At 44.0% G+C, this 144,179-nt stretch overlaps 3 protein-coding genes across 4 annotated transcripts; 1 reads left to right on the forward strand and 2 right to left on the reverse strand.

The window, feature by feature from the left end:
- Positions 1–8,248: 8,248 nt before the first annotated feature.
- LOC148517862 (mitochondrial inner membrane protease ATP23 homolog) lies at positions 8,249–24,261 on the reverse strand. Of its 2 annotated transcripts, none has more exons than XM_088478129.1 (6): positions 24,132–24,261; positions 23,524–23,569; positions 22,322–22,403; positions 15,980–16,117; positions 10,845–10,928; positions 8,249–9,076 (listed from the first exon to the last, which is right to left on the reverse strand). In XM_088478129.1, the coding sequence occupies exons 2-6, from the start codon at positions 23,538–23,540 to the stop codon at positions 8,873–8,875; spliced, it is 525 nt and encodes a 174-aa protein (XP_088334255.1). In that variant the 5' UTR covers positions 23,541–23,569; positions 24,132–24,261; the 3' UTR covers positions 8,249–8,872. The 2 variants fall into 2 exon arrangements, with proteins under 2 accessions (XP_088334255.1, XP_088334254.1); XM_088478128.1 differs by lacking the exon at positions 24,132–24,261 and adding an exon at positions 23,799–24,084.
- Positions 24,262–24,263: 2 nt separating this feature from the next.
- On the forward strand, positions 24,264–113,022 carry RPAP3 (RNA polymerase II associated protein 3). Its single transcript, XM_088478127.1, has 17 exons — positions 24,264–24,379; positions 38,132–38,316; positions 43,517–43,648; positions 44,934–45,059; positions 46,487–46,614; positions 46,717–46,838; positions 55,011–55,081; positions 56,387–56,518; positions 62,872–62,999; positions 70,409–70,530; positions 73,044–73,114; positions 77,613–77,729; positions 96,710–96,927; positions 100,512–100,692; positions 103,393–103,490; positions 107,477–107,577; positions 112,795–113,022. Exons 2-17 carry the CDS (start codon positions 38,164–38,166, stop codon positions 112,878–112,880), a joined length of 1,986 nt encoding a protein of 661 aa, XP_088334253.1. The 5' UTR covers positions 24,264–24,379; positions 38,132–38,163; the 3' UTR covers positions 112,881–113,022.
- Positions 113,023–140,655: 27,633 nt separating this feature from the next.
- Positions 140,656–142,633, reverse strand: LOC148517864 (G protein-coupled receptor 61-like). Its single transcript, XM_088478134.1, has one exon. The coding sequence runs from the start codon at positions 142,540–142,542 to the stop codon at positions 141,103–141,105; it is 1,440 nt and encodes a 479-aa protein (XP_088334260.1). The 5' UTR covers positions 142,543–142,633; the 3' UTR covers positions 140,656–141,102.
- Between the last annotated feature and the right edge of the window lie 1,546 nt (positions 142,634–144,179).

Genomic DNA, 144,179 nt, shown 5'->3' on the forward strand with positions numbered 1-144,179 from the left:
ACTCGGGTGTGGTATAAGAGATAGACAGTAATTAGTTAGACAATGTCTAGATAGACAGTCAATAGTTAGACAGGGAAAAAAGTTAGACACCAACAAGTCACACATTAAAGTTAGACATGTAAAAAGTTCAACAGGTACAAAAGGTTGACAGGGTCAAAGTTCGACATGAAAATGGTCGACTATTATTTTTTTTTTTTTTTTTTTTTTTAGCCCTAATCTTCACCCTAACCCTCCCCCTGGTGCCTAACCCTAAAAAACAAAAAGTGTCAACCATTTTTGTATCAATCTTTTTCATGTCTAACTTTTGACCGTGTCTAACTATTAACTGTCTTAACATCTGGTGTCTATCAATTACTGTCTGTCTATAGTCCGGAACACTGTTCACTCTAGGTCTGGCTCCGGGCAGGTGTGTTTAAAAAGGGGGTGGAAAACGAGGAAAATGGGCATGTCTTTAAGACTCTCCCCCGTTTCATCACCCTTGGTGGTGTGCCCAGCACTTAGACATGCTGGGTTCCCCCCAAGCTCTCTTCTCTTTGTTTTAGCGGGGTGCCGCCAAAAGGGCAGGGTGCATTCTGCCCTTTGAAATCAGGCAGAGCATGGCGCCCTGCTAAAACAGCCTAGCGGGAACGCTACATGAGGCACATGCACAGTGGGAGAGAGGAGTAACCATGCCCAGTAGGTGGAGGTGGTTGTCTGCTTGGCACACAAATGGAGGTGAGGAATGTTTTCCTGGTATACAAATGCACAATTGTGGTTGGTAAGTGTGCCCACTACACATATGCACAATGGGAGTGGAGGTTAACCATTCCCAGTACAGTAATGAGAACATACTGAGTAGGCACATATGTGGAGTGGTAAGTGTGCCTGGTACATTCATGCACGGTTATGAGTGGCTAAGTGTCGGGGCCGCCTTCAGGGGGGGACTACCAGGTCTGGAGTCCCGGGCCCGAACAGAGAAGGGGCCCGTCCAGGGCCAGACTTACCGACAATCAGGTGCAGGCTGGGCTTGGGGGGTGGCAGGGTTCCATTAATGATTTGGAGCCGCCTGTTTGAGATCTGGCAGGCTGAGGCTGCCCCCATAGCAGTCTATGCAGAGATGGCTGCTATCAACCAATGGGGAGCCAGGATTTCTTTCCCGGGAACCCAAGGGGCTGAAGAGAGCAAAAGGGGCGGAGCTTATAGGGGGAAAGGAGAAAATGAATAGGTGAGTAAGGGTACTATATTATACTGCCTGTTAGATTTATGCCACACACAGTACAATATACTATAGCACTGTGTGTAGCGTAAATCTGACAGGCAGAGGGGTGTGTGTGTGTCCCTTAAAGGCAGAGGGGAATGTGTGTGAGGATCACAGAGAGATGGGAATGTGTGTGGGGCAGGGTCACTGACATACAAAAAGTGGGGGAGATCACTTAAGGGGCCTATCCATTAGCAGATCTTACTGTAAGACAAAAGATTTCTCTTTTGATAATTCCTGGGGCTGCTGTGACATATCTCATGACAGATTTTTGCGAACGACGAACTATATTGCATGACATCATTCTGGGAGTGGATTTTTTTATGTTTTATATTAATTTTCATTAAAAATCTATTGTGGTTTACCCCGACAGATATTTCTAATATCTGTCAGTGATAAACGATAATTGACCAACATGTTGGAGAGACAAAAGACCCAGTGCACATTTTTATCGTTCAGAGCCTATCCATTAGCAGATAAATTGAACGATAAATCGTTCATCATTCAAATTTATCTGCTGATAGGGCCCTTTATTTACACACTGAGTGGAATGTGAGGGGGAATCACTGAGGGGCAGATGTACTAAGCTCTGGAAAGTGATAAATTGGAGAGTGATAAACAACCAACCAACCAATCAGCTCCTGTAATTCTTCAAATACAGCCTGTAACATGACAGGAGCTGAGTGGCTGGTAGTTTATCTCCAATTTATCACTTTCCAGAGCTTAGCACATCTCCCCCTGAGAGAGAGAGGGGAATGTGGAGGGGATCGCTGAGAGAGAGAGAGAGAGGAATGTGGAGGGGATCGCTGAGAGAGAGGGGAATGTGGAGGGGATCGCTGAGAGAGAGGGGAATGTGGAGGGGATCGCTGAGAGAGAGAGAGGGGAATGTGGAGGGGATCGCTGAGAGAGAGAGAGGGGAATGTGGAGGGGATCGCTGAGAGAGAGAGGAGAATGTGGAGGGGATCGCTGAGAGAGAGAGAGGGGAATGTGGAGGGGATCGCTGAGAGAGAGAGAGGGGAATGTGGAGGGGATCGCTGAGAGAGGGGAATGTGGAGGGGATCGCTGAGAGAGAGGGGAATGTGGAGGGGATCGCTGAGAGAGAGGGGAATGTGGAGGGGATCGCTGAGAGAGGGGAATGTGGAGGGGATCGCAGAGAGAGAGGGGAATGTGGAGGGGATCGCAGAGAGAGAGAGGGGAATGTGGAGGGGATCGCAGAGAGAGAGAGGGGAATGTGGAGGGGATCGCAGAGAGAGAGGGGAATGTGGAGGGGATCGCTGAGAGAGAAAATGTAGGGGGGGATCACAGAAATGTGTGTGTGGTGTGTGTGTGTGGGGGGGAGGTTGTGGCTGCCTAGTACAATAGTTATGTTTTCTTTCTTGAGACAAGTACACGCACCATCTACCGGAACCAACCGTGGCAGGAAGAGGAGCAGCCTGAAGACAAGGGAGAAGATAAGTGTCTGTGGTAAATGTAACCAGAATATGGTCCCAGGAGGTACATAAATGGGAGGGGGGGTAGATATGCATGGCACACCACTCAAATTACAGTGGTTCAGTGGGGACTGATCACTTGCAGTAATCAGCCAAATACTGCTTGGAGGGGGAACAAGTTCCCATCCTAGCACTTTTGTCCCCTGGGAAGGCACTCCAGAATGCAGTTTGCACAGCATTCTGGGCGTAATTCTGGCAGTGATGTTGGCGGTCACTGCTGGGGGGGGGACAGACCAGCAGGAAGAAATCTGTTCTTCACGTGTGCAGAGTGGATTTCCTCCTTAAATACCGGGGGATGCAGCGGGATGGTCGCATGGAATGCAACCTTGTCAGGTGAAACACAGCTGGCTGCAGTCGCAATCCATTTGATGGAGCCAGTTAAGTGGTTAAACACATTCCGATTTACTGTATGCGTCCTCATTTTACCAACTACCCTATATCTTTCACACAGGATAAAAAAGATGACCACTTTGCTGTGTTTTCAAGCTAAAGCAGGAGATGTCATTCGCCATCATACAGGAGAAGTGTTTAACCTCTACAGCACTTACATTTTTTGTGGAAGCGGGGGTTGGGGGTACGCTTGAGTTGAAGTAGTTGATCTGAATTTCAAAATTGTAAGTTTTCTCGTTCCTATCAGCATCAGAGAGTAAAGGATTTTCAGCACAGCATTTGGCCGCTACTAACTATAGTAGCGATGCTTCCTTGGGTCTTCAAGAAGGTAAATGTCATGGGTGCCTCTGGTAGCATCATCCTTGTCTTTACCTTTGTTAAGGGCCCAGATTGGAATTTGCCTCAAATAATTGATCTCTTAAGTCAGTACTACTTTGATATCCAGAGGTTACCTCGGCAGGCTTTAACTTGTTTGTTGAAGCAGCTTTCCTTTTATTGGCAGAGTTTGGCAAAACCTGCAAGGTGCAGTATATGCACTGGGAGTGCCTGTAGCATACAGTAGTGCCAGCGAGATGCTTGCTATGCGGTGGTGGCACAGTGGAGTTTGGTAGTCTTGTGTCGTTCCACGGTTTGGAGTATTCAGGGGCACGTCTGCCCATGCAGGATGCTACAGGAGAAAGACGTGTAGCCGCATATGCGCAGTAGCACATGTCAGAGGTCAGACCTCTGGGGAGAGCCAGGCTGGGTCCTAGTTCTCGTCTGCATTCCCTAAAAACAAAACTGCAGCAGGGCATGCTGGGACTTGTAGTTTTACAACAGCTGAAAAGCCACAGGTTGGCCAGACCCGAGCTAGGGTTTTTCTGATAGTGTAGTTGAAACCATGCTTAGGACTTCAAAACCCGTTTCATACAAAATTAACCACAGTATTACCTATTGTGAAAGCGGTTCCCCCTTTTTTTTTTTCTTGTTTGGAGCGGTTGCTACTCTTCTGAAAGAGGTTATGGAAGGGGGAAGTAAAGCTCAGCTCCACCTCTCAGCCCTTTATTTCTTTCACAGAATACTGACTTTCAGGGGTATTCAATATGGAAGCGAAAACACAGTTTTTCCGTTAATATCGCACTTATGACGTCATTATCGCAGGTTTTAGTTTTACACCGTATTCAAATTCAAAGACCTTTCGCAGGTTCGAAAAGTCTTTGATAAAAAACGGGGATAACTTTTCAGCATTGAATAGGTGTCGAAAAAAAGTGCAGAATTGGGGTTTAGGGGTGCAGGCTTAAAAAAATAGCCTGCACCCCTGGGAATGACATTTTAAAAAGAACTGTCAAAAAAAGTTTAAAAAAAAAATAGGGACACCCCAAAAAAATATTTAAAAAATTGGGGTGAAAAAAAAATGGGAAAAAATTGTTTAACAATCGGAAAATAGGTTCAGGGCTATTCTGCAAGTATGCGGCAGGTGCACAATTGCAGAATTTTTAAAAAGTTACCCCAAATTTGATGGGACCACTTAAAAATAAAATAACCTAAGTGCTCTGCTGCAACAGTTCTTCAATGTCGGGAAAAAACACCTGCTGCGGCTATTTAAATCCCCGACTTTCATTTAAAGGCTAAAATGGGGGTACCCATAGTGATCCCCCATGTTTTTACAACTTTAGGGGGGGGTCCTACAATTTTTTTAAGGAAAAATTCGTAACTTTACGCAAATCCAACTCCGCAGGTTCCTGTTTTAGTTAATTTCATATTGAATACGGGGAAAAGCGGGCGCGCGCCCGATACGTTAACGCAGGTAAAAGCTCAGATATGAAACGTAAACTTCGACAGCAAAGTTTACATTTCATATTGAATACCCCTCTTTGTCTGAAGTGCAGGCCTTCTTACAGGAACAGATGCATGTTCAGCTCCCATACATCGCCTATAGAGATCTCAGCCTGGTGCTGATGGCTCTGCAGCACCCTCCGCTCCAACTGTTGGATACCAAGGAGTCTGCACTTGTTTCTTAGGTTGCTTCACTGTTATGTCTTAAACTGGGAAAGGTTTGGAGTTAAGGGCTCTGGACCTGATTCAGAGATGTGCGCAGACCCGATGGTGTACCTTTTCATAGTCAACCTAATATACTGAACCAGTCATCTGGACTGTGTTGAGCTACAGAGAAATTATAAATGCATTACAACAAAGGAGAGCACTTTATCTTCTACATATACAGGAGCTGCTCTGGGAATAATCAATGACCATATAGTCTGTACTGTTAAATGTGTGACAAAGTAAAATACCTTAATAAATTCATAATAAATGAACATTTTTTTTTAATTCATTTTCTTGTAAATATGACTTTAAAATGTTGGATGTAATGATGTTTTTAACATCCAAAATATTGTGTTATGGGAAGAACTTACCCATGTTAACTCTATTTCTTCGAAGTCCATAGGGGAAACTAAGTTTTTTCTTCAGGCTCCACAGGGATAACCATGGGGACGTCCTAAAGCAGGGTCCCCTAAGGGTGGGGACGCTTCTGAGCAGAAAGGAGAATCCTGCGCGGCAAAAGTCTCAAAAGCAAAAAACCTAAGGAAGGTGTGGACGGAACCACACACTTTTTATTCAAATGAAAAACCCTGGATACCACTTATGGAAGGGAACCAATCTGGGTACATAGGACAGCTCTGTCCGAGAAAATAAAAAGCAAGCACCCGCAAAACCATAGGGTCATAACCTATGGATAAGCACCCTTAAAAATAAGAGTGCTAAACTCAGACAGATGTGGGTTGAGGAAGGCTTCCTCGCCCCGAGCATTGTCCTGACCACAGAGCTAGAGAAACTTTTGGCTCTTAAGAGGGATAACTGGAGCCACGCCGTCAGACGAGGTAGGTCCAAGTGCAGGCAAGGGCCCTGCATCAACAGGACCTGCCAGAGAGGAAGTGGAAAGGGAAAGTCTATGGAGAGACTCTGTAGATTGGGGAACCAGTGGTGCTTGGGCCAGGCTGGAGCTAACGGTATCATCGTCCCACCTTCCTGTTTGAATTTCCGGGGAACCCTTGGGAGGAGGAAAAAAGGTATGAGTGAATGACATTCCATCGCACTGCCAGAGCATCCACAAAAGCTGCTGAGGGGTCTCTGGTCCTGGGCCCATACCTATGACATGAGGTCTACGTCTGGTAGGCCCCATTTGTTCATCAGGAATCTAAAGACATCTGGGTGAAGAGCCCATTCTCCTGTGTGTATATTCTGACTGCTTAGGAAGTCCACTTCCAAGTTGAGGACTCCGGGGATGAATACTGCAGCGATTATGTTTGGCCCAGATAAGGATGTGAGCTACATCCCGCATGGCTGCCAGACTTTGCGTGCCTCCCTGATGATTGAGGTAGGCAACTGTGGTCGCATTGTCGGACTGGATTTGGACTGACCTGGAGAAGATGTTGCACCAAAGTGAGCACTTTGTACACAGCTCGAAGCTCCAGGATGTTTATAGCAGGTGACTTTCCAGAGTTGTCCATCTTCCCTGAAAGGTATGATGACCTGTTACCGTGCCCCATCCGCGAAGGCTGGCATCCGTCGTGAGGAGCTCCCACTCTTTGATCCATTAGGGGCACAGAAAGGTCACTAGTGCAGTGATTCATGGCTGGGACCTCACACATTGTGCCAGAGTAGCAGTCACTCACACCCAGGTACTCACCAATGTGTTAATCTGCCCGACTGCCCCACACTTCCTTCTGTCTATGCCCCAAGTTCTCTAACTGCTTTTCTGGGGAAAAGAAGCCAACTCACCTTGTGATGGGTCCCATCAGCAGTTGGTGTCCCCCCTGCCACCCGTGAAAGGCTGCGAATAGCAGGAGGATTGCATTAGAGCTTGCTCTGACCTGCCCACCAGTCCCCTGGTCATGGAATATGTTAAGGACTTTGATCTGATGAAGTGAAGGAGCCGTTGAAAACCAACCACATAATCTCCCAGTGCAGGCACCGGATCGCTCATGTGTCCAAAAGAGCCTCCTGTGAAGACTGCTACTGGATGACCAGCAACCCTCAGCGGATCAATCTGGAGGTGCTGGGCTTCAGTCTGGAGGCAGTGATGGGGTCACACACACTCTCAATCTAAACAGCATCTAGCAACAAACTGCCATCATACAAAGTTCCCATCACAAAAACCAACAGGGCATTCATAATACAACTCGGAAAAGTTTGTTTGAAACCAGATGTTTATCGGTGATGAGCAAGTGTTATGTATAAGATAAACATAACTGCATTTATATAGGATGTTATTAATAAAGTTTACCTACACTATGGAGCACCTCCTCTCTTCCTTACAGATTTGCTAAACACAATGGAGGACTGGAATGATAAAAAGGAGAAGCCACAGACAACTGCTTAAAGTGCCATATCGAAGATAATTTTTCAGCTGTTTGAATCAAAATTAATTTTACTTACAAGAGATACTCCACTATAATATAGCTAGCAAAAATTAGCAACACTTCTGATCGGAATAGCCAGTAATGTAAAAAGAAACATAAATACAAGGCCATTATGGAGTCTCTTGGCTAATTAGCCCCTAAGAGGACTGCTCTAGACACACATTATTTATTATCAGTTATTTATATGGCGCACACAGAGAATATTTGCCCATTCACATTAGTCCCTACCCCAGTGGAGTTTATATTCCCTACCACACTAGGGTTATTTTTTGTCAAAAGCCAGCTAACCTACCAGTATATTTTTGGAGTGTGGGAGGAAGCTAGAGTACCCAGAGGAAACCCACATAAGCACGGGGAGAATACACAAACGCCACAGTTATATACAACTGTCTATTCCATTCACCAGGGCATGAGTGGGAGGACCAATGCATAGTTAGAAGAATTTATTAGTAGTGGGCATATTGTGTTCCTCCCACTTCTTAAAGCCATAAGGGGATTTTTTATTTATTTGGTACTTCCACTAAGGGAGTAACACCCAATATAGGTCATAATTTGTATAAAAAAACTTAAACTTAGCTTTATGGACTCAAACTATCAAGGGCCATGTTTGCAGTCCTATTGTATTTATTAATTTTTTATATATATATATGTATATATATATTTTTTTTCCTTTTTCTCAACTTGCAACAATGAGAATTAGAATGTGAGAAGAAAAGTTAAAAAAGTTTCACATATGTGCAGTTTATTGAAGAAAATCAATTTTTCTGATCAAAGTATTGCTTAAATATATAAAAATGTTTAGATCACAGGAAATACATTCAGAAACAGAGAAATATCCCATAGGTCAAAGTTTGTGTGTCCAATATAAATATAGGCTTTGCTGTATTGCAAATAAACATGAATAGCTGTAGCATTTCCGCTAAAGCGGGGCGCCGCGCCCTGCCCTATTTCTGAAGGGCAGAAAGCACCCTGCACTCCAGCGTGGCGCCCCACAACCAGCCTGCGGGTTCTATCCTCCACCTGTGGGCCGCAGGTTCCGCCGGTGGGGTAAATGGCAGAGCAGCGGTCACCGCCAATGAATGGATGCCTGGTGCATGCGCCCGGCATCCATTTACAGAGATCGCGGTGCTTGGGGGCTGTCTGGCATATCCGTAAGTGCCAGGCATGCCCCCAAGAGTGACGACAAGGGGATGCATCATATAGACACGCCCCCTTTTCATTGGCCACGCAGAGGTGCCCTTACTCTAGGACCTAGAGTGAACACTATAGCTGTATAAAATATGCATCACTAATTAACAATTGTGGCAATGATTAAAAAAAAAAATCCAGTTGAAGGCTAACCAATATTTAGTTTTTCAAACATTGGCATAATATCGTCCCCGGTTTTTAAAATCCTTATATGCCATTTCTGCATCACTTTTACAGTGAGGAATTCGACCAAATGGTTCATGATCATTAAAACATGAATCAAAAACATCTTCCACGGCCTGTACTGCGGTCTCCCGGCTGATCTGTCTGACAGCCAATATAGAGCGAAGGGCTCTGTCTCTCACACATTCCTGTTTTAATTATAAAGAAACATTAGGTTAGTCATATAAAGCTTTGTACATATGTATTTTACATGCTATATTTTTAGGGTTTTACCATGTAATATAAAAATAAAATGGATATAAATAATAATCAACATGAAAACCTAGTAAATAGCATTCAGGAGATAAAACAAACAGAACGTTAAAAACCCTAAAAAATTCTTAGACTTAACAAAGAGCATGGTGCTATTGGGAAATCACGGTCACACAGAGGGGTTTATCTACTAAATTGTGCTTTTACAAGGTGATTATTTCCATCAGTTGTGCTGCAGGATTTAAAGTGTCAATAGGCATTGGCATTTATGATTTAGTAAACTGTAAAAGATTAAAGACAATCTGATTGCTAACACACTACTACATCACATATCTTGCATGATACACCCTCCTTTTCAACTCAAGTGATTGTGAGTACCACCCAAACCCTTCTGTCTAGGATATATCAAGAGACTATTATCTCTTGTACTACTGTGCAGCTCCTTCGCTTCTACACATCACAATTACAGTGAGCAGGTGCAAAACCCCCTCCAAAATTATTATATAAACTACTGCATTTGATATACTATTAATATATAAATACTAGCTGAAGTACCCGGTGTTGCCCAGGTTTAAATTTAAAGTTATTACATTTTATTATGTGATGTCCAAATCCATCCAGTGGAAGGCCCAGAACGGGCTCCCTGGGTCAAAGTTCTGCCCAGCGTATACCAACAGGAGATCCGACCGAGACCTCAACCCCTTAATATAGGTCTTCTGGGATCCACTGTTAGCCCTCTGAAGTTTTCGTCCAAATCTATCCAGTGGAAGACTTGGAAAAGGCTCCCTGGTTCAAAGCTCTGCCCCATGAACACCAACAAGAGGTCCAACCGGGACCCTAAAACCTTGCGTTGGTTTCATCCCAATTGGTGCAGGGGTGTCCAAATGCATAACCAGACAAACAGACCAATGAATTTTATATATAAGATAATATTGTATAAACAAAATCCTAAACCTCCTGAGAAAGCACACCTTAACAATGCACTTGTCCATTTTCAGGACTAATGCCACATTTATACCTTACATTTAGAACTAAGGGGCCTATGTATCAATATATATATTTTTTTTAAATAAATTATGTAGAAGCTGCAGTTTGTGCATTCTGTTACGAATTATTGCTATGTACCAATAGCACAATGCAGGAGATTTCACAGCACTTCAAAATGCAGTCCCAATTATTGTCAATGGAGTCTACGATCTGACCCCTATGTACCAAACTCCAAAAAGCTAAGCTTTTCGGAGTCTTGCCCCGGTGGTTTACACCATCTGCAGATGGTGTGAACTGCTTTAAGCTGAGGCTTAGGGGCAGGAGAGAGATCTTCTCGCACCCGCAGTTTCCAGTTGGCTCCGGAAACTGACACTGTGCGCATGCATAGTGTCAGCTTCCACAGGAGAAGTACTTTACAAAAGTGAAAGACTTCTACAATTTGCCTGGGATATATCTTGCAGGGAGTGATTGCGGTAACCGCTGTCACTGCGAGTTCCCCTTCGTACATAGCAGGGATATTTTTTATTAAAAATGAAAATATCCCCTGCGACATGGATACTTAATAATCGCAGCAGTTCCGCAATTATAGTACATAGACCCCCAGATTTGTGACAATCAAAAGCAGGCCACTTTATCAAAGTAATTGCTTAAAGCTCAGGATTTCAAGAATAAGCAAATGGTTTATAGATGAAGAAATTTATACCTTTATTTACAAACCTGATGATGCTGTTTAAAGCCAAAGTTAAACCGACTAATTTCATTACTGACTGAGCAGTCACCACTAAGATTGGCAGCTCTGATCTGTAATAAAAGATAAATCTAAATTGAATAATATTATACACAAGCTGCATTCATTTAGTTAACTTAGTTAAAGAAGACCTACATATATTATACTTGGTGAGATAAAAAAGGCCCAATTAAGAGTCGCAGACACAAAGCGGAGGTATCTTTTACGCACGGCACTCTGATTACAGGAGGAAATGCACAGATATTTTCAAGCACACAATGGGGTATATCCATTTGCGGGTGTGACAAAGAAAAAGAAGCTCTGCGGTGCGGGGTTTTTACATCAGCCGCGGGGTTGTGCTATTTACCAAGGTGACTGAAAATGGTACGCAGTGATTTCTATAGAAATCACTGCATCTTAATCGTTAATTTTAGGAAAAATCAGCGAGACTTGCTCTTCTGCATCCAGCATCGGGAGCCAGGTCTTCTGCTGCAGGGTGAGTATGTGAGTGCGTGAGTGTATGTAAGTGTATGAGTGAGTGTGTGAGTGACCCTCCCATGTGAGTGTATACCCCCACCATAACGGGCGCTGGGAGAACTACATCTCCCAGCAGCCCCCCTCCCCCAGTGACAAAATAGAGGGGAGGCAACCGGGAGCCGCGGAGACCACCGGACAGCAGCGGTGAGTGTGTCTGAGTGTGTGCACCTCCCTGTAACGGGCACTGGGAGAACTACATCTCCCAGCAGCTCCCTCCCCAGTGACAAGATGGAGAGGGAGCCGCGGAGATCCCCGGACATGCAAGTATAATATTTCAGCTCTGAAAACCACGCAACCACTTTTTTTTTTCTGCTATTGTAAACCAAGGGTATCGCGAGCGTGCATACCCACAGTAATCCAAAATTGGGCACAAGGTTTTTACCTCACCTCCAATTGAATATGCCCCAATATGGCCGCTTTGTATGTGAGAATCAGCCCCAATATCTTCAACATTGATGAATACTTTCATAATTAACATCATTCACACTTTGGGAACCTCTGGTTTAAGGGATTAACCTGGGAACATTAACATTTAGCCTTGCTACTTCCAGTCACTAAGCATTATCTTAAGGGTCGAATGGATAGTGTGGGGCGCATAGTAGTTTGAGCAATGCTACTTACAGGATAGTTTCTTGCTGGACAGTAGTGTCAGTTGGAAGATTAATAGAGATAATGTTATTTGGCATGACTTACTGCTCATATATTACAAAGCATTATTACGACTACCTTTGACATTAATTGCCATTATTGTTAAAAGTATATTACACTAATTGGACCCTTCAAATACATAGAAGTATTTTGGGACTGAGTTTTGGTTCCTGATTGAGTGGATTCTGATACTACAGTAAAAGAGGAATGATACACAGAACTGTTTAATACAGCATTACACTGCAAGTATTATTGTTAAAGATGATCTATTTTAAATCCTCTGAGCTAATGCAGAATGTTTCATGACAACTAATACTAATTGGGATATAATGGATGGGTACATTTGAAATTGGGACAATTGTTCCTCAATACTAGACTTGCTATAGTTATATTATATGCAGTGTTTCTATCCCGTTTAAAAATAGTAACATGACAAAAAAAATAAAAAAAAAATAAGATTGCTACACATTATAAAAGCTAACTTTGGGCCTGATTCAGAGCCGGTTGCAATTAGCGCTCGCTCGTTCAAACAAATGGGGTGGCTATTCAAATGAACCGTTCGCTCTTTGCGGTCTGGTGCCGCCTCCATGTCTGAACGAGCGAACAAAACATGCGGACGTTTATTTGAAAAATACGCCCCCTGGCCGCTCGCATCATACGTCATGTCCGCTATTTATTAGATTAATCGAGTACATCGATCAGCGTATGAACTGCTCGCTATTCTTGTGGTTGGTTTTTGCTACCAGTTTTGCGAGCAGTTCTGGCTATAAAATAACCCAGTGACGTGGTCAATGACGCTGCTGTTTTAATTATGCACACCCATAAAACGCCCGCTTTGACCTGTAAGCACGCCTGCGTTCTGATCTCCACTCCCCATTTTCAAGCACCTTCCCCTGTTACCACCCACATACGCCTCATTCTGTCACTCAAAATAGCAGGCCTTCGCTATATAGCGAACAAACGATTTTCGACCGCACTGACTGGTTCGCGCATGCGTATAACGTTCCGTACGCATGCGCATTTGGGCAAACATCGCTCGGAGCGAACGAGCGGCTGCTTACGAGCGGCTCTGAATCAGGCCCTTTGTTCATTTTGTTTTTAAAATTGTTTTTATTTTATTATTACCAATTAAGTTTTTTTTATTTGCAATATGGTAAAGCTTTATTCCATATTGTTTTTGTCTTTTTCACCATCTAGGATTCAGCTGCAAGATTCTAGTGTTTTTGAGCACCATATAACGCTTATTTTTGTCTTTAGTTGTTCAAGATTACGTGGCATATTTCTAGTATTGAAGTAGGTGTATTTTATTAGTTGCTATGACAAATAGCTGCCTACACACTGGTGGCGAGTGATGCTGGCCTGCAGTGTTAGATATTGGGTCAGTGCCCTGCTTCTCTTGTGAAGCTAGCAACAGCTCCTTGTTTTGGGTACTATCACGCTGCATTTATAGTCATGGTCACATCATGGCAATTTTTAATGCTGTCTGACAGTTATTATCATGTGCACTGCTGATACTTCCAATTTACAAAGGTCTCATTGAAAATCCTCAGTATTATTATTGGATACAAGTCCCACTGCACAAAATGGAGATCAGCAATGCAGGTTAAATATTAATAACATTCTCTCTGTTCACGAGATTATAAATACTCATACAAGCAGGACCCACCCTATCCTTTCTTTTCACAGTTGTATTTTGTCTACTGTGAGATCTTGTTTTATGCATATTCTGATTTCCCGTTGCTAAAATGCACTCTGGCAACATACAAATCAGTAACATTAATAAAATATTTTCCTTTTCAGATTCTTACTAAACAAACATTCAAAAAGCAATTTGTGATAATTAAAAAAAAAAATATATATATATCTAGCTGGTTAGTCACAACCTATTTAGGCTATACATGCAGAAAACTATGCTTTTGTATGTATGTATGTATTCCCAATATGGAAAAGTGCATGACAGAATTTCTGCAAATAATAGAAAACTATTTATACACTGAAGTGCCATAAGTCATGGGACAGCAGTATGTAAAGGTAATGGTAGGTGGCATTACCGTACTGTGCCGTCTTGGAAATGCCCAGACCTGCATCAGTTGTAATCTGAAATCTCATGAGTCAGTTTGAACACTAGCTAGACTGCTCATGGCAAGGGGACGTGATTATAAGAGGGCCTGATTCATTACCGATCGCAACTGCGATTACGCAAGCAGTCGGCCGATTGTTGCGTACTGCGCATGCATCGTAGTGCGAGTAGGTCTCACTGCGATCGGACTGCACTAACCACGCAGATCTATCGCAGAATGATTATACAGGAAGTGAGCGTTTGGGTGGTGTCATACGCAGCTTGAGTACTCACTGCGTGCAATGAAGTTAGCAATTGCGAAGTAAGGTCAGGACTGCTGTAATTCTACGTGAGAGACCGGTGGTACTCGATGTTACTGATGGTTTCGCTATTTTGCTAAGTATACAGATGTGTGTAAGAGGATGTGGGCGTCCTTATATTAGGCTGCGATGACATTGCGATTGCAAATATTAGCATATTTTCGCAGTGGATATGCGTGCGATTACGGAGCGGTGATCGCAATAGCGATCTTTGCTGAATCAGACCCAGAGTTCGAATGGGGCATGATAATGGGTGCCCGACGCATGGGACATTCCATTTCCAAAGTTGTGCAGACATTCAACATTCCTCGATCTACTGTGTCATGTGTGGACCAGGAATACCTCATGGAAGGCATTACCACCCACCGTGGACAGCGCAGTGGCTGACCATGGGTGCTTAATGATCACGATTGTTCATGGTAAACAGACAAGCAACACTGGCTCAAATCACATCCAATGCAGGAGGTACCAGATGCATAACCTGAAGGTCAGTGCAGCGTTCTTTAGCTTCCTTGTGATATGGGAGCAGAAGATCCACCAGAGTGCTCCTGTTAATACTACAACAATGGACACAGCTGCTCTCCTGGGCTTGTGACGTTGCTAATTGAACCCTGGAGGACTGGCAACATGGCGTGGTGCGGAAAGTCACGGTTCCAGTTGTTTTGGACTGATGGTAGGGTATAGGTGCAGTGCAGATCACATGAGGCCATGAACCCCAGTTGTCAGCAAGGCATCGTGCAGGCTGGTGATTCCATAATGGTGTGGGGTGTGTTCACATGGAATTGGTTGGGTCCGTTGGTCCCTTTGAACACGTCATTGACTGTTAACAGTTACATTGCATTGCTTGATGACCATTTGCAGAACTTCATGTACTCCCACAACGATGGAACATTCCAGCAGGATAATGCACAGATGTCCAGAATTGGTTAGAGGAGCATTCCGGCAAATGGTGTGGCCACAAAGTTTGCCTGATATGAACCCAATTGAGCATTTATGGACGTGGTGGAGGGCCTCATTCCCATCCAAGATCCTGCACCTACAAATATCTGGAAGCTGTTGGCAGCTATCCAGACGGCATGCATTAACATCTCTCCAGAGGTCTTCTGTCCACTTGTGGAATGGATGCCACTTCAAGTTACTGCACTTCACCGGGCTGGAGGTCCTACATAGTACGAGGCATCTATCCCACTTCAGTGGTTAATTTTATCTGTCTTCCATTGCTTATATTGCAACATAACATTGTTTTTCATTTAATGTTAGGGGTAACAATGTATTTCTAAACTCAAAGATATATTAAACCAGTTACAGTAACTTAAAACAGCAGCCACTTTGTTTCTTACTTATTTCATGTCTATCGTTTTTCAGTATTACAAGTAGAGTTCGTTGCAGGAAGAAACATTTGAAAAAAACGCTAAACAAAAAAAAAAGTATTTCAAATGTTAGACAGACGATTTAATGGCTAATAAAATGGATAAAGGATACAGTAAATATTTGAGACCATAATATGTTACTTAAGCAGACTGATTTTGTAATTCAGTAATTAAACGGAAGACATACGTACCTCAGAGCAAGCTAAATGACGAACATTGGTAAACCAATCAACATGTGCACGGCAGTGATCAAAAGCATGAATCAGCTCATGTGTAACCACTCGGTTCATATGTGATTGACTGTGAATATTGTTTTGACACAATACAATCTGGAGGGAGGGGAAAAAAAAAATAATTTATTAGTATGTTTTAATGGGTATGACCTTACGAATAAGTATGGGCAATTATTTGTTTCTGCCTCTGGCAATGTCCAGGCTCCTCTTCACCATTTAGAGCCTACCATGATTGAAGTAATGTTTGTAAATAAATAGTTTTATGGGTAAGTGCCCAATTAAACCAAGAGTGCCACCAGTACAACCTGTGAATGAAGTAAAACATCCAAAATTACTCCAAGAATATTACATACAAAATAAATCTACCAATACACAGTGCTCTCTACATAATATGTATACACAAAAAATATATAGTATGCAATATATTTTATATAGTAAAAAAAAGTGAATGTTCACCCCTATGTTCACACAAATGAAGAAAAAAAACGGGGTAATCACCGTAAATGGGTAAAGATCCTTTAAAATATTAAGAATATCCCAATAGGAATGTCTCCCCTCTCGTTGGTATCAGAAGATAACAATACAGATCCAAAACTTCTTCACTCCTCCATTTTATATTGGAATGATGTAGACCTTTTCCTTATACAAATCTTTACAATGGTATAAAAGAGTGTATAGACAACTCCACAGTGGCACACAGTATCAGACAGGGTATTGCTCGATGTCCCAAGATGTAATTAGGGATGACTGGCTCCGGCTACCAAGTCCTACACCGCTGGCAGAAGTCCACTTCCTGGGAGGTCATATGATTGAAGCCACAGCTTAACAAGTTTCTGACCTATTGGTCCTTCCTCAGAAGCATGTATACTGGCTTCAATAAGTCCATAAATACCCTAACACATTAAACATACACCTGTTACTAGTCGGCACCCTCCACTCAACTGCGCATGGCGCATGGGAGGAAGCAGGAAACGCTGGGTAATATGATTTTCAAGTGTGTTCCAGATGCCGGAAGTTCTGCAAGCACCCGAGACACACCACCGCTAATCGGCATCCTCCGCTCACTGCGCACACGCCCCGGGGTGCAGAGGTGGGATGACCATCTGCGTTCCAAGTATATCCAAATACCGGAAGTCCTCTTGTTTGCATTTCATATTCATTCCAAAGTTCAGGAAATACATAAAAACCTGGAGAAATGTAGTTAACGCCATAGAATTGTGTAGATGTCCATATTCAAGTCCCCACGGTACATAGAATTTAAGATAAAGAATAAAAAAGTAGTAATATTATTCTCACATATAAAAAGTGCAAAAAAGAATATTATATAAAGTGCAGAAAATAGTGCCATCAAAGTGCATCATCCAGACAAAGAGATAGCAGCAGAATACCATATAAAAAAATAAATAAATCATGGATTCCTCTCTAAATCTCTAGGTTAAAAAATGTTTTACCTCAAACTCTGCATTAAGCCCCTTGGGTACAAGGGTCCCTAATTGGTAAATCCACTTCATTTCTGATTGTGATAACCGCTTTTCAATATCTCTAGTGTGCCATCTAGGCTGGATTTGTTGAGCACCCCAAAAATGTTTAATATAGCACTCCTTTGCATTGTGGTATTTTTTAAAATGGGATGAGACAGTATGCATTTCCAGTCCTTTGCGAATATTATATATATGTTCAGCGTGCCTAACCTTTAAACACCTACTCGTCTTACCTACATATAAGAGACCACATGCACACTCTAGAACATAGATCACATTTCTAAAGTGGCTGATGAATTAACTAGTAGGATAGATTTTTCCATTGACAGTGAATTCGGTTAATTTACAGAGTATTAGATTTTAAATTTCTGCACATCAGACATCCACAACAGTGGAAACCTTTAGTTCTCTCGCTGTGTCCGGTTTCCATCTCTATACTACTATTAACTAATTTATCTTTGAAAGCCAGAGCCTTTCTGTATATAAACACCAGTTTATTTGGTATCTCATTCCCTATAATTGTGTCCTGTTTTAATAAATACCAATTATTTTTAAAAACACTCAATATCTTTAAAAGGACCATTATAACAACTGATAAAAGCCCATTTTAACTTATTGTCCACATCTGGTTTATTGCACTTAGGTCAGTTCTTTCTACCTGGTTGACCTTCTTCCTTGCATTCTGTAAAATATTCTCTGAATAACCCTTAACTTGAAAACGTACTGTTAAATCATCCATTTGTTGTTCACATACAATAGTTTCAGTACAATTCCTGTTAATTCTAGTGTACTGTAATGGAATACCGTCTAACCAACTGGAGTGGTGTTGACTTGTCCTGTCGAACAAAAACTATTGAGTCAGTAGTTTTCCGAAAAGTTTTGTAATGGACCAAATTTTGTTTGATATAAATATTCAGGTCCAAAAAGGATACCTCATCAACACTGTTTGAAAATGTGAAACTCTGAGAAAAAGTATTAAAATTTAAGTTAGTACAAAAAGTGGACAAGGACTCTTTATCCCCTCTGCAGATAAAAAGCACGTCATCAATAAATTGTTGCCAGGACACCAGGTTCGCTACCAGACCGCCATCTATCCATATATGGTGGTCCTCCCAGTACGCCATAAACAAATTTGCGTAACTGGGAACGAACCTGGTGCCCATGGCTGTGCCAATCTGTAAGTAAAACATCAAAATCAAAATAATTAGATAAAATAAAATAGATACTATCCAAGATAAAAAGCTTTAGTTTTTTCATCATACTCACTAAATTTAAAAAAAATATCCAACTGCAATTAAGCCCTTTTCCTTTTCAATTATTGTCTAAAAAGGTTACTTACATCAGCCGTACATAATTAATCACCTTCTTGCCATTTATACTCAGTGATTTTCCTTAATACATCGCTTGTAACCTTAAGGTATGCCTTAGTTTTTTGTACAAGTGGTTGCAGGTAATAATTGATCAATGCAGAGAGATTTCTTGTCAAGCTATTACATCCCGAGATTATTGGACGACCAGGGGGGTGAAGTGGATCCTTATGTATTTTTGGGAGTATATAGAGATTGTGGGGATGGAGGGATCTTTAATATTCAAATCTAATTCACTCTTTTGTTGTCAAATATAACAATGCCTTTTAATTTCTTAAGTAGATCCTTCAATCAATTGTCTATAGATTTCCTCCATATATTTATCTTGTCATAAGGACCACTCCACCCCCTTATCTGCAAGTTTTATAATAAGATCAGTATCCTCCCTTAAGGATTTTATTGCTTCAAATTCCTTTTTAGTTAGATTTTTCCTTTTCTGGATCTCCTCGCATACTACTTTACTAAAGCAATCTATACAACGGCCTTTTAAATGTGTAGGATAAAACATGGAGGGTGGTTTAAAGCTGGACCCTTCTGACATCTCTATATTAGAGTTTGGACCTTCCTCTTTCTCTTTGTTTAGAAAAAAATGTTTGATTGTTAACTTACGCACATACTTTCGAACGTCTAGGAATACTTCAAAAGAATTTGGTTGATTTGATGGTGCGAAGTTTAGTCCCTTTTGTAGAACCCTTTGTTCACTATCCGAGAGGATCTTATCTGTTAAATTATTTTACCTGCAGCCTGTACATTTTCATCGAAGATATATTTTTTTACCCAATTTCACTTTTGCTTAACTAAGTTAAAAAGTTAAGAAAAAGCAAAATAAGGTAAAAAAAACTTCCATCGTATGACCTCCCAGGAAGTGGACTTCTGCTAGCGGTGTGGACTTTGATGTGGACTTGGTATCCGGAGCCAGTCATCCCTAATTACATCTTGGGACATCGAGGAGTACCCTGTCTGATGCTGTGTGCCACTGTGGAGCTGACTATACACACTTTTATACCTTCATAAAGATTTGTATAAGGAAAAGGTATACATCATTCCATTATATTATGGAGGAGTGAAGAAGTTTTGGATCTGTATTGTGATCTCCTGATACCAACGAGATGGGACACATTCCTATTGGGATAGTCTTAAAATTTTAGAGGATCTTTACCCATTTATGGTGATTACCTTATTTTTTCTTCATTTGTGTGCACATTCACTTTTTTACTACATAATTTTTGTGTATACATATTATCTAGAGAGCGCTGTGTATTGGTGGATTTATTTTGTCCCTACCATGATTGAGACATCCGGATTGATAAGCAGTAGTGCCTGCACAGTAACCTGAAATTTACAGCATGTACATGTCTGCATTTTTTTCTCTAGCAGGTGAGACAAAAGTCAGGACAGGGTACATCAGTATGTACTTTTTTTGAAATAGTTGGCACCTTACATTAATTAGTAAAAAAAAAAACCTAACATGAAGATATCTCTGAACACACTAAGCGATATATCAGACGATATATAGTTCCAAAGCAGATCAGAACGTGATCCGTTGAAAATACCGACAGAATCCCAGTGCCGGCATCAAAGGTAAGTAGTGGGGTTAGGCACTAAAGCAGCGGTGGGGAACCTATTTTCTGCCAAGGGCCATTTTGATAGATATATATATAAATAAACTTTATTCGTGGGCCTGGTGCAGGCCAAGCCACCTCCGTGTGATGTCACACAGTGGCAGGGCCACAATCGACGATAATTATCTGCTGCATAAATTCTGGATGCAGGGGACAACTCTAGGCACCCTGCTAGCCGGATGAGGCTAACAGAAAAAAGCTCAAAGGGCCAGACCAAATGATTCCGGGGGCCTTAAATGGCCCCCGGGCCTGAGGCTCCCCATCCCTGCACTAGAGGGAGGGTTAGATTAGGTTTAGGCACATGGAGAGGGGGAGGATTAGGATACTGCTAGAAAAGTGTTTGTGTTCTAACCCTGTCAGGATGCCGGAGTTGGGATTCTGACTGCCGGGATCCTGAGCAGCGGCATTTCGGTACCCAAACCATCGGAACGATATAACAGCCACATCGCGTGGTATGTAGGAGTGATTGTGCGCTCCCATACGTCGTATCTTCTGATCTGCTGTCCGGCAGGAGACACCATGCTTCTGAATGCGGCGGTGGAAAGATATATCGGGCAATTGTACACCAGATCGTGCAGAGTGTACGGACCGCTCAATATATCACGCCATCGCTATGTACACACATCATCTAGTGTGTATCCAGCTTAGGCAGAGATACCCCTTTAAGCACGTACAGTATTTAGAAGATATTTCTAAAGAGAGCATCAGCACTGGATAAAAACATAACAATGGTTACACAGGCAATGAACGAACAAAAACTTTTTAAACATATGTAATTGGTTTTCAGCTTTTCGGCAATTTCCATTTATGCTGCCATGGCGTTTAGAGAAATAATACCATACATAGCATAACAGACAAGACACAATGGTGCCATATAAATGTCTGCTCTTCCTTCTGTTTCCTCAGATCACAGTGATGCAAACACACTAAGGTATCATTTGATACAATAATGTCTTTAGCTGGTCACTTAGCCATATGTTTGAAAATATATGTAAACTGAGATCTCTGCATTACTACTATTATATAGGATGTAAATTTCATTTACTGGTCCATTATAGCGTGCTGGGGGAATTGGGTGTTTTGTTTTTTTTTGTCTAGATTAGCCCCTACCTTTCAAGCACCTGTACTGGACCAATAAATTGATTTGGACAACATGCCATTTTTGTGTATCACTGTACTAAGAGGCATTTTTGGGATCAGTGGCTGGAGGGTATGCTTGTCTTTGCAGTGTTATTTGGGGGATATTGGATGCCTCCAGGGGAGTTAACTCTTAATTTAGAAATCTAAAAATGTGTGCTATTTTCATGTAGCATAAAAAATACACAAACATGACCCAAGTGGGTGCTATTATCATGTAGTGTTAGGACCACCACATCAGAGACACCTTGAAGTTGCTGGTGAGTTAGCCAGATGTTTGCAAATATATGTAAACTGAGATGTCTGCATCCTATCATCTAGGATGTAAATCTAATTTACTGACTCATTATAGTGAGCTGGGTGAATTCTGTGTTTTTTTTTCTTTACAATATTCTGATTAAAAGAGGGGAGAGAAAGTACTCTATTGTAGGGGGGCAAACTTTTACAGTATAACTTTTATTGTATTACATTACAAATTTCATACATCCAACTTACAAAACTAAAATTATATTACAATCTAAGATATTTTTTTCAGGCATTGCTTTTTTTTTGCTGGGATAAATATTTACTGTCTCAGAACTGGTTGTCTTTATTGCAGAGTCTAAAAATATTTAATACGATCCCCCTGAGGCACTTTAGTTTATATTTCTCTTTAATCATACTACTCTGTTATTATTTTAGCTTTTCACTTACTTCACATGTATCGGCATCAAATCCTCCACTCACTGATCCATCACAATCTTCACAGGAAAAATGTCTGTCTTTGGAAACTGTGCTGGGGAGAAAAAAAAAAAAACCTTCAGTTTTACATCTTTACCCTCTATCTAATCATACTTAAATAGAGGTTTGTTTTCCAGAACAAAGCTCCTTACTCATGCCACCATATTTTACAGTGAAAGGTCTGTAGTTCTCCAGCACAAACCCTCAGAGTCTGAGTGAAGGCTCATATACACCAGATAAAAGAATGTTACCTATTATGCATCAAGCTATACCCACCACAGAGTGGATGCACCTAGAATGCTTTTAATTGTAGAAATAATGGGTCTCTGGGGGTCATTCAGACCCGCTCACGAGCGCAGGACGCTCGCAAGCGAGTCGATGTTCCCTCACTGCGCATGACGGAGGGAGCTCCGCCGTGCACATGCGCGAGACCCGGCGAGTGACGGGCTCTCCATCGCTCCGGGTCTCGCACCAAAGGGGGCGTGCTGTCGATGTTGATTGACAGCACGCCCCCTTTGGTGGGCGTGCCTGCCAGACGGAGGCGTTCCCATGGGAACGCCTACCGTCTGAAGCCAGCCCCACTGACATCAGTAGTGATGTCAGTGGGAGTGATTTTGGCTCTGATAGAGCCAAAATCACTCCAGGGCTTGCAGCAGCGAGACCCTACCGCAGGGTGTCCGTCGCAAGCCCGATGGTCAAGACCATCGCGACCATCATCATGGACGCTCGCATATGCTGTGGGTGGTCACCCACAGCTATGCGAGCAGCCAGGAGGCCGCTCCATTTTCATGGAGGAGGGCACTGATTCAGAGCGAGCGCTCTGGTCAGAGCGTTCGGCTCTGAATCAGGCCCTCTGTTCTAACTGGGTGCAACATGTTCTATATCTGATGAAGGCTGTGCTTCAGCAAGTTGTAACTTTACAAAGCATTTGACACAGCTTAAGGCACTGCATTAATACTTAGTGCATGAGCACTTACATATAGAAAAAAAAAAAACATAGAGCAGCAGGGCTCCCAGTTAAACTCCCCATAGAGTGCCAAGAAATGATGCACACATTACAAGTAATAATCTAGTTCTGCAAAGAACGTTGAATGATTTATACTGTAACACAATAGTATTGGTGTAAGATAAAAGAGCATGTAGTATGATTGATATATTTGCTTAATGAGTCTTACCAACCAGACTGTTTCATGGCATCTAAAAGTAACTTGGCATATGGACCTAAATAATCAAACAAATAAAGAACACATTTAAAAGTCTGAATTAATTTATAATATTCAGCTACTATGTAGGTTACATGGCGGTGTAAATACGAAGGCAAATGTATGCATTGCATGAGGTTGTAAAGGAGAACAAAATGCATTCAAAATATAAGCTTACATTAGAGACAGAGGCAATGTTGCACTGACAGCATGACATAGGATGTTACAGAGAAGCACATCACACCTACTTATTTCCATGGTGCTCTGCAGCATCATCTGGCAGATAGAGTTGGACCCATCAGTGTCAGACGCCAGTGGCTCCGTGTTACCTTCACCCCTCTCTCCCCCCGGGACAGGAGGGCAGTCATGGTCAGAATGTGCCGGCTTGTGTCCCTCCATAAGTTTCCCAGTCACCTTTACATTTACTCCAATCACAGAAATCCATCTAACCCCGCACAGTAGAGCGCCATCTTGTAACGTCACTGCCGGCAGCCCTGGCGCGGGGTAACTACGTCAGCGCAGTAGCCGCAGCCATAATTTTATTTGAAAAACAAATTTAAATGACTTTTTTTTTTACTTACTGATTTATGTTCACATGTTACATCCCGCCTGCTGCAGGTATAAGCTATCACGGTGTCGGTGCACAGGCTGTGTGGGCGGTGTAATAGCACACAGCATGGGCTGCAGTACCACAGCTAGTCGCTGCGGTGTGCTGTCCTGCTTCTGTCGTTTTAGGTCGCGGGTACCGGCGTCACTGGTATCTATGGCTACTGAGATGACGTGGGGCATGCTGGGATACCATGCGTGAGGAGTGCGAGTTGGGGAGCGGGTGAGTACGGATTGTGTGCGGGGTGAGTGACAGCGGGAGCCAAGTATGGGTCTCGCCAGGAGGCAGCAGCTGACCCTGCTCTGTCATTTGTGTACTGTCCCAGGGACTAGGTTATCTGTATGGGTTTGTCTCCGTGTCTACAGGGGCATAGCTTTGTATGTCCTCCTGCCCTGGCTGAGACAAGGCTGCCCACCCACTACTCTGGGGTCTCGTATATTATTAATTCCTAGGAAACTAGCAGATGTAAACAAGCTTTGAATCTGAAAAAAGGTTGTGGTACTACAAATCTCAGCATGCCTTTCCAGCCTCCTGCATACCTCCCAACATGACCCATTCAAGGAGGGACAAAATGCTTTGTTCATTGACTTCCCTCTTAATTTCTGATTGTTATATCCTGTGCTGAGACACCTTTCTTATTACCTACTCGGTTCTACTCGGTTCCGTTCGTTTTTTTTTTACCGAATCTTATTGGGTATCAGCTGTCACGAGTTTTGGATAGCCAATAAGATTCAGTAAAAAAAAACGAACGGAACCGAGTAGAACCGAGCCTGCACATCCCTAAGTTTAACACAAGTGATGGCAATCATAAGTAGTCCTGGAACAGAGCATTTTGTCAATCCTGGAATGGTTGCAGATAGATTCCCTTCAGAAGATGTACCCTGACGTCATCTGTTACCATTCAATGTCATCAGTTACTATCCACGTGGATATAGAGTGTAAATAACCTGTGGCGAGCGTACAAATTTCTTCTTTTGGAGGCCTTTAAGGATATGGAACTGCACTTCTGCCCTCAGTCAACGTCACTTCCAGGTATATCTACTGAAGGGGAACTAAACACAACCCTCCTGGAATGGGTCCTGTTGGGAGGGAGTCCTGTGCAATATCAGGGGGTAAGCCCATTGTGCATAAGCTAGCCACAGATGGAGTACACTAGGTCTCAGAAGCATGAGAGCCAACGTTCTTTAAAATCAGTCAAGGTTCTCACATTAAATCTACCAGTTTACTTAAAACGCTATGCCCAGATATGGTATGCAGTCACCAAGTTGACATTCACTTTGTCAACAGTTATGATGTTCAGAGGTGAGCCTGGATTGGCATTGGAAAGATGACCAGGGATATGTCTAGGAGGATATTTTACATTGTCTGGGATTTATGCTGATAAAGAATATGCCATATAATGCCAATGCATTTTAGACTAAAAATGGTTACACACCTTTTCAGTCAGCTACTGATCGGAATAAACTCTCCCAATCAGCAGTGCAATGTGTCCCCAGCGCGACCCCGTTGGCTGCCTGTGAGAACCGTACACACTGCAGATATATCTCAGTGAGTATGGGGTTCTGTGGGATCGTGCTGATAAATATTAAACGGCCCATAAAATGCGACCCCCCCCCCCCCACACACACACCTGACCGTTGCAGAAGTGTTATAAGCTGTTAATCAGCTAAAGCTCCTGAAATAGTACAGCATATACACCAATGCGATCGGGCCGAGGATTGTATTGGTGTGTACCCAGCTTAACACTTGATAATGTGTAGATGTTTAAAACAAGTCTACTGTTTGATAATTGTAATTATATTATTATCATCATTAATGTTATGTAGAATACCATGTATTACTAGCAGAATGTCACATTCATACAGTGCTTTATTTTTAGCCTTTTTTAAGTATAAGTTTTGCATGTTTTTAATGTGTTAGCATATTTTGTAAACCTTACTCATTTACTTAGTATTTGTGTTATGCACAACTTAGTACCAATAGGTTACTTTAGGGGTTAGTTATCTAGGAGCTGTCCAGCAAAGGGGATGGAGGTTATGGGTTTGAATAACAGTGTGCATTATGTATAGCTTATTTTTCTATAGGGTCCACAGAATCTACCTTGTATTTGGAGAGATCCATTGCACCAAACAGCTACAGCTTTAAAGATCCCAGCATGCATGGGTCGGTCCTCCTCCCTATATACCCCGCCTCCAGCCACAGGCATTCGATTTTTTTGTTTGGTGCGCGGCAAGTATCCAGACGCACCTGTTTAGTAGCGGGACTGCCTAGGCAGTCCCAGGCTTTTTCTTTTATAATTTACCTTATTTTTTTTAACTGCTGAGTTGAGCTTTACTAAGCACCGAATAGGATGCAGGTACTGCGACTCCATCTACCTCCGCCGATGCTGAAATGCCAGTACCGCTATGTGCCCTGGGGATTTCGGCAGGACTCACCGAGGCTTAGCTAGCGGCGTTGCTGGGGTACCGACTGCGACTGGATTCATGGAGATGGCAGGTAAGCGATTTCTCGTGAGGGGAATCGTGCGCGATGCATTCCAGGCCTCTGTGTAGGAGACGCACCAGAGGTGGCTGCGGGTGATGGCCTTGTGTAGCGTGTACTCACTAAGGCGGCCGGGGCCATATCGTCTGTCGCTGGGGATGGGTAGTAGACGTACTAGAGCGCACTAGTTAGCATCTACTGCTGTGAGGCCAGCGTACCCGTGCCGTCAAAATCACAGCTTAGGGGAGACAGGCACTACTACGGCCGCTCCTCCCCCGACCCAGACGCAACTTCCGGTTATGGATTCCCTCCTCTGGGTTGCTACTTGATGTTCGCAGTTGTGCGTACTGCTGCAGGCTGGTTATCTCAGAGGCTGGTCTGTCTCACTGTATACCTCTCCTCTGGTCTGGTGTATATAGCGCTCTATATCCTGCCAATACTGACCGGCAGGGCTGGTCAGTTGATTCAGAGTCAAATTGCAAAAGCAATGTTTGTATTTATGCATTGTATGTGACTTTCGTACTAGCTGCTGTATATACACTGTCTTTTGTTATCAAACTGTCAGTTAAATCTATCCCTCTGTTTCTCCTCATCCCTCTGAAAAGGTGTGTGGGGTTTTTTATATGTGAAGTGGGTCATAGAAACCTAGAATTTGACGGCAGATAAGAACCACTTGGCCCCCATCTAGTCTGCCCTTTTTTACCTTTTGGTAACCTCAACCCTATGTGATCCTCAGTTTTTTGTAAGGATATTTCAAGCATGTTTTAAATTGTTCTACTGTCTTAGCCTCTACCACCTCTGATGGGAGGCTATTCCTCTACCACCTCTGATGGGAGGCTATTCCACTTATCTACTACCCTTTCTGTGAAGTAATTTTTCCTCAAATTTCCTATGACTCTACCTCCCTCCAGTTTCAGTGCATATCCTTGTGTTTTAGTATTTCTCTTATTTTGAAGAATGTCTTCCCACATTGTTAAAACCCATGATATATTTGAAAGTTTCTATCATGTCCTCCCTTTCCCTTCTCTGTTCTAGACTATACATATTGAGATCTTTTAGTCTTTCCTGATAACGTTTGTGATGTAGGCCATGCACCATTTTAGTTGCCCTTCTTTGTACAGTCTCTAATGTATTTATATCTTTCTGGAGATGTGAACTGAACACAGTATTCTAGATGAGGCCGTACCAATGATGTAGCGTTCCCTTCTTGAGGGCAAAAAGCGCCCTGCCCTCACAGCCTGCTTGTGCCGTCTTCACCCACGGTTCATAGTGTCCAGCGGGTGGGGAATTGTGCAGTGACCTGGTCACCGTCGGTGAATATGCTCCCTGTCTGCAGCGCTTGGGGTGCTACCCAGCGTGTCCGTAAGTGCCGGGCATGCCCCCAAGAGTGACGAAAAGGGTGACGTGTCTTATACACACGCCCCCTTTTCAGTGGCCTCACCCCCTTTTCGCGTGCGCTTTCGCGCACATTCGGCGTGCGAAAAAGTGCCTTCTCTAGCTCCGGCGCCCTGCCTGCCGCCGGAGCTAGAGTGAACACTAATGATCTATACAGTGGCATTATTACTTCCTTCTTCCTGCTACTGATTCCTCTCCCTATGCAACCAAGCATCTGACTTTCCTTTCTCATTGCTTTGTTAAAATGCTTACCTGCCTTTAAATCACCTGAAATAGTGACTCCTGGATCCCTTTCCTCCACTGAAGGCAGGCGTGTCTGTGCGTTGGAACGGCGTACACGTCACATGGCTGAATTATACACAGCAGAACCCGCAGTGCTTGCGGTAGGATATGGTCTGCTAGTGTTCACTCTAGGTCCGGCGGCAGGCAGGGCACTAGAGCTAGGGCGCATCTGGGTACGACCAATGAAAAGTGGGCGTGCCTTTATGATGCGTCCCCTTTTCGTCACTCTTGGTGGCGTGCCCGGCACTTCCGGACTTGCCGGGCAGCCCCTAAGTGCCACGGTCACGATGAATGGATGCCAAGTGTCCATTCACTGGCGTTGACTGCTGCTCTGCCGGTTTCCTCAACCGCGGGTGGAGGACAGAACCCGCAGGCTGTTTCAGTGGGGCGCCGTGCTGGAGGGCAGGATGCTTTCTTCCCTTCAGAAATAAGGCAGGGCGTTTCACCACGCTGACACACCCTAGCGGGAACGCTAGTCAGCCACAATTGTTGCATATGGGTGCGATGTTACCGATTGTTTAAGACACTTCCTGGAGATGACGTATGTTACTAAGGGAAAGTGGGCGTCTTGTGTCAGGCTGGTGGGCGTCTAAGTACATACCGCGATTGCACGGCAAAACACAGTGGGCGCGCTAATGTCTTGCTAGTGATTGTGGATTTTCATACTTTTGGCCTCTGACGTCTCCGTGCGAACGCAGCCAGCGAATAGGTCTGAATCAGGCCCCCAGTTCCAAGTTTTCAAGTTTATTTATCAGTCTGTCATGTGGGGCCGTGTCAAAAGCATTACTAAAGTTTAGATAAGCTACATCTACGGCCCCCCCCTGATCTATTACTTTAGTCATCCAGTCAAAAAAATCAATAAAATTTGTTTGGCATGATCTCCCCCTAGTAAACCCATGCTGTTTGGCATCCTGAATATTGTTGGATTTGAGATGTTCCACAAGTCTTTCTTTTAATAGTGATACTATTACTTTCCCTACTACTGATGTAATGCTCACTGGTTGATAGTTACTTGCCTTTTCCTTGCTTCCACTTTTGTGCAGTGGGATTACATTTGCTCTTTTCCAGTTCTCTGGAATTACTGCTGTAGCTAGAGACTGGTTGAATAATTCAGTTAATGGTGTTGCCAGAACCCCTTTAAGCTCTTTTTTCTACTTCAGGGTCCATAGGGGGTCCACAGGGTTGACCTTGGGGTATAGGTTGGGAACCAAATCCGGGCACCACGCAGTTAAAGCTTTTAGCTCCCAGGATGCACTTGGGTCCACTCTCCCTATAACCCCACCCCCCAGCCAGAGGCACCTCAGTTTAAGTTGGTGCCCGGCCGGAGTTGGGTCACCGTTACTGCAGGGGGGCTGCTTAGCAGCCCCTAAGCTTAAAAGAGTTTTATTTTATTATTTTTTTACTACTCTTCAGAGCGGCAGCATCAGACTGTCCAATGGACGTCTGAGCTGCCGCTCCTACACCCCGCCGGCGCTGCGACGCCAGTACAGATCTGGGGATCGCAGCGGGACCCCAGAGTCTGTACTAGCCGGGCTCTGGAGGAATCCCTGGGCTGCTGCCGTATCGACGGGGACAGGTAAGTCGCGTGGTCACCGCTTGCGGTGATCCATATGTGAATATGCAGCCTTATGCCTCCGGTCTCTGGGGACAGACCGGAGGCGCTAGCGGTGGCGGCGGGCTCCCCCTCCATGGAGGCATACCCCGCGTGTCCACAGCCCACCAGGGATTATAGCGGCAGCGGGAGCCGGCATCCCGGGGGGTTAATTGCTAGCCAGGGGAGGAAGCCTTCCCTGTCTAGCGGCTCCTCCCCTCAGCTCAGCGCGCCTTTCAATAATACAGTCTGGCGTCGCTGAGCTGCTTCCTCCGCGGGCCACGCTTCTTCTGAGGTCTCCAGTGGCCATTTTCTCTCTGTGGTGCTGCAGAACTCTTAGGATGTCAGTGAGCCCAGTACCCCTGCGTACCTGGCCATTTTGGGTGAGTGTACACAGCGCTATAGCCTTCCCAGGCACTGAATCTGGGCAGTTGAATGTAGCGACATTGTGCAGTATATTATATGTCATGCTTATGTATGTATATATATTTTTCTGCATTGTATGTGACTTATGCTAGTGCTGACTGTCTGCTTTTTCTCTCACCTGTCAGTGTATATCTATCCCTTTTCTTTATCTGCCCTAATACAGGTGTACCTGGGGTGGTTCTGAGACCTCACATATATATATTTGTTAATATCTGTGAGGTTTGTCACATACTGTTGCGTGCTGCACGTTGCCATATTTTAGATGGAACTGTGAGTTGCATACGCTGATAATGGGTCCCTGCAGCTAATCTTAGCGTCAGTCAGGACCGGTATGGCACTGCTTAATATTTCCGTCAAGATAATCAGATATATCTGACCAGGAGATTGCACACGATACTGCACCCATTATTGCTATCCTGCAAGTCATAGCCTGCAGGAATTAGTGCGGAGGATTTTAACTCAGAAAGGTTTATGTATGCGGTACCATCTGGTGCGGGGCCCCTTGCATGACCCCCTTAAAGGGCGGTTTATTTCTCAGGATCCTCTCCTTTGAGGATCGCCGGGCGAGCCCCATTGTCGTCACTCGCTTGGAGTTGCTTCACCATACTGCCCTTTTGAACTCGGGGTATCTCGCAATTTCTTGCAATTTACCCCTGTGCAACAGACTGTCGCTCCCCGCCGGGGTTTTTCACAGTACATGAATTACCTCCGATACCACATCGGTCTGTCATTCCCCTTGCAGGGATTACCACAACGGCCACCCTGGTGGATGTCGTTTTATACGAAATACTAATTGGCGTGATATACGCCCTGTGGTTACTGACCAGTGGCTCTGCCGTGAACTGGATGGTATATTCGGCTCTTTCCCTCTCACATGGGGGGAGCCGATTTCAAGTATTATTATCCCTGCTTTGGGGCTGGTAGCCAGGTTCATTCTGGATATAGAGAATGTCGATCCTGCACCTGTATCATACATCTCCCGTTTTCTGCCCAGCGGGTGGATCTCATAGCGGGAGTCTGGCTGTTGCCAGATACGAGGAGTCACAAAGGCCTCCTATGTCCCATTCCCTGAGGGTCCTCACAAGTAATGGAAATCCCCCTTCTGGGATGGATTTGTATGTTAATCATCGGGTTACAGGCATTAATACGCCTCCCATCCCGGCCTGGAAGGATCCGTAGGTGGTAACTTTGCCTGAAATCAATGTACTCGTTTTCAGGGCCTGTTGCCCGTCCTACCATGGCCATCGCATGGTGATGCTTTTGTGACGTTTTTCCCCTCCAACACGTCTGAGGTTCAAATATCTTTTGCCGCTCACATAAAATATGCAGTGGTCATATGTGGGATTACCTCATGGGATGCCGGTCTTCTAACTTTTAGGGTTTCGGCGGCGTCTGTATCCGCCGCAGTACCCTATGGCTGCGTTATGGGAAAGCAGAGGTGCACACTCCTTCCATGGGGAAGATCTTGTTTGGTCCTGACCTTGACAAGATCGTTGCATCATTGGCAGTATCACTAATGGGGAGATACCGTCTTTAGCTACTCCCACTACATTCGGACTAACTCTGTTAAGTCTTTTTGTCCTCAGGGTCAGCCTAAAGGCCTGTTTTTTCCTAGGCTGTCGGCCTCCATGGGGGCCACCATATCCAGTACCGAGCAGTCCTGGACTTCCGGACGACCCTGTTTCTACACCTGAGGATATACCCTCAGCCTGACGGGACAGGTCTACATCTGGGGAATTTCCAGAGTGAGGTACTGATTCTCAACGGCCTCTCATTGCTCAGGCAGCCTCCTCACAGGCATTGTTACACGGGCCCTTCTTCAGACCTGATCAGGGCCTTACAATCCCAGAAAGCTATACAGTCTTTGTGGTAAGCAGAGCTATTTCGGCCAACCTCACTATCTCAGTGAGGGACTGGTTGTTCTACTTTCTTTCTGGGGCGGTGACCGACTGGTCCTCATTTGCCTATACTCTGTCTCAAATCCCTGAATCAGATTCCAACGGTGCCTGGACTCAGGTGGAATCGTCCATGCTCCATCATCCGACGTTTGGAACCTGGGGATTTTAGGGTATATCTGAGTATTCAGGATACGTACCTACGGGTACGTACAGAGCCCTCTCATCAGCATGGGTTCAGGTTTGCTGTGCCACAGCAACACTTGTAAGTTTCGGGCTCTGCCTTTTGGGACTGTCCTCAACTCCACCGGGGTTTACCAGCCTTATGGATTTTCTGACAGTTCACCTGTTCAGGGTATCCGAATGCTCCTTTCTCTGGACGGTCTCCTGCTTTTAGCAGGATCACCAAGGTACTTTACCGCCAGGTCAGGATAACCGTGGCTTCTTCTCGGCACAGATAATTAGTCAACGGAGAAAAAGTCCTCCCTACATCCCTCACAGGGTTTTCTTCATCTGGGAGCACTGCTGGATTCTCAGACTCTGAGAATTTTTCTGGCGTAAGACAAGATCTCCACTCTTCAACTTGGAGTGTGCGGATATCTACGCATTCGACATATGTCATTACTCTTTGTGATGCGCGGTCTACCAGAGTGTCTACCTTTTGGTAGGGTGGAATGTGCTCAGTTCCATTCCAGGCCTTGCCATAATTGACTCCCCTCCAGATGGATCGAGTTTTTCCCATCTGATCGCTGTTCGAACGATGATACTTTCTCCGGAGGCGAGTTGGTCTCTGTCCGGGTGGCTATGGCCATCTCGTCCAGGGTGTTCTTTGCTACAGACAGTGTCTGGTCCGCATTCGTTTCGGGGCAGTTGGACGTCTGTCGTTTCTGCCCTGCCACTTAACTTGTTGATACTTTAGGCTGTCTTGGACCTTCACTCTGGCCTAACCCATATGTCACGGTAAACCTGAATAGGTTCAGTCCGACAGTGTCACAACAGTGACTTCCATCTAGGCAACACTGGTAGTTGGGTGGCAATGTCAGGTATGTCATCCATTCTGACATAGTCCAAGGGTCTTCTCCTGGCCAACTCTGCAGTGTTTATTCCCGGAGCTCTCCATTGGGAAGCGGGCTTCCTCAGCCGTCGCGACGTGCATCCCGGGGACTAGTCTCTTCTCCAAGAGAGGTTTCAACTCCTGGTGAGCAGAGGGGGCCTCCCTGAGGGGATTGATCCTCATGGCCTTCTGACTTGATCACACATTACCGGTGTTACAGTCCAGCTCCAGGAGTACTGAAGCTACCTTCAGTGACTCTTTGTCAGTGAAGTGGTCCTTCCACTTTGTGTACCTGTGTCCTCCGGTCTCCCTTCTTCCTCGAAGTCGTCGGAAGTTTAATTCGAGACGGAGGGGCTTTCCTTCTGGGGGCTCCAGTTCGTCCCAGACATCACTGGTACTAAGATTTTCGGAGTCTCCTCATCGATACTCCGTTCCTACTGCTTCACTATCTGGACCTGTTGTCTCAGGGTCCTTGTTTTTCCCTGGACCTGGATCGTTTGTCTTTGACTGCGCCCCTACTGTGGTCCTAGGGCTTCCCTGGCTCTGTCTTCATTGAGATGTTTAGAGCAGATAGGCCAGACTTTGCTGGGATCTGCCACGGACTGTGGCATACATAATTCTTATGGTATCGTACCTGTCGATACGATCCTCCGCTGTCCAGGATTTTCAGATATTCTGGCATTCCTTCCGGCTGGCTTGGGTTTCACCCTTGGCCTGGCCTTCCTGACAGTGCGGATCTCTACACTGTCGGTATGGTTAAGATATGGAATTGCTCCGCTCTGGTATCCAGTTCATCCTTTGGAGTGTTTTCTGGATTATGCCTCCACTTGTCCTCCCTAGGGACTCCTGGGGAGTTAGTAGTGGTTCTTTGTTCCCTCCGGGGACAGTCAATGGAACCGCTGGTTGTGATAGCCATTACATGGTCTATTGTTTAAGCTCTCTCTCTCTCAGGGTGTTTAAATCAACCAGGAGAGTGTCTGAATTGGGAGCGTTCTCATGTGGCTCCCTCTTCTGGAGGGCATCATGTCAGGGTGTGAGTTGCTCTCGCCCTGTATTTCTTCTTAGAGTGGTTTTTAGGTTCCATATTATTCTGGAACTTATGGTACGGCAATTCAGTCCCCAGTCTTCTCGGCTGGTGTGGCCTCATTGACTGTGGTCCGGCCTCTTTGGCTTTATATGATCCGTTCAAGTTCCTTATGGTAATCGGACTCCTTATTGGTGGTCTGCGGTTTCTGGTTTTCACAGGAAACGATGGCCGGCCTATAATGAAATGTTGGCTGGATGGCCTCGTATGTCTTCCTCAGGGGCCTACCCATGGGTAGGCATTTCTGTCGTTGAGGCTTGTTTTTTCTCGGGCCATGTAACCCTCGTGGGCGGCTCGTTGTGGCGCCTCGGCTGTTTTGCCTTACTAGGTGTCCACGTGGTCTTCTGTCCATACCTTTTTAAGGTTCTAGGCATTGGTTTCCTTTGCCTCTCAGGATGCTTCCTTTTTGGCGACTGATTCTCCTCTCAGCACAGGAGCGTCCCCACCCTTGGTTGAACTGCTTTGGGACATCCCCAAGGTCAACCCTGTGGACCCCCTATGGACCCTGAAGTAGAAAACAAGAGATATGTTAAGAACTTACCTTTGTTATCTCTGTTTCTACGAAGTCCATAGGGTCCACAGGGCGCCCACCCTGACGCACCTGGCTTCATATGGGCTGTGTTACTGGTCACCGGTTTCCCGTCTCCTTTTCTGTGAGTATGGTTCTAGAGTGTTCCAGTTTTCTCTCTCTTTTTCTCTCCTCCTCCGGCCTTTGGCTACTTACAAACTGAGGTGCCTCTGGCTGGGGGTGGGGTTATAGGGAGAGTGGACCCAAGTGCATCCTGGGGGCTAAAAGCTTTAACTACGTGGTGCCCGGATTTGGTTCCCAACCTATACCCCAAGGTCAACCCTGTGGACCCTATGGACTTCGTAGAAACAGAGATAACAAAGGTAAGTTCTTACCATATCTCTTGTTTTTTTAGTATCCTTGGATCTATCCCATTTGGTCACATTTATTTGTCCACTTTCAGATTTGTCAGTTCTGTTAGGACCTTTTCCTCTGTAAATATACTTTTTATCTACCTCATGTATATCCTTGCAACTTAACTGGGTCACATTGCAGTTATACTGTATACCTTATACCGATCACACATTTGTCATGTCTGAGGGTAAAGGTAAGAAGGGTGAGCCTCCGGTGCTCAAGTCATGTAAATCCTGTTTGGCAGGCCTGTCTGAACAGGCTTTTGTGCAAGATGGATTGTGTAGTGCCTGTTGTAAACAGCCACCTTTCCTATCTGGTACACCTGCACCTACAGAAGAGCCATCGTGGGTGGTTTCTTGGTGGCAGGTTTTGTCACATATGGTGGATAAAGTCGCAGCGTCGCGTGCTCCTACCATGGTATTGCCTCCTACTGTGGGATACCCAGAGCAGTTGCATCGTTCTAGGTACCTGTCCCCTATGAATCACTGCTGGTTTGGTTCTTCTGCTCATTGTAGTCAGAGTATGCTGCTGTCTATAGCCCCTCAGCAGGTGGTACAGGCGAATAGACCAGGGGCATAAGAGAGGTTCTCTTCAGACATTGCCTCAGAATTCTGACCCACCTTCCTCATCAAACTCTGATTCTCAGAGTTCTGGGTATTACTCAGTGGAAGAAGACCATCAATCCTCTGTGGATGTCCCCTCACTGGTGAGAGTGGTTAGATCTGTCCTCGGTATAGAGGAAGAGGAGGTGCCGCTGAAAGCTAAGACTCCGGTCTTTAGGCGTCAAAGGTGGCTAGAGATTATTTTCTTCAGTCTGAGCAACTGTCTCAGATGATCCGCATCTCGCCAGAGGTTCGGCTCTCCCTCGCTTGTGGCTGGAGACGACTCATTTAGACAAGGGTTGTCCGCTATGCGTCCCAGATTGGGTACTCCTCACCACGGATGCAAGTCTGCGAGGGTGGGGATCGGTGATAGGGCGTCACATATTTCAGGGAAGGTGGACGACTTAGGAAAGTCACCTACCGATAAATGTCTTGAAGCTTCGTGCAGTGCACAGAGCGCTCAGTCTGGAGCAGGACCTTCTTCATGGCAGGCCTGTCCAGATTCAGTCTGACAATGTAACCACAGTGGCCTACATCAACCATCAGGGAGGCACACGAAGTCCGGCAGCCTTGAGAGAAGTGCCGAACATTCTGATGTGGGCAGAATGCCACCTTCCAGCAATCTGTAATATTCATCCCAGGAGTCCTCAACTGGGAAGCGCACTTCCTAAATCGTCAGGACATACACGCCGGAGAATGGGCTCTTCATCTGGGCGTCTTTCAACTCCTGGTCGACAGGTGAGGACTACCAGACGTAGACCTCATGGCGTCACTCGACAACCACAAGGTCCCCAGGTACGGCTCCAGAACGAGGGACACCTCACCTCAGCCGCCTTCGTGGACGCTCTGGCAGTGAGGTGGAACTTCAGGTTGGCATACCTGTTTCCTCCGATATCCCTCCTCCCAATAGTCGTCAGAAAGTTCATGCAGGAAGACGGCAGGTTAATACTAATAGCTGCGGCCTGGCCCAGGAGACATTGGTTCACCGATCTGACATGTCTATCCATAGACAGGCCACTTCCACTGCCTCTACAGCCCGGATTTGCTAGTGCAGGGTCTCTGCCTATATCCGGTTTTACCGCGGCTGGCTTTGACGGCTTGGCTATTGAGGCTTCCGCCTTAAATGCCAAAGGTTTCTCTGCTTCTGTGATCCAGACGATGATGAGAGCAAGGAAGCCTGCTTCAGCCTGCATCTATCACAGGATTTGACATTCATATTTTCGTTGGTGGTCCCAAACAAAATATGACCCGAAGGTTTTCAAGAGTACTTGCTTTTCTGCAGGCTGGGTTAGACTTAGGTCTATGCCTGGCTACCTCAGCTCGTAGAGTTTCTGACTTGGCAGCACTGTCATGTCGCTCTCCATATTTGATTTTTTATCAAAATAGAGCTGTCCTTCGTACTAAGTCGGGTTACCTTCCGAAATTGTAGTCCCGGCTTTTCAGTCTTCAAACCTGTCTACAGGTGAAGCTTGCCTGGATGTGGTTCGAACCCTTCGTATCTACGTGGATCGTACCAGCTCCTTCAGAAAATCAGTTTCTTTGTGTTATATGGGTTTCACAAATGAGGATGGCCAGCTAACAAACAGACTATTGCTCAAGTCTATATACAGGCTGATCTCCCTGTTCCTAACAAGGTGACAGCATATTCTACTCTGTCTGTTGGACCGTCGTGGGTGGTTAGACGTGGAGCCTCGGCTGAACAGCTGTGCAAGGCAGCCACTTGGTCTTCCGTCCATACCTTTTATCAAATGCTATGCATTTGATACTTTTGCCTCCCAGGATGCTGACGTCCCCAAGGTAGATTCTGTGGACCCTATGGACCCTGAAGAAGAAAATCAGAGTTATGGTATAACATACCTTAGATAACTCTTTTTCTTTGAGGTCCACAGAGCACCCTTCCTGACGCACCTGGCCTCAGTTGGGATCTGTTCTTTGCTTTTTTGTGTCACTGATTCCCTCTTTGTATTTTGAGTGTTTTTTGGGTATATTGTACTTTCTTCTCCACTTTGCGTCTCTTGCCATTAGGCTTGTTTACAAACTGAATGACTGTGGCTGGAGGTGGGGTATATAGGGAGGAGGACCAGTACATGCTGGGAGCTTTAAAGCTGTAGCTGTTTGGTGCAATGGATCTCTCCAACTACATAGCCCAGGGTAGATTCTGTGGACCCTATGGACCTCGAAGAAAGAGTTATCTAAGGTATGTTATACCATAACTCTGATTTCTTTCCATTATATTGTCAAGGCAACCAATAGCTGTGTCTGTTGCAACCCACCATGTCTTCCCCTAACAAAGCTGTTGAGCTGCAATTGCAAATGAAACAAAATGCGGAAGAGCTGCAGGACTTCATGAGAGAGTTAGAAAGCTGGGAAGAAGATATAAAGCAGAAAGATGCCAAGTTGAGTAAACAGACTGGTGGCGGGGAAGAGGTAGGTGTTGATGAATTTTATATTTTTCTATTTCAAATACAGCAAATCCATGTTCTACTATATTATAATTAAAGTCTAAAAATTCCACCTTTTTGACATTTGTTTTATAACCTAGAACAGGGTTTACCAAACTGCCATTACAGTCCAGGTTTTAAGGATATCAATGTTTGAGTCCAGATGGTCAAATCAAATTGACTGAGGTACTTATTTAGTCACCTGTGCTCAAGCATGGGTATCCTTAAAACCTGGACTGTAATGGCGGAGTTTGGGAACTTATGCTTTCTAGGTCACGGCTACCAACCAGTACCTATGACAGCCTAACCTCTTCCTTCCTTTTTTTTTTTTTTGTTTCTCTTTATAAATTCTTTATTTCTGAATTATCAAGAAAAGAGAAAAAGACCATACAGCAGCCCAACCTCTTAAACTTTGTTGCTGGTTATGCATATGCTTTCTGGATTTAGTGACTCATAAATACGTACATACCATACTCTCTCTTCTGATCTCATTATGCTCTTTTATTATGTGCTGTATGCGATTGTTACTGTTACTACTTTTGCATATTACAGACCACTGATGTTGTGTATGATATGCCTCCAATCGGGATCCCAGCAGTCAAAATACCCATGCCAGCATCTCGAAAGGGTTAGGATACCGACACCTGTCGGTAGGTATCTTAACCCTCTCTCTAACCCTAACACTCCCTCCACGGGGCCTGAACTAACCTCCCCCCTAGTGCCTAAACCTAACCTTCCCCTACCTGCACCCTAAACCTAACCCTCCCCCTTAGTGCCTAACCCTAATGCTCCCTTAGTGCCCAACCCTAACACTAACCCCCTCCATAACCCCACTACTTATCTTTGGGATGCCAGTGCCGGCATCCCATGTGCTGGTGTATTGACCGCATCCCGACCTCTGCATAGATCACTTACATAATGCTTCTCATCCACTGAATAAAATAAAAAATAAAAAAAGTGAGTGAAAACCTTAATGATAGAAGGATCAGAGAAGAGAAAAAGTGAGAAGTATCACTGCTCCACTTCTCTACGGATGTAGAAAAATCAGCCCATAGAAGTACCAATGACTACATCTAACATTCAGAGCAATGAAGGGTCATGTTCTTTTAGAGAACCTCTGTCTGTTCCATTCAACATAAAGAACCAGAGTATTGAAATGGAATGAGGACTTTATCCAGCATATAGATAACCGATGTAGAACTGCACAGTTGGGCAGCAGACCGTATTAACCTTAGAAAAATAAGTAGTGAAATGTATTGGCGAGAAGAGACAGCCTCATATAGCTACTGACATGAGGCTAAGAACGTGGTGAGTGGTATAAATTGGGATGATGGCAGCATAATTTTAGGCTTATACTCACTTATGTTTATTATATGAATTTTGTTTTGCGTTCTTGTTTTCAGAACATGTTGTCATAATTTTTTAGCAATTTTTCCAAATCTACATTGATCTCCCAAAGCTTGTGAAAACACTTACAACAAACGTATGTCAGACTTGTCTGTCATGCATTTTTACAAGTACCAAACAATGGGCCAGATGTATGAAGCTCTGGGAAGTGATAAAGTGCAGAGTGCTAAGCGTCCAGCCAATCAGCTCCCAACTGTTATTTTTTAAACACAGCCTGTAATATGACAGTTGGGAGCGGATTGGTTGGTTGTTTATCACTCTGCACTTTATCACTTTCCGGAGCTTCATACATCTGCCCCAATGGCCTTAGATTCATAATGCATCTCTCATGTCTGAGATGGAGGAAAGGGAAAGACAGACAACACAATACTTGCAGAGTAGGGATGTGCAGGCTCGGATAGGTTCGAGTTTGCACGTTGCGTTCGGATTTTTCCCTCCAAAAAAACGGAACTCAGAAAGAGGCTAAACGTCATCTTACATGGACGAACATCATCCTTCCTGGACAGTCCAGGAATTATGATGTTCGTCCATGTAAGATGACGTTTAGCCTCTTTCTGAGTTCCGTTTTTTTGGAGGGAAAAATCCGAACTCAACGTGCAAACTCGAACCTATCCGAGCCTGCACATCCCTATTGCAGAGTAACAGAAATTTACCGACCAAGTCTCGCCATGTCGTGGGCTGCCAGTGGTGCATAGCTTTATTTTATTGAGAAAGTATCATAATGCTTTAAAAAGAAGTAAACCTTAAAATTTCAAACGTACTTGATATAGAGAAGTACAAAGCTGTGTTCACTGTAATTCAGATTAAGGGTCGTATTCAATTTAGGGATGTGCAGGCTCGGATAGGTTCGAGTTTGCACGTGGAGTTCGGATTTTTCCCTCCAAAAAAACGGAACTCAGAACGAGGCAAAACGTCATCTTACATGGACGAACATCATCATTCCTGGACAAAAGACCAGGAATGATGATGTTCGTCCATGTAAGATGACGTTTTGCCTCGTTCTGAGTTCCGTTTTTTTGGAGGGAAAAATCCGAACTCCACGTGCAAACTCGAACCTATCCGAGCCTGCACATCCCTAATTCAATTAGGTGCTAAAAGTCGCGTTTGTCAAAAAGCATTTGCCGGTGCAAACGTTTCGCGCATACGTGCGTATCTCGCTATCCAGTTGCCAGAGTTTTCGCATGTGCGAAAACTCCATATGCAGAAATCGGCGAAAAGTTTTCACCATCTCAGAGCATGGTGATTAAAATGTGCAAGATCTCTATTTTTGGCTAAAAATGTGAGGACTTGATTCAGAACCCTTTGGACCCCAACAATTCAACCCCTCCCCAACCCCCCCAACCAAAGACTAATTAGGCAAAAAAATAAAAATTAGCTTCATTTCCCCTTATAGTGACATGTCATTTTTGGGGTGAAAATGTAAAAAAGGGTTGGTAGATCGGTTTAAAGTACTGGGACAGGTATTTTGGGGGACTGTATGGATGGGACAGGTGTTTTTAGGATTGCAGGTGGCTGCAGCAGGTGTATTTTGGGGGACTGTATGGATGGGACAGGTGTTTTTAGGATTGCAGGTGGCTGCAGCAGGTGTATTTTGGGGGACTGTATGGATGGGACAGGTGTTTTTAGGATTGCAGGTGGCTGCAGCAGGTGTATTTTGGGGGACTGTATGGATGGGACAGGTGTTTTTAGGATTGCAGGTGGCTGCAGCAGGTGTATTTTTAAAACTGCACTTTATAGACACAAGCATATACTAGCACCCATTTTAGTGTACCCCCAATTTAACTACAGCAATTATTTTTTCCAAAAGAAATTGATTTATTTAATTTTTCCACACTTATGCAATATGCACATAACAGCCATTTGACTCAATTTAAGAACGCAAAATACTTTTATTAAGGCTATTAACACACTTCTATATTGATTTCCAGTGTCAGTTAGGCTTTTTATGGGGTACAGATTGATTTCCCCAAAATGTGCTGTACTTTTAGCTAGTTTTGTCATGCGCAATTATCGCACATATGCGTTTTCTTGTGTTTTGCAATTGGATAAGGCGAAAAGCGGGAGCGCATATTGAGAGCGTACACGAAAAGATCGCACCAAAACAGGCGAATGCGGCGATAACTTCAAACGCAACTATTCGTACCTAATTGAATGCGGCCCTTACTTACAATTTACATATTTTTGATTAACAGGTTAAGAGCCATAATTATCCTGGATTTCACCTAAATTACCTGGTTGTTGCCACATTAAACTACTTTAAACCACATTAGTGTTTGCAAAACAAGTGTATTATTAATTATTTACAGTGTGTTTAGAAATAGGAACTTTCTAATTACTTTTTCTGTTCACCCCTCCAAAGCTACAGTGGTGCTTATATGTTATTAAAGTTATTCATTGATATTATATTTCTGAAATACCGTAAGTGACTATCAAGCTTTACAAGTGTTTTGTTCGATTATGTTAACTCATAGTGAAGTGTATTTTGTACGTAACTGGAAAGATCACCCAATCTTTATTTCAAACCATCTTCATGTCCTTATGTAATATGGCCCGGGGAACTTACAGCAGTAATTATGTTAAACCAATAAATGTGTATTAAAAAATCCATGCAAGTATACATGACTATCCTTAAGTTACAATAAGGTCTTCTCCCCAAAATGTTTTTTTTTTTTTTTTATCATGTAAAGTATGTTGAGCAGCCATATTTGAAAGAAAAGAATGTAATAATTTTCCCCTACTGCCTGCAAGTCTTTGTCAGCTTTTCCGTTTTAGATCTAATTGATCAACAGTGTCATGGAAGTTACTATGCATGAGCATGTTTAGCAAGTCAACAATGTTCTATATTGTTTTTTCATCTTTTTGTTTATGTATTTTATTTTAATGCCTCTTACATGAAAATCATGTATAGGGTGAAGAACTTCTCTATGTCTTGCAACATTGAGTGTGTTTAGAATTAAGTGATATATTTATTAAAAACTGGCACTAACCAATATCTTATCACAGAAATACCACTTTTAGCAGCACCAGAATTACCAATCCAGAATTGTTTCTCCTGTCCCAGGAAACATAATGCTTTCGGTGTAGTGTCACAGTACAATACTAAAGCTGCGTACACACTTGCCGATATTTTGAATGATAACGATATTGTTATAGTGCAATCATTCACCCTATCGGCAAGTGTGTATGTGAAAAACGACCAGCGATGCGCGCTCCCACTGGTCGTTTACGATAACGCCAGTCGGCTGTACATGCCGCCCAATCTGGGTTTATCGTGAGCAATGCCATGCTTCTGAATGCACCATGGCCCCGCTCCCCGCCGTTGTCCGTTGCTGGTCGGCATTGGCAAGTGTGTATACACTTGCCGATGCCGACACCTCCGCCGAGTTTGATATCGTTGCATGCACGCATCGTGTAGTGTGTATGCCGGCATAATTGTTTGACCCAGCGAGGATGCAGCAAAGCTTTTTATAGCTTTGCAGGATTTAGTTGCTGGGTATAGGGTAAGGCCATCTCAAGATAGTAAACGGAGTTAAGAATTAAGGTCTATGGGGATGGGGGAAACGGCACTAACTAGGTGAGCACCAGGCAGACTTCACTGGTATTATCTTTTTTGATATATTGAGAAAGCTCTTTTTCTGGTGAAAACACTGTAGAAAGGGCTTTTCTCAGCTTAAACGACCCTTGTAGCCGCTTTTGATACAGACTGGGTAAATGGTGATATTTATGTTATTATTATACTGTTATATTCTTTAGATAAATCTGAACATATCTTTGTGCAGACATTACCACCTATTAGAAACAAAGACTACAGAAAAAAGAAAAAGAGCAGAGGCGAAAAGAAGACCTACGAAGAGACCAAAAAACCCAAGCGGAAATTACTTGATTATGAATATTGGGACAAGCTAGATGTGGTGAGTGGAAGCCATAGCTAATATGTATAGTTACAGTACTGCCCTAAATATTGAAGATGGTTTTCTATTGGATGCAAAATGTAGCATGATATCAACATGTGTGTCTTTACCATAATTGTTAAGTTATGTCAGATGATGATGACAGATTGAACTCTGAATGTGTCTTTGATTTAGGTTTTGTGACAAATTTTAATTTGAGCAGTGAAGGACAAAATGCCAGCCAGCTCTATTATTTTAGCAGATCATTCAGTGGTTATTTACTGTATGCTGTCATGTTTTTGTGAATGTTCATATAACTACTTAAATCGTTGACTTAGAATGGGATGTAGTCAGGAAGCCGACGGTCTAAATGCCGACTGCCGGCTTCTCGGCAGTCTAATCCCGGCAAAGGCGCGGACAGCTGCTGGGGTGTGTTTTAGGTTTAGAGCCCACGGGGGGGACTTGGGGTTAGGCACCACCCCCGCCCCCCCTCCCCCCATGGAGGGTTAGGTTTAGGCTAGGGGAAAGGGGGGTTAGGGTTAGGCACCCCCGGGAGACTTGGGCTGCGGGGCAGGGGGATTAGGTTTAGGCACTTGGGGGTGGAGTGGGGGAAGGTTAGGCACCCCTAAAGGAGGGTTAGGGGGGGAATTAGGTTAGCAATACTCTCCTAATTAGCAGTCGGGATCTTCACTGGTGTCGGGCTTCCGCTGTCGGGATTTGAACCGCCGACCATGCCAATACCTACTACTCCCCTTAGAATAGTGCATATAATACTGTATTTACAGCAGTGTGCTACTGCGGACTACATAACTTGCCTATTAAATAAAGAATCGACAGATCTAATGGACATGTTTATTATCAAATTGTTTTCTTTTACGTCTTCTGCACAGACTTTAAAATATTGACTATCTGCAAAATCCGTTGCAGAACTGATATAAGTCCTTATGTATTATGTTTTCCTCTAGCGTGGTGTTTAAGTGCCACTTCAAGCCCTGTGCTTCTTAAATATAAATGAATACTTTTGTAACAGTATCCACTGCTGCTTAAATTAGGATGTTTCTAGTCATGGTAACTTTGTAAACAGTTCTAAATCTGAACACTTCTACACACTGAAGTAAAGATTCAAGGATTATTGCAATATTGTAGACGGGTACCTATTAAACTTCCCTTCATTACTGGAGTAAACTGATATTTTTGAAAATAAATGATAAAACATAGTACAGTCTTAGCCCTCTGTATTTTGGTAGTAATGTTGCTTAATATGTCATGTTTTGTATGAATGTGTTACATGTCTGATTTGATACAGGACAAAGCATTGCAGGAGGTTGATAAAGAGGACAATACTAATGAATCCATGTCCACTGAGTCCGATTCTGGGGATGAAGATGGAATAACTGTTAATACAGAAAAAGCTCTGGCAGAGAAAGAAAAGGTAGTGTGCACTATGTCATGTCCTAGTACCACTTTGTGTTTTCCTGAGTGATTATATCTTTCATAATGAAACTGCTTTTCCATGGTTTCCCAGTGCTGTTGGGCTGTTTAAACATTTAAATATAATAATGATCTAGCTTGCTCATTCCCTCCACAAGGGGTCTGTAACGCCTTAGAAAGTACATAAACAGATTGAACAAAACATGAAACAAGTGACTTACAGTACAAAACTTTGCAGGACAAGGACATGGTTTATAACCATTGCTGTATCAGCGGTCAATACTCAAGTAGCAGGGCGGCAGAAACCAAGGGTTAGGTGTCATTGTAGACAGTATGGAGTAGATGATAGTATAAGTAAGGGAAGGAATAGCACATGAGTGAAGAGGGCTCCATTTGTAAAAGCTTTCATTCCAAAGGGGAGGGGCACACAGACAGATGGGGAAGACGGTGAGCAAGGAGCATGGGGCATTCATTGGGTTATATAAAGTAATTTAACACCATCGCTGTAGCTTGAATGGTTTCTGCTAAATCTTGGGGCAGCATTCATAAGGTCACGCTGCAAACAGCACCATGCTATTGTAGGCTGATCATACTAAGACAGACAGCAACAAATATGCTCAGGGCAATCCAGTTGGAGCTCATTATGGGATACTTGGAGCTGTAACTGCCAGTATAATAATGAAAAGTCATACTGTTGTGATACAAATCTTGGCAAGCTAGGCCACCATTTACTGATTATACATGCTGTTGCTTAGAACTAAATTCCCAAGCAATTAATGACTATGGGGATCTCTGCATTGTCCTGGCCAGGCTGTGGCTGGGTTGCACATTATGACAAGCGTACCACTTGCTGTTCTAGTGTGACTAGTCCAACTTGGCTTAGCCTGGCGCTAGTTCTCGCTTTTGCCGGGTGGCACCTAACTTTTGTTTTAGTGGATGAGACCCATTTTGCGTTGTTTTTTTCTTGTACATTTTAGTATGGTAGTTATCATCAATGGAATAATGGTGACTGCTGCATCTTGAATCCAGATACACTCAGAGAATATCTTGATTATTTACAGTGTACTTGAGTGGCACAGATCTCTAGATGTAAGGCTGCAATTGTGCTGCTGTCATTTTACTCTTACGTTAAACTGCAGACTTACTTTAAATGAGACCAGAGTGTAGTATAAGGTTTGGGATAAGAATATTTAAATAATAACATTGATATTTTTCTTTTATTTATTTAAAACTGTCCATTGTTCTTATTAAAAACCAGTATGTTTCTCTTCAATGCCCAATAGTGGAGTTGCTCACTGTGAATAAAACATGTTGGTGTATACCATCTGCATTTTTTTAAATTTACTTTTCTGTTCTTCAAACAAATGCATGTTTAACATGTAAACTTAAATGTTTTTTTATTGCTAAATTAGTTGTATTTTACTCCAGGGAAATAATTATTTTAAAGCGGGGAAGTATGACGAAGCAGTGGAATGTTACACAAAAGGCATGAATGCTGATCCATACAATGCAGTCTTGCCTACAAATCGTGCCTCTGCTTTCTTCAGACAAAAGAAGTAAGTCTTGTCTTTATGCTGCGCTATTAGTAAACCTTTCATTACATGACTTCGTCTTTCCCTATCGCTCTAATGAGTTTTCTTGCCATACATTTGTCTTAGGTTTGCTGTAGCTGAATCGGACTGCAATTTGGCTATTGCATTAAATAGCAACTATTGGAAAGCTTACGCACGGAGAGGAGCCGCTCGCTTTGCATTAAACAATTTTCAAGGAGCAAAGGAAGGTTGTCATTTAATCTATTATTTTGCATAATTTAGCATGCCTTGTGCCATCTGAATTGCTGTGTGGTTTTTATTTTTTCCATGTCTGCTTATAAGTAGAACGTGTGTGTATGTATGTATGTATATATATATATATATATATATATATATATATAAAAATAAAATCTGTATCCTGATGAAAATGCTATAGGCATTGAAGCTTGATTAATGAAATTACCAGTGGTCATTGTCTTTTTTGCAAGTCGTTTTGAGTGCCACCTCTGCAATTGTTTATTTAGCTGTTTCCCTGCTTCAGGGGCTCATCTAGGAGGGCACCGAACGCTGATGTGACCTTATTAGCAAAGGAGCGCCGGCTCCTTGTTTTCTTATATATATATATATATATATATATATATATATATATATATATATATATATATAAGATATAGAAATACTGGCGCACAAATTTTTTGAATCCCTTCTGTAAATAGTCTTGTGACAAACAATGTCACCAATTAATTCTTTGTGATATATGTGAATTGCGAAAAAAAACCCACTCCTGATGATAACAGGTGGCTGCAATCTTCTAATGATCCGTATGGCCACGGGTAAACAAGGGTGCTGAAAAATAAGAAGACGTGCGCCTAATAGTGTAGTATTTAAATAACAGCAAATAGTGCTCAAAATAAGTAATGTGCGTACCAAACAAAAACTTTCAATAAAGCTTATCTGATGTCCAGGTCTCCCTCATATGGTCAGGAAACAACTGCCAATAGATTCCGGAGATAGGTACCCTCTTATATGGACCTTAAATGAAAAGGCAGATGTAGCAAATAGTAGTGCATATAAAGATAAGCTCCCTCCTGTTCTGTAAGTTACCAGAAATCACCCTCTAATTCATACATCGGGGGTATCCAGCCTCAAACCATAAAAAGGAGATTGATCTCCGTAAATAATTTTTTATTTTCCAAACACATGTAAAAACGAACAGACAGATTACTAACAGGAATAAAATGAATAAAAGGTGCTTATCTTTGGTAAGTTTTAAGCAGAAAAAGAGTCCACTCTGTTGGAGGTGCAGGAGAACCATTCCCAACGCGTTTCGTCCTAGTTGGATTTCCTCAGGGGTGATGCCCAGATGGTGGAGTACCTCCTTATATACCCCTTAGTAGGGGTGTGCCCAATTTTGCCATTGAAATGACTAAAAACGCCGTCTGCGCATGTTCTCTTGCGCGGTGGCCATCTTGATGACATCATCAACTTGCGTCATCCATTACACCGATTAATAACCCACAGTTTTTTGTCCGTGTTGTTCATATATATATATATATATATATATATATATATATATATATATATAAAATAATTATTTGTAGTGGTCCCAATACCAGCACTCAGTGGGCTCCACTGAGTGCCGCTATTGGGTCTACTGTTTTTTTTACCGTGTGCACCATGGCATCTAGCTTTGAGGAGAGTGCAGGCTATATGGATACTTTCCATATTATATATATCAGTCCGGGGCTGGCGCTCTATCCAGTCAGTCAATAGATGCACCGTTGCCTCCAGCATTAAAGTAGCAATACAGGTGTGGATGACTGCAGCGCTCAGAGGTCTTGTACAGGTCTATTGAAGACGCAGGACACCCTGTTGCTCATCAATGTTTTACTTTAAAAACTTTTGTCCTGACGAAAGTTATTAAAGTACCTGAAACCTTGATTAGCAACAGGTCATGGTCACTCTGCCGGCCAAAGGGATTGCAGATGATCCGATGCTGCGTCTTTGGACTCAGCTCGGATCAGTTCACGCCTCCTGCTGCATTACAGTTTTAACAGATACCAGTGATCGCGCTGACCGAAAAAATTGGTGGGTCCTAATGACCTCTCAATTTAAAAAATTGGGGTCCTACCCCACTGTTTCAGGGTACCATCAGATATTATGGGGGATGACGGCAGGCAGCAGTTGGGACAGTGCTGGGGGCAGGTAACAGTTGAGGTAGAGTTTGTTAAGGGCAAGCAGCATTTGTTGTACAGCTGGGGATAAAGTCAGGGAGAAGTTGGGGGTAGAGCTGGGGATAGAGGGCAGTAAGGGCAGAAGCAGTTGCGAAAGTGCAGGGGGGCAAGGAGGTGGTTAGGGGCATGCAGTGCTCGATGTAGGGTGGGGCAAGGTAGAACCTGGCGCAGTACTGGGGGGCAAGAAGGGGTTAGGGGATGACAGTTCTGGGGGTAGGGAGGGATGGAGGGGGCAATGGTAGATTGCAGCTGTAGCGGTACTGGGGGCAAGGAGGTGGATGGTAAAGGCAGTGTTGGTGGTAGGGAGGTGGGAAGGGTAGATAGCAGCTGAGGCAATACTGGGGGCTAGGAGTTGTTTAGGGGCAGCTAGTGCTGGGGGTAGGGAGGGGGTAAGGGTACAAAGCTTAATGTCGTAGCAGCAGCACCCTCCCCCCACACTATTGTTTGCCAAATGATAATCCATTCTCTCTCCCTCCTTTCTAATTTGTTTATAAAAAGTTTTCAGATTTTACACAAAATAAGACATACAGAGCATACCCTGCAAGCTAAGAACATATCAGTGAAGTAAAAATGCACAGGACGTAAAAGAGCATATACAGAATGTCTTAATAAGGATACATTCTGAAGCAGTCACAGGATAAAAGTAGTTTTCAAACACATTTAAGCCTGTACAAGCATCACAAATAAAGACTATAGCAAATGATCCGAATGCATCATACAAGATCTAAGAACCATAGAATAACATCACACACCCAGTAGGGATAAAAATAAAGACCATAAGCAAAAAGTAGTGCTAGAAATGTTAGAACATAAAAATTATAAAAGCAAGGTATAGCAATCATCTAGATATCAAAAATATACAATTTATTCATATACATAAATGATTGTGCCAAAAAATACAGAAAATTAATTTATGTTCAGTAGAAAGGACACTGGGACTGATTCAGACCCGCTCGTAAGCGGGTCGATGTTGGCCAAGTGCGCATGCGCACGATGTAGCCGGCTCCGTCGTGCGCATGCGCGAGACCCGAATAACGACGGCCAAGCCGTCGCTATGGGTCTCGCACCAAAGGGGGCGTGCTGTCGATGGTGATTGACAGCACGCCCCCTTTGGTGGGCGTGCCGGGGGCGTGGCTGTCCAGACGGAGGCGTTCCCATGGGAACGCCTACCGTCTGGGGCTGGCCCCACTGACATCGCTAGTGATGTCAGTGGGAGTGCTTTTGGCTCTGATAGAGCCAAAAGCACTCCAGGGCTTGCGGCAACGAGACCCTACCACAAGGGTCTCGTCGCAAGCCCGATGGTCTTGACCATCGTGACCATCATTTTGGCCACTCGCTATAGCTGTGGGTGGTCACCCACAGCTATGCGAGCGGCCAGGAGGCCGCTCTTAAATTCAGAGGGACGGCCCTGATTCAGACCGAGCGCTCTGTCAGAGCGTCCGGCTCTGAATCAGGGCCACTGATCTCACCCACAACTTTTAGTCCATACTTTGATTGAGTATGCACAGCTCCTGAAGGAAAAACATTTAGGATGTCAAAATAAACAACATAGGACAGACTGCTGTGTATAGATGGTAATAATCACCGAAAGAGGGATGTCTCTTTTAGATATTGATCATCTGGTAATAGTCTAGGTCCTCAAAAGGTACGGTGTTCATATGTTGTAATGTCTCAAATTGTGCAGGTTTACTCCCAGTGTGTTGGTCCTTTTAAGGCTCCATATGATTAGAATTATGTAATAGTCCTTTAAGGGAATTCCCGTCTGCGGCAGCCCGACAAGAGCAGAGTTAGAAGCAGCAGAAGCCCGACAGCGCTGGAAATCCCGATCGTGGATAGGTATCCCCTAACCTAACCCTCCTTAGGGGTGCCTAACCCTAACTTACCCCCCAAGTGCCTAACCCTAACCACCCCCTTCCCCGCTGCCTAAACCTAAGTCCTCCAGGGGGTGTCTAACCCTCCCGGGGGGGTGCCTAACCCTAAGTCCCCCCCCGGGAGCCATAAACCTAACGCTAAGTCCCCCGCGGCTTTCCGCTCGCGGCGCCCGGCATCACTACGATCGGGATGCCGGGCGCCGGTCTCCCGGCGTCAGGGAAATGTGGGCGTCTACATCTAGACGCCCGGCATTTCACCCTTGCTGGGATATGACAGTCGGGAAGCCGGCTGCCGGTATTTAGGCAGTCGGCTTCCCGATTGTTTCCCCTTCAAGGTTCCTCCAATATGTAGTATAGAAAAGTTGGGGTGATGATCCTTGGTTTGCCGTAACGAGTTTCCCTGCTCCAAAGTGCAGCTTTTTCAAAGAAGCCTTAAAGGACCAGCACACTGGGAGTAAGCCTGCACAATTTGAACACCGTATCTCTTGAGGATCCAGATTATTCCCGGATGATCAACATCTAAAAGGGACATCCCATGTCCTGTGCTGTTTTTTTTTGGCATCCTAAGTGTGTTTCCTTCAGGAGCTGTGCATACTCAAGCAAAGTATGGACTAAAAGTTGTGGGTGAGATCAGTGTCCTTTCTACTGAACAGAAATTAATTTTTCTATATTTTTTTTTTTCATTTTTGGCACAATCATTTATGTATATGAATAAATTGTATATTTTTGATATATAGATGATTGCTATACCTTGTTTTGATAACATTTCTAGCGCTACTTTTTGTTTATTGTGTATATGTATCGGTAGGGAGTGACTATCCGCTCTTAGTAGCTGCTTGGACAACATACTCATATCAGCGCCTGTGTAGCAGCAGTTGGTGCTTTTTTTCTGTTTTGCTAAAAATAAAGACCCCCTGGTCTCAAAGTGGGGTAAGAAGAAAGTGCTGCTCATGTCCACGCTGCACCAACACAAGAAGCTATGAGGATTATAAGAACATAGTGTCAGCTAGAAGCTAAACCATAGTGTATAGAAGTGTAGCATCCTACTAGGGAGGACACAGATTAGAAATCGTGTAGTGAATAAATCTAACTGGTGAAATCAGAATGATGTGTGAAACGCTTGAAGAGAAACCCGAGCACCAGCCACCAAATGTAACACGCTGCCTCCAGAACCACAGTAGAGAATGTGACTGTGTAAGAAGTTAGTAACATAATCAAAAGAAAATGAAAACCCGAGCAATAGCCTCCCCCACCCTGTATATTATTCCCTAACTATGGTATACCTGGATTTCTAACTACCAGCTACATTCTTCGACATACCCAAACCAACCCCCACGCTGCATACCAATCCCAACTATGGCATTCCTTGCAAAGCTAGGCACTGTCCAGCAATATAATGCCTTGTTAAGAATAAAGCTAAGCAGAAAATATTTAATACAGTAGTGCTCAATAGACTATCAAGAGAGACAAACTGCACCAGCATGATTAAAGAGACTATATAAGATTTATTGACACTATATAAGAAATAAGTAAGGATTAGGATTTATTGGTACCGTACAGTCCAGACGTGTGCACTGATCTAGCCCAGCTCAATGATAACAGAGTCAAAGCAATAAATGCAGTAGAAAATCACAGACGGGTACTTGGGCCCCTCGATGAAGAGTGAGACGGACAATGTCCACAGCAGCTAACTAGAGAAATGCACTTACGCAGGATGGGTTATAAGGATAATAATAAGGCTAGGTTACACATCCACTTTCCTTATGGGAAAGATCGTAAAAGTAACAGTACACCAATGAGGATGGTCCTCCATACCAGACAGCTGTTGCTTAACAGCTGTCAATGTAGTTTGCAGATCATTGAATTGAGATGCGACAGGGGGTGGGGCGTGTATGCTCTCAGGAATAGAAATCCCTCTCAGGAATGGCCATATGGGTATCATCCTCCTCCACGTTCTCACCAATCATGTGCTGGTTATGACTCATGGGTGACTGGTCCAACTGCAGCTCCCCAAGTGTATCAATCACTCAGTGTGCACAGTCATTTACCACCCGCAACACTTACCACAATGTAATTTCCAGTATAAAGGAGGTACTGGACCAAAATGGGGGCTGGGATGACTGTGGGATCAAGCAACAAGGTGTTTGGCCCAGCCTGCCTGCCACAGAATCACAATCCAACTTCCCCATATTATACCAGATGGCTGATAACATATATCATTGTTGGTTGCCAGGGTAGAAGCCAAACAGCAGTGGAACACAGAATATAATCTCCAGAAATAAATAGGCAGGCATCATGAGGATGGTGATTGTAATGGAAGTAGGCAATCAATAAAGCTGAAGGGGACAACAGGATAAATGGGTCTGTCCTCTACAATGATGGGTGTGAAGGTGCAGTAAAAGGAGTTTGTGGCCCGCTGGATATAGATTAAAGTAATTGATAAAAGAATAGTAGTAAAAGAGCCCTTAGCTCTAAAAAGGGTTAGAGAGGTGGAACAAAGGAAAATGTCTTGTAATGTAATTTCTCTCAATCGTAAGGATGCCTTTCAAACATGGGAAGAAAAACAATAATAGTTTAGTATAATCCTGTTCATAATGGATACCTTATCCTAAAATATATCTGATGGATTCAAAAATAAAGCTGAGGTAATTTTATTGAACAAAAAGATAATTAACTCAAAGGAGCTTATAGTGAAGACAACTAAAAACACTGCATTACAAAAATAAGATGTATACAATCTCGTATAACATGCAATTAAGCTTCAACACAGGGCAGTGGAAATACTGTATGCACAAAAGTATTTTGAATGTTGATATATAAAGCTCCAAATTGAGCAATGCAGATATGCACAAATCATACTGGCCAAATAGGTCTCGGTTCCAGATGGCTGATAGAAGTTCTGTGTTGGTTTGTTCTAAGGGGTGAATCCAGATTTCACTCAGTGTCTAACTGAAGAAGTCTCCTTTTAGAGGTAGGTAGTGTGTAGCCTGCATCAGTTCCTACGCGTTTTGAGCAGTAAGTCTTCCTCACAGCCTTGAGAAGAACTACTGCTCGTAACACATTGTTTTCTCTTTCTATGTTCGAAACTCATCCGTACTATTGAGAGAAAAGAAAGAGAAGTATGTTTATATTTTCCTTTCTTCCACCTCCCCACCACTTTTTAGCACCAAGAGCTTTTTTACTACTACTCTTTTATCGTTTACCTATTTCCTAGGTTTTTGGGTTAACCTTTGTATTTTAGCCCTAGGCGGCTTTCTGGTTCCATCTGGGTTTTTGCACATTTTATTTCCTACATAGATGAAAGCAAGTCCACGATTAAACTGCAGTGCAGAGAGGATACAAATAACCAAAAGTCAGAAAAACCTAGTAAAACGAAACATCCAGCAGCAATGAAATTGCAGTGCAGGACTGTTCAACCCATTTAGGCCCTCATATAGAAACGGATGTTGTAGAGAGAGGTTCCCACCACCGACCAAAAAGATTTCAATTCCACCTCCTGGAAGCCTTGAACCAGCTGCAGCTATTTAGAAAGACCAAGAGATCCGGAGGGAGCAGGTACCAACAGGCTGGTGATGGCACCCCACAGCAACCAGAGACACAGACAGTCTGGCACAGGAATACTGACCACAAGATAGTGGGCAAAAGAGTGTCAAGAAGAGGAGTGCTGAGTCACAAGGAGCAAGGAACATGGAAACTGTAGCAGAAGAACAGAGAGGGACCAGTATGGTAATGAACAGTCTCCCCTATTCACCAGCACAGCCGGGACAGAGGTGCGACAATGCCGGGTAGCCTAGTCACAAAGACAGGCCCCAAGTGCAGGATCTCTGTCAGAGACCTTGGCAGGCAGTGACTGGACTCCTGAGATGAAGTGAGAGGCGGGCAATAGAGAAATGCTATAAGGCTAATAGTAGCTAGGGAGTTGACACGGATGCATGCTACTCCCATACTTGTCCTGGCAACTGTACTATGTATATTTGTGATGGGATTTCTCATGAGCATTTATACAAGAATTCTAAGTAACAGTACTTATTATCTATCTAAAAATGTAATACATGTGTGACATAACCTGACACATACTTACCAAGAAAATTAAAGAGCATCTTCTTATGATGTTTTTATTCCCAAATGATGGCATATTATTGTTATTTGATTATGTCACATTCTTCTTGGTTTTTACTCCATATAACATATACATGTACTTGATTTAGTTATGTTTCCTATGCAATTATAAAATCACCTTCCAGTTTCTACTTCAAATGCGTTATGAATAATCCAACATTTTTCAATTGATGGTGTTATTTTATTTCCTGCATAGATTATGAAAAAGTCCTTGATCTGGATCCAAACAATTTTGAGGCCACAAATGAACTAAAGAAAATTGCACGGGTAATTGGTTATCTTATCAAAATAATTTTTTATTTTATACATTGTAAATCTGTTTATTTTGTGTAGTGGTACTGACATTGCCATTAATAACATGCATACCTTTATTACATTAGTCATATACTGCCTTAGTTGAAAACCTTCTCCATTTCTTGACATCTGAGATCACTGATGTATATATATTTTAGTAATTCCATCCCTATTAACATAATTTGGGGAGTCCAGAAATTTAGAACCTTTGATGAATGCTGAAGTGTTTATAGTCTAACATTCTACACACATTCACCCAAATGGGTTAAAATCATCTCTCATGGTGTATATGTAGGCTTGCCAAAACATCCCTTTTAATTCGGGACACGTGAATTACCCAGGTCCTGCGACTGATTAAAAGCCAAGTGAAATGGAGACTTGAGGTCAGCCAGCTACATAATCTGAACTAAAGGGATGATGTGGCAAGTCTATGTATTCAAATCTTCTACTTTATTAAAGAAAGCTATCCTAAATAAGGTAAATACAATTTGTCTGGGTAAATTTAACTGGGGGGGGGGGGGCATACCTAGAAAATCCCCTTTTGTAGGTGGAGGGGAGCGGGACTTAATGATGATCATGATATAGATCATACTAGCCCTTCCAGGCAACACTGCAGAGTCCTGGAAATAGGGGAGAATAGGGCTGGTGGGTAGAAAACTAAATGCATGCTTTTGCTTTTAGTTAACATTCTTGTAAATGTAATTATCTCAATTGCTTTTGCTGTGTGAGGAGAAATAAAGAAACATATTCTGGAAATTTGAAGTCTTAAAAAAAGTAAAGGTATACCTTGTGTGGATACTGCATAAATATTAGACATTGATGTTGGACTATGATCAGCTCAAAATAGGTCAGCAGTGAAGGGGTTAAGAAGTAAAATCTGTATTTCTGAAGAAATGGATTCATGCGAAAGCATGATGCTGTGAATGCAGTGTAATATGTGTTCTAGACCAGTGGTTCTCAAACTCTGTCCTCAGGACCCCACACAGCTCACATTTTCCAGGTCACCCAGCAGGTGCACAGGTGTAATCATTACTCACTCCTACACTTTAAAAGATCCACAGGTGGAGCTAATTATTTCACTTGCGATTCTGTGAGGAGACCTGGAAAACATGCACTGTTTGGGGTCCTGAGGACTGAGTTTGAGAACCTGTGCTCTAGACCCTTCTTTTCATTCTTGTTGGGGGGGTGAGGCAGGAAATCCACCATTAACAGAAAGTGCAGTGTCTTTTGCAGAAAGAAAATTGTGTTTAATATTTATATTGTGTATTTATATTTTAGGAGTTGCAGACTTCCTCTAGTCCTCTGCAGGAAAAAGAAAATATAAAGGAGAATACTGTTGATTGTGAAGAAGAAAATAAATGTACAGGTGTCCAACAGCTGAAGCAACAAGCTATCGTACAGAAAGACCTGGTAGATTTCACTTTCTGCCTTTTGCGAACAATGATATTAGTTGAGACAATTTATTTTGTAGCTTGATTATTGCTGAAAAAAAATATTGGCCGAAAAGGCACTTTTTAACTAAAATATATAGTCTGTGTTTTTTTTTTTTGTTTTTTTTTTTATTTCAATTTACAAAAAAAAAGCTATAAGGAAGTCTTTACACAATTTATATATATATATATATTAGATGTCCCCATGCCTGTGATTTTTCTCTCCCTCTCTTCAGCACTCACTCCCCACCTTTTTTTTTTTTGCTTTGTATCAATTATTTATTTATTTATTACCAGTTATTTATATAGAGCACTCATATTCCGCAGCGCTGTACAGAGAATATCTTACCATTCACATCTGTCCCTGCCCCAGTGGAGCTTACATTCTTTATTCCCTATCACATGCTCACACACATACACACTATGGTTAATTTTGTGGGGAGCCAATTAACCTACCAGTATATATTTGGAGTGTGGGAGGAAACCGGAGTACCCGGAGGAAACCCACGCAAGCACAGGGAGAATATACAAACTCCACTCAGGGCCATATAGGGAATCGAACCCATGACCAGTGCTGTGAGGCAGTAACGCTAACCATTACACCATCTGTGCTGCTTCTAAAATATATATAAATATATATTACACACACACACACACACACACATATAGTCAGATGCATAAATATTGGGACATTGACAGAATTTTCATATTTTGGCCTCTATTCACCACCACAATGGCTTTGAAATGAAACAAACAAGATGTGCTTTAACTGCAGACTTTCAGATTTAATTTGAGGGTAATTACATCCAAATCAGGTGAACGGTGTAGGAATTACAACGGTTTCTATATGTGCCTCCCACTTTTTAAGGGGCCAAAAGTAATGGGACAAACTAAACAATCCTAAATCTAACTTTCACTTTTTAATACTTTGTTGCAAATCCTTTGCAGGCAATTACAGCCTGAAGTCTGGAACGCATAGACATCACCAGACGCTGGGTTTCATCCCTGGTGATGCTCTGCCAGGCCTCTACTACAAATGTCTTCAGTTCCTGCTTGTTGTTGGGGCATTTTCCCTTCAGTTTTGTCTTCATCAAGTGAAATGCATGCTCAATCGGATTCAGGTCATTGCATAACATTCCACTTATTAGTCTTAAAAAACTCTTTGGTTGCTTTTGCAGTATGCTTCGGGTCATTGTCCATCTGCACTGTGAAGCGCCGTCCAATGAGTTCTGAAGCATTTGACTGAATATGAGCATATAATATTGCCCGAAACACTTCAGAATTCATTCTGCTGCTTTTGTCAGCAGTCACATCATCAATAAATACAAGGGAACCAGTTCCATTGGCAGCCATACATGCCCCCGCCATGACACTACCACCACCACCATGCTCCACTGATGAGGTGGTATGTTTTGGATCATAAGCAGTTCCTTTCCTTCTCCATACTCTTCCCATCACTCTGGTACAAGTTGATCTTTGTCTCATCTGTCCATAGGATGTTGTTCCAGAACTGTAATGGCTTTTTTAGATGTTGTTTGGCAAACTCTAATCTGGTCTTCCTGTTTTTGTGGCTCACCAATGGTTTACATCTTGTGGTGAACCCTCTATATTAACTCTTGTGTGAAGTCTTCTCTTGATTGTTGACTTTGACACATATACACCTACCTCCAGGAGAGTGTTCTTTATTTGGCCAACTGTTGTGAAGGGGTTTTTCTTCACCAGGGAAATAATTCTTCTGTCATCCACCACAGTTGTTTTCCGTGGTCCTCCGGGTCTTTTGGTGTTGCTGAACTCTCCGGTGCATTCTTTCTTTTTAAGAATGTTCCAAACAGATTTGGCCACACCTAATGTTTTTGCTATCTCTCTGATGGGTTTGTTTTGATTTTTCAGCCTAATGATGGCTTGCTTCACTGATAGTGACAGATCTCATATTGAGCGTCGACAGCAACTGATTCCAAATGCAAATGTCACACCTAGAATCAACTCCAGACCTTTTACCTGCTTAATTGATAATGAAATAACGAGGGAATAGCCCACACCTGTCCATGAAATAGCTTTTGAGTTGATAGTCCCATTACTTTTTGGCCCCTTAAAAAGTGGGAGGCACATATAGAAACCGTTGTAATTCCTACACTGTTCACCTGATTTGGATGTAATTACCCTCAAATTAAATCTGAAAGTCTGCAGTTAACCACTTAACTGACTAATTCTTTTTCCAACAACTGCTCCAAAATTGTCGGTTTCTTTTATGATTGAATTAGGTCAAGAACTTAATTTTAAACTTATCCATCATTATTTTATTTGAAACATTTTTTTTTTGTTTAAAACCAAGTATACCATAAAAATAGCAATTTTTATGTTATACTGTAGTGATGGCTATTGACAGCCATAGGCAAACGCAGGGGGGGTTTCCGTCTGCCTGGAAACTCCCCTCCCCAACACATACCATGACCACAGTAGAAATAGTAATATAATAGAATTTTACGAGTGCTGCATGTTCTTCTCCCTATCACAAGAGAAATAATTATCACCACCTGTGGATCTTTTAACATGTATCAGCCAGTAATAAATAACCTGTGCACCAACTAGGAGATCTGGAAAACATGCACTGTTAGGGATGCACTGCTATAGAGCCCAATATGTACATATATGTCCAGGGAAGTGCCTAGGTTCTTCTGCTGCTCCTCCAGGCTCCCGGACTTGCTCCAATGCTCTGGAATGGCGCTTACATCTAAAATAAAAACATTCAGTTCAGGCAGGATGGCTTACTGCCGCATCAAATGACTTATTGTGATCCTGTATATGCTGGAATTATGACACACAATACACATTGTATGACGCATATTAAAGCTGGATACTAATTCTACCCCCTTCATGAACTGGCCAGACTCGCTCTAAAATGAAGCATTTGGAACCCCCCCTCTAGAAATCCTGCGTTTGATACTGACAGCTGTACCATTGATGGTTCAACCATCTTAAAAAGAAACTACTGCCTGTTACTGAAATGGCTGCCCGATCACTGCTGGCCACAGTGATCGGATCACAGCAGCAGCGGCTACATGAGATAATCTCTCTCTCTCCATATATATATATATATATATATATATATATATATATGTATATATATGTATATATGTGTGTGCGTGTGTGTGCAGCCTGCCAGCTTTCATTTAAGGGTATTCATTTCCAAATTGGTGGAAGGGTTTGGGAATTAGCCGTTTAATACGTATCTACCATCTTTTCCGAAGAACCAAAAGCCGTTGGGCAATTGACTCAAAAGTTGTTTCATGGACAGGTGTGGGCTATTCTTTCCATCAATAAATTTTTATTGAGTATACTGCAGAATATTTATGAGGATAAAGAAAAAGGAAAACATACATAAAATAAATTATAAGGGGGTGACCGTACATTCAAAGAAATTAAACAAAAACTGAAAACCGTAAATACAAAAATGGATAATAAACTAGGTGTTTTGGTCCACCTGTGGAAGCTCATTCAGATCAAAAGGAGAGGCACTTCGAGGGATTGGAGAGGGTAGGGATAGGGGTGCGTCCCTCCCATCTGTAACATAAAGATGCCATTTCACAATAGGGGATGAAGTGGCCGCAGAGTAATCAACCTCCCTCGTCTCCATTTCAAAATGGGATTGTGTTTTAGTTATAACTTTGGCAAATGGGAGAGGGGAAGGGGATTTCCAGTGCTGAGCTATAGTGGCTTTGGCAGATATCAGAATGTGGCCGAGAACATAACTGTCAGATTTGGGAATGGAGATTGGATACCAGTGGAGAAGGGCGAGGGAGGGATCTAGAGTTAACATCATTAATAAGAGTGAATACTTCTTCCCAGAAGGGGTATAATAAAGGACAATCCCAGAAGACATGGAAAATAGAGCCTTCAGAGTGACATAGACGCCAACAGAACTTTGAGACTGTAGGCCAGATTTTATGTAATCTAGAGGGTGTCAAATATAATCTATTTAAAAGTTTTACATACATTTCAATGTGGTTAGAGGTGTGGGCTATTCTTTTGTATTTCTTTATCAATTAAGCAGACAAGTTATCTACAATTGATTCCAAGTGTGGCATTTGTATTTGTAAGCTATTGTAAACACACAGCAATGAATATGCATTCTTAGGCTGCAAATACAAAAAAATCCATCAGAGAAATAGTGGGAACCTTAGCAGTGGCCAAATCAACAGCTTGGTATATTCTGAGAAAAAAAATAATGCACTGGTGAACTCAGCAACACAAAAAGACCTGGACATTCATGGAAGACAACAGTTGTGGATGATTGTAGGATCTTTTCTATGGTAAAGAAACTCCTTCACAGCATTAAGTCAAGTGAAGAACACTCTCCAGGAGGTAGCATATTATTATCCAAGCCTACCATAAAGAGAAGACCTGTACCAGAATGATGGGAAGAAAAAAAGTACAGAGAAGGCTTGGACTGGCTCATGCTCCAATGCATATATCACATGTGTAAAACACGGTAGAGGCAGTGTGATGGCATGGGCATGCATGGCTTCCAATGGCACTGGGTCACTATTTTTTTTTTTATTGATGTTGTGACAGAAGCAGCCACATAAATTTTGAAGTGTATAGGGGGGATGCGGTCAATATCCTAACCGTGGGGATTCCGTTACTCAGAATCCCAGCTCCGGCATCCCGAAGGTAAGTAGCTGGGTTACGGGGAGGGTTAGATGTTAGGCACTAGGGGAAGGGTTTGGGTTAGACACTAAGGGGGGAGGGTTAGGTATAGGGTGAGGGGAGGGGAGATTGGGTTTAGGCACCGGGGAGGGAGGGTTAGGGGTAGGGAGAGTGGGTGGGTTAGTACACTGATCAACAAGTGTCGGTATCCTAACCCTGTCAGGATGCCGACATCGGGATTCTGACAGCCGACATCCTGTACCCAATCCATATAAGGATATCCTGTCTGATCACATCAACGTTGATTATATGGCACTTAGCAGTACAGATGGACAAGAAAGCAACTCAGAAGTTTTTTAAGGCTAAGAAGTGGAATATTCTGCTATGGCCAAGCCAATCATTTGATCTTGCTGAAGTCAAACCGAAATGTAGGAAGACCCATGAACAAACAGCAAGTGAAGACCGCTCCAGTAAAGGCCTGGAAAAGCATAAAAAAGGAAGATACCCAGCATTTGGTGATGTCCATGGGTTCCAGACTTTAGGCAGTCATTGACTGACTGCAAATGATTTTTAGTTTTTTATTTATGATTGTTTATTTGTCCAATTACATTTGAGCCTTTGAAAAAAGGGGATTATAGATACAAATTGTTGCTATTCTTAAACGTTTCATAAGCTATTTTTGTTCAACCCCTTGAATTAAAGCTGAAAGTCTGCACTTAAATTGCATCTACATTGATTCATTTGAAATCCATTGTGGTGGCGTACAGAGCCAAAATGATTAACTATTTAATTTTTGTGTGTGTGATACTTAGAAACTAGGCAATAGTTTTATGAACTCCATAAGCATATAAGATATCATTTAGAATGTTTAAGGAAAAACATATAGGAAAAACAAAAAGACACTTTGCTTACAGGAACATGGAAGGATAAAAACAATACAGACACAATGAATAATTACAACTATAGGCGATGACATAGCTATATGATTATTGACGATGACCTGTCCTGCTTTCGTTATGCACGGATACGAGACAGACCAGGTGATGAGATCCCTGTAGTGCCAGCACAGGGTAAGCATAGTGGATGGACCCTGCGTACAACCAGATGCCAGGTCCCGTGCAACTCTGATAGTGTTGGCCATTTTTTTATTTTGCTGAAAATGCATTTAAGTCGCAATGCTATGCGACTAGGATGTATTAGGAGACTGTGCTAATTAATTTTATATGTCACATATTTATATCTGTGTGCAACTGAGTCGGTAAACAGAACTTGGCATGGAAAAAAGTTGGATGCGCTGCATCGTGTGCTGATTCAATGACTCAGTCGCACACAGATATGGAAGTGTCACGTATCCAATTAATCAGCACAGTCTCCTGGTGTGTAGTCACAGCACATTGCGACTTAGACACATTTCTGCCAAAAAAGAGAAATAGACGCCTGGTGCTAGCAGAGTCTCACAGGACCTAGCGCGCTGAAAGGGGCTGTTTGGCACAACTGCAGCATAGACGTGTGAGGATACATTTATTCTAGTGTGTATTTTAAATGAATTTAATGGCAATTGTTTTCCTTGTACTTGACACACTTTTTGTATAACCTACGTTTAGATTTCAGCCTCAATCTGTATGTTGCAAGTGTTTTTGTTATTATGGCAGTATGTTTAATACAATTCTGTTTGATATCCTTCAGGGTAATGCTTACTTTAAAGAAGGAAAGTATGAAATTGCTATTGAATGCTACACACAAGGCATTGCAGCAGATGGTACAAATGCACTGTTACCAGCAAATCGAGCCATGGCATATCTGAAGATTCAAAAGTAAGTATAGTTTTGAAACAATGGGTGCTCTACAGGTGATTCCTTTCTCTCTGATTGGCTGGAGTGCATTCTCCCCAACATCCTGATATGGCAATGCAACACTAGCATATAAATGCATCCATCTTGGAAGTGCAACTTGTGACCTTCACAAACGTTTGTGTAACAATCTGCCTGGACATGTGATGTTTAACATTGCACATAAACTTTTTATGCATCATGTTAAATGACTATTAGAATGTCAAATGCTGTAAGCCGTTTCTTCAGTTCTGAAAATCCCAAAAAAGTGTACATATACAGTATGTATTGGAATATTATTAACCACTTAACTGACATGGTTGCATGTGATGCGACGGCAACCAGTTGAGCTTTTTGCTTATACGGTACAACCCATGTGACCGTGCTGTCTGCGTCCGCCCCCCGGCTTTGCATGAGAAATTTCCTCTTCCTGCTTCGGCCCCCTGGCAGCGATGGGGCGGTCTGTGAAAGCACTGCCTAAATCGTGTCCTAGAATGCTTTGCGAACATCACTTTCGGGTGCATGCGCCAGAACCTAAGGTGCAGTGTTAACTGACCTCTGCAAACCTCTGCAGCTGCAACAAGGGGGGCTTGATCCCCCCTTCCTTATCAACTCTGTGTGCTCTGCAGGATTGAGGAGGGGTAAGTGCTCTAGGGTGGTGGGTAATGCCCTGGGGGGGGGAATTAAACATATTTATATTGACACGTGGTGGTAGGAAGGAGTAAGGGGGTGTCTCGGTTTGGGTTCTCTGGATGCTGGTGGCAGGGGCAATAATGCCACTGGGGATATATGACAACTAGGGGGTGTGGGGTTGGGGGGAGGGGGTTAATGCCACCGGGGACATAGTTCTGCCAGGGGTTCTGTTGCTTCTCGTGGTTGGGACGTACTATTACAAAGGTCGCCTATGTGATTTAACACTATTTTATTATCTAATTACCATTTATGGTCAGTAACTACGGGCAGTAATGCATGGTCCCTGTGCAAAGATAACGCACAAATTTGTGAAGCAACGGTTTAATGGTCAGTGGTCGTGGGTTCAGTTCCCAGTAGGGCCATCACAGTGTGGAGTTTGTTGTGATTCACCCCCTAGGCAAAAAAAAGTAATATATTTCAATCCATTTTAAAACATATGTTGTAGTTATTTAAATGAAAAAAAAAAAACAATTTCTGAGAGGTTTTCAGGGAAATAGGTGGTTAATAACTGTTTTATAGGCGGCAAACTTTAGGTTTAGTCTGGTTTTGTTCTTGCAGTTTATTCTTTTACCTGGTAGCCTTTTATTTTCACTTTCATCAAGGCTGGGGGACACTGGACCATGGGGTTGTCGCTGGGTGAGCAGGAGCTGGCCCTTAACTACTGTAAAGGTGCATACACACTGGGTGATTAGGAAAGACCGTACAATTACGACATCGTAATCGTACAGTCGTTCCTGATCCCCTGTAGTGCCTACACTGGACGATATGTCGTTCTGTGTAGGCACCCTCCCTCATGCCTGAACGTCGTAATCGTGCAGCGCCCAGTAATATCGCCAAGTGTGTATGCACCTTAACTTACGCAGCCCCAGTTTTAGTGAGTTTTATTTTTAATTTGTACATTTTTTTTTTCATTTTTTTTATTGATTTATTTTGCTTTTTAACTTCGGTTCTGTGCACTGCTTTGAGCAGCGCACAGTGAGAGTGCTGAGCCGGCTGCAGGGAGTTAGTGCTAGCGTTCCGCTAGGCAGCCGCGCCGGGGTGGGGGAGCTGACCAGCGGGTCGATCCCCGCTGTGCACTCCGGTCTCTTCATAGAGACCGCCGGGGACTGGGTGTGCGCTCACCCTTTTATAGGGTGCAGGGCGACGCTGCGTCCCGGTTGGCTGCGCCATCTTGCCGGGCTTCTGCAGTGGCTCCACAGAGTGCGGAGGCGGAGCTTGTTCTGGCTGGTCTCCCCACTGCTATGTCGGTGTTAGTGTGCTGAGCAGGACGTGTGGCGGCCATTTCCCGACGGAGCTGGATCTCTGTTGTAGGGACATGCTGGCAGCATCAGCTCCCCTCCCCTGTGGTAGTTAAGTGCCAGCTCCTGCTCACTCGGCGACAACCCCATGGTCCAGTGTCTCCAAGCCTGATTCAGAGAAACGTATTCAATGGTAAGTAACCAAAAATCCTATATCTTTTTCAGGGTCAATAAAGCTCCACAAGGAGACATTTGGGTGTACTTGGGATCTGACCTGGAGGACTGAACATCAACAGCAAAGCTTTTCAATCCCAGGATGCTCCGGTCCTCCCCCCTATACCCAGCCCACAGCCTGAGGGCACTTCAGTTTCGTTGGTGTCCGGCAGGAGCTGGACCACCATTATAACTGGGCTGCATTAAGCAGCCTAAGCTTTTATTTTATGATTTATTTTATTTTCTGTTTTACAATAATGGGCGAGCAGCAACAGACTGTCCCCCAGACGTCTTTGCTGCTGCCCCATCACCCCTCCGCGGCGCCGCGACACCAAGCCTGTGCTAGGTACTCCCGGCGGGTCTCTGAGGGGGACTAGTTAGCAGGCTCCCCAGATTGCAGACTGGAATTCAGGGGACAGGTAAGGCGGAACCCCTTTCGTGGGGACTTGCATTTTGCGCAGTCTTACCTCCAGTCTCAGGAGAAAGACTGGAGGCACTGATGTGGACACTGGTGCGGCCACGACTCCACTAGACAACCGAGGCATATAATATACTGGCGCAGGGCATACGTAGAGGTTAGGGGACCCGGTGGTTAATGTCGGAATGGGGAGAGGGCGCTCTCTTGGCAGCCCCTCCCCCAGCTCAGGGCGCCATTCCACTGTGGTCTGGTGTTTCCTGGGCTGCTCCTCCCTCAACCTCCACCCCCTCAGAGACGCAGCCATTTTGAGCAAGCAAGTCTCCGGGAAACTGGGTCCAGTCTCCCTGTATATCTCTCCCATGGGCCAGGTTATACAGCGCTATATTGCAGATATATATATACAGGTTGAGTCTCCCATATCCAAAATGCGCGGGACCAGGGGTATTTTGGATATCGGATTATTTCGTATTTTGGAATATTTGCATACTATAATGAAATGTCTTGGGTATAGGACCCAAACCTAAACACAGAATGCATTTATGTTGTGTATATACACCTTTTACACACAGCCTGCAGCTCATTTTATACAATATTTTTTATAATTTTGAGCATCAAAAAAAGTTTGTGTACATACATGAAATTCATTTATGTTTCATATACACCTTATACACACAGCCTGAAGGTTATTGTATACTGTATTTTAATGAAATTGTGCTTTGAAACAAGTTTGTGTACATTGAACCATCAGAAAGCAAAGGTTTCACATTCTCAGTCATACCAAAAATATTCCGTATTTCGGAATATTTGGATATGGGAGACTCAACCTGTATATATATAACACACACACACACACACACACACACACACACACACACACACTGTTTTTCTGCGTTTGTATGTGAATTGTGCTAGCGCTAATTTCTACTTTCTATACTGTCAGCTCATACCTTTCCCTTTATTCTACTATACCCTGACATACTAAGGTATATGGGGTTCATTGTACCTCACATCTCCTATATAATTGTGAGGGCTATCACATACTACATAGTGCGGTTGCACACTACACTGTGCCATAAAACACATACTGCAGGGTGTTCACTGCACTGTATCATACTGTGTATTCTATTATTCTGGCAGAGGAAAGAATAACAAGCAGCCTGATGCTACTGCTCCTACACTGGTGTCTTGTAAGTCCAGCTCAGCGGGCTTAGCCCCAGAGGACCTCATTCAGGATGGTCTTTGTACTAATTGTTACACAGCCCCAGGCCCCTCAACCCCGGAGTCTCTCCCTCAGGACCCACCTTGGGCTGCCTTTTCACAGATGCTTGCAAAACTTGCGAACCACATAGCAGTCCCTGTGGTAGCTTCTTCTGTGGGATGGCCACAGCAGGTACTCCCTGCAAACCCTTTGCCTTCCTCATGGGTAGACGCACTGTCTACCTCAGTACAGGTTTTTCAGCAAATGCTGCAAAAGGAAAAGCCTTTACCTACTAAACGTGCTGTGTTATCTTCCCAGTCCACCCAGTTAATTGATTGTGATATATCATCTGGGGAGGCAGAAGACCCAGACCACTCTCACTCTGACACTCCTTCTCAGGAGAAGAGGAGCCACACTCTAAACAAATATACCTGCTCTTGTGAGATCTGTAAAAACTGTTTTACAAGTAGAAGAGGATGAACCTTCTCCTAAGAAAAACACGCATTTTTTAAACGACAAAAGGGAGTTTTACCAGAGTTCCCTCAATCAGACCAGCTATCTGATCACATGAGTGAAGCGTGGAATATGGCCTATAAAAGGTTTCAAATTCCAAAACTGTTCAGTTCCATTTACCCTCTTCCAGCTACTGATTGTACTAACTGGGAAGTTCACCCAGCAGTGGATTCTCATGTAACATGTCTGGTTAAAAATGCCACCTTACCCATTCATACTGCAACCTCCTTGAAGGAGAATACAGATGGACCCATAGAAGCTTGTCATAAATCCATATACTCTCTTACAGGAGCTATTACTCATCCTGCTAGGGCTACGTCCTCTGTGGCAAAAGCCATTGAGAGTTGGGTAGAGGCCCTAAAAGAGACATTTCCCCTGATGCTTCAGGAAGAACAACTATCCTACGTATCTGACATTAGAGATGCTGCCTCCTACTTGGGTGAGGCAGCTATGGATATGGCTCTCCTGGCCACCAGGATATCTGCCACTTTGGTAGTGGCACGCCGTGTTGTCTGGCTTCGTTCCTGGAAAGCAGATTCAGGCTCAAAACGGGCTCTGGAGTCTCTGCCCTATTCTGAAGACATCCTATGTGATCCAGAATTAGATAAAATTGTGACTATTTTGGCAACTTCCAAGACAGCGTTTCTGTCTTCTGCATATAATTCAAAGCCTCAGACGTCATCCTTTTGGTCCTTTCGCCCTCAAGGAAAAAGCAAGGGTCAGTCCTTTCCATGGCAGCAGACATCAGCCAAGGTCTCCAAGGCTATGGCCAAACAAGCCTGGGCTACTAGACGTCCACCTGCTATGTCTGAAGACAAGTCTGTAGCCTGACTGGACGAGCCTCTCCCTGGGGGCTCCCAAGGTGGGAGGCTGACTTCTTCAATTTCGCCCAGGTTTGACATCAAACCACGTCAGATGCCTGGGTAAAGGAAGAGGTCTCCCACTGATACACCCTCTCATTCTTGAGGTAACCCCCTCCAGCGGTTCTTTTGCACAGTACCTCTATCGGACCCAACCAAGGCCCTGCTGCTCCAAAAAGCCATTCAGTCTTTACTGAATTCAGGAGAAATAATCCGGGTCCCCTCCTCACAACGGGGCAACGGCTATTATTCTACCCTTTTTCTTTTTTTTTTTCGGAATCCCAATGGGTCTCATCGGCCTATCTTCAATTTCAATTTGCTGAACAAATTTATCAGGGTGCCCAGGTTTTGGATGAAATTCCTACATTCCATTATCTTAGCTATGGAGCTTGGGGATTTTATGGTATCTCTAGACATTCAGGACACTTACCTACATTTGCCTATAGCACCTTCTCATCAACAATATCTCCAATTTGCTATACTACAGCAACATTACCAACTTCATGCTCTGCCGTTCACCCTTTCAATGGACCCCGGGTCTTTACCAAGATCATGGCAGTTATGGCGGCCTCTCTTCGTCGTCAAGGGATCAGACTGCTCCCATACTTGGACGATCTCTTGCTGTTGGCCAGCTCCACAGAGACTTTTCACCGCCATCTGCAGGTAACCTTTGCCTTTCTTCAAATGCACGGTTGGCTGATCAACTGGAAAAAGTTTTCCCTAACATCCTCTCCAAGGATGGTAAATTTGGGAGCCTTTTGGACTCTCGAGTTCAGAAAATCTTCCTAACGGCGGACAAGATTTCAGCAATCCAGCACAGACTACACAGAATGCTCCTCAATCGCCGAGTGTCAATTCACTCTGCAATGCAGGCCTTGGGATCAATGGTGTCCACCTCCGACATGGTGGAGTTCGCCCAGTTTCACAACACCTGATCCTCGCCAGGTGGAACGAGCTACTACCCCATCTGCTCAAATCTCAGACAATGAGCCTCCCCCCAGAGGTTCGCCTGTCCCTAGCCTGGTGACTACAGACTTCCCATTTGAACAAGGGTCATACTTTTTGGATTCCAGACTGGGCTCTCCTCACAACGGACGCAAGCCTCTGAGGGTGGGGTGCGGTAACCGGCTAAGTCCCCAGTTGAGGCGGTGTTGCCAATCAACATCCTGGAACTTCAAGCCATCTACAAAACTTATTCCTATCACATTACTAATGTCCTAAAAGAGTGCCCCACTCTGGCTGTAAATTGGCCTTGGCCAATTACTATTTTGTTTTGATGGCTAACTAACAAACAGACTCTGGCCAGATGGATTTGGCTTATACGCAGACTGGCCTTCATGTGCCGTCTTCAGTATCTGCTCATTCTACTCACTCCGTTGGCCCTTCATGGGCAGTCGGCATGGCGCCTCAGCTGAACAGCTATGCAAGGTGGCCATCTGGTCTTCTGTCCACACCTTTCGTAGGTTTTATGCCTTTGATACATTTGCCTCTCAGGATGCTTCCTTCGGGCGTAGGGTTTTCCTATCGGCTCAAGAGCGTTCTCGCCCTTGAACAACTGCTTTGGGACATCCCCAATGTCTCCCTGTGGAGCCCTATGGACCATGAAGAAGAAAAGGAGAGTTATGATAAAACTTACCTTGGTTAACTCTTTCTTCGAAGTCCATAGGGCACTCGCCCTGACGCTCCTAGTTTCTATGGGATTCTTATCCTGGTCACTTGTTTCCTTCTCTGTGTGAGAGTGTGATTCCTCAGTGTACCAGTCTTCCTTCTCTCCTGTCCTGCTCCTGCCTTGGGCTTTTTAAGAAAACTGAAGTGCCCTCAAGCTGTGAGCGGGGTATAGGGGAAAGGACTGGAGCATCCTGGGATTGTAGAGCTTTGGTGTTGGTGTCTAGTCCTCCCGGTCCCAGCTACACCTCAGTGTCTCCGTGTGGACCCTATGGACTACGAAGAAAGAGAGTTAACTAAGGTAAGTTTTAATATAACTATCCTTTTTCTCGATATTAGGCATTCCTTCCCTATGCAATGAGTTCTATATAGGGATGTTTTCCAGGGGTTCTACTAACTAGAGATAGCTCAGTGATAGCTGAATATAACTAAGTGACTCATTCAGACACGCAATGTTATTTGAGTGACCTTTAATAACATGTTCGTACAAAACAAAGGTCAAAGAAGGTTAAATGTTGTGACTCAATATATACTTTTAATTTTGTGCTAAATATAATTTTTACCTCGTGTTGGTATTTCCTTGTATGCATGTTTAGATACAAGGAAGCAGAAGAAGACTGTACACAAGCAATAGCTTTAGACATTACATATGGGAAAGCTTTTGCTAGAAGAGGTACTGCAAGAGTAATGCTCGGAAAGCTGAAGAAAGCAAAAGAAGGTGATCAATAAAATAATGCATTATGATCATTGGTGATTACATCTGCTCAATAAAATTTGTATTTTTAAGTAGTAATACCCCAAATAAATACTGATAAACATTTCACTATAATGTAACAACCAGTGTTCTCCCCAGAAAATGTTTCCAGCCGGGTGGCATCAAGAAGTAGCCGGGTGGGGGCCTTCGCAATAATAAAATGGTTTAAACCCTGACCTTATAATGATTTGAAATAACATTTTATATATTAATTCTCCTCTTCTTATTAGAGGCCCAGTCGTCTGATTATGAAAAAACGGCAAAGTCTCTAGGATCTGGTCCTTTTTATACAGCTCCCAGATACTGTCCCCACTTGCAGGCTTCCAAAGTGCCGGGTGGTAGGCTGTTTCTTGCCCGGTGGTGCACCCGCAAAAAACAGCCTGGGGAGAACACTGAACAACATATGTGGCTTTTACAGTATACCTTGGAATCTATAAACAAACATGACGTCCTCTCTTATTAGTCACTAATCACTGCATTACAGAGATGAACCGTGGTGACATTAAAGAGAAAATGTACCCTTTATAAATAAATGGATTATTTTCTTATACGATGAAATATGGGGGACAAATTGAGTAGGGGTTTACCGTATTATCCACAACAACCACCCCCGGGCTCTTTCTAGCAGGGGTGTAATGCCGCAACCGTGGGTCTCACTTCACGGGGTCCCCTGGCCAAAGCATCCATCACCCCACGCTAGTCTGCCCAGGCCAGGGATTCCTGAGGAGGTGGGGACCCTCCCAATAAAGGCAGGGCTTGACAAATTTTTTGAAAATCTAGGAGCCAGGATGTAAGTGTAGAAGTCAGACCACAGTCTTCCCCCCCCAACAGAACCCCCCCTCCCCTCATGGTCACACCACTATCCCTCTGAAGCCGCTTTGCAATCCCTGGCCACGCATAGACTCTATTACCGGGGAGCTCTATGCAGCCAGAGACAGGTGACAGTACACAGCCAGGACATACAGGAGGATCAGAATAGACTGAGACAGACAGCAGGGATCAGAGCAGGACAGGAGTAGTCAGCGCAGGCCAGGATGGACACAGGCACAGCAGTCACCGCAGACAACACTCAGCACATGCACTCCTGTGCATGAAATGAACGCTGCAATACTATAGGCACGAATCTCCGTGGGGGCTGATGAGGATCTGCTTCCTCCCTCACTGCAAAATGTGGTAGCCAGGCAGCAAAATCTGGTAGCCATGGCGACCTGGCCCCTGGGATTTGTCAAGTCCTGCAATAAAGGGCACCTCAGGTCTGGGCTTATAGCCCAGAGCTGTCCCCAGCACCCCTGGACAGTGGATGCTGAGTTAATTGTGTAAAAAATAGATCAAATAATATTGTCCTTTACAGGAGAACTAGAGGTCCCAGCAAGCCTCCACTGCATGCTGGTACTTGGAGAACCACAAGTAACAGAGTGTGTGGCATTAAGGGCCTGCTGGTACCTCTAGTTCACCTGCCAATATATAAAGAAGGTTATAATATTTTATTACACATATACACTCACTCATTCACTTACTCACTACACTACATACTTACCTCGACCCTAGTGCCGATCTATGCCCTTCTCCAGCAGAATCTGGTACCTGGAAAAAAAAAAAAAAAAAAAAAACATGCTTCACTTTGTTCCCTGTAGGCATCCACTGCCTTCCTAATAGTACTGTCCCCTAAGGACGGTATTTAACGAGTGGCGCTCCAGCTGCTGCATTTCCCATAGAAATGCATTGGCTGAACGTTCATTGACTGATGGAGGCAAGCCTCCACTTCTCACCCAATGAGCGGTTTCCCCCCCCATTGACTTCAATGCACTTTAGTAACCTTGTGTATGCTGGTAGCTGTGGTTCTCCCAAGTAGCAGCATGCGGGGAAGGCATGCTGGGACCTCTAGTTCTCCTGTAAACAACTATTTTCTTTTCTTTTTTTTTTTTTAAATACAATCAACTATCAGTCCAGGCCTGGGGTACCCTGGAGAGGGGGGATCTCCTTATTGGGGAGGGGGGTCCCCACCTCCCCAGGGATTCCAGGCTTGGGCTGATTATGTACTAATTTTGTCCCCCGTATTTCCACAACCAGGGCCAGCTCACAGAGCTCGGTGCGGATTGTGCTTTTAGGCGGGATCCCACTTCATTTCCTTTTTTTTTTTTTTTTTCAGTTTTACATTTTACTAGCTTTTACACACCGAAGCATGCACAGGTCTCGCTGATCTGTGCATGCTTCTGTCTAACTTGCACCTTGTAATGAAAGTAACATTACAAGGTGCAAGTTTACCCACAGTTTAACTCGCATGCCGGTGAAACTTGCACCCGCAAACTCACACCTTATTACATTTGCGAGTTGCAGTGCATCATTTGTGACTGTTCCTGCAAATAAACTCACACCCTATTACATTCCACCCATAATCTCCCGTCCAAAGAAATAAAAACTAATAATAAAAAGTCCTCAATATAATGCATCTCATTGTTTTTTTGTTTTTTTTATAGATTTTGAAATGGTTTTAAAATTGGAGCCTGGAAACAAACAAGCAGTATCAGAACTGGCTAAAATATCTCGGGTATGTCCATTGATTTGCTGCCACGATGTGCATTAGGGAAATGAGCAGTATATTCTGCAAAACAATATTTGTTTAGGTTGTTAGGAGGCCTCTGGCACTTCAGATGTCGCTGAACTATATAATGATCTACTAGTAACCTGGCTGAATATCATAAATTATAATTCAATTACAGGTGACCAATAAGAAGTCCCATGGACCTCAATGCATAAAACTTTGCAGATAAACCCATAAGAGAGGGAAGACCAGACAAAAGCAGGGGAGACCTTTTAAAAGAGTGCCCAATGCACACCATCATAGATGCAATAAAACTGGATCTATAAGTAAATTGTATTTCAAATGCATAATAGATCCAGGTTAAATTGGATCTACTATTTCTGGTAATATATAACAGTCCTAAAAGGCTATTTGACTAATGAATCTTCTACTTTAATAATTGTATATTCATTTGGTGACCACTGTAGTAGGCACACCTTTATAGTACTGGATAAGACACCCCAAATTTTGCCCCCTGACCAGCCTTCATGCATGGATTCAACAAAGTGCTGGAAACATTGCTTAGAGATTCTGATCCCTGCTGACATGATAGCTTCACACAGGTGCTGCAGATTTGGCTGCTGTACATTCATGCTGCAAATCTCCCGTTCCACCACATCAGAGGTGCTCCATTGGCTTGAGATCTGATGACTTTGGATGCCATTGGAGAACACTGAGCTCATTGTTATGACTGTGGAACTAGCTCGAGAGGACGTGTGCTATGTGACGTGGCATGTTATCCTGTGTGACGAAGCCATAAGAAGATGTGTAGACTGTGCCTCAACTAGTTAACGGGCATGGTCACATGGTGCCGCCTGCATCCTCTCCCTGCTATTAATGAGGAGTTGTAAGTACCACAGAGTGGGTTGGGTAGCGGCCCAAAAAAAGAATATTGGCCCGGGGGGGGGGGGGGGGGGGGGGGGGAATTATACATATATTGCCACAGTGAGTACTGATGGACACTGGTAGGTAGGGGGCTATTCAGCTGGAATCAATTACCACTAGGGGGGTGGGGATAATGCCACTAAGGATATATCACCACTGGAAAACCAGGGGCCTATGGAGACTGAAGGTGCAAAACACTATTAAATCCATTTTTAAAATTACATTGTAAACGTAATTTAAATTTTTTTTTGCTGTGTTTGGATAATAAAAAAAAATAGCCAGTTAAGTGGTTAAAGGACCTGCACATGATCAGCAACAATACTGACTTTTAACCCATTCTCAATTGGTATTAAGGAGTCTAGTGTGTACCAATAAAACATTCCCCATACCATTGTACCACCAGCAGCCTGAACCTGATGGCAGGATACGGTAGATCTATGGATTTATAATGTTTACGGCAAATTCTGTACCAAAGTCATATAATAGGCCTAATGTGTTTTAAGAAAACAATCCCCACATTGCACCGCCACCACCCTGAACTGTTGGGCACAAGGCATGGATTCATGTTGTTTATTCCAAATTCTGACCCTACCATCTGCATCTCTCAGCTGAAAGCAAGATCTGCCAAACTGATGACAAATACCATTGTTCAGCTTTCTGGTTATTGTGAGCCAGCCTATGCCTGTTGTTACCTTAGTTTAACTAACAGGAGGGGGTACCTGGTGTGTGCTATGGAATACATACAATAATCCTGACAGCGGCATCTCGGCAGAGGAGGAAATCCCGATCGTCAAAGGTAAGTATTTACCAAACTAATTCTACACCCTAACCCTCCCTTGGGGTGACTAACCCTAACCCCCCCCCCCCCCCCCCAAGTGCCTAAACCTACCTAGCCTAAACCTAACCTCCCGCGGGGTGCTTAACTCTAAATCGCCCCCTGGGAACCCTAAACCTAACCCTTCCCCCACCCTCCTGTGGCTTATCTTCGATCGGTAAGCCGGGTGTCAGGCTCCCGGCGTAGGTAAAATGACAGGTGTCGGGATATCGACGCCTCTCATTTAACCCCTTGCCGGGATTAGACAGTCGGGAAGCCGATGGTCGGGATTCCGTCCATCGGCTTCCCGACTGCTTCCCTGTTCTTCTGTTGCTGTAGCCCATCCCATGATGTAATGCATGGTCTTTTGAGTTCCGGTTGCCTCCCTGTCAACTTCAACCATGTTGACTATTCTTATATGAGCTCTCTTGTTAATAAGACATTTTCGCCCACAGAACAGCCGCTCTCGGAATGTTCTTTGTTTTGCATACTATTCTATGTAAATTCTAGAGACTGTTGTATGAAAATCACAGAATATCAGTCGTTTTTGAGATACTCCAATCACACTGTCTGGCACTAACAACATATCCACAGTAAATAGACACTTAGATCACATTTTCTTCACATTCTGGTGTTTGGTCTGAACAATAAATTAATCTTTGATGATATTTGCATGCTTTAATGCATTTAGTTGCTGCCACATGATTGACTGATTATATGTTTGTATTCATGAGCAGATGTACAGATATAATAAAGTGTATAACAATTACAAAACAAAAACCTGGGGATGCAGGCTGTGACAGTGGTTAGTGATGGAAATGGGCAGATGCCCAGGTATAAAATTTGCAGCAGGTCCCTTGGATTACAGAAGAGTTCATGCTTGCCTACAACTCTAAATTATGTAAATGAGAGAATTGAAACAATGGCTCATTGCAGCCAATAATTGAGTAATTCCAATTTCCAAGTCTAAACTCTGTGATGTCACAGCATTAAAGGATAATTACACTTGAATCCAAAACAAGGTTTTGGGCGAACTTGGGTGCATAGGCGTCTTTATAATGGGTGCAAGGTGTGCGGTGCACACGAGCCTCTGGGTCCAGGGGGCCCACACTGCACACCCTGCACCCATTGTTAATAAATACTTATCTCTCTGCAGATTCCAATGTGCTGCACCGCAAAGAATCACTGGGAAAATGGCGGCAGCCATTTTCCCGGTGGCCTGCGCATGCGCTGAAAAGATGTCTCCGGGAAAATAGGCGCGGGCGCCATTTTCCCAGAGACCAGAGCATGCGCAGTAGATTCTGGCATGAAGCCAGAAACTACTGCGTTCAATGTGCTGACAGAGAGGAGGGGGCCCAAACGGAGGCTGCATATGGGCCCCCTCCTCTCTTAAAACGCCCCTACTTAGGTGACATACATTAAATGAGAACATATCACTTATCTTTTTTCATCTGAATCAGTGGATCCCTTGTTAATACTAATACCTGAACAGGAGACCCTCTCTCCTTTGCTTGTGGTGTTTTCGAGGACAATCCCCTCAAAGGCTTTCAATTCATACATAAAACAGGGGAATCTAGTAATCTGAGCATTGTTGAGTTATTGGGTACCTTGTATCCAGGGTAGAAGGATAATACTATCTCATTAACAGAAACAATGTGGTGCATTTAATATGTCCAGCAATCACATTACAAAGTACCAAATGTCACACCACTCTCTTTTTCGATCATGCTGACTACCATTAATTGAACACCTCTAAATTGATTTTATAGAGGCTTAAAGGCCCCATGTATCAGGCGACCTTTTGCGATTCCCTGGTCCAACTGGATCTGCCGGTTGGAAATGCTGATCTGTCGGGGATTCTGTGAAATTCTTAAATTGAAAATTCCTGATTTGCTGATCACGATCATATTTTGGTCGGGATCAACAGTTCGGTGAAATCCAACATGTTAGATATTCTTGATGTCCCGGTGTCTGGGAATCGGGAAATTGCCCCTATCCATCGCAGATGTATGGGGCACATAACTCATAGATATGCGGTTAGTAGTTATTACAAGTATATGTGGGATGGTGGATTTCCTTTTAAATTGGAACGATCATAAATGTTTTTATTTGGAAAATTGAAATATAAAACTATTAAATTCCTTATTTTAAGAAATTGATAGCAGCTGAAACAATTTTTATTTCATATTTATAAAGCTAGTTTACCCTTTAGTAGTAATATTTTATCTGCTCACCCAAATATATATATATTGTTTCATCAACATTTATATCATACTTGCAATATTTATTGCTTTATCACTCATTGGGAATACAGATATGTCCTCATACATCTAGCTTCAATACGCCACGCAACACTACTTGCCTGGCGTGACTTGACCGTGCTACTCTGCTAGCGTCGCAGGGACGCACCAGCTGTCTGTGCTGATTAATTTGATATGTGACCGTTGTATATCTGTGTGCAACTGAGTTTGTTTATGAAGCACAACAGAACTTGGAATCAAAAAAGCTGCAGCCGCTACATTCTAGCTCTTCGTATTCAGTTTCAGGGACTCAGTCGCACACAGGTATACAAGTGTCGGATATCAAATTAATCTGCACAGTCTGCTGGTGCATCCTAGTTGCATTGAATTTTCGACAAAGAAAAGATGCCCAGTGCTAGCAGAGTCTCATGAGACCTGGAGCTCTGAGAGGGACTTTTTAGTGCGACTGCAGCAAAGATGTTTACATGTTTGTTTTTCTATGTTTTTTTTTTTTTTTTTTATGTAGGAACTTGATGACAAATCAGTAAATACGACCCAACATCAAGCAACCAATGAAAATAAAGGAACTGATAAAAGACGCATCATTAAGCCAATAAACAAACCTACACATCTAAGATCCAATGTAAGTATATAGTTTTAATTATGCATTTGACACAATATTGTATCAGGTTGGATCATCTTACTTTTTCCCCTAAGCTTTTCTTGCATAAGATAAATTGTTCTAAAGCTGCATAGGGTACATACAGACCTATACAGTTTACATACATTACTGTATATTTCACATGATAATTAGGAGACCTTTCTTTAACAAAGAGTCGCGTTTGACGAGGCAGTCACCCTGCATCACTTTCACCATTACTCTGATAGTGATAGGAGCTGGGATCACCCACAACACACACTGTTTTTATGTCTGTCTTCTATTCTTTGTTCCCTTATGCTAGGTACACACCACAAGGATCCTTCCAAATATAGATTATCTCACCGTTTTAACAATAATTGACAACAGTGTACAATTATTTTTGCGATTCAAATGATTGTTTAGTCACTGTAATCAGTGGCAGCTCCTTACCCGTCTGGCCGGGGGCTCTGTAATTGTGCGCATGTGCAGGATCACAATCCCGCGCATGCGCACAAATTAGCTAGGCATTGACTGCAGCCCCTAGAAGCTAGTAAGGACTGCCGTAATTTCTGGGTAGTGGCTTCCTATGGGAAGCTCTCTCTGCTATTGAAGCCTGGATTGTCAATCCCAGTGGGAGAAAACACCTCCCCTGGGACTGCCTGCCAGCTGTGATTAGCAGAGAACACTTTTTCAATGGAAAATCACTGTCACTGCTAGGCAGTCCCTGCAGGTGGCAGACTTTACTGGGAGGGCTGCAGCCCCTAGGTAAAATATGCCACTGATTGTAATACAAATTGTCTCATTGTTTCTGCATACGCACTGTGAGATATGACCAATTAGACAATTATTTAACAGTGTGTACCCTTCTAAACTCGCTTTATAACCCTGCCCCAGTCCCATGGATGCCAGCTTTAACTCAACACACTAGTAGATAGTTCACTGCCTCCCACAAGACCAGCAGACTCATTTCTTGAAATAATCTGTGCGTCTTGGAACACTGATGATCTTATTAGCTGCAGGTTGTTCTATCCCTGACCACATAAAAACTGGGGAAACATGGATGTGGGAGATGAGACATATAAACTGAAGTAAAGGTGCAAATACCTCAGTCAGATGTCTATGTCTACCAGGAAACACTGTTGTTAGAAGCAAATACATCTATCTTCATTGCCCCCCTTAATTTTATGCCACATCCTTCTGATCACTCTATCTTGATCAGAGTATAAAAAAGATTCTTTGATCCTAGTCCAACACTCCTTGAAAAGATAGTTCTTTTCTACTTCAGGGTCCATAGGGTATCCACAGGATACCTTGGGGTATAGGTGTGACGTCAGTCGCTGGGCACCATAGAGTTAAGCTTTTCAGCCTCCCAGGATGCACTAGGGTCCCCCTCCTATACCCCGCCCCCGAGCCAAGGCACCTCAGTTTAGTTTGGTGCCCGGCCGGCGTCGGGTGCACCTGTCGGAGTGGGGGCTAGAAGAGCCCCTGAAGCTTTCTTCAGTGCAGCTGTGGCTGCACATCTGGATGTACAGCATGGACAGTCAGTCCTGACGTCCATGCTGTCTTCCCTACACCCCCGCCGGTACCAGAACGCCGGTACCGATCCGGGGATGCTGGTGAGCATCTGGGGTCACAGCTAGCGGTGACCCCAGATGTTCCGGACCATGGCCGGATCCAAGGGGGACAAAGGTAAGCAGCGGGGTCCCGCGGTGGGTCCCCGCTGGTCACATGGTCCTAAGTCCCCAGGCAGGGGGCTACCTGGGGACTGGCTGCAGCGTGGAGCCAGGCGACCAACCTGCGCTTTCCACTACCCCCTGGGACAGCGGACCGCAGCAGAGCGGTAGCGCTGCGGCGTCCCAGGGGTTAAATGCATGCCAGGGGAGCGCGCCTTCCCTGTCTCACAGCCGGCGCCTCCCCCGCTGCACACAGCCCTCTCTGCATGCTGCCGACTGGTCCTGTGGCAGCGCTCCTCCCCCAGGCCAGCCTCCTCTCTGCTCCTCGGCGGCCATCTTCTCCAGAACGCATGGTGAACGCTGCTGGAAGCGCTGGACGGAAGCATCGTGGTCTGGGTCCCCCCGCATACCTCTCCTCCGCTGTGGCTCAGGTCTGTGTATGCAGCGCTGTGTCCTACCAGGCCCTGTGTCTGTGTAGTTGAGTGATCAGCGCTGTTAGTGCAGGAATTGTTATTTCTCTGCATTGTATGTGACTGTGCTAGCGCTGCCTGTAACTTTTCTTCTCTAAACTGTCAGCTTTATTACTGTCCCTGTTCTTTCTGCTAAAGCCCTTGCGGTGCGGTGCTGCAGGGTGGTCTCTCGCCTATTTAATACTTAATTGGTGAGAGAGGTCACATACGTGGTGCCATCATGTCTGAAAGTGATTTTCCCCTCCGGCTACAGTGTACCACGTGCAAAGTACCGTTAGCGGAGGGGGAGGGTAGCGCGGAGGGCCTTTGTCGGCAGTGTTTGTCCATGGCGCGGCCTATTACGGTTACAGCACCGGTACAGGAGCCGCCCTGGGCTTGTTTCGCTCAGGCGTTAACAGCTTTAGTGGGCCAGTTAGCTCCGCAGCCCACGTTTACTCCGATGGGTTTGTCCCAGCAGTCTGTGGTGTCGTCACCCATGCAGGGGTTCCCACGACAATTGGTGGTACCCCACAGTCTCCCTATTTCCCCGCTCCCGGGTTCTCAGGAGCCAGCGTGGGTTAACTCCCTGACGAGTTCTGTACAGCACTTGTCGGATGTGTTGCAAGGGGAGTCTGTGATGCGGCCTCATAAAAGGCCGGTGGCGTCTCTGTCCGCTCCTTATGAGGATGACGAAGGGACGTCTGATGATGGGGAGATTCTGGATCCTTACGATCAGGAACCTCTCCATACTAAGGACGCTGATGCTAAGTCCAAAGTATATATTCCTGGACTTATTCGGGCGGTCCGCACAGCCTTGGTGATTGAGGACGAAGTTCCCCCAGCGGCTAAATCTAAGTATGCCTTTTTCAAAGATGTGAAGGGCGATGCCACAGTCTTTCCTCTTTCGGGTCAGTTGGTGGACCATTTAGAGGAGGCGTGGAAACAGCCTGGCAAGCGATACCAGCCGCAGAGACGCCTGGCGGTGGCTTATCCGTTCGCGGATAATTATTTTGCTAAGTGGGAATCCCCTCCACAGGTGGATTCTCACGTGACCCGTCTTGTCCGTAGTGCCACATTGCCGATGCCATCCATGTCCTCCCTTAAGGATGCTACGGACCGCAAGGTAGAAATCTGCCTGAAGTCCGCTTATTCCCTTGCAGGGGGGGCAGCACGGCCGGCTATGGCCATTTGCTGGGTTGCCAGAGTGATGGAGCGCTGGGCGGATTCATTAGAGGCTTCTTTTGAATCCGACTGTCCGGCCGAACAGGCGGAGTTGATTGGCAATCTCCGTGATTCGGCCACCTACATCAACGAGGCGGCTCTAGACATTAGTACTCTGGTGTCTAGAATTTCTTCAGCAGCGGTAGCTGCTCGTCACACCTTGTGGCTGCGATCCTGGAAGGCGGACGCAGATTCCAAGAAAGGTCTGGAAGCGTTGCCGTTTACCGGAGAAGTTCTCTTCGGTCCGGATCTGGATAAGATTGTGGCCACGCTGGCGGCAGCCAAATCTGCTTGTCTCCCGTCGGCCGCTGCTCCTTCTGGTTCTGGACCATCGTCCTTTCGGTCATCTAGGGCCCAGGGCAGGCCCAAACCACAGTCGTTTCCTCGACAGGCTGGCCCTAAGAAATCGGTCAAGCCCCGGAAGCAGGCATGGAGTACCAGACGTCCGGCCCCCAAGCCAGATGACAAGCCTGCGGCCTGACGGTCCGGGCCTCCCTTTGGGGGATCCCAGGGTGGGAGGCCGCCTGCTACAGTTCGCCCAGTGTTGGTCGACCACTACGACAGACACTTGGGTTCTGGAGGTGGTTTCCCACGGATACGCCCTCTCCTTCCGGCACAGACCCCCGGCTCGCTTCTTCACCACGGGTCTACCATCAGACCGGAACAAGGCTACGGAGCTGCGGAAGGTATTGCACACTATGCTCCAGGCTGGAGTTATAGTGCCTGTTCCATTCTCCCAGAGGAGGGGCCAGGGTTTCTATTCAAATCTATTTTTGGTACAGAAACCCAATGGGTCATATCGTCCGATTCTCAACCTCAAAGCACTCAACAAGTCTTTGCGGGTCCTGAAGTTTCGGATGGAGACCCTACGGTCCATCATTCTGGCGCTGGAACCTGGGGACTACATGGTGTCATTGGACATACAGGACGCTTACCTGCATGTCCCTATTCTTTTGCGCCATCAACAGTTCCTCAGGTTTGCAATCCGCAGCGACCACTTCCAGTTTCGGGCGTTACCTTTTGGCCTGGCAACAGCACCACGTGTTTTCACCAAGGTGATGGCGGTCATGGCGGCTTCTCTGCGGCTGCAGGGAGTCCGCATGTTGCCGTATTTGGACGACCTGTTATTGGTGGCAGGATCTCCAGAGCTCCTGTTACGCCACTTGGACCTGACCATTGCACTGCTGCAACGGCACGGCTGGCTAATCAACTGGCAGAAGTCCACTCTAATCCCGTCTCGGAGGATTCTGCATCTTGGAGCCTTATTGGACTCGGGACAGCAAAGGATCTTCGTGACGGAGGACAAGATCTCTGCTTTACAGTCAAGGGTGCACAGTTGCCTGCACAGCCGCCAGGTGTCCTTACACTCGGCGATGAGGTTACTGGGCTCCATGGTGTCAGTGTTCGACATGGTGGAATACGCCCAGTTTCACTCCAGACCTCTGCAGCACCTGATCCTGTCCAAGTGGAACGGGCTGCCTCAGTCTCTGAAGTCCCAGACGATTGTGCTCACCCCGGAGGTTCGCCTGTCCCTTGCGTGGTGGTTACAGACGACCCACCTCAACAAGGGACGTCCGTTCTGGGTTCCAAATTGGGTCCTGTTGACAACGGACGCCAGTCTTCGGGGCTGGGGAGCAGTTTCGGGTCCACACTTGTTCCAGGGCAGGTGGACCCTGGTTTGGGCGGAGCGCAATCTTCCGGCCATATCAGCGGTCTTCATCCCGGGAGTGCTAAATTGGGAGGCGGACTTTCTAAGTCGCCAAGACGTTCATCCGGGGGAATGGTCCCTGCACCCGGACGTTTTTCAACTACTGGTGGACAGGTGGGGTCTTCCAGAAATCGACCTCATGGCGTCCCGGCACAACAACAAGTTGCCGGTGTACGGGTCTCGCACAAGAGACGAAGGGGCGTCTCTGGTGGATGCTCTGTCCGTCCGGTGGACGTTCCGGTTCGCATACCTGTTCCCTCCGGTCTCCCTTCTTCCACGGGTAATCCGGAAATTCAAACAGGAAGGAGGGACGCTCCTGTTGATAGCTCCCGCGTGGCCCAGACGGCACTGGTTCTCAGACCTTCAGGTGTCCGTGGACAGTCCTCTGCGGTTGCCGCTACGACCGGACCTTCTGTCTCAGGGTCCTTGCCTTCACCCGGACCTGACTCGGCTGTCTTTGACGGCGTGGCTGTTGAGACGGCCATGCTGAGGTCCCGGGGGTTTTCCAGCTCTGTGGTGCGTACCATGTTACGAGCTCGGAAACCGTCTTCCGCGAGGATATACCATCGCGTGTGGCATACGTTCTTCCAGTGGTGTCGACCGAGAGGTTATGCACCGCGGGAGTTTCGTCTGTCTCGGATTCTCGCCTTCCTGCAAGCGGGACTAGATCATGGGCTTCGCCTTGCTTCTTTGAAGGTACAGGTTTCGGCCCTATCTGTCTGGTTTCACCGTAGGATTGCTACAATCCCGGATGTGCGCACCTTTATGCAGGGTGTTCTCCGCATTCAGCCGCCCTTTGTTCCACCTGTGGCGCCTTGGGATTTGGCTGTGGTCCTGAGGGCTCTCCAAGGACCGCCGTTTGAACCACTGGGCTCAGTGGATCTTAAATGGCTAACAGCTAAGACTGTTTTCCTTCTGGCCATTGCTTCGGCCAGACGTGTTTCTGAGTTAGGGGCTCTTTCTTGTAGACCCCCTTTCTTGGTTTTTCATGGGAACAGGGCAGTGCTCCGCACTCGGCCCGAGTTTCTTCCCAAAGTTGTTTCCCAGTTTCATGTTAACGAGGAAATAGTTGTTCCAGCCTTTAACTCACCGGGTCTTTCCGTGGGTGAGGCCTCTTTGGATGTTGTGCGGGCCTTAAGGACTTATGTTGACCGCACTTCTTCGTTTAGGAAGTCGGACGCTTTGTTTGTCCTCTATGGCTTCCGTAAAAAGGGTTGGCCTGCTTCAAAGCAAACTTTGGCAGCCTGGATCCGTATGGCTATTTCTGAAGCTTATCTTCATGAAGGCCTACCGGTCCCACCTTCTCTGAAGGCTCATTCCACTAGGTCTGTGGGTCCTTCGTGGGCAGCTCGACGTGGTGCCTCGGCAGTTCAGATCTGCAAGGCTGCTACGTGGTCCTCTGTCCATACCTTTGTGAGGTATTACAGGTTTGACACCTTCGCCTCTCAGGATGCTTCCTTCGGGCGGCGGATTCTCCTTTCTGCACAGGAGCGTCCCCACCTTAAAGGATACTGCTTTGGGACATCCCCAAGGTATCCTGTGGATACCCTATGGACCCTGAAGTAGAAAATATGAGATATGGTAAGAACTTACCCTTGTTATCTCTATTTCTACGAAGTCCATAGGGTTCCACAGGACTCCCGCCCTGTCGCACCTGTGCTGCAGATGGCTTGATAACTAACTGAGGTGCCTTGGCTCGGGGGCGGGGTATAGGAGGGGGACCCTAGTGCATCCTGGGAGGCTGAAAAGCTTAACTCTATGGTGCCCAGCGACTGACGTCACACCTATACCCCAAGGTATCCTGTGGAACCCTATGGACTTTGTAGAAATAGAGATAACAAGGGTAAGTTCTTACCATATCTCATATTATATTTAACAATGTTGAGCTGAGTTTACTGTATGAAACATTGCAAGCACATCTGAAAGCATGACAGAAAATACTTTAATACATACATTCTCTTTCCTACATCTGGGGGACACTTCATGACCATGGGATTAGTGTAGGATAGAGGCTTTGGCACTTAATGAGCTAACTTTTTAGCGATATAAAAGCTCCTCCCCTCTAACCCCTATTTAGTTTTGCATTAAGTGCTGGAGAAGTAGGTCAGCACCGATTAAGCGTGGTGTATTTTTTTCCCTCTCTGATTAACCCGCTTCTTTCTCTGGCTTCCCCATTTTAACTCTATGGCTCAGATCCCTGGGTGGACTGCGACTTTAACCCTCTCCTTTCCAATGGTAGAGACTGCAGGCTCTCCAGGGGTTGCAGCAGTGCAGAGTAGGTGCTGGGCCGGAGGGCTGAACGGGTAGGCGAGTCAGACAGCAAGCAGACATGACAGGAGGCACCGCGGTGTGGTCCTTAGGAGTCAGGGGATGCAGGCGGGCACCCGCACACCAGCAGCTGACAGCATGTCACAAATGCCGACAGGGAAGGGCAGCAAGAATATTGACAATGAGCCCCTCTCTCACCCTGTCTGGGACAGATGCGCTCAGTGCTTACCCTCAGAAAATGGGTAACGCACAAAGGTAAGGCTATGCTGAAATTCAAACAAATAGCCAAGAGGAGCAACCCTGTGAATGGTTCAGTCCAGCAGCTGAAGAGTGGACTGCTGATGACGAATGCCAAACTCCTCTCTACCTCCCTCTTCAGAAACTCAACGCGGGAGTTTATATAAGTATCTGACAAATTATCTATCTTTACTCAGATATTTATTGAAAATTGTGTTTTGTAATATGCTATGTGGTACATCAGTACTTATACTGTTAGTGTATATTAGATTGGGGAACATTATGTCTGCGAATACTGCTAAAGTTAAGTCTGGAGGAGGGAAGTCCTGGTTCCGGTTATCAGGCTAAGTTACCAGCTGGGAACACACATTTTCTACTTTTGAAAGGGCCAACCTGGATCAGATCATTTGCACTGTCTATAGCCTCTGTTATGAGGGAAGAATTTTCTAATTTTGTGTCTAATCAAAATGTATCAGGTACCCAGTCTGTATCTAGGATACTATACTAATAGATAAGCATTCAGAGAGACCTGGGACTGTGTCACATGAGGAGGTTCCATCTTGGGCCAAACACATGGAAAGGATTGCCCTGGGCTTAGAAAGGATCTCTCTCTCTCGCCCTCTCTCTCTCTCGCCCTCTCTCTCCCTCTGTCCATTGTGTTAGGTTACAGCCTTATTCCAAAATGGAATAAATTCATTTTTGCCCCAAAAGTTCTACACACAATACCCCATAATGACAACGTGTAAAAAGTTTTTTGGAGTTTTTTGCAAATTTAATAATAAAAAAAAAACACAAAGAAATCACATGTACATTAGTATTCATAGCCTTTGCCATGAAGCTCAAAATTGAGCTCAGGTGCATCCTGTTTCCACTGATCATCCTTGAGATGTTCCTACAGCTTAATTGGAGTCCACCTGTGGTAAATTCAGTTGATTGGACATGATTTTGAAAGGCATACACCCGTCTATATAAGGTCCCACACTTGACAGTGCATGTCAGAGTACAAACCAAGCATGAAGTCCAAGGAATTATTTGTAGACCTCTGAGACATGATTGTCTTGAGGCACAAATCTGGGAAAGGGTACAGAAAAATATCTGCTGCTTTGAAGGTCCCAATGAGCACAGTGGCCTCCATCATCCGTAAATGGAAGAAGTTCAGAACCACCAGGACTCTTCCTAGAGTTGGCCGGCCGTCTAAACTGAGTGATCGTGGGAGAAGGGCCCCAGTCAGGGAGGTGACCAAGAACCCAATGGTCACTCTGTCAGAGCTACAGCATTCCTCTGTGGAGGGAGGAGAACCTTCCAGAAGGACAACCATCTCTGCAGCAATCCACCAATCAGACCTGTATGGTAGAGTGGTTAGACGGAAGCCACTCCTTAGTAAAAAGCACATGGCAGCCCGCCTGGAGTTTGCCAAAATGCACCTAAAGGACTGTTGGACCATGAGAGACAAAGATTGAACTTTTTGGTGTGAATGCCAGGCATTATGTTTGGAGGAAACCAGGCACCGCTCATCACCAGGCCTATACGATCCCTACAGTGAAGCATGGTGGTGGCCGCATCATGCTGTGTGGATGTTTTTCAGCGGCAGGAACTGTGAGACTAGTCAGGCTAGAGAGAAAGATGAATGCAGCAATGTACAGAGACATCCTGGATGAAAAGCTGCTCCAGAGCGCTCTTGACCTCAGACTGGGGTGACTGTTCATCTTTCAGTGGGACAACGACCCTAAGCACACAGCCAAGATATCAAAGGAGTGGTTTCAGGACAACTCTGTGAATGTCATTGAATGGCCCAGCCAGAGGCCAGACTTGAATCCAATTGAACATCTCTGGAGAGATCTGAAAATGGCTATGCACCGACACTTCCCATCCAACCTGATGGAGCTTGAGAGGTGCTGCAAAGAGGAATGGGCGAAACTGGCCAAAGATAGGTGTGCCAAGCTTGTAGCATCATATTCAAAAAGACTTGAGGCTGTAATTGCTGCCAAAGGTGCATCAACAAAGTATTGAGCAAAGGTTGTGAATACTTATGTATATGTGATTTCTTAGTTTTTTGTTTTTTTTTAATAAAATGTGCAAAAAAAACTTTAAAACGTTGTCATTATGGGGTACTGTGTGTACAAAAATAAATTTATTCCATTTTGGAATAAGTCTGTAACATAACAAAATGTGGAAAAAGTGAAGCGTTGTGAATACTTTCTGGATGTACTGTATATCAGGTGTTCTGAAAGAGAGAGAGGAATAAAAATGATTCCTTCTTTAGACTATTTACTATTCAAACCAGAGTCAGAAGAGGCACTTCAGTCAGTTCTCCTAGGAGCACTGGAAGTGTTAGTGCCATGGTTGGGTTGTCATTTGGAAGAAATCCAGGTTGGTTACCAATCGACAAATGGAATTTTTGGGTCTAAAATTCAACTCCGAAATGGCCAGTGTGTTAGAGGAAAAGATCAGAAACATTCAGAAGCTAGTCAAAAGGATTTTAGGACTCTGACATCCTTCAGTTCTTTTTTGCATGAAACTGTTAGGGAAGATGGTCTTTTCATTTGAAACTATCTAGTATGCAAGGTTCCATTCCAGGATGTTCCAATTAAACATCTTTAGAGGTTGGTCAGGTTCCAATCAACACCTATAAAAACAGTTCATTACCCTGTCGCCAGAGACAAGACTGTCTCTCATGTGGTGGACCAATGTTGAAAACCTGAAAAAAGGCAGAACCTTCCTTTTCCTTGACTGGATAGTTATTCCCACAGATGCCAGTCTACAGGGTTGGGGGGCGATCATGGGAAACCACCATTTTCAGAGAATTGGAAGGCAGACTTGAGGCGCCAAACAATCCTCCCAGGAGAATAGTCTCTGCACCTAGTAAGTTTTACAGAATCTGGTAGAAAAATGGGGACAGCCAGCGATGGATTTGATGGATGCTTGATTCAACAAAAAGCCAGTCAGGTTTTGTTGTAGAATCGGGGATCCTTAAGCCTTTCTGATAGATGCAATGGTAGTACCGACTGGCGGACAAATTTCCACCATTTCGAATCTTTCAGTGGGTCGTAAGGATAATAAAAAGGAAGGAATTCCAATAATACTAGGAGTCGAGATCCATTTACATCAGAATCTGTTGTTGCAAAGTCAGATTCTATGTCAGGAAATTCAGAAACTATATTTAATGGCATGGCTCTTGAAGCTCTCGAAGATTTTTAAAGGAAAAAGGAGTTTCCGATTCAGTAATCCAAACTATGATTAAATCCAGGAAAAAGGTCTCTGCAGAAAATTGTCTAGAGTCTGGAAAAAGTATTTTGATTGGTGCTAAAAGGTTGTCACATTCCTCTTTTACTTTACCTAGAGTCCTTTCTTTCTCACAGGACAGTTTCTCCTCAGGTTTCAGGTTAGGATCCTTGGAGGTGCAAATATCCGCTTTTTCTGTTTACTTTCAAGAAGGTTGGCTGTCATACCAGTAGTTAAGACGTTTCTGCAGGTGTTTTACGCATAAAACTACCATATAGGCATCCTATAGATCCATGGGATTTAAATCTTGTATTGACAGATATTCAGGCTAATCCTTTTGAGCCTGTAGAAGAGGTAGATCTCAAATGGATAACTTGGAAATTGTTTTTCTCCTGACCTAAAGGGTGTCAGAATTAGGAGCTTTATTCTGTAAATCTTGATATTTAGTCATACAAAAACTCGTACACATCCCTCAACCTAAAGTAGTATCTGCTTTCCATTTAAACCAGTAAACTGTGATTCCCTACTATTCTACAGCAGACAAGACCATTAGCAAGAAAACATTTTCATTGTGACATGTGGGCAAAGTATTGAGAATTTAGTTGGACAGAGCTGCAAGTATTACAAAGATAAAGTCTGTTCATTATTTATGAAGCTAAGAAAAGAGGTTAGCCAGCATCTAAGCAGGTGATAGCTAGATGGATTACAGCCACCATTAAGCAGGCATATAATGGGGCTGACAGGCTGGTTCCAGTCAAGATTTTTGCTCATTCCACTTGCTAAGTAGGTTCTTCATGGGCAGCACGGAATAGGGCATCCACGGAGCAGTTATGCAAAGCAGCTACATGGTCCTTGGTCCATACAGTCACCAAATGTTACAGTTTTCATGACTTTGCGTCCAGTGAATCTGACTTTGGACGTAAAGTATTACGTTCAGATAAGTCTGGATGCGCCCTCCCCTAGGGGTAGCTTTTGTACATTCCAATGGTCATGTTGTGTCCCCCCAGATGAAGGAGAGAGAAAACAAGATACAGTGTTCTCCCCAGAAATTTTTTCCTGCCGGGTTGCATCAAGAAGTAGCCAGGTGGGGGCCTTCACAATAATAAAATGTTTAAAAATCCTGACCTTGTAATGATTTAAACTTGAGATAACAACATTTTATATATTAATTCTCCTCTTCTTAGAGGCCCAGTCGTCTGCAGCTTCTTCATAAACAAAGTCTGTAGGATCTGGCTGTGGAGCTGGCACCACAGAACTTTCTTTTTTTTTTTTTTTACAGCTCCCAGATACTGTCCCCACTTGCTGGCAGTGGCACCACAATTTTTTTTTTTTATACAGCTCCCAGATACTGTCCGTGCTTTTATACAGGGGAATGGGAACTCTGCCCTCCAGCCTGACACCGCCCCTGCACTGTGATGGGCCCGAGCCCCACAAGACCCCGCCCCCCAATGCGCCTTTGCCCGGAACACTCACTTCATGTGTCCTTATTGCCGGTTGATACGGAGCCTTCGATGGGAAGAACGTGACGTCGGCGCAGATCAGCGTCTCATCCGTTTTTGAGGCAACAAGGGCACGTTGAGGGTGACCTGGCAACAGGTGATGCGGCGCATTGGGGTGGGGGAGAGTGCTAAGCAGTAAGTTGTGGTATGTGGCGCATTGGGGCAGGGGGAAGTGCCGGGCGGTTGCGCCCGCAACAAACAACCTGGGGAGAACACGTGAGATTTTTGATACTTACCAGTTAAATCTCTTTCTGTGACTTCATCTGGGAAATACTTCGATCCCTCCCACAACTGTTGAATATATGAGAAAAATTGTTCTAGTTGTTCTTAAGGCTCTTTAAAGTTCAAACTGAGGAGGGGTTAGAGGGGAGGAGCTTTTATACTGCTAAAAGTTGGCTCATTAAGTGCTGATGCCTCTATCCCGCATTGACCCAATGGTCATGAAGTGTCCCCCAGATGAAGTCAGAGAGATAACTGGTACCAAAAATCTTGTTTTCTACTTCAGGGTCCATAGGGGGTCCACAGGGTTGACCTTGGGGTATAGCTGGATCTGGTTCAACGGGCACCACACAGTTAAAGCTTTTGCTGCTCCCAGGATGCACTTGGGTCCATCCTCCTCTATACCCCGCCCCCAAGCCACAGGCACCTCAGTTTTAGTTTGTGTCCAGCTGGAGTCGGGTCACCCTTGCGCAGTGCAGCCCCTAAGCTTATTTTTAAAGAAGATATTTAATTTTTTTATACTCTTCTGAGAGGCAGCATCAGACTGTCCATTAGGACGTCCACGCTGCCGCTCCTACACCCGCTGGCACTGCAACGCCAGTACAGCTCTGGGCATCGCAGCGGGACCCCGGCGTCTGTACTAGCAGGGCTCCGGGACCTCCCACGACTGCAGCCGGATCAACGGGGACAGGTAAGCCGCGAGCAGCGCTGACTTGCGTTGCTCGCAGGTAAAGGCAGTCTTTAGCCGCCGGTCTCTGGGGACAGGCTGGCGGCGCTAGTAGGGGTGGCGGACTCCCCCTCTAAAGGCATACCCCGCGTGTCCGCTGGACAACCAGGGAGTAAGGGCTGGAAGGAAACCAGCGTCCCTGGGGTTAATCACTAGCCAGGGGAGAGAGCCTTCCCTGGTTTAGCGGCTCCTCCCCTCAGCTCAGCACGCCTTTGCTCACGTGTACTGGCGACGGTGATCTGCTCTCCACATGCGGCCACTCCTCCTCTGAGGTCTAAGGCGGCTATCTTCTCTGGCACAATGCAGATCTCCCAGGCAGCACGTGGACCGGTCCCCCTGTGTACCTCTCCCCTGCTAAAGAACAGCGTACACAGCACTATAGCCCTCCCAGACACTGAGGGCCTGATTCAGAGCTGCTTGTAAGCGGCCGCTCATTCGCTCCGAGTGATGTTCGCACAACTGCGCATGGGTCGTAATGCGCATGCGCAAACCAGTTATTGCTGTCGGAAATCGTGCGCTCGCAAAACAGCGAGGGGCTGCTAATTTGATTGACAGAATGTACCGTTTGTTGGTGGTAACAGGGGAAGGTGCTTGAAGACGGGGGAGTGGAGATCCGAACGCAGGCGTACCAAACGGAAAAAAGGGCGTTTAGTGGGAGTGCATAATTAGTAAAGGAGCGTCATCGACCATGTCACTTGGTTGTCTTTTAGCCTGAACTGCTCGCAGTGATTGCGGTAGGAAAAACCTACCACAAGCACTGCGAGCAGTTCAGATGCCTTTCGATGTACCCGATTAATCAAATAAATACCGGAGATGACGTGTGATGTGAACAGCAAAGGGGCGTCTTTACAAAATAGCTAGCGCATTTTTCGTTTGCTCGCTCAGACATAGAGGCGCTCAATTTAAATAGCCGGCCCCTTTTTTGGGAAGGTGCAGTGAGTATTGACTTTTCTGCATTGTATGTGACTTTTGCTAGTGCTGCCTGTCTGTGCTAACGTCTACTTACTGTCAGCTTATACCTATCCCTTTCCTTCTCCTATGGCCCGGCAGGTGTGTGGGGGAGGGGCGTCTTTTCTGTGGACCTCACTTATATATATCACGTATTTATAAGGTTAGTCACATACAGTTGGGTGCTTCACAGTACCATATTGTGGGCTGTTGTGTTGCATTCTTGTGAGTGTGCTGGTGTTAAACACCATACTTCTCTATTGTGATACATATATAAATATATATATTTTGTCATGTCTGATGAGGAGATTGAGCGCTCTGTGGCTCCTGTGGTGCTCTCCTGCAGATGCTGTTCTGCGGGAGTGGATAGGGAGGATTTATCACAGGACGGTCTGTGCGGGCGGTGCCAGCTATTGCCTGGGCCCTCTCGAGTTTCTAGGATCTTGTAATTTCTTCAGTCAGGTTTGGACCTAGGCTTACATCTTGCCTCCCTGAAGGTGCTTGTGTCTGCACTTTTCTTACTATGGCGGTGCCCTGAGGCGGCTTAGCTGGGCTAGTTTGGGGGTGTCCTGCGCTCTGGATTTGAATCATAGTATGTTAGGGACCTACCCTACAGAGGTTACCTGGATATGGTGGGTAGGCCCATAACCTTGGCTAAGGTTATGCTAAAAACCTCTATTGATTGCAAAATGTTATTGCATTTATATATTATTAATAATTTGGAGTTATGCACCTGAGATTTGTCTGTTTTTGTGCCTGCAATTAGTCTCATCAGGTAGCACCTCCCATTATATATATATATATATATATATATATATATATATATATATATTTATTTTCAGTGTGTGCAGTTACAGAAATCTTTCCCATATATCTGACATATCAGTCAGATGAATGATGCGCGTTCCCGATGGTCTGACATCTGATGTGTTTGCAGTCAGACTTGGATGATTCTATTCATTTTAATGCAGTCAAAAATCGTTCAAATCTTTGGTAAAATCGTTCAAGTGACAAATCTGACCGTGTGTATGCTCCATAAAATGTGTGTTTTTATAGTGGTTGTAATCTTTATTTTTTAATATACAAGATTAAGAGAACCTTCATGTTTGTTTAGAACGTTATGGTGTTTTTAATGGACATTACTCAGAATAGTAATGTTATGTTCATGATATATTAAACTGAAATGTGCAGCATGGTTTCTTTCTACTTTTTAGTCCTTTAGGTGATGCTAATGCTTGCCACACAAAGACCAAGCCTGTTGTGCCATCAGTAGATGACAGACGTTTATGGCTTCCTGGGATTTTCAGACATGACCATTTTGTGGCATGCCAATCCATTTTTCCCGTATGTGTCCATTGTCCAGATTAACACAAACATGCAGTGTAATAGGATTCTATGTAGATTAGTTTTTTTTAGATCACCATTACTGAACAGATTACATATGTACTTTTTAAATATACAGTTTAAATAATATAAAATAGTTTTTTTTTTTTTTTTGTGTGTGTGTTACACACTCATTGGCTTGCTCAAGGGCTACTTGTACTGCACGTTATGCATGTCAAGCAGAAAGTAGTTGGGTTAAAGTGATGAAGCCAAGCTGCATAAAAGTACTATAATTTATTATGTTCTTGATGTCTTTTCTTTTTAGATCTGTAACACTAAATGTCATACAGAAGTCTTTAATCTCAGTATGTGCCCTCTCCGTCATAAAGATACATGGGAGAAGTAATTGATTAATGGTTTTAAAGTGTGAAATACAAAAAATAACTTACTGAAGAATCTCTGCGTTTTTAAATCCATTAGTGAAATGTTTCAGCAAATTTTTAGAACTAAATGTTTTAATGTGGCATTTTCCTCTATGTACATCAGCCTGCCTACTTGTACATCTAGTGAAATAAACTGGAATCCTTTGTGTTCCTACACTGACTAATAACAAAGCCTAGCAGCATTGATTAAAGGTGCTGTCCTTTATGGAAAAACTTTTCCCCCTATTTCCCTGCTCAGCTGTAACCCTGAACTCTATTATAGTGAAATAAGAGCTGGCAGACCTCTTTACTTAATATCTGGGAAAGACTACCGCTTTTGCAGCACCTGAGAACTGGATAATTTGAATTTACTAATATGGAAAGTGTTCATTGAATATTATACCCATCCATGTGACTCATTTGCTATACACCGCCATACAAGCAGATTTAGGGCATGATTCAGAGTTAAATATAAAGCAGCCACTCTCCATGCTCAGAAATAAATGTGAATGTGTGAATACCCAGTTGCCATCCCATTATACCCAGATACGACTTGCTCTAAGTTACTTATGTAGGAGTTGTGTGCAAGTCAGTTTTATGACTTTAATCCCTACCAGCTACATTTCCTCACTGTTTAAACCAGTACTCTTTCAGCTAATTAAAAGCGCAGTCCAACACACAGATCATTTAAATGGGTGGATCTGAAGTATAAAATAAAGTGAGACTTGTCCAAAAATGGTTAACCTCTACATATAACAATGGTACTTTCTGGGGGTATGCTACCTTTTGATATCTGTGTGACAGCTGAAATCTAGTTAAGCTCTGTGTGCCAAATCTAAATTTATATGTCCAAATTTATATGTCTGACCCCTCCAAATGCCACTTAGTCAGGTACATAAATATTGGGACATTGACAGAATTTTCATATTTTGGCATCTATTCACCACCACAATGGCTTTGAAATGAAACAAACAAGATGTGCTTTAACTGCAGACTTTCAGATTTAATTTGAGAGTAATTACATCCAAATCAGGTGAACGGTGTAGGAATTACAACAGTTTCTATATGTGCCCCCCACTTTTTAAGGGGCCAAAAGTAATGGGACAAACTAAACAATCCTAAATCTAACTTTCACTTTTTAATACTTTGTTGCAAATCCTTTGCAGGCAATTACAGCCTGAAGTCTGGAACGCATAGACATCACCAGACGCTGGGTTTCATCCCTGGTGGTGCTCTGCCAGGCCTCTACTGCAAATGTCTTCAGTTCCTACTTGTTCTTGGGGCATTTTCCCTTCAGTTTTGTCTTCATCAAGTGAAATGCATGCTCAATCGGATTCAGGTCAGGGGATTGACTTGGCCATTGCATAACATTCCACTTTTTAGCCTTAAAAAACTCTTTGGTTGCTTTTGCAATATGCTTCGGGTCATTGTCCATCTGCACTATGAAGCGCCGTCCAATGAGTTCTGAAGCATTTGACTGAATATCAGCATATAATATTGCCCGAAACACTTCAGAATTCATTCTGCTGCTTTTGTCAGCAGTCACATCATCAATAAATACAAGGGAACCAGTTCCATTTTCAGCCATACATGCCCACGCCATGACACTACCACCACCATGCTTCACTGATGAGGTGGTATGTTTTGGATCATGAGCAGTTCCTTTCCTTCTCCATGCTCTTCTCTTCCCATCACTCTGGTACAAGTTGATCTTTGTCTCATCTGTCCATAGGATGTTGTTCCAGAACTGTAATGGCTTTTTTAGATGTTGTTTGGCAAACTCTAATCTGGTCTTCCTGTTTTTGTGGCTCACCAATGGTTTACATCTTGTGGTGAACCCTCTATATTCACTCTTGTGAAGTCTTCTCTTGATTGTTGACTTTGACACATATACACCTACCTCCTGGAGAGTGTTCTTGATTTGGCCAACTGTTGTGAAGGGGTTTTTCTTCATCTGGGAAATAATTGTTCTGTCATCCACCACAGTTGTTTTCTGTGGTCTTCCGAGTCTTTTGATGTTGCTGAACTCTCCGGTGCATTCTTTCTATTTAACAATGTTCCAAACAGTTGATTTGGCCACACCTAATGTTTTTGCTATCTCTCTGATGGGTTTGTTTTGATTTTTCAGCCTAATGATGGCTTGCTTCACTGATAGTGACAGCTCTTTGGATCTCATATTGAGAGTCGACAGCAACTCATTCCAAATGCAAATGTCACACCTGCTTAATTGATAATGAAATAACGAGGGAATAGCCCACACCTGTCCATGAAATAGCTTTTGAGTTGTTAGTCCCATTACTTTTGGCCCCTTTAAAAAGTGGGAGGCACATATAGAAACCGTTGTAATTCCCACACCGTTCACCTGATTTGGATGTAATTACCCTCAAATTAAATCTGAAAGTCTGCAGTTAAAGCACATCTTGTTTATTTCATTTCAAAGCCATTGTGGTGGTGAATAGAGGCCAAAATATAAAAATTCTGTCAATGTCCCAATATTTATGCACCTGACTGTATATGCTCTTTTATATGGCATCTGATCCTTCCTCTCGTGCCCCTTATAGGTCATCAGACTCCACTCATCACATCACCTTACATGCCATCAGATATCCCTCATATGCCCTTTCTATGCCATAAGACCCCTCCATATGCCCCTTTTTGCCATCAGACCTCACCCTATTCTACTTGCCTTTGCCTCTTGAGCCCATGCAGTGACATAGTTGTGATAGCACACCTTCCTCTTCCTCCAGCCCTCACTGGAATGCACTGACTGACCTCTTCACGTTGTGCAGAGGAGCAGGTCGCGTAACACGCCCACAGGTCCTCCACCCAGTCGCTAGCACAGCATATGACAGTGAGCTGCAACTCCTGCTCCTTCTAGTCAGGGTACAGATTTAATACAATAGTTGGCTTATGTGGTAAAGAGCAAGTAGAATTCTGCATGCAGTTTGGTGTGCCACCTATAATTGTCCCACGTCTGGTACGCATGGTGGGAGTTTGCAACCTCTGATCTAGACATATATGCAGTCAAAATGAAAGCACACTATACTATTTGACTTTCCTCTTCTAGAAACCTATGAGGAGGATGGCAATTGAAGAGGTTGGAAATGTATCAACATCAGTGAATATTCTGAATGGAAGTACTCCTAATAATTTGAATTTCGTGACCCAACCTGAGGATCTGGGTAAAGAAGATTTGTGTGATATAGAACCAATTTCCATGTCACTAGATGTTTCCAGTGCAAAGATAATAAAGATAGAGGAGATCGGTGATTTGCCAACTTCTCAGTAAGTTTTCTGAAGTCATATTGTGTGGCCAAATGTTTACCCCTCTTTTGCAGTTATCAAATGATGTCTGTTTGAGTTTGCTGATGAGGACTTTAGTTGATGTCTTGTGTCAGGATTTATTAGGGTGGAAAAGAGCTCCTTCTGGATTTAACCACTGTTATGGGTTATCAAGAATTATTTCCTACAATTTTTTATATACTGTCAAGAATATACTACAGTGCACAAATATTTGCAATGTTCATCTTTGTATTCAATGAATTAATAGTTTCAGTGTTTACTCTTGAACTGCACAAAATTTGTTCAGAAAAAAGAAAAATAGGAGCGCTGACCACATATATTAAGCACAGTTTAATAGTACATGTTAGTATAAACAATAATTGGACACCACATCTAAAATTACATATGCTTATTATATAAGCAGGTACATAAAAATGGGGCCCACTATACCTGGACGTGAAATTTACCCCAGCGTCACGTAAGTGAACGGAGAGTCAGAGGACTGTATAAATACTAGCCGTGCACGGCAACACTAATTACTGCTAACCATACAATTTATGCTGCTGGACTTTGAACTAGATATTCTAGTCATTTATGATTGGGAAACAGCAAATCTTTATTTTGATTACGAATTACTTATACAGAACAAGAATACCATATTTTAATGACTAACAGCAACAATTTTCTGATACAAAATCAGCTTTATATAGAGGTTGGGTCATTTCTACTAACATTTTACTAACCAAGATGCTTTCAAAGGAGGACTGTGGAGATCTCTTATAAGCTGTTAATGAACACTGCTCTATAACCCTAGAAGTGGAATTATTTTAAGTTCATTCAGACATCAAACATACTAGCAAGCAGGTTGTTCTTATGCTTTGTGGACAATAGGTATCTGCTCCTACATTGTCTATAGCTGGTTCCGATATTCAATCAATTTTTGTTTTTATTTTCTTTTCATTTTTTTATCATAGGCATATGTCATTTTAGATGTGGTGTCCAATTATTGTTTATACTAACATGTACTATTAAACTGTGCTAATTATATGTGGTCAGCGCTCCTATTTTTCTTTTTTAAGTTTATTTGTTTTCTTGAGGCATAGCACCTCACACCAGGGGTAGCTGCAGTCCCCATTTAGTATCCACAGCAATTATATTATTGTATTGGAGTGATATTGGTTGCACTAAGCACCTTTAGTGTGTGTTTTCCAAAGTTTGTTCAGACAGTTTAGGATTTATTCGGTCCTTTTTTTTTAATCATTATTATTTTTGTAGTGAAGGTAATTTTATTCCTGCATCATGCTCTAATTGTAATTGCTTCTACAGACATTTTACCAAATTTCAAGTTAATAGATATTATTAAACTATTATGAATGATATTGCAGTTTATTTTTTGCACACAGAATTTTGCTATAATTTGTGTAATGCTTTGTAGTGAATAGTAAGTATTTTTTGAACACTATATTTAGAAGCGATCATCTGTACTACATTGTATCATTGCCACAGTAACAGAACTTGAAAGTCATTCATATGGATCATCAATTTAATTAAATCCATTTATGCTGCTCTATAGTCTATGATTTTGCTTTGAAGTCCAGGAATGTCTTTCTTTTTTCTTAATGAAAATGAGTGCTTTTATTAGATACAATAGCCACACAAATCACCAGAGCCGAGTGCTCCATTTATTTCCTATCTATGATATACATTGTTTTACATAGAATAAATCATGAAAAAATTATATTTGATTATTAGTTTACATACATTTCCAGACTTTTCCAATGAAAAACATAGGGGAATTACAAGAAATAATCGCAGATTATTCCTTAGTAGGCCTGTTCAACTTGTTGCTGTCCATGTATTAAAAAACTGCAAGTCCCCAGCATGCCCTTCCACTTGTCAGCTGGCAAAGCATGCTGGGGCTTGTAGTTATACAAAACCTGGGGAGCCACAGTTTGCCCATGCCTGTTATATTGCTATAGAACTTTCCACTCTCAGCATTTATAAATCAGAAACCCTACATGCCTTCTTATTGATGGACTATATTGCCTCTTAAAGCAGTCATTCTGCCTTTATTCTAATATGTGAATATTTGCTATCAACACTTCCCGCGGTGATAGAAAATCTGTTACTGCTGCAGTATACCAAGAAATGTTCACTGGGGCAGGTGAGTGATATTTGTCTCCCTGGCAGTCTTGGCTGGCAACGATTAAGAGTCTTCATACCGCTTTGCCAGCCATGCTTGGACGCCATTGCACATGCGTTACTTTGCTTTAACAGTTCATACATTAAACAAAAAGAGTATCTACTTTATTAGTTGTTTTAGAAAAAAAAAATAAAGCCTTCTATCTATGCCTGTCCATTGCTGTCGCTATCCATAGATGACAATAGCGATAAGAGAATTGTGGCAGTACTTGTGCTTTACATGGGGAAGCTTTTCATAGATAAACTGTGCGAATAGTGAGCCTGATTCAGAGACTGGGCAGTAATGCAATCACAGCTGCATTCTCTCATGGATCGCAGTTCCTAATGATATGCTAATGCCCTCCAGTCGAGCACGCCCACTGCTGCCTTCTCATATCCGTAAGGTGACATGCCACAGCGTAAAAATTGGTACCATCAATACACAGCAGACAGTTACGCAACATGTAAGGCAAGTCTGACCAGCCACAAACACTGCAGCTCTCCTGAAACGCATAGACTTCTCATGCTGCACAGGAGATTGCAATGACTAATGTATACATGCCCATGTAATGGCGTTTAAATGGTCACTGTCACTCACTTTGTGAATGGTACCTCTATATGAATGTAGTCGCAAAATAATCACTACGCGTGCATTGTGCAGCCTTCGCGCATGCGGAATAGCAAACAATTGAGCGTCCATCTCTGAATCAGGCCCAGTGTCCCCAGTTAGATGTGACAGTGACCTTTATTAGACAGAGGGAAGCCTTAACTCCAACAGACACCCGTTTGCACGACAGAAAGGCCTTATATCTCATTTCCCTTTATTAAATAGGTGTATATGATGTCAAATAGTTGTCTATAGTTTACATCAACATTGATAATTTAAGGCTTTGAAAAAATATTGCACTAATCAATAACAACATATGTTTAAAGTAGGGGTGAGCGGGTTCGGTTTTATTCGGATTTACTCGGATCTTTAAACGGCATTTTATTGGCTATCGCCTATCATGTGTTTTGGATAGCCAATATAATAAATCCGAATTTGCGGTAAAGTGGAGATAAGAACCGAGTAAAACCGAACCTGCACATCCCTAGTTTAAAGCATACCATTTGCCTATACACAATGGTATCAGCTATTTTTTAGGATGAAAAGTGTACACGTTGTATCAGCTCTGTTATCTATAAGCATAAAACTACATTTGTGTATTTAAAACCTCAATTAAGGATTCACAAATGTATTTTTTTTGTTATTTTCAATTAACAGCAGCATAGGGTATATTTTTTAGTTTTTCTGGAGACCTTTTAAATTGTCATTTTATACAAATAAATGATTAAGTATCGGCTGTTATTTTGTAAATAATAATGCTTTGTTTGTTTTTAAAAAAAAATGTTTTTTCTTAATTTAGGAGTAATTCAAACGATCATATTCCGTCTCAAACACAACTGCCAAAAATTAAAGGAGTTATGCCAACTTTATCTCCATCACTGCACACTAATATTCCAGGAGTGCCTGCAAATTCATTTCAACTTGAGTCCGATTTGAGAAAACTGAAAGGAAACCCAGACATGTTATACTTCTACATAAAAGTAAGTAATACTGTGTGCTTAAATTACATTTTAAAGGACATTCCCTGTAGATTGAGACAGAACCGCCAGTTCTTGTAAACTTTTAACTGACATTAGATGTGTTTGGAAGGGCTTTCTAATGTCCTCCAGCATCACAAGATTGCACACATTATACTGTGCATGAGAACTTTTGTTATATAACTTTTATTATTTTATATACACAAGCTGTAAAGAAACTTATAGTACGTAAATAAAACACATAAAACGCTCAAGATTTTTATTTTTTTATTAGCTTTTTCTATAGTGGACTTTATGCCTACATACTAACTGTGGCTCTGAACAGTCTATTCTTCTTTGCAATTTGAATATTTCAAGTCACATCACAGATCTTTATTTTTAAAAATAAAATTCCCCTGAATTCTTATTCATCTAGGTCATATCAATGTGATTCTTTAAAAAAACAGCATTGACCTCATACTTATCCACCTTTGTGCTATCGGACCACTTGATCTCTTCCTGCTCCTTACCTGCATCATCACCAGAACAGTAAGGAATTGAAACCATATCTCCCCATTAGAGCTCCTAGGAACAGTGCTGTACAACTGTGTAGGTCAGATAACCCTGTAAACATGCTGCTTCACTTTATACAGTCAGGTGCATAAATATTGGGACATTGACAGAATTTTCATATTTTGGCCTCTATTCACCACCACAATGGCTTTGAAATGAAACAAACAAGATGTGCTTTAACTGCAGACTTTCAGATTTAATTTGAGGGTAATTACATCCAAATCAGGTGAACGGTGTGGGAATTACAACGGTTTCTATTTGCGCCTCCCACTTTTTAAGGGGCCAAAAGTAATGGGACTATCAAAAGCTATTTCATGGACAGGTGTGGGCTATGGACAGGTGTGGGCTATTCCCTCGTTATTTCATTATCAATTAAGCAGGTAAAAGGTCTGGAGTTGATTCTAGGTGTGACATTTGCATTTGGAATCAGTTGCTGTCGACTCTCAATATGAGATCCAAAGAGCTGTCACTATCAGTGAAGCAAGCCATCATTAGGCTGAAAAATCAAAACAAACCCATCAGAGATGGCAAAAACATTACGTGAGGCCAAATCAACTGTTTGGAACATTCTTAAAAAAAAAAAAAAGAACGCATCAGAGAGCTCAGCAACATCAAAAGACCCGGAAGACCACAGAAAACAACTGTGGTGGATGACAGAAGAATTATTTCCCTGGTGAAGAAAAACCCCTTCACAACAGTTGGCCAAATCAAGAACACTCTCCTGGAGGTAGGTGTATATGTGTCAAAGTCAACAATCAAGAGAAGACTTCACAAGAGTGAATATAGAGGGTTCACCACAAGATGTAAACCATTGGTGAGCCACAAAAACAGGAAGACCAGATTAGAGTTTGCCAAACAACATCTAAAAAAGCCATTACAGTTCTGGAACAACATCCTATGGACAGATGAGACAAAGATCAACTTGTACCAGAGTGATGGGAAGAGAAGAGTATGGAGAAGGAAAGGAACTGCTCATGATCCAAAACATACCACCTCATCAGTGAAGCATGGTGGTGGTAGTGTCATGGCGTGGGCATGTATGGCTGGCAATGGAACTGGTTCCCTTGTATTTATTGATGATTTGACTGCTGACAAAAGCAGCAGAATGAATTCTGAAGTGTTTCGGGCAATATTATATGCTCATATTCAGTCAAATGCTTCAGAACTCATTGGACGGCGCTTCACAGTGCAGATGAACAATGACCCGAAGCATACTGCAAAAGCAACCAAAGAGTTTTTTAAGGCTAAAAAGTGGAATGTTATGCAATGGCCAAGTCAATCCCCTGACCTGAATCCGATTGAGAATGCATTTCACTTGATGAAGACAAAACTGAAGGGAAAATGCCCCAAGAACAAGCAGGAACTGAAGACATTTGCAGTAGAGGCCTGGCAGAGCATCACCAGGGATGAAACCCAGCGTCTGGTGATGTCTATGCGTTCCAGACCAGGCTGTAATTGCCTGCAAAGGATTTGCAACAAAGTATTAAAAAGTGAAAGTTAGATTTAGGATTGTTTAGTTTGTCCCATTACTTTTGGCCCCTTTAAAAAGTGGGAGGCACATATAGAAACTGTTGTAATTCCTACACCGTTCACCTGATTTGGATGTAATTACCCTCAAATTAAATCTGAAAGTCTGCAGTTAAAGCACATCTTGTTTGTTTCATTTCAAAGCCATTGTGGTGGTGAATAGAGGCCAAAATATAACAATTCTGTCAATGTCCCAATATTTATGCACCTGCCTGTATGTGTTCTAAATGCTGGGAGTTGATACCACTGTTTCCTGGCAGATGCATGAGTGAAGGAGACCTGTATGTGGTATAGAGGCACTGTATGAGGATGAATGGATATTCATGGAAGAAAATGGCAAATGTTCAATGTTTTGTATAAACATCTACCAATGTCCCCAGTACTACTTAAACCTTTCACTTTTGTTCATAAACTTAAAATAGCTGGCCTTTATTGTTTGGGGCAAGTGTCAGCCGAACTGTGTAGTTCAAGCCTGTTGTAAAATACATACATCTTGTATTCTATAGTTATCAAGTATTTCATTTTTTTAATAGGGTAATTATGATTGCAGCAAAAAATACAATGGAAATATATCTGCTTATACAGTCACTCTGTACAGATTTGTTTTTTTTTATCTGATTTCAGCAAATTGAACCCTGTCTTTACACTAAACTTTTCCAAAAAGCTTTGGATCCAGATGTGTTCATTGAAATTTTGAACATTCTACGCCTCAAGTATGTTGAGTAAGTGACCATACAATTACATATTTCTAAGTAGTTCACTGACAGATGTTTAGCTTCAGCCAAAAATGGCATTGCAGACACATTGGGGTTGCTGCAGACACAGAACGTGCAAGGAGGAGTGTACCTTTTCTATTTTCACGCCGTGCACTCTCCAGAACGGAGCATACACAAATGATAGGTAATGCAGATTCATATGCAATTCTATCATGTCTACAGTTACATCTATAGAGGTGTAACTGGGTTCTAACATAGCGTTTCTAAGTAGGCTAAGATTAGTGAGATCATATTGCCACATCTGCGAGCTATACAGAGTTGGACATAAGTCAAAAAATACCTGTTGAGATGTGTATAAGTTTCTCCTAGCATAAGGACGGTGCAAGTGTGTATTGTCTTTGATGACTAATAGTAAACCAGGTGTGTGCATTTGGGCAGTGGCATCTTGCAATGTGCATAACTCTTCATATGAGTGGATATACAAATTTTTTTTTTTTGCAAATCTAATTTGGGGCAACATCCAAATTATATACTTCTAACTCTGCATCAGTCCCAACGGACAATTGTGAGTTTATGGACTAAAGAGAGATTTCATTTATTTTGGATTTTATTATGTCTTCAGTTTTTATTAGGAATTGTTTTTTTGGGCTAATGTCAGTTCAGAACAATACCTGTCTGCTTTTTTATTCCCTAAGCATACCTTTATATACATGTAAAGAAGGCATTCCTGTATGAGAGCTCCATTGTAAGGTCCCTACCATACCTTACACTATAGTAGTTTATCAAGATCATAACAAAATCCTGCAACCAGTCTGACACAGACCCGACCAATCCATTCATACCCCCTTATTTGTGTGCAGAAATTTCTGGATTTAGTGCCTTAGCTATAATTTGATCCAACCCACCTCTAAAAGTTCTCTCATTTTGAAACTTTAATGAAATAATTTACCTCTATGATATGATGCTTACTTCAGAGCCAATAAGGTAAATTTGGAGAAATGTCATATACTTCCCATTGACATTTTGTGTGCACTCAAATTCACAGGATGACTTCCATCTATAATGTATAGCTTGTTATACTTATCTATAGCTATCCAGAGAAATTCTAACAGATAATATACCGTCTAAACCAGGGGTCAGGGAACTTTTTTACCTTTTACCCCAAAATATATTTAGATACGCCGACGTTGCCCCCTTGATTTGAAAGGAAGGAAATCAAATAGTAGTGCCCCATATAATACCCCTGTAGTAGTGCCCCCATATAATGCCCCTGTAATAGTGCCCACATAGTTATGCCCCTGTAGTAGTGACTCCATATAGTGCCCCTGTAGTAGTGCCCCCATATAATGCTCCTGTAGTAGTGCCCCCATATAATACCCCTGTAGTGCCGCTTGTACAAAAAAAAACACTTCCCTTAATCCCCGCTCCTGCATCCGCCGCTGTCCTGTCCGCCCGGCTGTTCCTCGCAACTATGGGAGAGACGTCATGACGTCTCTCCCATAGTGCGCATGGAGAGAGTCGGAAGCTGGAGTTCAGAAGAGAACTCCAGCCTCCGACTAACGCAGCGCTGCTGGGCAGGAGCCGGGCGCCCACTGGTAATAACATCTCAGCGAGCGTCCAGCTTAGAGCCTCCCTGCGGCACAGCCGGGCATGCATATGAATCATTCTATATTATAGAATGATTCATATGCATGCCCGGCTGTCCGTCCATTACACCCAGGAATTTCATTTTTACCCCATGTTGGGTAATTTACCCCTGTTCTAAACAGTGCTAATTATTAGGTTGTTCTTTTAATTAGTGGGACATTGCCAAAACATGTAGAAATGAAATAACACCACATAAAAATTTGCGCTAAATGTACATTATAACTAACCTGTATATATGCGTAATTACTTACATTTATACTTTTATTAAAAAATAAATGTGTTATAAAAGTAACATCTTTGTACTGAAGTAATGAATGGATAATCTCAGTTAATTATTACAAATGTATTAATAATGTAATAATAAAATAACCGTCTTATAAATATGTGGTTAATTAGAAGCTGATACCACTCTTGCTCTAAATGTAGCTGGCCATCCAAAGTATTTGGAAGTAGAAACTGAACATACTAGATCCAGAGAAATGATTTGCTTTACATTAATTATTAAACTAGAAGATGGGCTACATTACATTATTCAGTGATGGGGCAATAAGACTTATCCTTGTACTTATAATATTGTATGGCAGCCCCAGATCTGCCTTCATCTTTAAATCCTCATGAAAATTGATAGCTTGTTCTCCTCATTCTCAGTCAGAATTTAGAAAATTTGACTTCTATTACCCTATTGACTGGAGAGGACTTTCTGACCTTGACATTGCTGCCAAGTTTTGCATGTAGGGCCAGCGATAAGAACTTAGGTCACAGCCTTGATCAATAGGAATTTAGATTCATTGTATAGTGACCCCTGTAAGTTTTTCTTTAATTATTATATCTGGAGTATAGAAACACACCCAACAAGCGTATTTTGATGTGCCTAGGTAGCAGGTTAAGCCAACTCCTAGAGGTAACACATTTAGCCCAGCTGCAGTCTAGCAATTAGGCTTTTATGTGACTGAGTAGTTGGAAATCTAGCACTGGTATAATGGGAAAATAGTCTGAGTCAGACGTTGGCTTATTTTTCTCCTAGTGTGAAATGGGCATTTCTTGGAACAGTGATGCAATAGCGCATGTCATGGGACATGAAGCTGGAGTTCTGGTCTGTTCTGAAGAGCATGTATAGTGAAGGGAAGGTTGTTTCTGACGGAGCATGGGTCAAATGCATATGCCGATATGCTTGTGGACGGATATTTGCATTACCATAATGTAGTAAATCTGGCTTCTGCGACTTTGCATCCAACTCCGAATCGGGCCCAATGTGAACAGTGGGCCCCTGTCTTCTGAAATTTTATTAGGTGGTTTCTGCAATAACGTAGACTTGAAGATCAAGGCTGGCAAATAGTCTGATCTGCCTCCCAAGATGTTCTCTTGCACTTTATTCATTGTAGTTTATTCATCAGTAGCCCCACTAATGTCTCTTCTGTACATGCAAATATTTGTCCTAGATGCAGGCTTGTTAATCTTAAATGTTGGCACTTAATTTGGAGGGGATGTAGTCGGCATCAGGATGCCGATGGTCGCAATACCAACAGCAGCATCCGATTGTCAGAATACCGACAGATTGGGGAGGTGTTAGGGGGAGGGTTAGGCACTAGGGGAAGGTTAGGCTGCGGGACGGGAGGGTTAGGGTTAGGCTGCGGAACGGGAGGGTGATGGTTAGGATAAAGGTTATTCTACTTACAGAAATCTGTCAGTATTTTGACCGTCGGGATCCCGTACCCAACCCATTTGGAATTGCCCTGTGATAGTGGGCTTTTGGAAACTGGTTATAGGTGTTCTCTAGAACCTTATGGGTGTACTGCTCCCACTGGACCGATCATTTTCTATTATTGTTTTTTTGGGAGCGAACATGATAAATTATTTGCATGAATCTCTAATTCCAAGTACAACATTTTACTTGGGCCCTGGCTTGCCTCCTATGTTTCCACCAGGGTGAAGTAGTTGGCTGTTATTATAGTCTCAAATATAATATTATAATGACAATCCAGATAAGTATTAGAAAGTGTGGAGACACCCTGATCATGTTATCATGTTGTTATCACCTACTAATATCTCTTAGTTAATATATTTATTTTTTTGCAGGAAATACAAGGGATTTAATTTATGTGTATAATGTGCTGCTGCCACCTTTTTTACCTATTAAGTAAAATCTAAAATTGAGCTCTTGTACTCTGTTTACATACCTCATTTATACAAAATAAAAACATTATTGGATAAAAAAAAAGAAATACAACTCTCTATATTACCTATCATTTACAACAGCACATTATAAAATGGATAACAATTAGCGATTTCAGTATTTTAAAGTTTTGCACAATTTTATAACAACTGTTTTGTATATTTTTCCCTAGAAATGAGGACGCAGCCATTGTATTGGAGATTTTACAAAGGTTTTCTCAGCTTAGCAGGTTTGACATGGCAGTAATGTTTTTGTCAGGACCAGAAAAAGAAAGTAAGTTCTGAATGCTGAATATATGTACATTACCTTTCACTATTATACTAATGTGTAAACTACTTGGTAGTAATAATATAAATGAAACTGAAATATTATGTACTAATTATTCCTTCCTCTCTGTCACAATTCAGTTGAACCTCCTACAGAAACTATTACAGCCAGTAATCTTTTATAACTTTAGACTAGGGGTGTGCACCGGCCACTTTTCGTGTTTTGGTTTTGGATCTGGATCTTTCTTCATGTTTTGGATCTGGATTGGTTTTGCCAAAACCACCCTTCCGTGTTTTGGGTTCTGGGTTTTGTGTTTTGGATCTGTATTTTTTTGAAAAAAAGCATAAAAACAGCTAAAAATCACAGAATTTGTAGGTTTTTCTGCTCCTATGCTATTATTAACCTCAATAACCTTAATTTCCACTCATTTCCAGTCTATTCTGAACACCTCACACCTCACAATAGTGTTTTTATGTCCAAAAGGTTGCACCGAGGTAGCTGGATGACTATGCTAAGCGACATGAGTGGGCGGCACAAACACGTGACCCATCTAGGCGTGAAACTGCAGTGGCAGACAGGATGGCAGTTTGAAAAACTAGGCCCCAAACTGTACATAATGCAAAGAAAAAAAAGAGGTGCAAGATGGAATTGTCCTTGGGCCCTCCCACCCACCCTTATGTTGTATAAACAGGACATGCACACAAACCAATCATTTCAGCGCCAGGGTCTGCCACACAACTGTGGCTGAAATGCTTGGTTCGTTTGGGCCCCCACAAAACAAGCTGGCAATTAATCTGTCCCTGCACAAACTGGCTCTACGGAGGCAAGATGTCATCCTCATCCTCCTCATCCACCGATTCCTCACCCTCTTCAGTGTGTACATCCTCATCCTCACAGAGTATTAATTTGTCCCCGCTGGAATCCACAACCACAGGTCCCTCTGTATGTTCTGGAGGCTGGTCTCCCTGGAAGAGTTGATAATTCATTTTATGAACATCATCTTCTCCACATTTTGTGGAAGCAACCTCCTACGCCTTTCGCTGACAAGGTTCCCGGCTGCACTAAACACTCTTTCGGAGTACACACTGGAGGGGGGGCAACTCAGGTAAAATAGAGCCAGTTTGTACAGGGACCTCCAAATTGCTTCTTTTTCCTGCCAGTACAGGTACGGACTGTCTGACATGCCTACTTGGATGCTGTCACCGATGTAATCCTTTAACAGACAGACGTACGCTTGTCGATGCTGCTTTGAGGATGCAAGTGCGGCTACAGCCCACACATTTCAGAAAGACAGAAAAAAAAAGAACAATATTTTTATTGTTTGTGTAGCACACTTTGAGGGTGTCACCACCCTTTAACAGACAGACGCACGCTTGTCGCTGCTGCTTTAAGGATGCAGTTGCGGCTACAGCCCACACATTTCAGAAAGACAGAAAAAAAAAGAACAATATTTTTATTGTTTGTGTAGCACACTTTGAGGGTGTCACCACCCTTTAACAGACAGACACACGCTTGTCGCTGCTGCTTTGAGGATGCAGGTGGAATCTAGACGAGATTTGGAACCGGGGACACACTACCTCCATCAATTGTCTAAATCCCACTGCACTAATGGCGGATACCGGACGCACGTCTAACACCAACATAGCAGTCAAGGCCTCAGTTATACGTTTTGCTTCAGGATGACTGCTGTCGTACTTCATCCTCATCGCTAGGGACTGTTGGAGGGTCAATTGTTTAGTAAAAGTAGTGATGTTCCTACTTCCTCTCTGGGATGATGAACAACTCCCAGCAGCAGCAACAGCACTAGGAGGAAGTGATTCTTGATCTTTCCCTATTTTATTTTTATCGGAGAAAGTTTGGTCCTCCATTTATGTTATATTGATATATACGTGCGGCTAAAGCGCACACAAACACAGAAAATATTTTTTGATTTTTGCTGGAGAGTAGTGCACTTTGTGGGTTACACCACCCTTTAAGAAATGAGCCAGCCGGCTCTTTACTTATGGGACACAGGCGCACGCTTGGCGCTGCTCCTTTGTTGATGCACGTGCAGCCACAGTGCACACAATTCACAAACACAGAAAATATATATTTTTTTGGTTTGGAGTGTACTTTGGGGGTTACAGCACCCTTTAACGGTCAAGCCAGCCGGCCCTTTACTTATGACACAGGCGCACGCTTGGCACTACTTTGTTGATGCACGTGCGGCAACTGCGCACACAATTCACAAACACAGAAAATATTTTTTTTTTGGTTTGGAGTGTACTTTGGGGGTTACAGCACCCTTTAACGGTCAAGCCAGCCGGCCCTTTACTTATGACACAGGCGCACGCTTGGCACTACTTTGTTGATGCACGTGCGGCTACTGCGCACACAATTCACAAAAAATATTATTTTTTTAGCACTTGGGGGGAGCACCCCTGATGGACAGAGCACCCCCTGGACAACACTACAGCACCCCTTTAGGACTGGGACACTGCACAGGACTTTGGAGTGGACACAGCCCCTATGGAGAACTGACTGCACAACACAGTCCAGCCAGCCCCTATGGACTTTGAAGTAGTGGACACAGCCCCTATTAACAACAGCAGCACAACACAGCCAGCCCCTATGGACTTTGAAGTAGTGGACAACAGCAGCACAGCACAACACTACTCTGCTCTACACTACACTACACTACACTACACAGCCCAGCCAGCCCTAACTCCCACCCTCCCTCTTCACTGTCCACAGCCGAGTGAGAAAATGGCGCCGACGCAGGTACCTTATATAGGATCCAAAACCCGCGAGACTCGGAAGGCGGGATGATGACGTTTTGCCTCGATTTCAGATCCGAGTCAGGCGGGAAAAGTCGAGCCTGACTCGGCTCGGGGGGGTTCGGATTTCAGAAATCCGAACCCGCTCACCCCTACTTTAGACACAGTTGGAACACCATATTTTTGCTCATTTCGTTTTGCAATATTTAGGTTACTTGGGGGTTGTCAATGGACAGCAAGTTTGAGGTCTTACCAGTGGTTTGTTGGAATTAAGGTCAGGACTCTGGGCCAGTCAAGGGCATCTATTTTCTTCATTTCCTTTGTCAGTGTGCTTTGGATGTTTGTCCTGTTGCATAATACACTTCCCTCCCCAGTTTGAGCTTTTTTGCAGAATAGAAAGATTTGCCTGTAATGGGAATCACCCAATCAACCCTGACAATATTGATGGTCCCTGACTGTGAAAAGCATCTCCATAAAATTATGCTTTACTTAAAAGTAGATATAGTGTTCCTTGGTTGGTGTGCAGTGTTTAAGATGTCTGAATTGCACTTTTCAATCTAAATATCATTTTCCAAGGCCCTTTTCGTGGAATACCTTGGAGATTGTAGAGACTCTAAACCAGGGGTGGGCATTACGCGGCCACTCAGCTGTTGTAGAACTAAACATCCCAGCATGCCTTGCCATAGATTTGCTATTTGGCCATGCTAAAACTGTTGCAGGGTATACTGGGATGTGTAGTACAACAGTAGCTGGATGGCTGATTATTACTAGGGATGTGCAGGCTCGGATAGGTTCGAGTTTGCACGTGGAGTTCGGATTTTTCCCTCCAAAACAACGGAACTCAGAAAGAGGCAAAACGTCATCTTACATGGACGAACATCATCATTCCTGGACAAAAGTCCAGGAATGATGATGTTCGTCCATGTAAGATGACGTTTTGCCTCTTTCTGAGTTCCGTTTTTTTGGAGGGAAAAATCCGAACTCCACGTGCAAACTCGAACCTATCCGAGCCTGCACATCCCTAATTATTACCTTCCATTGCAGCAACTGTAGCTTGCTGATTGTGAATTAGCCTTGTACAGCAACTACGTTACGGGGAGATGTCCCAGTGTGGCTGTAGTATCCTAGTTTTTCCACTTTTGTACAATGGATCTGATTCAGAGATGCACACAATGTCCATGTCGACGCAGCGGAGCATTTTTTTTTTTTATTTGCTACTGGGCATACGTCATCTGTTTCACATTCATAATCTGTGACCGCAAAATGTCAACAATATGTTTAAGATGGAATATGATTTTGTAAGTCACTTTATATTATGAAGAGTAATAATCCATTACTTTCAGTATCAGTTGACCCGTATAGCATTATTCGAAGTATTTAATAATAATATATATATATAAAAATCTATTTTGTTTTTTTAATGAAATAACTTTTTGTCATATTGGTAGAGCTATAGGCCATTATGTAATTACTCATTCTGTAGAGCCCACAAAATTGAATGGGCACTTATAAACGGCAGTTAGACGTGGCAGCCACTAATCACTGGATGTCTGCTATCAGTGGCAATCCTGGGGGCCAGAAACTGATTCATGCAGTTCATAGAGTGCAGTCACTAAATTACATGTTCAAAACCAAATGTATATTTATAATTATGGCACGTCTGCCTCAGAGAGGGAAGTCCGTCACTAGCATAATAACTCCATAGTGTATTGCAGGCTAGGAAGAGACAGAGAGGGAGATGTATTCAGATCTGGAGAATGATAAACTACAAACCAATCAGCTCCTAATTGTCATGTTAAAGGCAGTGTTTGAAAAATGTCAGTTAGGAGCTGATTGGTAGTTTATCAGTCTCTAATTTGTCACCTTCCAGAGCTTAGTACATCTGCCTTGAATCAAGTCTACAATGAGCCTTGAATCAAGTCTACAATGACGTTTTTTAATATTTGATCCAGGCAATGTATCTAAACGTGGTTGACTTGCCAGTTAGTATTTAATCCATTGGACATGTATATGTTTTTTGGCAGTAGGAGAGGCGGAGTGTTCTTGGCTAAAATAAACATACGTTTTTCCCGGATATAACTATATTATAGAAGTATACACATTCCCTGTATGTGGGAATATGAGTTAATTAAAGTTTGGGGTAGTTTTTGTGAACTATACCATTTTATGTGAATCTGAAAAACTGATCAGAGTTTTTATGCCGATGTTTTGAACCTATAACAATTCACTAAATATATTTATATTATAACATGCTTTCAGAAGAAATCCCAATTTTCCATGAAATTAAAATGTATACTTTTCCCAAGCCAAGTTTATATAATTATTCAAATGAGCCCACCATCTCTCAAATACATAAAAATGTGTGGTCATTGAGTTTACAAAGTACCTCTGGTTATTAAGGTGTTAAGTAATATTCAGTAAATTCAAATTTATGGTTTGGTAAATTTAATTTAATTTTCTTTTTTAGATGTGCGCGCCTTATTTGCTTATATAGAACAATCAGAGAAGACTAATGATTCTGTTACGACTCTAAAGAAGAAATATGGCCTTTGAGTATTATTACAAGCAGCAACACAAAAATATATATTAAATGGACTTTTTAGAAACTGCAATTATGGTGGAGGAACCATATGCCCATTTCCTGACCAAATTGATGACTGAAAACCTTTATAAAAATAAATTTCGATATGTGTCAGTTTCTGCTTCCGCTGCTACTGTACCATGTTGACTGAGAATTTCACAAATATTGCACCAAGCACGACAAACCTGCCAGTATGTTTTTCAGACCTTCTTGTCGGTTGAGCAATCTGCTGTTGCGCTCCCAGTGTATTAATACTACTCTGGTCTTACCATGCTCCATTTGGGTGATACAAATTTTGCTGCCTGTTAATAAGAATAAATGTATCAATACCAGCCAAACAACAATTTTATCTTGGCTAACAATCCATTCCCCAAACAAAGAGAGAGCAAACGTCAGATTAAGAAATGATGGATTTCTTCCTGTATAGAGAATAAAAAGAGTATTCAGATCTTCGCTGTTGGACAATTTATATGAGAATAGGTTTATTCAAAAATAATCACAATAGTGCCAACCTTTATACACATTTTTCATAAGGAATAGAGTATTGAATTTTGCTAGTAATATGCAAATCAAAGACATTCAAATAAGTATATACACATGAATCACTGTTCTTTTAAATGAGGAGTAATAAAGCAGCAAAGTTAACTGAACTGTTCCTCAGAATTAAAATCACTGATACAGTGCACCAGTAAGCATTTGTATGTAGCAGAGTATATATTCTCATTATAGCGCAGTGGTTCTCAACCTCCCAACCTTAAGTTTCCCAATAAGTCATGTTCTGAGGACCTGTAGAATCAGGTAGGATTATTACTGACCCAGCAAAATAGATTACCTCACCTGTGCATGATTAAAGAAGTCCACAAAATCTGACCTGTTGGTGGTGTTTGAGGACTGGAGTTGAGAATCCCTAATTTAGAATTATAATAATGATAGTCTTACAGAACATTGTTGGCTCTAACTCCTGTGCATCAACCTTAAACTGTGCATGCAGGGGTGCCATCACAAAATGTGGAGCTAACAAAATGTAATAGTTCTGCTTTTTGCTCCCCAGAACAGGAATAAGCCCACGGGTCATCTGCCATATGCCACGGTCCTCCCTTTCCCAGTGCCTCCACACTGGCTTCTGGTCTCTAGAGACGTATCTCAAGCAAGGAAACCAGACCAATGTTCATAAAAGGGGCAGATCCTGAAGTGCATGGCCCTTCCCTCCTTTATTGGTTCTTCCCCTCACACACACATGGTACCTGCTTCGTCTGCTGTTGCTGTGGGAGCAGCAACTGTGGCAGTGTTGGCAGTGAATGCAGGGGAGAGAGTATGTGTCTGAGTGTTGCTGGGGTGTTGGAAGTGAATGCAGGGGGAGGTGCGTGTGTGATTGGGTGCTGCTGGGGTGTATGCAGTGAATGTAAAGGGAGGAGAGCAGTGCCGGATTACCAAATAGGCAGAGTAGACTCCGGTCTATGGGCCTGCACCTTTTACGGACCCCGTGACAACGGATCAAAATAATATTGATTTATTTTTGAAAGAAACTTACAATCAAGCTTTCTTAAATTGTTTCCAAAAGATAGAAATAGTGAATCAACTCAAATAAACGACAACTTTACATTAAAGACTCTATAGAGAAAATACTGTATTAATGTAATGTACCTATTAGCTTAAAGTACATCAACCATAGACATCAGATTCACATCATAGTTTGTCTCTTAAAAGCTGTCAGTTTGTAAAAAATATTCAGTGCAACCTACATATGGTTTATTAAAATTGTTGGTTGCTAAAATGAAAAATGTATTAGGAGATAGTTTTTATGGGGTGCCCTGAGATTTCAATGGCCTAGGGGTCCCCACAGGGTTTAATCAGGCACTGGAGGAGTGTGTGTCTAGGTGCTGGTGGGATGTTTGTAGTGAATGAGTGGGGAGGAGAGTGTGTGACTGGGTCCTGCTGGGGTGTTGCCAGTGAATTTAGTGGGAGGAGTGTATCTGGATGCTGCTGGGGTGTTGATAGTGAATAAGGGGGTGGGGTGTGTGTCTGGGTGCTGCTGAAGTGTTGGTAGTGAATGTGATTTAGGGACAGTGAATGCGAGCAGAGGGGAGCATCAACAACTATCTTGCCTCCAGGCCCTTACGCCCCTGTGCAATTGGATGAAATCTAATAGGTCAGAGTCACTATTGACTGTGAGGAACAAGAATCAGTTTTGCAACAACTTTATTCTGATGCATCTGAATTGGCTGATTATTTCTCAGATGCTTCGTCTGAAGGGTCCAACAATCTGTTAAAACTAAAAGTTCTGTCTAATGAATGGATACTGATGAATACAGAGAAGCACAGATCCGTTAAAGAAAAAGTCCAGTCAACTTCCCATTAACAGCATTACTGAAGGGATTATTCAGGAGGAATGTAAAGAGATAGGCAAATGCCTCTTCATTATGAACAGGTTAGCTGGTATTTACCCCTGCTATTCTGATGAGCCTACAGTCTGGGACACACAGCCAAAAGCGGACACTGCAATAGCTAGCCTATTCATAAGAATAGCGGCTTTGCTTGAAGATGTGAATTCTTTCAAGGATGGGATGAATGGAAGAATTGAAAGGGGGGATCGGCAAGTTACATTCTGTATCTGGTGCAGCCTTGAGGACTACAGTGACATCTATTGTGCCGAGCATATGGGACAATGACCCAGAAAAATATGTAAGATTGTATAAAAAAGAGTGATCTTAAAACTGTGCAATATATGCAAATTTCCTCATACTTGTGTCCTTCGCTGCATGAAGACTTTCAAAACTCTTTAAATATGGGCATAAACTACTACAAAGAATTGGGCTTTAGCAGAATTAAGAAATAGATATGTGTCATAAAACTGGGACTTAGTCACTCTTACCTTGTCCGCAGGTGCTTTACCAAGGTGGGTCATTTTGTCCTAGTACTCTGTCAATCCATTCCCTGCCTTTCATGGGCACAGCCATGTTTTCTCTGATCAGTGAACACCAGTATCCAGTCTCTCCCTGTCTCCTGCGCTCACATGACCGCCTCGTTCTATCCCTTACAAAATATTTAAGCCTGTACCAGTGAGAAAGTGCTTCCGCCGATCCACTGCCTGAACCTGCGCTACTGGATTCCTGCAAGCTGCTGCCTCTGAGTCCGTTCCTTCCACTCTGCAGCACTGAACTGTATGCTGCATCCAGCCTGAACCAAAATTTTGAAGTTGTTACAGCAAAATTTAATTTGCAACGTGCAGGGCCGGCCCGTCCGTTAACGCGAACTACGCAGCTGAGCGCCAGCCAGCAGAGGGTGCTGTGTGCGGTGGTCCCCAGCACCACAGTCCTTCCCGTACCCTACCGCCACACTCCTCTCCCCACCCCCCTTCACCGCCTCCACCGCCACACTTCCCCCAGCCACCCGGCCGCGACAGCGCTCCGGCTCCCTCCCATGGGCATGACTGCTCCCCCCGCGGGCACTATGGGAAAGACGTCATGACGTCTCTCCAATAGTTCCGAGGAGCAGCGGACGTAGGATCGGGGCTAAAGGTAAGTATTGTGTTTGGGGTTTTTTGTGTGTGGGCGTGTCACACTAACGGGGCATTACTACTGGGGGCACACTAACGGGGCATTACTACTGGGGGCACACAGTAGACCACTACTGGGGGCACTATATAAAGGGAAATAATGGGGGTACTGCATAGGGGGGGAAATACAACTTGGGCCACTATTTAAAGGACGCTGCATAAGGGGTACCACTATTAGGAGCACTGCATGGGGGGGGGACGACTACTGGGAGCACTATAAGGGGCACTGCACAGGGGTGATCACTACTGGAGTTCAGCATAAGGGGGACCTCCTGGGGCACAAGGGACACTGCATAGGGGAGGACTGCATAAGGGGGACCACTCCTGGGGCACAAGGTGTACTGAACAGGGGGGGGGACAACTACTGGGGGCACTGAATAAGGGGCATTGTATAAGGGGGGATCACTGCTGGGGGCACTACTGGAGTCCGGCATAAGGGGGACCTCTCCTGGGGCACAAGGGGCACTGCATAGGGAGGACCACCACAGGGGGCACTGCATAGGGAGCACTACTTCTGTGGGCATTATATAAGGGGCACTACTGGGGGACTGCATAAGGGGGACCACTCCTGGGGCACAAGGGGTACTGCACAGGGGGAACAAATACTGGGGGCACTGCATAGGGGGGGATCACTACTGGGGGCCTGCAGAAGGGCAACCACTACTGGGGGCAATGTGTAAGGGACACTACTTGGGGCGTGCATAAGAGGGACCACTACTGGGGGGGACTGCATTAAGGTGCATATGGAATGGAAAGCACTGTTCCCAGAGTGACTAGAAAGGGGGAGTGTGTCATGGTTATGGCTTTTTCCATGAGTCCAAGACCACTTAATTTGTTTGGGCACAGGCCTGGGGGCGCCAAAAAATATACTCGCTTAGCAAAAAATTTGGGCTAGGGCCTGCCCTGGCAACGTGGCAAGAACTCTGAGGAACAGGATTGCCTATCTTCATGTCCCAAGTCATCGGGCACATGAAAAAAATCTTATCATTAACAATATTCAATCTGCATTTCCAATACAACTGTCTCCCCATTCAGACTGACAGGATCACCAAAGGCCTTCACAAAGACACTGGTTGTGTTCATGGTGAAGTTAAGAAAAACATTTTCTGGTAATGGCAATCTCACAGCCCAAATTCATCAAGTTTAAGAGAACATTGTTGGATCATAAATGTTAAAGTTAGATTTTCTATGGACATGTTTGAACAAGGTATAAAGGAAATAATTTCTAATGCAAGAAAGAGAACTGAAGTTAAAATAAAAGGTGTGGTGGTTGCTCTCAGGAGTAAACACTTTGGCAACAGCAGAGATGTATCCGAGTGTTTAGCCTCATGGTTACCGCTATAGAAGTCCTTCCATGGGCCAAACTGCATATGGGAAGCCTGCAGTTTTGCTTTATAGGAACAAGGGTAAAGAGGATCAAAGTCAACAGATTCTTCGAACAAGAATTTCTGGGCAACAAACAGAAATCTGACAAGAAACTGATCATTTGTAGATTGCTATTATGTCATTTTCACGACAGATGCCTGAAAGAAAGGATGGGATGCCACTTGTGAGTATCTGTTAGCACAAATCCAGTGGCAGGAATATACAGTTGAATTGTTGTCAACATAAGGGTTATGATAGATGTTTATAATATAATGTTTTAAAAAAAGAATTGTTAGCCGACATGTCCATTCAGACAGTTATGTCGTATAGCAACCTGTAACAAGGAGGCATGAGAGACGCTCATTAAAGAACTATTATGGGAAGAAAACAATCTAACAGAAATATTGGCTGCCCACAGCGGACGATTGGGCCACCGGGAGGCCAGGCCAGTTCCCACTGGGCTGGTCCCATTGGTGGCTGGCGGCCGCCCAGCCCACTCTTCAATTTCTGACCCCCATCCTGCTGCCGTGATCCTGCAATCGGGCAGCTACACAGCGCAGCAGCTTAATGACGGCGGCCCCCTGGCCCGCCCCTCATTAGCCTACCCCCCCCCTTCCGGCCTCTGCTCCCCCATCCCGCTGCCTCAATCGGAGCTTAGCTCCGATCGGGCAGCTCAGCTGCGCAAGTGCAGAAACTTAATGACGTTAAAAAAAAAAAAGTGCCCGACGGGGGAGATGTTGCACATGCCCAGCCGCAGCAGCTCCTCACATAAGCCTTTGCAGAGCTCGGGGCCGTCAGTCAACACTGATGGCCCCGCCTCCAGCCCCTCCGTAGCCCGTCTCCAGCCTTCTACACAGGCAGCAGGTGCAAACTGGAAGTTCTTGGCTCCACTATGTGCGGTGTCACCTCCTTTCCTCAGCCTCCGTCGCCTGCCGTCAGCCCCTCTTTTTCTTTGGGCCACCCCGTCCTGACCCCTGGGGCTGTGGGAGATGACGTGGACCATGCAGGGGGCGGGGTGTGTGCTACTGTGCCTGGGACAGACAGGAGCGGGACACGGATGGCAGGGGCTTTCCCAATACTCTCTGACTGATGTCATCGCTGAGAGAACGATGGTGGTGAGCTGAGGTGACCTTGGAGTGGAGGTGATTCTTGTTCAGTTTCTTTCACTTCTATCCAGCCTGCTTATTCCCACCGCAAATCCTATCCTACCCCCTGCTTTATACTACTACTCCTATCCTGCCCCTTCTTTCCACTAATACTCCCATCCTGCCCCCTGCTTTCCACTATTACTCCTATCCTGCCCCTGCTTTCCACTATTACTCCTATCCTGCCCGCTGCTTTCCTCTACTACTCCTATCCTGCCCCCTGCTTTCCACTACTACTCCTATCCTGCCCCCTGCTTTCCTCTACTACTATCCTGCCCCCTGCTTTCCACTACTACTCCTATCCTGCCCCCTACTTTCCACTATTACTTCCATCCTACACCCTGCTTTCCACTATTACTCCTATCCTGCCCCTGCTTTCCACTATTACTCCCATCCTGCCCCCTGCTTTCCACTATTACTCCTGCCCCTGCTTTCCACTATTACTCCTATCCTGACCCTGCTTTCCACTATTACTCATATTCTGCCCCCTGCTTTCCACTATTACTCATATCCTGCCCCCTGCTTCCCACTATTACTCCTATCCTGCCCCTGCTTTCCACTATTACTCCTATCCTACCCCTGCTTTCCACTATTACTCCTATCCTGCCCCCTGTTCTGAACTACTACTTCCTACTACTACTTCCAGCCTGCCCCACACTATTATTACTCCAAGCCTGCACCTGCTCTGCCATTATTACTACTCCCATCCTGCCATCAGATCCACACTACTACTACTACTCCCATTCAACCACCTGCTTCCCACTACTACTATTCTCACCCTGCCCCATGCGTCCCACTACTATTACTACTCCCATCCTGCTTCCCACTACTGCTACTCCCTTCCCGACCCCAGCGGTGGTGAAGTTTATGAAGTTTGTGCTCCAGGTGCCAGTTCTGGTGGGGATGTACACTGTGCACCCTATTTTTTTTTTCTTGTGGAGAATGATGTGTTTTAATTTTTCTCCTGCAGGGCAAATGTGTTGTTTTTTTTCTTGTGGGGTCCAATGTGTTTGTACATTTACCTGTGGGGGCCAATGTATTTGTTTTTTTTCTGTGTTTTCTTTTTTTTCTTGTTAAAGCTAATGTGTTTTTATTTTTGCGGGCCAATGTGTTTTATTTTCTGTCAGGTGTCATTGTGTGTGGTTTTTTTTTACTGTTTAGGTCAATGTGTTTTATTTTTTACTCTGGGAGATAATGTGTTTTGGTTTTTTCCTGTCGGGGATATATGTGTTTTTTTTTTCTGTGGGGGCCAAAGTGTTTTGATTTTTTTTCTTGTGCATTGTTTTTCATCTGCACGTGTCTGAGTTGAAGTGCAGATTCAGATGCATGCACCAAGTAGTGTATTAGAAATGTGTTGGCTATTCCTGGGCGGTTACAGAGGGTAGGCTACAGAGACACTGAATTGCTCACATTGGAAGCCAACCTTAGATGGATGATCTGCACCTAGCATAGTGCTGTTGAAAGTTCCAATGGTGCGACCGATGGTGGCATGTGTAAAGTCTTCGGGGTTTATTCACTAATCATTGGAGAGAGATAAATGGAGAAAGATAAGTCTCAGCCAATCAGCTCTTAACTGTCATATTTCAAAAACAGCCTGTAAACTGACAGGAGCTGATTGGCTGGGACTTCTCTCTCCACTTTATCTCTCTCCATGGATTAGTGAATAGACCCCTTTAGACACTGAAAGCAGGCGTCTCAGTCCTTGCATATTTGGACTGTACACCAGGGAATGACATAGTAGCGGTATTAGCTTAAAGTCACAGACTCAACTGCAGCAAAAGATGTAACATCAGCTGCAACTTTGTCCAGGTTGGGTATGTAATCCTGGCGGCTGCATAGCCGCCACGTGAAATGCCGACGCCGGAAGACCGAAGAGACAGAATCCCGACATCTAAGGTAAGTACCCTACCCCTCTTCCCCCACTAACCCTCCCTTAGGGGTGCCCAAACCTAAGTCACCCTGAGGGTGCCGAAACCTAACCCCCCTTGCCGCACGATATACCTAACCCTCCCGGGGGAGTGCCTGACCCTAAGTCCCTCCAGGGGGTGCCTAAACCTAACTTCCCCCCCAGCGGCTAACGATAAGCCTGTCCCTGCTTACCTTCGTTTGGGAAACAGTCTGTCAGGATTCCATCGTCGGGCTAAAGATGGGTATCTGGATTTAAATACCTATTTTTAGTCCTATGTCGGGATTTTGATGCCGGGATTCCGTCAGATGGCTTCCCGGCTGTTGGTATGATAACTACATCTCCTATGTCCAACTCAGAATTAGGCCCTATGAGAAAGGATCCCGCCTCCTCGACAGCCCCTGCCCCAATAGGGCTGCTTCCATAAATTCCTGGGCTGGTTTTTCGTCCCAATCCGACTCTTGCTGCCCATATAGCAGCAAAAAGCAATATCAGGGAAGATTTTTTGAGCCATAATATGTTAAATCCAGGAGATTGGGTACTGAACAATCTGCTAATTATGGTGACTGTAGAAAATTGGTGTCCTCCTCAGGTTGTTCTGATGGCATAAGTAAATGCCAGAGTGACAAGTATTTTGCCAGGTACACAGGCATTGGAGCTGAATAAAGGGGTGCCCACACATACCCATAATAACAAATTATCTTTCTAAGGAAAAGGTAAGAGAAAAAAAAACATACTGTCCCATTGGCCATGCAGAGCATAATTCTCTCAGGCTTTGCAATTAGTGGAAAAGTTATGGTTTCTTCCACTTCAACCAGACCCAACCCAACAAGGTCAAATTCGCCATCCAAACACAAGATTTTGGACACTGATGGCCTGGCTGTTGAGGGAGTTCTCAAATCACCAATGTTTTCCAGGGATAGTAATTTCTACACTGCTACAAGTAAGGAAACCATCTATAACCAAATCTTACTACCAGATTTGGGACTTACTTTGTAGATGGTGTGCTGAGAGGAACTAAGGACCAAGGCCCTCATTCAGAGCCGTACGCTCTGAGCAGAGCGCACGCTCTGCATGAGGGCCGGGCTCCTTTTTCATGGAGCGTCCTCCTGGACGCTCGTATAGCTGTGGGTCACCACCCACAGGCTATACGAGCGTGCATTTTGATGGCCGCGATGGTCGTGACCATCGCGACCATCGAAATTGCGAGCCGGAGCCTGCGGTTGAGGTTTTCAACCGCAAGCTCCGGAGTGATTTTGGCTCGATCAGAGCCAAAATCACTCCCACTGACATCACTAGTGATGTCAGTGGGCCGGCTTCTGACGGGAGGCGTTCCCGTGGGAACGCCCCCGTCAGGGAGGCACGCCCCCGGCACGCCCACCAAAGGGGGCGTGCTGTCAATCAACATTGACAGCACGCCCCCTTTGATCGGACACAACGAGCGAAGGAAAGTCCTTCGCTCGTCGTGTCTGGCGCATGCGCACGACGGAGCTCCCTCCGTCGAGCGCATGCTCAGTGCAGACCATCGACCCACTTGCGAGCGTACAGCCGCTCGCGAGTGGGTCTGAATCAGGCCCCAAGTAATTTATCCATAAGCTCACTGCTAAACTAACATCAACATAGTCTTGAGAATGGTTGGTAGCAAGGAATCTCAAGGTCCAGATTTCAGCTCTAGTAGCACTGCTGCATAAAAGGATAACTGCCAACAAGTATATTCCTCCACATTATGGGGGAGATGGATCATTTTCACATTTCTTTTTGTGAAATTAAGCCACCTTTTATCGCTGGATTTCACAATGCGTTAATTTTAACAGTTAAATGTATCACTACAACTTTGTGCAACATCCCATTGTGAAGACTACAGTGGTTTGCAAAACCTTTATTGCGATGCAAAGTTATTTATACTTATCACAAAATTGTTGACCAATGCCCCTGAATCTGAAGCATTGCCCATGTGCCAGAGATAAAAGTACTGCTCAGTCTGCAAAACAACAATTTCCTCTTGTTGTCGCTCTGTGAAGGAGGTAGAAGACGCTGCTCCTACATTGATTCCCACTCTCTTGCAAGAAAGCTGTCTGGCCCTGATTCAGAGACGGCGCTCTGAAAGAGCGCTCGCTCTGAATCTGGGCATTTTTTTTCTTTTGTGCGGCCTCCTGGCCGCTCGCATAGCTGTGGGTGACCACCCACAGCTATTGCGAGCGGCCAGGTTGATGGTCGCGATGGTCAAGACCATCGGGCTTGTGGTAGGGTCTCGTGCCCGCAAGCCCCAGAGAGCTTCTGGCTCTAATAGAGCCGGAAGCTCTCCCACTGACATCACTGGTGATGTCAGTGGGGCCGCCCCCAAACGGCAGGCGTATCTTCGGGAACGCCTCCGTTTGGCCAGCCAACCCCTCTGCCCGCCTACCAAACGGGGCGAGCTGTCAATCGCCATCGACAGCTCGCCCCCTTTGGTGCGAGACCCGGAGCGACGGACCACCCATCGCTAGCCGGGTCTCGTGCATTCGCGCACGACGGAGCCGGCGCCGTCGTGCGCATGCCCAGTGGGCAAACATAGACCCGTTTGCGAGCACTCAGTGCTTGCGACCGGGTCTGGATCAGGCCCTCTGTTTGGGCTCCCCTGAGAACAAACAAGTAATTGATTATATAACCAATATAGTAAGAGCAGAGAAAGGCTCCTGAGATCCCTAGTGATGAGTAGGAAGGGGCGTATTTATAATGGGTGCAGGGGGTGCACACGGGCCCCTGGGTCCAGGGGGGACCACACCGCATACCCTGTACCCATATTATACTTACCACTCTGGAGTCCCATGTCGGTGCTGGCAACCGCAGTGTAAAAAACACCCGGAAAATGATGTGCAAGAAAAACAAATGTAAAGCAACCTCAAAAGCATGTGTTGTACGATGGATACAGTACTGCATTCAGAAAGCATATACAGGTTGAATCTCCCATATCCAAATATTCCGAAATACAGACTTTTTTTTTTCTAGCTTGACTAAAGGTACGTATCCACTACGCGACCTTACTGAGCGATTACAACATCATAATCGTGCAAACGTTCAGTAATCGGCCGCGAATCGGGCAGTTAAATGTTAAAAACAACCAGCGATGTGCGTGCCTGCTGGTCATTTTTGACATCTATCATCGCCCGTACATGCTGGTTAACCTGACAATCACGTCAGGTTGAGCATGTTCGGGGATGATGGATGTGCCTACACTGAACGACTGAATGTTCAGTGTAGGCACATCACAGACTGTGAAACGACAGCACGATTACAATGTAGCAATCGTGCTGTCGTTTCTCTGTCTATTAGTGGGTACGCACAATTAGAAAGTGAAACCTTTTCTTTCTGATGGTTCAATGTACACAAACTTTGTTTAAGGCACAAAATTATTATAAATATTCTAAAAATTATCTTCAGGCTGTGTATTAGGTATCTATGAAACAAATCAATTTCATGTACTGTATGTACACACATTTTGCTTGATGCACAAAATTATAAAAAATATTATATAAAATTACCTGCAGGCTGTGTGTATAACGTGTATATGAAACATAAATGCATTCTGTGTTCAGATTTGGGCCTGATTCCCAAGATATTTCATTATGGCATACAAATATTCCAATATACGGAATTTCCAAATTACCCCTGGTCCCAAGCATTTTGGATGTGGGAGACTCAACCTGTACACTCCAAAAATGGGCACCTTTCAGTTAGATTTATCCACTCCAGGAGGGTCTTGAAATTCTTTGCCTTCAAAAAGTCACATTAGAGAGACAAAACATGTCAACCAAGAGCCTATTGCTGGAGAAGCTACAGCTACATGCTTACAGGAGTTCCATATTAGTTTCTTCATTTGGACATCTTCACTGATTTATGTAATAAGTACGTCTAGATCTAGTTCAAGCTTCAAGATTTGTTAACATTTACTTATATAGTGCTAGCATATTCCGTTGCGCTTTACAATTGGAAACAATACAGTAATAAAGTAAAAAAACAAGACTGGGTAATAACAAAGAGGTAAGAAAGCCCTGCTTACAGGCTGACAGGGCTGTCACCCAGGGCCTGTTGCCTGAAGGGCGCAAACCTGTGCCCCCAGACGCTAGCTGAACTGTTGTCGCTACAGATCCCCATCGCCTGAAGGACCTGTGTGATCTGTGGGGGGCTGTGTGTGGGGGTAGCAATGTGATCTGTGAGGGGGAGGTTGTGTGTGAAGAATCAGTATGATTCTGGCGGTTGGCCGGCAGTTCAAATCCCGACAGCGGAAGCCTGGCAGAGGTGAAGATCCCGACTACACTAAAGGTAAGTACAAACTAACCTAACCCCCCTCCCCTAACCTTAACACTCCCTTAGGGGTGCCTAACACTAACCTCCCCCCAAGTGCCTAACCCCCCTGTAAGTGCCCCCCCCCGCCTTCCCCACAGCCTAACCCTAAGTATCCCGGGGGGGTGCCTAACCATAACCTCCCGGGGGTGTCGGGATTTGACAGTCGGGAAACTGGCGGTCGGCATCCTGACTGCATCCCGTGTGAAGGTAAGGAGGCTGTGTCTGGGTGTAGTGTGATTTAAGAGGTGGGTAACATGATTTGTGATGGAGGACTGTGTGATCTGTGAGGAGTCTGTGTAATTTATGAGGGGGGCAGGAGAATCTGTGGGAGGGAGCTGTGTTATGGGGCAGTTTGATCTGCGAAGGGAGGGCATTGTGAACTGTGAATGGGGCAATGATGTGAGATCTGTGAGGGGGTGCTGTGTTAGGGAGCAATGTGATCTGCAAGTGGGGAATGTGTGATCTGTGAAGGGAGGGCAATGATCTGTGAGGTGGGGATGTGTTAGGGGGACAGTGTTTCTGTTAGGGGGGCTGTAGGGGGTAGTGTGATCTGTGAGGATGTGTCTATGTGTGGGTGCAGTGTGATCTGTAAGGAGGGCCTGTGTCAGGGCAGTGTGATTTGTAAGGGGGGCCTGTATGGGGGATGTGATATGATGTGATATGTGAGGGAGGGATGCAGTGTGATCTGTATTGGGGGTAATTTGTGAGGGGCCAGTGTGGGTATGAGGCTGTGGGGGCAGCATGTGTTTGGGAGGCTCACCCTGAGCTCCACTTGGTCTAGAACCAGTCCTACTTGCAACCTTACAACCTATAGGAATAGAGGCATTTTGTACACAAGAAAAATTGCTACAAATTGCATATTAGTCCAGCCAGATTGCAGATGTTCTTGGTGGGCTGTGTGATCCAGTCACACTACAATATTAGCCTGGGGCCAGAAGAATGTGTGAGTATAAAGATAATAGTTATGCCTTCATCAGTGTTTAACGTTTGTTGTATGTACTTGTTCTGGGTAAGCTCAATGTAGTTGTAGTGATGGGTAAAAGAGCTCTCTCAATACCTTCACAACCTTATTGTTGTAAAACATACTGATGGCATTGGTTACAGAAGGATTTCTAAACTTCTGAATGTTCCTGTCAGCACTGTTGGGGCCATAATCCAGAAGTGGAAAGAACATAATTTCACCATAAACCGGACACGACCAGGTGCTCCTCACAAGATTTCTGACAGAGAAGTGAAAATAATTATCAGAAGAGTTGTCCAAGAGCCAAGGACCACTTGTGGAAAGCTTCAGAAAGACCTGGAATTAGCATGTACAATTGTTTCAAAGAAAACAATAAGTAATGCACTCAACCGCCATTGCCTGTATGCACGCTCATCCCGCAAGACTCCATTGCTAAAGAAAAAACATGTTGAAGCTCATTTAAAGTTTGCTGCACAACATTTGGACAAGCCTGTAAAATACTCAAGAGAATATAGTTTGGTCAGATGAGACCAAAATTGAACTCTTTGGATGCCATAATACTCTCCTCTTTGGAGAAGAAATGGCACTGCACATCACCCCAAAAACACCATACCAACAGTGAACTTTGGAGGTGGGAACATCATGGTGTGGGGCAGTTTTTCAGCATACAGTACTGGCATACTTCATTTGAAGGAAGGATGAATGGAAACATGCACAGAGACATTCTTGATAAACATCTGTTGCCATCTACCAGGATGCTGAAGATGAAACGAGGGTGGACATTTCAGCAAGACATGATCCTAAACACACAGCCAAGGACACACTCAATTGGTATCATAGAAAGAAAATAAAGCTGCTAGAATGGCTCAGCCAATCAACTGACTTGAATCCAATTGAAAATCTATGGAAAGAACTAAAGATCAGAGTTCATAGAAGAGGCACACGGAACCTTCAAGATTTGAAGACTGTGTGGTAGAATGGGCCAAAATCACACCTGAGCAATGCATGCAACTAGTTTCTCCATACAGGAGGTGTCTTGTAGCGGTCATTAACAACAAAGGCTTTTGTACAAAGTATTAAATACATTTCAGTAAGTGTGTTCAATACTTTTTCCCTGTGTCATTTCACATTATTACACATAACTTAAATTATGGACATCTATGGTTTGATTTATTTGCATGTGTGGATTGCATGGGTTGTTGCTGACATTTGGTGAACATTTAATTACAATAGCCCCATTACAAATATATTTACTGAGAAAAATGTTGATGTGCTCAATACTTATTTTACCCCCTGTATTCTCACTCTCAGATCTGCCACACTGCTAGCTCAGCTATCTGCATTAGCCAACACAGAGCCGTATTCAATTTGAGCCGAGCCGCGATACTTTTTCGCGGCCCGGACTTTTCGCCTACTTCGCCTGTTTTGCAGGCAGAAAAGTATCAAGCGCGTGCCCGCTTTACCCCGTATTCAATTTGAAAATACGCAAATACGGGACCCGCCAAAACTTGAACAGGCGGAAAGTCCTGTCAGATTTGGGGAAATCAGCCTGACACTCCCCAAAAGATGCTCTGACATGGGGGTTAGCTATGGTACCCCCCGATTTGGCTTGCTGAAGGGATTTGGTGTTTTTAAACAGACTCAATAGCTGCTAAATAGCGTTTTTCTATACGTGATGCAGAATAGTATTCAGGAGTATTTTGTCAAGAAAATAGGTTATCCCAGCAAATTTGTGGTACTAGAAAATGGGGGTCAGCATATTTAAAAGTTTGCTACAGTGCAGTTGAAAAAAAACGTGAAAAATCCACCTGCTGCAAGCACATGCAATCAAAAAAACACTTGAAGCATACTTGCCCCCCCCCCTTCCCCTCCCAGAGTCAAGTTCGCTAGTTTTAACTTTGTACCGCAACTTTTTTTTTTTGCCCCCTTTTTCAAAGTCATTTTTTGGGGCGTCCTTAAGTGCTTTTTTATTATTTCTTTTTACACAGTTTACCTTTGGGGGACTGTCTGAAGGCTGCACGGGGGTTCCCGCAACGTTTCACCCCAAAACCCCAATTCTGCACTTTTTTCCGCCTGCTATTCATAGGCGGATCCGGACTTTTCGCATCAAATTGAATACAGGCCACAGTCTGCAAACAGTGGCTACTCAGCAATAGGAGTACCGCCATCAGGCACACTGCCAGTGCAGCCACCTGCATATGGCAATACTGCAGTCCCTATACAGTCAAGCACCTTCATAACAGTACCAAGACCCTCGACTGTCAGGGCACTTATCTGCATAATTAAATATAGCAGTCTCTATACAGTCAAGCATCTATATATCAACATCATGTCAGAAAATAACATCTTCACACAAAATCTGTGGTTTCACGAAATCCTCACCTGTCAGTAACGGAAACATCATTGCCCGCGCAAAAGCTGAAGTGTCAAAAGTACGGGCCAACTTATCAGAGCAAGAATGTAATTGAAAATAGAGAAACCATATTTGGAAGCTAAGGAGATCATGTCTGGAGTTAAAAAAACATGGCGAAAGTGCACTTAGAAGCAATTATGGAGAAGTTTGCTGAGAAGACTGCAGAATACCCTGATATCAAAAGAACCAGCAATGTACTTAGCTCAGAGCTTGAATCCCAGGATACTCTGCGATGCACATCAGAATATGTCCATCAAGTCTCTAAAACAAGCGGCAACCCTTCACCAGTGTAAGGCATGCAACCAGACAAAATGGATGCCCTTCTATTTTCTAGCCAGGTCCAAATCAATTCCTCATAAAGGAGCTGCTGCACTGTCCTGTCATAGGCCCTTATTCGGAGGTGGACGCAAAGGCTGTTGTTGCTGCGTCGTCTTATGCAACAGATCTGAGAAGTTATGTAAATGTTGATCCACCATCTTTTGTGCAACGACGCCTAGCAACTACTTCTTCGATCCACTGCTTGCGCCCGAAGATGCAGCATCAGACAAACATTGGAAACATCGGTTGCACCATCGGCGCTCTGAGTAACTCAGAATGCACATCACAAGAGGGGCATTCGGATGCAGTGTCACACGGGCCATCATGGCACATTAGCAGGTTGGCTCAGGCGTATTCGCAGTAGACTAAACATCAACCAAATATAAACTGCGTCCACCTCTGAATCAGGTCCATAGGCTTTTCTAGTGACAACCACACCTGTGACAGCTACAAAGATCACCTGGGGTGCACAGTCTTCCAAAGAAAAAAGACTATCAGGTGGTAATGTCTATAGAGGACAAATTATTCTTTGAAATAGTGGAGAACGGACTGGTAAAAAATGAGGAAAACAGCAGGGTTGCACCTCTACCTTCTAGAACCCACAGACACCACCTATCTAACAACAGAGAACAAGTACTTAAACTAGAGATGAGCGGTTCGGATTCTGAGATATCCGACAGAACCTGTGCTTATTTGGGTTTCCAGGTACTGCGGGTTCCTATTTGTGTGTGTACATGTGATAGGGAATATAGATTGTAAACTCCACTGGGGCAGGGACTGATGTAATTTTGAAAATATCCTCTGTAAGGTGCTGAGGAATCGGCGTGTGATATATAAATAACTGGTAATAAATAAATAATGCCAGATCTCGTGTTTTTTGGATTGCATATAAATCCCTCTTTATAATTAAAATCCACTTCCTACTTCTTATTCCTTCCTGAAGCAACTCAGCCTTTGTGGGCAAGTTAGAAGCACTGCACAGATCAGTATGAACTGTGCAGGCTTTATGTGTTAAAAATAAAATTAATTATCATCATTGTTATTTTTTTAAAATGTATGGAGTCCCACCCCAAATCTATAACCAGCCCTGGATCTCTGATCTTGTACTGGTACTGGAAAATAGGGGGAAATAAACATTGTGGGGTTCCCCCTATTTTCCAATAACCAACACCAGAAGAACCAGATGAAGGGAGGGGGGGGGCACGCTATAGCAGGGAAACACAGCATGGGGTCCCCTTGCCATAATGTTTCCCAGCCCAAAACTGGTCAGCCCAGGGCTGGAATCCCTCGGAAATTCAGGAACCCCCCAACAAATGGTGTACCCTCTCCTGAGGGTCAACCAGCACCCCTGGTAATGGTAAATAAAGAGTAAATTATATTGTTTTGTACAAATGGCCCGCAAGTCCCAGCAAGCCTGCCCAGATGTGCACTTGTGAAACAAGAAGTTCCAGCATGCCTGACATTAAGGGCCTGGTGGCGCTTTAATAATAGCCATGTGTACACCTTCACTTGTGAGATGCATGCACAGTCGTGATTCTGGTGTGTTAGCATGTAGTTTTAAAGCATCCAACCCAGGTAACAACACCATGGTGGCTGGAAAATTATTTTCTTAAGAAAAAGAAGGAAAGACTACTCAGAGAGAAACACATACTGCAGGTAGTATCTGGAAAATTCTTCCTCTGTAATTATTATGCCACTTTTCAGGATATTGACCATTCACATGCTTTCAGCCTAGTACCTATTATCCCACTGTGGATTATTTACATGTATTTTGTTATTAGTTATATTTGCATTATTTTAGAAAACTTTAGCCCTCATTCAGAGCCACTCGCTATCGGCAGTACGCTCGTTCCGAGCGATGTTCGCACATCTGCGCATGCGTACAGTTTTTAGTACGCATGCGCGAACCAGTCAGTGCGGCCGAAAATCATTTGTACGCAATATAGCGAGTGCCTGCTATTTTGAGTGACAGAATGAGGCGTATGTGGGTGGAAACAGGGGAAGGTGCTTGAAAACGGGGAGTGGAGATCCGAACGCAGGCGTGCTTAAAGGTCAAAACGGGCGTTTTATGGGTGTGCATAATTAATATAGCAGCGTCAATGACCACGTCACTTGGTTTTTTTCTAGCCAGAACTGCTCGCAAAATTGTGGTAGCAAAAACCAACCACAAGAATAGCGAGCAGTTCATACCCTGGTCGATGTACTCGATTAATCTAATAGCGGACATGACGTAGGATGCGAGCGGCCAGTGGGCGTATTTTTCAAAAAAACGAACGCAAGTTTTGTTCGCTCGTTCAGACCTAGAGGCGTGAACAGACCGCAAACAGCGAACGGTTCATTTGAATAGCCACCCCTTGTTTCTGAACGAGCGAGCGCAAATAGCGTCCGGCTCTGAATGAGGGCCTTTGTCATGATGGTGGTTCAATAAGTAAGACAACAAGACCTCTCATGTGAGTAATGTTCTCTATTTCATTCTGATTTCCACCCAGGCCAGAGCATGTAGACCACTGCTTCCTCTCACGGGCATTAGACTGCGCCTCATATTAGTCATATTGTCCAAGCATCAGTTGTAAGATGGCGTGGCTGGCGGAAACATGGTCAAACATTGAGGTGTGTAGTGTAATCAGATTTCTGTGTCTAAAGGGCACATCAGCAACTGAAGTTCATTGCCAAATTGTTGAGGTGTACGGTGATAACGTCATGTCACGGAAACAGGTTTGGGTTTGTGTTCTGCCTTTGATAACTGCAGAACGGATGTTCAAGATGAGCAGCAATCTGGCTGGTAGAGCACGTCCACCACAGATGACAATTTGTGCCGCACTGAAGTTCTGCTTCAGGAGGACAGACTCATTCGAGTTAGTGATATTGCTATGAATTCAACATCTTAGTGGGTACTGTGCACAACATAGCTCATGAGCAACTGGGGTACAGGAAATAATCTTCACGCTGGGTACCAAAGCAACTCACATAATGTCACAAAACCAATATCATGGGATTATCTCTTGTACACTTGACTCTGGGCCTGATTCAGACCTGGTCGCAAGCGCTGAGCGCTCGCAACCGGGTCGATGGTGGCCCAGAGCGCATGCGCACGACGGAGCCGGCTCCGTCGTGCACATGCGCGAGACCCGGATAGCGTCGGGCGCTCCCTCGCTCTGGGTCTCGCAACAAAGGGGGCGAGCTGTCGATGTTGAGTGACAGCTCGCCCCCTTTGGTGGGTGGGCCGGGGGGGGTGGCTGCCCAAATGGAGGCATTCCCATGAGAACGCCTGTCATTTGGGGACGGCCCCACTGACATCACAAGTGATGTCAGTGGAGAGCTTCCGGCTCTGTTAGAGCCGAAATCTCTCTGGGTCTTGCGAAGAATGAGATCCTACCACAAGGATCTCGTCGCAAGCCCGATGGTCTTGACCATCGCGACCATCATCATGGCTGCTCGATGTAGCTGTGGGTGGTCACCCACAGCTATGCGAGCGGCCAGGAGGCCGTTCTAAAAAAAAAAAAGACGGCCCTGATTCAGAGCGAGCGGGTCTGAATCAGGACCTCTGTACCATGAGGAGAGTGTGCAGTTCCTGCAGTGTATTGTTAGAGACGATGAAACATGGGTGCATCATGTGACATGGGAGACGAAGCAAGAATCCATGACATGGAAACATGCATCATTTCCACCTTCAAAGAATTCCAAAGCAACTCCATCAGCAAAGAATCTCATGGTGACCCTGTTTTGGGATCACAAAGGCGTGCTTCTTGTTGATTTCCTCACCAAAGGAGATACTGTGAATGCTGTCCGCTATTGTGGCACCTTGAGCCAGTTGCTGAGGGCAATTAGAAATTACCTGGGTTGCTGCGAATAGGCGTCGTATAGCTGCACGATAACACCAGGCCACACTCAGCCAACCACATGGGTGTGGTTACAGCGCTACCATTGGGAGGTACTCTTTGAACCATTGAAGAAGCACCTGGGTGGAAGGCGATTTGCAAAGAATGGTGAATTTCAGCAAGCCATCATGTCCTAGCTTCAGGTGCTTGACACTGATTTCTTTTATGCTGGGATAGATATCTTGGTGTACCGTTGGAACAAATGCAAGTATGGGGGCTATGTGCAAAAACAATCATGCCAATGTCATACTATTGATTATTCGTATATGTACGAGTTGAAAATGTTTACGCAATGAGAGGTCTTGTTACCTTATTTATTGATCTACAGTCATATTTATATTTTGCTCTAACTGCAATATGATCTGCTACATACAGTCAGGTGCATAAATATTGGGACATTGACAGAATTTTCATATTTTGGCCTCTATTCACCACCACAATGGCTTTGAAATGAAACAAACAAGATGTGCTTTAACTGCAGACTTTCAGATTTAATTTGAGGGTAATTACATCCAAATCAGGTGAACGGTGTAGGAATTACAACAGTTTCTATATGTGCCTCCCACTTTTTAAAGGGCCAAACAAACAAACTAAACAATCCTAAATCTAACTTTCACTTTTTTATACTTTGTTGCAAATCCTTTGCAGGCAATTACAGCCTGAAGTCTGGAACGCATAGACATCACCAGAAGCTGGGTTTCATCCCTGGTGATGCTCTGCCAGGCCTCTACTGCAAATGTCTTCAGTTCCTGCTTGTTCTTGGGGCATTTTCCCTTCAGTTTTGTCTTCATCAAGTGAAATGCATGCTCAATCGGATTCAGGTCAGGGAATTGACTTGGCCATTGCATAACATTCCACTTTTTAGCCTTAAAAAACTCTTTGGTTGCTTTTGCAGTATGCTTCGGGTCATTGTCCATCTGCACTGTGAAGCACCGTCCAATGAGTTCTGAAGCATTTGACTGAATATGAGCATATAATATTGCCTGAAACACTTCAGAATTCATTCTGCTGCTTTTGTCAGCAGTCAAATCATCAATAAATACAAGGGAACCAGTTCCATTGGCAGCCATACATGCCCACGCCATGACACTACCACCACCATGCTTCACTGATGAGGTGGTGTGTTTTGGATCATGAGCAGTTCCTTTCTTTCTCCATACTCTTCTCTTCCCATCACTCTGGTACAAGTTGATCTTTGTCTCATCTGTCCATAGGATGTTGTTCCAGAACTGTAATGGCTTTTTTAGATGTTGTTTGGCAAACTCTAATCTGGTCTTCCTGTTTTTGAGACATCTTGTGGTGAACCCTCTATATTCACTCTTGTGAAGTCTTCTCTTGATTGTTGACTTTGACACATATACACCTACCTCCTGGAGAGTGTTCTTGATTTGGCCAACTGTTGTGAAGGGGTTTTTCTTCACCAGGGAAATAATTCTTCTCATCCACCACAGTTGTTTGCCGTGGTCTTCCGGGTCTTTTGGTGTTGCTGAGCTCTCCGGTGCGTTCTTTCTTTTTAAGAATGTTCCAAACAGTTGATTTGGCTAATGTTTTTGCTATCTCTCTGATGGGTTTGTTTTGATTTTTCAGCCCAATGATGGTTTGCTTCACTGATAGTGATAGCTCTTTGGATCTCATATTGAGAGTCGACAGTAACTGATTCCAAATGCAAATGTCACACCTAGAAACAACTCCAGACCTTTTACCTGCTTAATTGATAATGAAATAACGAGGGAATAGCCCACACCTGTCCATGAAATAGCTTTTCAGTTGATAGTCCCATTACTTTTGGCCCCTTAAAAAGTGGGAGGCACATATAGAAACCGTTGTAATTCCTACACCGTTCACCTGATTTGGATGTAATTACCCTCAAATTAAATCTGAAAGTCTACAGTTAAAGCACATCTTGTTTGTTTCATTTCAAAGCCATTGTGGTGGTGAATAGAGGCCAAAATATGACAATTCTGTCAATGTCCCAATATTTATTCACCTGACTGTACATCCTCTCCTGCTTGGCTCATATTTTCTTGTTTTGGTTCTGGCACATTAATAAACATTTCTGATCACATTTTGTTGTGTAGGACTTTACATTGACTGTGGGAGCATTCATCATCTTCAGATGGTATTTGCTTCCACTCACAGCGCACACCCTGGGTTGCAAAGAGAGAACCTTTTGGATCTCTCAGCCCCTGTCCGGCACCTTCCGGCAGACTTGTGTTCCTGCGTGAACTCTAGTTCACGCAGGCACACAAGCACTGCCAAGTCAACTTGGCAGTGCTATGCTTCACTGATTTTCGGATCATCTGTCTCCATGCCGGAGCAATGACTAATTACTCCGGTGCTCACAATGAGTTAGTATATTAATTATCGAGGTCCCCGATAATTAACAACATAATGAATAGACCCTTAGAAGTGGGGACATAACTCTACTACTGCTAAAGAGAAAATTTTGGTTAATATTCTTATTTTAAATAACAGTTTTACATTTATTTAATCAAAATGTTATCCGGACTATAGGTAGACAGTAAAAAGGTCCACAATGTTTAGATAAACACCAGATGTTAGGCAATAGATTGACAGGTGACAAAAGGTCAACATAGTTAAAGTTGACATGGAAGGTAGACAGGTACAAGGTACAGGAAGAAGGTAACAGTGAGAGGTTAGAGAAACACAGGCATGTCAGGACCATTTAAACACTGTTTTTTTTGTGTGCATAAATTAGCCACAGCAGGAGAGTCCTTTGTGTGTCTGTGTCTGCGGCACCTTAAAATTACTTAGAAGGCTGCGATTATGCAGCTGCAATCGCAGTTGCGATCCATGCTGAATCAGGTCCTCAGCCCCAAACTACTCTTTAACTAAGCTCTTTACAGTGACAAAGTTAGGCACTGTTTCTCTAGTAGCTCAAACAAGCAGAATATCACGCTCAAACTCAGGGCCTGATTCAGCTTTGGGAATAAAGTGAGAAATAGCACTTAACTGTGAACCTGGACAAACTATATTGTAATGCAAGGGGTGTGTAAATACATAATTTTTTTTGCATGTGGGGTAAATACTGGCTGCTTTTGAATGTAGCCTACAAATACTGCACAGCTTTATTATTACTCTACAATTTACATGTCAGTTTGGACACCTCCCTCCCAAATTTAAATCTCGCTGCACATTTTAAATCTGCCCCATCTGCAGTGCAGCATGGTTTCACCAAGATGATCAGTTGAGTGAGATCTCACTCTGTTTCCAAAGCTGAATCAGGCCCTCAGTCTTTTGCACAAGTCAGTATTAAACACTACCAGTATAGCAGATCTCAGTATCTTCCAGCAAGTCTTTGTATCTGTTAATAATTCTCAGTATATCTCATACACTCTCACAATAGCTCTGTAACAGTTCTCAGTAGCTCTCAAACAATTCTTAGTAGCTACCAAACAATTTGCAGTAGTGCTGCATCTCAGTAGGGATGTCTTCCTTAAAGCTCTTTTACTCACAGACTCCATGGCCTTCAACTGTGGCTCTCCATGCTGAAACACCGTCTCTGGCTCTGTCTCCATTTTAGCTGGTACTTCTGCTGCAGTCACTTAGCATGTCTTTGTGTCTCATCTGGGACAGGTGAGGTACATATGACATACAGTGATGTGCTGTGAGGTCATTGGCTGGGGAGGCACACCTGGAGATGGGTCTAAGTGCTGGGAGCCTGTCTCACCCCCTACTCACTGTAATTCTCTCCTCTTTACACTAAGCTTCAGTATCCATTGATTCTCCTACCTGCATCACTGTGTATTTTCTTGCTGATGCTGACAGCTCCAATCTCTAAACATTGCAGTGCACTTCCTGGTCACATGACATGACACATCCATCAGTGGCTAAGACACACCCCCCATACTCAGAGGCATGCCTCTATTAGCTCTCTTTCTGTGCAGTTTACTGCCCATGGTGTGGCCCTGTCCCCAGCTCTGCAAGCAGTGCCTGACAATACAGAAGCAAGGCTGAGCTGTTGCTGCCTCATCTCTCATCTTGCAGTCCCAGGGAGCTCCACATAGCTGGTGAGTGTTAACTATAAAAATGATTACAACAATCATCATCATCATGATAACAACCTGCCTACCCTGACCATACGTCCCTGATGAAATCTCTAAAGCTTATTGGGCTTGACCTTGGTGCAGAAAACTCAAAATGTATGGAGTTACAAATAGGCAGGCAGGATGGCAGCACTCACAGGACATTAAAAGTGGTTAAAACTTTGTATTCTTTAACAAATAATCTATATTTCAGACTACAGGTAACACTTTATAAATAATGGTGAAATACTATATGTAGCATGAAAGCTTTATTTACTATGGAATATGTATAATAATTCTACAAGTTCTCTACCAAGTCAGGCATGCGCAGAATGTTTGCATGCTTAACATGGGACAGATTTGTGCCCACTCCACCTCCCACTAATTGATCCCACTGTAGGGGGGACACAGAGAAGCTAGAAGACCATGGGAAAGTGGTGCCAGGGTAAGTGTAAGGGGCAGGGAGAGGAGGAGGGGACATATGTCTCTGTATGTTTGTATTTTCCCGACTGTCAAATCCCAGCAAGGTACTAATGACAGGTGTCAAAGTCCCGACCCCTGTCATTAGACTTACGTCGGTAACCTGACGCCCGGCATACCGAATGAAAGTAAGCCGGGCGCAGACAGCCGCAGGGGGGGGAGGGTTGGGTTTTAGGGCTCTGGGGGGACTTAGGGCTAGGCTACGGGAAGGGGGGGTTAGGTTTAGGCACTTAGAGGGGGGTTAGGCACCCCTAAAGGAGGGTTAGGGTAGGGGGTAAGGTAAGGGGTAATTACCAAAATTAGTAATCAGGATCTTCACCCCTGCCGGGCTTGCACTCTTGGGATTACATACTGATTCCGTTGTTAGGATGTCCTACCAGCATATGTGAAGTTTCAAAACATATAATTTATGCTTTAAAACATAGGTCTGTTTGAACATAGCATATAGCTTTTACTTGGAATCTATATGATTTACCGCTGGACCCATCCATGCCCGGCGGTTGAAATCCCGGCAGAGGAGGAAATCCCGATTGTCCAAGGTAAGTATTGTGTAACCTAATTCTACCCCCTAACCTCCCCCCCCCTCCCAGTGCCTAACCCTAATACCTCCTTCCCTGCTGCCTAAACCTAAGTCCCCCCCTGGGGGTGCCTACCGCTAACCCCCCTCTTCCCCTAGCCTAAACCTAATCTCCTGGGGGGTGCCTAACCCTGTCCCCCCGGGAACCCTAAACCTAACCCTCCCCCCCCGCAGCTATACGCGCTCGGCGTCCCTTCGATTGGGATGCCGGGCGCTGGTCTCCCAACGTCGGTAAAATTACAGGCATCTAGATTTAGATGCCTGTCATTTAACCCTCACCGGGATTAAGCAGTCGGGAAGCTGGCTGTCGTGATTAGGTTTGCCGGCTTCCTGACTGCATACCTTTTTACTTATGCCGCCCATACACTGGGACCTATTTATCAATAAATATTTTAAGGGAGTAATTGCAAATATTGGTATCCCCTAAATGTATGACAGAGTGGCTGCAGCAGATATCTCCAATACCTGATGCGAACCCTCCGTTCCCGCCGGCAGCCGCAGCGCCCATAGTTTACTATGGGAAAAGCGATGCTGCCATATTTACCAACCTCCGGAATGCGATGCATTCCGGAGATTGGTCCCCACAGCTCCAGCAATCTGAGGATGGAGGTAGCCCGCTGTAGCCTATGGGCTATACATTGTATATTTAGCCATGAGAGGGTTCAATAGGAACCCTCCCCTGGCAATGCCTGCAGCGCATGCGTGGTCTGTTGACCGCGCATGTGCTGGAGTCCTGGCACAGGAGTGAAGAGATCTCTGACGTAGTCACTTCACTCCCGGCACATTGTAGGGATGGGCTCCTTTCGGAGCCCCTGCGGGTGCTCAGCAATACATTTGGCCAATATGATCGCATCCTGCAATGCGATCATGGCCATTAATATCGTGCCCAGATCTAATGTGATCATTAATAAATGGGCCCCACTGTGAGATATAACTCACCATCACACAGACAGACCAGTTATCTGACATTGCCATACACTGTTAGAAATTGGTCTGTCTGTCTGATGTGGAGTATATTCTCTGTCAGATCTGAGCAGCAATTATTGGAGGTTGGGCATGTTGGAAAAATTCTCATGCCCGACATACCGAGAATTGCTGTTCAGACGCAACCATACACTGCAATTATCAGCCCGATCAGCCGATTATAACTGCATAGTATATAGCTGCCTTTAGCCTTTACTGGGAAATGAAACCATAGGATGAAGCCATATTGCAGGTGTACAGATATTAGACAGTGGAATCTACTGAAATTTTACATACAAATAAAAAAAACTGTTTTGTGCTAATATTATTACAAGTTTTGTTCTAAACAGGGTTATATTGTAATTAAATACTTTACATGATGAAGAGTTTACATGTAACACTGTACACCTGACCAATGTTTAAATATGAGGTAATTGGTTTGCCCCTACTTGTGAGGTACTATGCAAGGCAGTGTACAGTGTAAAAACATTACTCTGTACGTTATGCAGGAGAGAACACAGATCATGTGAAGTTAGTGAAATGTAATTTGTTTTTGGATGTCTTTTTTTCCCTTTAATCTTCATATCCTAATATTCTGTGAAATCACATCATAAGTTGTGTATGTGTGTAATGTACAACATGACTATGTAAATAAAATGACCAGTGATGGTTAAATAAATTATTACATAATATTGTTATTATTAACATTTAGAAGACCTTGGGGCCCATTTATCAAAATGTATTTGAGGTAAAATCCATGAAAACACACGTTTTTGGGGGTTTACCTCAAATACTAAGTATCCCCCGGATGTATTAAGGTATCTCCGATACCTGCTGTGATCCCTCCATTGCCGCTGGTAGCCGCCTCCCCCGTAGGTTTCTATGGGGGAAGCGTTGCTGCCAAATGTACCAATATCTAGAATGCGATACATTCCAGATATTGGCCCCCACAGCTAACGCCATCTGAACATGCAGTTAGCTGCTGTAGCCTATGGGCTACACCGCTCACTATTAGCCAGCGGAGGGATCCTCCGGAACCCTATCCAGCTATGGCGGATGTGCATGCGCAGTCCATGGGACTGCGCATGCGCACCACCCCCTGCAGTGGCTGGCTGCTCTCTGGAGAAATCGTAGGGATGGGCTCCTTTTGGAGCATATGTCCCGGATGATGCATCCGGCCGAAGAGATCGCGTTTTGCAATGCGATACCCTTACTGGCATGCCCTGATCGCATTGCAAAAGCAATCAATGATAAATGGGCCCCACAGTCCATTCATTTTAAATATTAACCAGAGGTTTATTTTGTGATTCACAATGTGCGCTGTGTCTGCAAGTGTATTCAGCTGCATATTCGCTAAGTTCTTTGAAGTGCACATAGAAACAAAATCTCATAATGGTCATTATTCTTACATTGTCTTTACCTTTGTCTCTCCAGGGGACCAATTTCCATTTGTATGACTTTATATAGCCCTCTCCCAACCACTACAATGCAATATATTACAGAAGTGTAAGTGCTCTGATCTGATCAACCCATGTAAAGGCAAGCATGGGTGGAGGGCTTAAAGGAATCACCACTGTAATCCATAAAGCCTATGGAAAATATTAAGAAAACCTGTTGCACTCCTATTTTTAGGACTGTACAATATAAACAGACATGGGCTCATCTTTAAAGAAGGGTGTGATTTGTATTTTAAAGAATATAGAAAATGCACAGTGCGAAAATCCTGCAATATATCACATTTCAGTACTGGATAAAAATAAAAGTATTATATTAAACTCAACAAAGCTAATATTGAAATACATATTTTGTTGCAGTCCTTTATTGCTATTTTGTGCTTGGTGTGTATTTAGAGAACGCAGAAGAGCATAAATCCCCATATACATTTCACAATTGGACAAGAGGTTCTTAATATCATACATGTAAATCCTTAGGATTGATTCATACTTTAAATGTAATTCTCAACAAGTTCTAAATACTGCATTAGAATATTTATATAGAATAAAATGTATCCAGTAACAGTGATCTCTACATGAGTGTCCATGACATGAAAGCAGTACATTTTGCCATAGTCCCTATTTTTCTGTAAAAAGTGCTTGTTGTGCCTTTGTTGTAGTAAACATTTTAGATTTTTTTTTCTGCCTACATAGATTTTTTTTTGTAATGGAGCGCTTATATAAACTAGTTTTTACATGATGCGTCCCATGTTAGGATTTAACACTTGTTATTTTTAAGGTTTTAAGGGATTTGTCAGTAGATGTGTTCATTTTGGTGGTGCAAGATTGTTTCCCTGTCTAGAACACATCTGCATACTTTTAAACCCTTCTGTTGAATTATGTTCCAGTAACTCTGGGGTTTCTTCCAGAATTTGCCCTGGTATTCTAAAACTCAGTGTACTTTGATTAACCAGTAGTCTAGAAGTAGAAGATGTAGGAAAACTGTTCCTCCTGTCCACCACACAACTAGTTCTTTGAAGGAACTGGAGGAAGTTCTCCTCTACTGAGCCCTCATGACTGGAGAGGCCCAGCTGCTCATCCAGAGACTGCTTTAGGAAACATTTTGGAATCCTGGCCAACTCAGTTCTTATTTGTCTGTTCAGACATCCATAAAAGAAGGGATTGACAGTAAATGATGAGTAGGCCAGCCATTTAACTATGCTCTCCCATTTGCCTCCTGCTGCTTTATAGGAACTGTTCTCTAGAGCATTGTGCACATGATACATAAAATAAGGAAACCAGCACATAACAAACTGCCCCGCAATGATCATCAGAGTAAAGGCTGCTTTTGCTCCCCCCAAGGTCCTGTCTGGTGATTCCCTATGAGACCTGTTCCCTGGCATAATATTTGTCTGGCTGCCGGTGGAGTTGGACCTCTGGCGAGGACTTGCAGCTGCCCAGGAGGGCATTGGCCCATGTTGCAGGGCAGCTATCCGTGCCACCTTGAAGACATTGCAGTAAACTGTCAGTATGACGATGAGGGGCAGCACGAAATACACCAGGACAAAAAAGCTCACAAAGACTTTCCTGTGGCCCCCGGCATTCCTCTGCAGCGAGCAGCGAATGGCATCCACCAGGCTGGCATTGCTGGGGCTGTACCCAGGCGGCGTCAGGAAGGGCACAGTGGATGTTAAGGATGCCTGGACCCAAATGAAGATGAGGACGGAGACGGCCAGACCCAAGGTCATCTTGACTTGGTACCTCATCGGGTGCACGATGTAGTAGTAGCGCTCTATGTGGATGGCCGACACGGTGAGGATGGACGCGCTGCTGAAGCAGACCTCCAGGGAGACGTAGGCTTGGCACAGGGGCTCTCCGAGCGCCGCACTCCCCGAGCTGGCCGCCACCCCTATCGGCATGACGGTGACAGCGGCCAGGGTGTCTATGATGCACAGGTGCAGCACGAAGAGGAATTGCCGGAGTTTGGGCGTCCTGAGGATGACGGCGGCCACGGCCACATTGCCCACCACGGCCGCCAGGTTCAGCAGCAGCATGAAGACGAGCCCGATGTACCGGGTCACGCTGTCCGCGGCGCTGAGCGGGGAGAACGAGCCGGACGAGCAGTTGCTGCTGCTGCTATTCAGGCAGGGGCTGTGCGCCGGCAGCTCCTCCATCCCGGGCCCGGTCACCGCGGGAGATGGGGGGAAGCTGCCCCGGGTGGCAGCGATCCAGTGCAGAAGCGATCTCCCACTGCTGGCATCGGTCATCGTCCCCTGACTCCCCTGCTGTCAGCGCCTGCAGCAGCCGGGCATCTCTCACCTGAAGGTGGGCCCTTCATAGCGACAGCATCCCACCCCCCTTCTCAGCATCCGGCTACCAATACCTGGCACGCTGCAGCATCGCCAGCCCCACAGGCGTGGACGGGGGTAGTGCTGGCTCCCTGCGCTGCTGGGGTCGCCAGAGGTGGGGGCTGTCAGGTGACGACGTATGGCTGCACTGACAATCCCCCACCCTCTGTGTCCCCGGGCCCCCTAGACTAATGCCAATCCCCAACCAGCCTTCTACAGCCCCTTACTGTAAGGGAAGCATCTGCCATTACTGTACATGCACTCATCCTCACCATGTACATTTTCCTGCATGTATGGAACCTAGCAAGTACATATACAGTCTGGCAATTCTTTACATGCCGTATGGATCATTCATTTCAATATACATGTGGGGAAACTCCATATACAGATGATTTGTTTGTTACTACTGCAACTATTTTGCTACTGTACTTTATGGTTGATAATAAGGATATATTTGTCTCTATGTACTACTATGCGAGGTAGCAGGAAGTCTGTGCTTTTATTTTTTTGCTCCACTGTAGCGATTTTCAATAATCAGTTTACAGTTCTGCGTGGAAACAAATACATGAGGACAAATTAATAAAATGTTATTTTTCAAGCATATGGCTTTGTAGACAGATGTTATTTTAAAGTGTTTAATTCATTCTCTGAAGCTTATTAACACAAATCAATGGTGATAGCCCTAATACTAATGAACAGAAAATACCTGGACACAAATACTTTCTAAGAGATTTTTTTGCTCTGCTTCAGCATGTTTTATTTAGTTACTTGCAGTGTTCAAAAATGTTAATGCTCTGCAAAATGCAATGTAGTTTTCTGAAATGCTTATTTACATACACCATGATACAATTTTCTTGCATCGTCTAATAATCTTACTGTTTTCTTTTTTGTGTGTGCTTTCCTGTAAAGCTTTGAGTCTGCTTAGTAAACACAGAAGTGTCCCATTTATCAATATATGCATACTAAATGCAATCTGGGCACGATATTAGGGCCCAGTGGCGTAAATTCACCCCAGACACCCGGAGGCAAGTTATAATCTGGTGTCCCCCCCTAAAAAGTCACACTGGCATGAGAAGCAGCGACATCAATGAGCAGGGACATGCTATAGCTAGACGGAAGTGGCATCTGATGGTCTGACACAGATCCCTCCACTAGTATATGGTTATGGTAGCTTCTCAGGTGCCGGGAAGAGGTGCCATGTATTGTGCGGCTGTGACGGTACAGTCCGGGTACATATTTACAGCCCTAAGTGGGATGAATATATTGTGGGCAATGTAGGAGGTGCCCCTTCAGTGTTGGCGCCCGGCGGCAGGCGCCTCCATTGTCTCCCATAGTTCTGCCCCTGTTAGGGCCCATGAACGCTTTGCAGTAGGAACCCTCTCCCGGTCAGTTTGCAAAGTGTAGCCCATAGGCTACATAAGCACAACGCCTTCTTTAGATGGCATTAGCTGAGGGGGCTTACATCCGGAATGTTTTGCATTCCGGAGCTTGGTAAATCTGACAGCATTGCATGCTCTATAGAGATCTATGGGGGCTGCTAATGCTGTCGGAAATGG

This window comes from Taudactylus pleione, unplaced genomic scaffold (genome assembly GCF_031769625.1).
Source record: "Taudactylus pleione unplaced genomic scaffold, aTauple2 ptg000207l, whole genome shotgun sequence".
Classification (NCBI taxonomy): Eukaryota; Metazoa; Chordata; class Amphibia; order Anura; family Myobatrachidae; genus Taudactylus; species Taudactylus pleione.

Coding starts and splice junctions, on each gene's coding strand:
- LOC148517862 (XM_088478128.1), bottom strand. CDS start 23,949: ATGGAGGGACACAAGCCGGCACATTCTGACCATGACTGCCCTCCTGTC. Junction 23,570..23,798: donor GCAGAGCACCATGGAAATAA/GTAGGTGTGATG, acceptor TTGATTATTTAG/GTCCATATGCCAAGTTACTT. Junction 10,929..15,979: donor GTCATTTAGCTTGCTCTGAG/GTACGTATGTCT, acceptor CTTTTATTACAG/ATCAGAGCTGCCAATCTTAG.
- RPAP3 (XM_088478127.1), top strand. CDS start 38,164: ATGTCTTCCCCTAACAAAGCTGTTGAGCTGCAATTGCAAATGAAACAA. Junction 77,730..96,709: donor CTACACATCTAAGATCCAAT/GTAAGTATATAG, acceptor TTCCTCTTCTAG/AAACCTATGAGGAGGATGGC. Junction 100,693..103,392: donor TGTTATACTTCTACATAAAA/GTAAGTAATACT, acceptor ATCTGATTTCAG/CAAATTGAACCCTGTCTTTA.
- LOC148517864 (XM_088478134.1), bottom strand. CDS start 142,542: ATGACCGATGCCAGCAGTGGGAGATCGCTTCTGCACTGGATCGCTGCC.